Source organism: Geotrypetes seraphini, chromosome 9, assembly GCF_902459505.1.
Source record: "Geotrypetes seraphini chromosome 9, aGeoSer1.1, whole genome shotgun sequence".
NCBI classification, from domain to species: domain Eukaryota; kingdom Metazoa; phylum Chordata; class Amphibia; order Gymnophiona; family Dermophiidae; genus Geotrypetes; species Geotrypetes seraphini.
In genome coordinates, this window is record NC_047092.1 from 4143940 (window position 1) to 4288118 (window position 144179).

A 144179-nucleotide genomic window follows, 5' to 3' on the forward strand; every position below is an offset into this window, starting at 1 on the left:
TCCCCTAATATGGATTCTTAAGCATTAAATTGCACATCATTTACTTAAATCAATTTTCCAAATGCCTCAAGGCTGGTTGATCAATGAGCTAAGTCGGCAGATGATCCATAGCCCATCAGTTCTGGTACCATTAGCATGAGAGTCTTCATCTTAAATATACAACATGGGTGATAAGAAGTCAATATACTTATATGTTGTGTGTGGCCTGACCGGGAGGCTGCAGGGGAGAGTACTGCCGAAAAGATTCACGATTGCTCTTCAAGCAGGAGAGAGCATTAAGTGTTGTAGCAGCCGCCATATGACATTGAACGAAGAAAAGAGCTTCTGGTTTGCTTCATAAGCTGTCACCTGTGTAATTTAGAAGCTGAAGAGGTCAAGGGAGTAGTCATGGAAAGGTGGACACAGATGGTGACTGCGTTTTACTTTAAAGTACTTTGTTAATAAATCTTTATGGACAGTAAATGGAGAACATAATGAGGTGGTTCAACATAAAGTGCCCGTGAGGGGAAGGATCAACGCTCTGTTGGAATAAAAATGACTCCTCTATCCCTGCAAACTGCGTGGGGCCAATTCTGGTGAATCACCGACAGGCACCGCATCCAGAATTGCAGCTACCACGGACCCTAGGCGTTGGAAATGTCGAACAACGAACAAAGGAAAAACCTGCAGGAGTGGTGTGCGAGATGCCAAGTCTTTAATCAACAAACACAGATATGAACATAAAACAATTTGTATCCAATATATGGTCCAAAAGAGTTGGTGAACCGGGACACGACACGGTCCGTGTTCCAAAGAAACACTCCTTCCTCAGGGGTCCTAAAAAAGTATCCCACATAAACATGGGGTAGCTTTCGATTCTGCACTGCGAAGGAGCCTCCCCAGCTTGCTTAGTTGTCCACAAAATTGCTTTTTTATCCAGTTGTTATCCATATGGTACCCCAGTAGGCGATACTTTTTTAGGACTTGGCATCTTGTACACCACTCCTGCAGTTTTTTTCCTTTGTTCGTGGTTCGACATATCACTGCAGTCCCCTTGGATTTTGGGCTTGTGTTTGCCCGTTGGAAATGTAGGCCAGGGTTTTCAAGGCCTACATTTTCGGCGCCTAGGTGCATCAGAGAATCACACGTAGCGATGCCTAGTGATGCTTAATTCTGGCACCGCCCCTAACCACGCCTACTTCCGCATTAGGCATCGCTATGCGCCAGGGACGTAGGCGTCAGTCACAGAAGACGCCTAGCGTCGCCTATTTTTATGTTGTTTTGTAATGTTCAATTATCGCGCCACTTAAAGCTGGTTAAAAACAATTACCGGTAAGTTAGGCGCTGGTAGGCGTGCTTCAGATGGCTACTACTAGAGAATGACATAGGGAAAAAAATCTGTCCACGTCACTGCCTCATCACCGCAGCATCCACCCTTCCCTCTTGCCACCTCACCGCCCTTCAGCGGCCCGAGAATTTCCCTCCCTCCCCCTTACCTTCGCGGCGCGTTAGTAAAGAAACTTACTGAAGCTGGCGGAGACTACCTGCCCACAGTCGCGTGTGTGTGGGCAGAAGCTTCTCCTCTGACGCAACCGGATAACTGCCGCCGTATCATTCTCTACCTACTACTGCCTAACTATAGAACATAAGAACATAAGCAGTGCCTCTGCTGGGTTAGACCAGAGGTCCATCATGCCCAGCAGTCCGCTCACGCGGCGGCCCATCAGGTCCAGACCTGTTACGTAACCCTCTATCTATACCCTTCTATCCTCTTTTCCTTCAGAAAGTTGTCCCATCCCTTCTTGAACTCCAATAGGTGGCCTTTACAGAATTCCCTCCCTTATGTCCGAGAGTGATTAAAGCAGAAATAGAAATTGTAATGCTGCAATCGGTTTTCAGCATTTCTGTATTTATAGTATTTTTATAGTATATTCAGTATTTCCCTGAAAATAAGACAGTGTCTTATATTAATTTTGGGTCCAAAAAATGCACTCGGGCTCATTTTTGTGGGTGTCTTATTTTTTTCATGTTTATATACTATAAAAATTATACTATAAACTATATTCTGAAATATTTTAGCTTTTAAAGGGTAAATATTCAGGCAAAGTGCGGAGTTTTGAAAAGCCGTCCGGACCCCTGGATATGTCCTTGAAAAGGAAATCCAGAATGTTGTCTGGTAACCCTATATCATACTATTTGGTTAAAAGCGGATTATAAATATTTTAAATAAATAAACTGTTTGCCAAACTACATCATGCTACAATTTCTCAGACCATGTTTGCCATTCAATGTTTACCGTGCCATGTCTTCCACCCTGTGCCTGCTTCTCTTACCATGTTTCTCAGCCTGCTATGTTCTGCCTTTCTACGCCCGCCATGCTTTGTTCATTATGTTTGCCATCTCTATCAGACAATGCTATTTTCTGCCATATGATGTCTGAGAGTGTGGTGCAGTGATTACAGTACAGCCTCAGCCTCAGCACCCTGTGGTTGTGGGTTCAGGCCCACATTGTCCCCTGGGACCCTGAGCAGGCCACTTGGTCCCCCCTTGCCCCAAGTACATCAGATGGATTGTGAGCCCACTGGGACAGAGAAATTCATGTAAACCATTCTGCTTGAATAAATAAATATGATAATAACCAGGTTTTCTATTCCGCCTTTACCTATTCAGTTCAAGGTCGGATTACATTGCAAGAGGCTGGGCCAGTTACCCGGGAAGTTAAAATGGACAGTCCTAAACTGCCTTGCACACATCGGCATCTCCGGACAGGTTCTTAGCTGGTTCAACGGGTTTCTAAAAAATAGATCTTACAGAGTCATCAAGAACGACTCCTACTCCCACAGCTGGGACAACTCTTGTGGTGTCCCCCAGGGCTCGCCACTATCCCCCACCCTATTCAATATCTATCTCATCTCCCTGGGAAACCTCCTGCACAGCTTCAAGCTCAAATTCTTCATTTACGCAGACAACATCACAATAATCATCCCACTAACCAGTTTCACCCTAGAACTGCTTGATTCTATATCACACTTACTCAGGCAAATAGAACTCTGGATGCTATCCCATAGACTAAAATTAAACGCTGACAAAACTAAATTCTTCCTGGCCTCCCCCAACGACAAACGCAAAACTACCTCAATCCAAGTGAATGGATCGGACTTTCCCCTAGAACAAACCCTAAAAATACTAGGAGTCACCCTAGACAAACACCTTTCCCTTGAGAAGCACACTGATCTTACCGTCAAGAAATGCTTTTCGGTGCTCTGGAAACTTCGCACCATAAAAAAATACTTTGATGACAACTCATTCTGACTGTTAGTACAATCTTCCATTCTCAGCATCCTCGATTATTGCAACATCATTTACATAGGCTCCATGAAGAAAACCATCCGGAGACTAAAACTGATTCAGAACACGGCCGTCCGCCTTATATTTGGCCTAAACAAATGGGAACACATCACCCCTTTCTACCATAAACTGCACTGGCTGCCATTTGAATCCAGAGTACTGTTCAAGTTCGCAATGCCTCAGCTTCAAAACGGTGTTTGGTCTATCCCCAAGCTACCTCATCCCCCACTTTAAATTAAATCACAACAATAAGAACTCTCGCAGAATTCTTCTATTCGCCTTCCCCTCCCTAAAACTATGCCCTCTCAAACGATTCGTTGACAAAACCTTCTCCTTCCAGGCGGCCAAAATAAACTCATGGCTTGCCCAAATTATACTTGACGCCCCCACTTACCTGGACTTCAGAAAAAAACTCAAAACTCACTTATTCCACAGACAGAATCCCTAACACTTCCACTCGCGACTTCTACTCCCTTCAATACATTTGAACCTCCACCTCCCCCCCAAGGTTCCCTCCAAACCAATTAACTTCCCGGACACTCATGTATATTCCATGTACTATATTCCTTGCATATTCCTTGTATTTTCCTTGTATCATACTCCTTGTATTATCCTTGTATATTCCTTGTATATTCCTACTGATGGTATTTTATGTCGACTTCATTTTGTTAAACTCCTGTTAACTTCAACGAGATGTACATTCCAAAAAATTGTAAATTCCAACGTTATTTTCGCATGTAATCTTATTAACTGCTGTGAACCGCCTAGAACTCTCTGGGTATGGCAGTATACAAAATAAAGTTATTATTATTATTATTCAATAGGGTAGATGTCACTCCTATTTGGATTTCTGCCAGGTACTTGTGACCTGGATTGGCCAGTGTGAAAACCAGATACTGGGCTAGATGGACTATTGAGCTGACTCTTATTGTGTCCAGGAAGGAATAATTTGGGTTTAGTTTTCCCAGTCATTTTGAAATGTTGGTACCTACGTACTTAGGCTCAAAGTTTCGTGGCAAACACCCGTTCTCCACTTCCTCTCTCTCATCACTATGTGACGTGAGTCACTCTCAAGTCAGCCTTGAGAAACACATCCTTTATATAATTGTCAGACTTTCTGGGTATAAAATAAGCACAGTATGTCCTGAGTATTTATCACCCCAGGGGTTCAGGAAACCATCTCTCTTTCATCCTCTGACATGGGTTTTCCTTCTATGCAGGACTCTTTGAAAATGACCCCTAGAGTGAAAGAACATGTATTTATTTATTTATTTATTCAATTTCTAAATCGTTCTCCCAGGGGAGCTGAGAATGGTTTACATGAATTCATTCAGGTACTCAAGCATTTTTCCCTGTCTGTCCTGGTGGGCTCACAATCTATCTAATGTACCTGGGGCAATGGGGGGATTAAGTGACTTGCTCAAGGTCACAAGGAGCAGAGTGGGTTTGAACCCACAACCCCAGGGTGCTGAGGCTGTAGCTCTAACCACTGTGCCACATATTATTTTTTATGGGTGTATTGAAAGAAACAGAACCAAAAAAATGCATAGCGTGTCCATATGGGATGAATTGGAGTGGAGTACACATCGTGACTCATGTTCCCATTTGTTACTTCTTGACAACTAAGCATTTCTGGAAATGTGACATTGGTCTCCTCCTTCTATAACCCAGACATACTGGTGATGGACCATGGCTCCCTTCAGAACCCAGTATACCTAAATATCCTGAACTCCACCTTTAGGTGTCACTGTTGTGCAATGTCTGGGATTCCTTTTCTCACCTTCTGAGCCTCTGTAGCATCTCCAGGCCTTGAATGTCCAATGAGAAAATCGCAGAATTAAACTCAGGTCTCCTCCAGAGCTACTGGGCTGCGCACAGAGCTGGAAGTGTTTTGAAACCTCTTCCCATTTGCAGAGCTGCCAGAGAGATCCAATTTTTGAGAGAGAGAGAGATTTTAAGGCATACTCTTGGTCTCGCCCGCTCTGTCTCCTGGCTTTACCCCCTGACAAAATTCTGCAGTTGTGGTGCTATCAAGCCACCTCCCCCTTTGGCCTTAATATCACATCATCTACTGCCACTGCGGGACCAGTTTAGCAATATGAGCTGGGGCAGCTGGTCCCATGGGCCATGATAGCAGGAGATGACGTTTATTAATGTGTCTCCTGGCGCCAATGGGAGGGAGGGACTTGACCAGCAAAAGCGGGAGTGTCCCGCTGAATGTAGGAGACTTCCCAGGTCTGTACTTACCTCTTTCCTTGTGGGCTCTACAAAAGACCGAACAAGACAGTTGACCCCGATACCTTCACAAAAGGTAAACCAACAGAAACAAAAAACTGATAAAGGTTTTATTTAAACACATAAATAATCCACATAAAAATGTCTTAGGGCCTGAAACACTGGAAACATATGGACCCAACACGGTCTGTGTTTCGACACTTCTTCAGGGGTCCCTGTAGGTCCTATGAGCAGGCTTGTGGATTAAATACTAAAGGCAAACGAAAAACCTCTGCACTGATAAGATATACTCGAAAAGTGGGAATAAATGAAAAAAAAAAAACTGCAAGCAGAGCTGTCCATATCAACTTACTGATTGTTAGTGAGAGGTGGGGTTTGGGGTTTTTTTTTAAGATTATATTTTGTATTCATTTGTATTTTTTTGTTTCACTGTAAATGGTTTTACCTTTTTTTGTAAGCTGCTTTAAAACTTTATGTGTAAAGCTGTATATCCTCAGTGAAATCCTGAACTCCGAAAGGGAAGGCAGAGCCCTGTCCAAGACTCCCTGGCTGCAAAGTTCCCAGTGTTGGGGTGTCCTTGCCGTCTTACTGGATTTGGAGTGAGATATGATTGGGAAGGACTGAAAAGATACCGAGAAGAAAAGGAAACAGGAAAAGAGAAAAAGCCTGAATGATTGTTTTATCAAGCGGACGCATATGGCATGTTTCCCAGTGGCAGCAAAGAGCTTTTCTCAAGGAAACCAGGGTTTATTTTGACAGATACATGTGACTAGCTGAGTTTAGTTTTAATTCTAATCTTTTATGTTCTTCTTTTGGGGTCTGCAACAAAGGAGCAGTCAGAAGAAGAAGAAACTTTGGAGGACCCAGTCCAGACAGGTCCAGACCATTGGCCACCGTCAGGTAGGACCCAGGGCTTATCTTTAGGGGGTAATTTCAAAACAGTGTCTAAAAAAAGAAAGCACCTATTTTAAGCCTGTTTTATGAAGACATTAGCATTTAAGCACCTTTGTAAGTAATACACCGGAACTGTTCCTAGTAGCTCAGAAATGCTCACATGTGGACTTCCACCTGAGCAGTGTTAGGAAGTATTTAAAATAGTAATTAAAATATATCAGAAATCACTTTTGTTTGCATTTGAAATGCTGCTCATATCCTGCTTTGGTACTTGTATTTGAGCCTTAAATATGAGTACTTAGTATTCAATATTTTCAGAAAGTGCAACAAAATACTTTGCCACTAGGCTGAGCATCTGAATCGCTGGGTTGAAAGACACTTCTCTCATTTTTTTAGTGTTCCAATAACTAAGCTTTATGGGGATGGGAAGTGGATTGGGAAAGCAATTTTACATACAGGTACTTCAAGCTGGCTGTCCTGGTGGCCTCACAATCTACTATATCTAATGTACCTGGAGCAGTGGAGGTTTAAGTGACTTGCCCAGGCTCAGCATGGGCTTTGAACCCACAGCATCAGGGTGCTGAGGCTTGAGCTCTAACCACTACACCACACTCTCCTCCAACACAATATCAGAAGTGAGATAAGTATAGAGTAATGAAGCCATTGTGACATCACTGATGAGGTTGGCTCTTATTGGTGGAATGAGGCATTATGACATCAGGGAAAGCGATTGGGGCTTGTGTAACGCCTTTTTGTAGTTTTACAACCATACTCAAAACGGTTCACATAGAGGTACTTCAAGCATTTTCCCTGTCTGACCTGGTGGGCTCACCATCTATCTAATGTACCTGGGGGATTAAGTGACTTAAAAATTTATATATACAGGAAATAAGAGAGATCAAATTCTTTCCAAAAATACCTCTCCTTTGTATTCTTTAAATATAAAATGGCGGCAAACTATTTTCTTCCCCACCCTGTCTTTAGTATGTTTTAGTGTATATAGTATTTCAAAAGGGGATGGAGCCTTAGATCCACATGCACAGGAAGTACTTCTTCACGGAGAGAGTGATCGAGCATTGGAACAAGCTTCCAGTGCAGGTGGTCGAGGCACGCAGCATCCCAGACTTCAAGAACAAATGGGATACCCATGTGGGATCCCTACGAGGTCATGCCAAGGATAGGGTCACTAGGACTTGAATGAGCGGGTCAGTAGAGTGACAGTATAATTACAATTATACTTAAGAGGTCAGAAGACCTAAGAGGGTGGGTAAATTGTGTGGGCAGACTTGATGGGCTATGTGGCCCTTATCTGCCGTCATTTTTCTATGTTTCTATGCATCGTGAAATGTGTTAACTGAACAACCGCACTTGAAAAGGAAAGCTCCTCACTGGCTCCACCCCCCACTCCTGCCTAACTCACACTTTAGTATGTTAATTAGAGAATGACACGGTGACAAAATTCATCACCGTTCCCGTCCCCGCGGATAACCGCGGGAAATAATCCCATGTCATTTTCTAGTGTCTATTTCAGCCTCAGTCCTTCTACCCCAGCATTCTTCAAAGCAAAGCTTGCGGGTCAGTGGTTGTGGCCATTCATACTCTGATTCTTATGGGAGCCAAGGATAATGAAGCCATTGTGACATCACTGATGTGATTGGGGTGGAATGAGGCATTATGACATCACAATATCTGCTCTGGATACCAGAGACTGTCATTCTGTAGTGTCTGTTTCAACCTCAGTCCTTCTACACCAGCATTCTTCAAAGCAAAGCTTGAGGGTCGGTGGTTGTGGCCATTCATACTCTGATTCTTATGTGAGCCAAGGATAATGAAGCCATTGTGACATCACTGATGTGATTGGCTCTTAGGCACTGGTGGAATGAGGCATTATGACATCACAATATCTGCTCTGGATACCAGAGACTGTCATTCTGTAGTGTCTGTCTCAACCTCAGTCCTTCTACACCAGCATTCTTCAAAGCAAAGCTTGCGGGTCAGTGGTTGTGGCCATTCATACTCTGATTCTTCCCTCTCTCCTTAAAGAATGACATGAAGATGGTTTCCCGCGGTTATCCGCGGGGACGGGGACGGTGATGAATTTTGTCACCGTGTCATTCTCTAATGTTAATGTATTAGTATGTCTTTCTTTTTCAAAACTTCTGCAGTCAATGACAAAAGGGTAATGCAAAGAACTTAGCTTAGGCAGGGTTTGAGGTGAACTGCAGGCAGTGTGTTAATTTTCCCGCTGTCTTGGCCTGTCCACTTATTGCCCACAGAAGCTAGCTGGCATTTCGCTATAAGGCTGCGTCAGGGCATTGGACTGCTCGGCGTTATTTCTCACGCTCATAGGCAAAGATGGCCGCCGCTACGAACTGCCTGCTTAAATAGCATCTGACGTTACAGCTGATCTTACGCTGCAGGCTCACCATGGTGAGTGTTAAATATTGAATGTTAGAAGCCCCGAACGGCCAGAATCATTGCTAGAACTATTTATCTTCTAATAAAACATAAAGGGCTGATCCTAAAAAAGCAACGGTTTATTGTCTTCAATAAAAATCCTGAATCTTGTACATCATCTCTGCCGTCCTTCTTTTGGTTTTGCTGTTTTGTCTTAAAGATCTCAAAGAGCAAAATCAGATTTTTTGCTGCTTATCCTAGGAAAACAGTGGATTTTTCCCACGTCCATCTTAATTATAGAAACATGATGGCAGATAAAGGCCAAATGGCCCGTCCAGTCTTCCCATCCACAGTAACCATTATCTCTTCCTCTCTCTAAGAGATCCCACGCGACTATCCCAGGCTTATGGACTTTTCTTTTAGGAAGTTATCCAAACCTTTTTAAAACCCTGCTAAGCTAACTGCTTTCACCACATTCTCTGGCAACAAATTCCAGAGTTTAATTCATTATGGTTTTGCAGGATGATCTATAAAGCATGTGACTTTTTCTCTCGCAGCTGAGGGACAGCCCTGCCTTGATTTCTGCCCATATTCTTGATCCTCAGGGTACCGAGAGGGTTTTGCTGAAGTACTGTGTTGTGCTTGGTAAACATAGAAACATAGAAACATAGAAAGATGACGGCAGAAAAGGGCTACAGCCCACCAAGTCTGCCCACTATTTTGTCCCACCCCATCAAGTCTGAGTGCTAATGACCCAATTCCTTAGCTCGACCTCCTTAGGGAACCCACGTGGATGTCCCATTTATTTTTAAAGTCGAGTACACTGGTGGCCTTGACCACTTGCACCGGTACTGCTGGGTTGTGCTACACTTTCTGTGTGAGGCTAAAGGATGGGGAAGAATGACGTTATATTGCCTGGGAAAAACCTGCACAAAAGAATAGACAGGATAAAAAAGGAAAACAAATCTTTTTCCCTGCGACACTTTTCACATTTTGAAGGTCTGGGATTGCTAAGCTTCCTGTTCCTAGAATTATTCCCTCCCTGGGGTTTTAAATCACTACTGGCTAGTAACAGCTCTGATGCCCTCAGCACAGGCTTTTCCTTTCTTTAAACAAATAAATGTAAACCTTGAGACTTAAAAAAACTGCCTTGAACTTGTTCTGTTAAAACCTGGCAAAGCCCTATAACAGGTAACTGTGAGGAATGTTTGACTTTCACAGCACAATGTAAATTTGAGAGACTGGGATCAACCTCCACACACCCTGGCTTAGGAGAGATGTTCATTTGTCACTGTCAGAGTAGGTGCAAGTTTCAAGTTTATTATCTTTTTAATATACCGACCATCAACGGGTCTCTGGCCGGTTCACAGTAAAATTATTAGAAAGAGAAAAGAGTCATAAATATGCAAGGACGGTGAACATCAAAAACATAACTAGACAGACATGAAAGTGAGGGAAAGGAGGGGAAAAGTTACATGTTTTGGAGAAGAAAGGGAGAAAGTGGGAGTGGGGAATAACATATTGGGTGGGGTCGCTTTTTTAAAGCGGTTGGTTAAATAAATAAAAACCAGAAGAGGGAAGGGAAAAAAAAAAAAATAGAAGGGAAGAAGGCAGCTCTAAGCACAGGCAAAAGTGTCACGGAATAAGAAAGTCTTCAGGTTAATCTTGAACTTATCTAAATGTGCAAAATTAATCCACTTGGAAAAACTTCTCCAGAAACGCAAAACTGTGAACTGTGGATCTGATCTGAACTTTGAGAAATAATCACTTCGCAAGACTCGTTTGTCTGCTTTTTCACAGACATTCAGGAACCAATATTTATCAGGATGATCTATTCCAGATTATCATTTTCTTCCATTGATAATCTAAATTTATCTTCTCATGGTCTACTTTTCACTTATCATCTTTGACCTCACTTTCTCTTATTCTCAACCGCATGAAGCCAACTTTTTGTCCACTTGATCTGCTTCACATTTCCCAATTCAGAAGGTCTCCTACCTTTTACTCTGTCCATGATCACAGAAAGCCTATCTTTCTTGATGTTATTTTGCCGGTCAACTACTGCCCTGTGTCAAATCTCAACGTTGTTTCCAAGATAGTTGAGAAATTCATCTTGCAACAACATACTTCTAACACGAAGCAGTCATTAATTTTGCACCCCTACCAATCTGGATATCGCTTATCTCATAGCACCGAGACTGTTGTCACCGCTCTTATAAGCGATCTCCACGCTACTCTCGATGCAAGCAGAATCATATTGCTTACATCATTGGATTTATCAGCAGCCTTTGATTTGGTTGACCACCAATTACTTTCATCTTGCTTGGCCGAAATCGGGATTTCTGGAACAGTCTAGTCATGGTTTTCATCCTTCCTATTAAGACGTACATATTCTGTCTCTTACTGCCAATCTGTCTCCAAAAGCCACAACCTTGTCTGTGGAGTTTCCCAGGGGTCATTATTGTCCCCCCCCCCTCTTATTTAACATTTTCATTAGTCTGCCAGCCACATTAATCCAAAGTCTCAATATACATTTTTTTTAATCTATGCAGAGGACATTTTACTGGTGTATCCTTGTTCCCCTTTGCAGTCCGTTTTAAATCCCCTCCAATTCTGCCTGGCTGCTGTCTCATCGTGACTTTCCAAGAACCGACTAGTTCTTAACCCAGACAAGACAAAGGCCTGCTGAGTCACTGGCTTATTGCGTCCGCCTTCCATTACCCCCCATTCCATTCGATCAACCAGTACAGACAGTAAACAGATCTCGCTTTTTTCCTCCTTTTTGTTTTCTCCTTCATTGTCTGCTTTACTTTTAAATATTGTTCAATTGTACGTCAATAATATGTCCAGTTTTTTAGTCTGTTGTTTGAGTCCCCCTTTTTATTACTGTAAAATGCTTAGAATTAATGATAGGCGTTTTATCAAAATTTTAATAAACTTGGAAACATCCTCTTCCTTCTGTTACTTAGGGATCATTTGAGACTCACAATTATCATTCCAGGAACACATTACAGCTACCATCCATTCAGGCTTCCATTCTCTGCGTTTACTAGGCTCAGTACGCCCTTTTCTTGTCTTCAAATCCCTCCATGCTCTTATCATATGAAAAATAGACTACTGCAATACCACCTTCGCAGGTATTACTACTATTCAAGTAAAACATCTGCAGACATTACAAAACACAGCTTTATGTTTCCTTTACTATGCTCATTGCTTTGACAAGTTAAGTACACTTTTTTTACCACGTACACTGGTTACCTGTCTATTATTGTCATCTCTTGAAAGTCCTGTGCCTAACTCACAAATCTCTTCATTTCTTGTCAACCACAGTATCTTTCTTGTTTAGTTGTTCCTTACACTCCTTCTTGGCACTTGAGGTCCTTTGATGCAACCGGTTGGTTCACACAGCCCCTCATTTTGCGCACTACAAGTCTACTAGAAAATCTGGGGATTTTTTTTTTTTTTTTTAGCATCAAAAATATTGAATGATCGTCCACCATTCATTAGACTCGAACCCGCCTTCCCAAATTCAAATCTTTATTAAAAACATTTCTCTTTGAGCAAGACTTAGGGCTCCTTTTATCAAGCCGTGCTAGCCCCTACCTCTTGAGCAGGTGGTAGTTTTTGGCCAGGGCAGGGGTTAACGCGTGATGAAAAGTCGCACGCGTTAATCCCGCTAGCGCAGCTTGATAAAAGGAGCCCTTAATCTTAATCCATAAGAATCCATAAGACTGAGTAGGGGGTTCCAGACCCTACTCTATTCCCACCACTCGACATAAGAAATCAGGAGACTGTCTGGTTGAGTTCTTTAGTCAAGATGTCTACATTTTTATAACTGGTTCATTTAAATTACTTTTACCTTATTGTATATTTTGTTTAAGAGTATGATTTCCTGTCATGTGAATGTTGCTTTCCTGGTTTTAACTGAAGTTCGTTTCCTTAATTTCCTTTTAGATTTTGTAAACTGCTTTGACCCATGCGTTGGATTAGGCGGTATATCAAGAAATAGTAAACATAATTCAACGTAAAGCTTATAACTTTGTTAACAGTAGTAAAAAGATCAAACATATACATTGATACAATGAATGAGATAAAGTTAAAATCAGGGTCACAAATATGCTTATTAATAACAGTGAAATTCAAACGAGAGAGAGATAATACATACTAAAAGGGAGACATAATCCTTATGAAGCATCTAATAAGCACAAACCAGAACAGTCAAATAACATGGATATGATGCTAATGCTTTTCTACAATACAGCTCATCCTACAGCCTAGGGGTCAAATGCAGATTTTAAGGAAGCATCTCTCCAGCCGGCCAACTAAAAAGGGTATTGGTGGGATCTGGGTAGGCTTGGGGAGAGGATCGGAGGCATGCCTTTCGGGGAGGGGGGGTGTACCAGCAGGAGGGACTAGGCATCCCTTCTGCCAATGATCTTTGGGGGGGGGGGGTTTTCCAGCAGGAGGGAGTGGGCATCCCTCCTGCCGATCATCTTTTTTTTTGGGGGGTGGAGTGGGTTCTGGCAAGAGGGAATGAGCATCCCTCCTGCCGGGTGGATGTCTCAACGAGGTGGCGGTAGGAGGAATTCAACATTCGCCCTGCTGCAGACATTCGGGGTAAGGGGCGGCTTCAGAGGTTCTGGTAGGAGGGACTAGGCAACCCAGGTCTAAAAGGTCTTGTTCTGGGTGTTTGGGACTTGGACAAATATTTGGTTGAGAACATGGTACAAAGGTGTGCTAGCGTTTTTAGTGCACGCACCGGATTAGCGTGCGCTACCTGAAAAACTACCACCTGCTCAAGAGGAGGCGGTAGCAGCTAAAGCGCGTTAAGGCCGTAACGCACCTTTGTAAAAGGAGCCTATAGTGGCGGTCTCGCTGATTAAATGCCTGGACCTACAGGTAGATGATTTAAAAAATATATATATATATATATTGGACGTACTTTTTGGAAATGGACATTTTGCTTCTGCTGACTTTGAGCGACTAGCGCCCTACTTCCAAATCGAACTTAGATGTTACTTTGGATTATGCCCCTCTAAGCCTTACCACAACCTCTGGCAATGCGTAACTCCTATTGCTTTTGAAAGTAACTTCATTGAGTGTCCCCTAGTCTTTGGAATTTCTGACAGAGTGAAAAATTGATCCATAGAAACATATAGAAACATAGAAATAGACGGCAGATAAGGGCCCACGGCCCATCTAGTCTGCCCACCTTAATGTCCCTCCCCTACCTTTGCCCTGTGAAGAGATCCCATGTGCCGATCCCATTTGGCCTTAAAATCAGGCACGCTGCTGGCCTCAATCACCTGTAGTGGAAGACTATTCCAGCGATCAACCACTCTTTCAGTGAAAAAGAATTTCCTGGTGTCACCTCGTAGTTTCCCGCCCCTGATTTTCAACGGATGCCCTCTTGTTGTCGTGGGACCCTTGAAAAAGAAGATGTCTTCCTCTGCCTCGATGCGGCCCGTAAGATACTTGAACGTCTCGATCATGTCCCCCCTCTCTCTGCGCTCCTCGAGCGAGTATAGCTGTAATTTGTCAAGCCGTTTTTCGTATGGTAGATCCTTGAGTCCCGAGACCATCCGGGTGGCCATTCTTTGCACCGACTCCAGTCTCAGCACATCCTTGCGATAATGCGGCCTCCAGAATTGCACACAGTATTCCAGGTGGGGCCTCACCATGGATCTATACAATGGCATAATGACTTCCGCCTTACGACTGACGAAACCCCTTCGTATGCAGCCCATGATTTGTCTTGCCTTGGACGAAGCCTGCTCCATTTGATTGGCAGACTTCATGTCTTCACTGACGATTACCTCCAAGTCTCGTTCTGCTACCGTTTTTCCTAGGATCTCGCCATTAAGGGTATAAGACTTGCATGGATTCTGGCTGCCCAGGTGCATAACTTTGCATTTTTTGGCATTGAAGTTGAGTTGCCATGTCTGAAGTTGAGTTGCCATGTCACCCTTTCTACTCCACTCAGGATTTTGTAGAGCATGAAGTTAAGCTGCATTCTCTGGAGGCCCAGCGTATCAAATTTGACTGATGCAGAAACACTGAAATCCAGGATTAGTTTGGGAAATTGGATGTAATGATGGGTTTTTTTTGTATGTGTAGAGATGCCAAGGGTGAACCCGTCCCAAAGAGTGAGATTTACCAAACCAAGGAAAGGGAACAAAGACAAAAAAATGAGATTTTCAGACGGTACATCCACAGCATAAATCTTAGAATGATTTAAATGTTGTATTGCTTTCCAAATTAATCAAGGCAGCATTAAGTGATTTGGTTTCTCTTTGGAGCCTCTGAAAGAACACAAAGTGGAGAGCAATTTGGATACATATTTGAGCTGAAAATTGTCTTCCACCCAGTAGTTAAAAGTACGTACATTAGTTTCCGAACACACACTTGCAGTATAGGGAAAGGAGAGAGAGCAAGGAGAAGCAATAGGATGGAAGGAAGGTGAGCTCAGATTTCTTCCTACAGGTTGGACCACTTGGTTTACTTCTCGAAGGTTTGCCTCTAATGAAAGCAACGATCAAGATGAGTGAGAAGGCTTTAAAATGAGTGTGATACACGCCTAAATGAGTGAAAGTTGGCATGTGAAAATGTGGAAATTGAATGATGAAGGTGGCTGCATCGAGCCATCAGTTTTCTTTTTACAGACACCAGGAGATGACCACTGGCAAGTGAGACTGATATTTAAAAATGTAAGTCTTTTCCTGGACTATTTTATTTGGAATCTGAAAGATGAAATATATCGAGCTTTTAAATAAAACATAAGAACATAAGAAATGCCTTCACCGGATCAGACCTTAGGTCCATCTAGTCTGGCGATCCGCACACATAAGAACATAAGCATCGCCTCTGCCGAGTCAGACCATAGGTCCATCGTGCTCAGCAGTCCGCACTCGCGGCGGCCCCCCAGGTCCATGACCTGTAGTGTTCTTTCACTTAAGACATTTTATCCTTTATAGTACCCCTCTAGCTATACCCCTCAATCCCCTTTTCCTTTAGGAACATGTCCAACCCCTTTTTGAAACCCAAAATCGTACTCTGCTCTACCACCTCCCCCGGAAGCGCATTCCAGTTATCCACCACCCGCTGGCTGAAGAAGAACTTCCTAGCATTTGTTCTGAATCTGTCTCCCTTCAGTTTTCTTGTGTGCCCTCTTGTTTTTGTTTCCCCCGCCAGTCTGAAGAATCTGCCCCTCTCCACCCTCTCTATACCCTTCATGATCTTGTAAGTTTCTATCATGTCCCCTCTAAGTCTCCGTTTTTCCAGAGAAAAGAGCCCCAGTTTCTCCAGCCTCTCAGCATATGAGAGGCCTTCCATGCCCCTTATCATCTTTGTTGCTCTTCTCTGGACCCTCTCGAGTGTCCTTCTTAAGGTACGGCGACCAGTATTGACACAGTACTCCAGATGCGGGCATACCATCGCCCGATATAGCGGCACATGCAGAGGCCAAGCCAGGTGCTCCCTGATGGAGACCTTGATTACCCGTTTCCCTCAATGTGTTTTGCAAGAAGGTGCGCATCCAACTTGCGCTTGAATCCCAGAATGGTGGTCTCCGTCACAACCTCCTCCGGGAGAGCATTCCAAGCGTCCACCACTCGCTGTGCGGAAACAGAACTTCCTGACATTTGTCCTGGGCCTTATTGGATCAGGGTGGTTTACAGTTTCTACAAAAACAAGTCTAAAAGAAGTAAAGGAACTCCATTAAAATAAGAAGAAAGATATTCAACCAAAACTAGGGTTAGCAGATTTTCCTTTGGCCACGCCCCCAGGACCACCTAGTTTCGCTTTTGTCATGCCCAGCCCCGCCCCCAGATGGCTTCCGCGCATGTGCACGTGACACCACCGCGTTGCGTCCTCGCGTGCCCCTTCCCGACGCAATTTTGTCAGGAAACTTTTCAAAACCCAGACAGAGTGCTCAGAAAGAAATCCGGACATCTGGTAACCCTGACCAAAAATCCATTCATACTCCTATTAGTTGTCAATCAGCATGCAATTTGCAAGGCTCACGGCGACTGCGCGTGATAGGCCAATAAACCCTAACGGCAAGTTGGCTGATATCGTATGTATAGGTTACTTAATTTGATTGATTTAAGCTGTGTATAGGAATGTTTGTTTTCGTTATTTTAATTTTCTTAGATTTATGTATGTTCGATTTGTTACCCGTATTTGATTATTTAAGAAATTGTACATCGCCTAGAATTTGGAAGAGGCGATTAATCAAATGATATAATAAACTTGGAAACTTGGAAGTAAAACTGCCTAAACCCTGGCGGCGAAGAAAGCTTTTCTCTTTGGAGATTTCCTAACGTGATGTTACTTGGGAAACGCATTTCCTCCGTCTGCTGGTGTTTATAGCTACTTACTGGACTTCCCAGCTAGGGCAGGTCACAGTCAGGCTGAAGGAAACCCAGTGAATGGCTTCATACATAGGGGAAAGTGTAAAAAACACACCATGACATTATTCCACAAAATGAGGATGATTTTCATTGGAAAATGAGGCACAAAGATTCTTTTCAGTTGGAAACAACAGTGAGTTCTTTCCCACATTAGATAAGGGGGGGGGGGGGGTGAACGAAATGCTTTGGGGATCAAAGGCAAATCCTGGCAGCAATACAGAGAGGTTGAATTCCAGAAAGCAGCAGTCGCATGGCTGACACCATCGTCTCTCGCTTTCCCTGTGTAATAACAACTCTTGTTTACCCGGTGAGCTGAGTATCAGGATGAGTTATTGACGTAAATTAGGTCGGGGCTGGGACCAGCACTGGCACTGAGCAGGGACCTGACTGGCACAGACTTTTCTCTCAATAAGACAGTCCAGGCCAGAATGTGAGTTCTTTTGACTATCCGGGGGCTTCTCTGTAAGTCCCCTAGGGCTTAGTACGAGTGCTCTCTGAGCCTTCAAGCACAAATCCTCTTAGGATGAGACTCTGCAAATCTCTTTAACCTTGGAGATGTTAGAGCTCCTGCCTCAGCACCCTCCTCCTGGGCTGGAGCGTAGGAAGATCACTCCTGCCCCGAAAGACCGCTGGACCACCAGGTAAGGTCCGGGAGGTGGGGGTGATTCCGGTTTTAGGAAATCGCAAATAATCGAAATTGCAAGTCCGAAAACCGCGAATCAGGAGGGAGAAGCGTATACTGTATGTACTTGTATTGCAAAACATTACTTGTATATCAGGTTAAAATTTAATAAAATGTTTTGCTTGTCTTACAAAACACTTGCCTACCAAGTTGCTTGCAATCCAAGATTTTACTGTATTCAGTCATAACTTCAGATTGGGTTTTAGAAGGTTTTGCAGGATGTGATGTGTGTCTCTTGAGACAGCTTTCAACATAGTTGAATGTGGCTTGTTCTTGGTAAGGGCTTCAAATAACTGAATTTAAAATGCAGAAATCAATTTGTTGGTGCACAAATGTCAAAATGAAAACAATTAGAATGATTTAGACCACCCCCTTCATCCATGTTAATCTTGAGCCCCTCCAAAATATCAGATCTGGCTACACCACTGATTTAGATGTCAAGGAAATTACAGGGATGAAGGGACTGGCTTCAGTAGTTCCCCTAGAGCCTGATAATTCTTGCTTAATAAGCAGTTTTAGAATAAAGATCTGATTAATTATACAGGGGGATCTTTTGAAGTGAAGCTCTTGAAGTGGAGAAGAAGGGAAAGCCGACAGGCTGCTTACGAGCTTTAATAATTCAGAGGATGATTGGCTCCGTACGGTGGGTGGTAGGTCCCAGGGTATCTCCTCCACCGCTGACAGAACGCAAGAGGGCTGGGCTTCACCATCTCTTCTGCAGGCTCTCATGGCACGGCAGACGCAAGAGAACGGAAACTTAGAAACTAACAAGAAAGCAAGCATCTGAAATCTTTTCTGTCGGCATACCGATTGTGCAAGATATGGCCATATCACACGCAGCCTGTGTGTGCTTCACTGACCAGGTCCATCAGACCCAACATTCTGTCTCACAGTTGCGGGTCCGGGTTACAGGTTATGCAGCCGATCTCATTGCTCATTTCTGGGAATGATTGATTTATTTATGGGTTGTTTTTTTTATATATTTATGACCTGCAAATCCACAATTCTAAGCGGGTAACAAAATCATTACATACATAATAAAACATATTGAACACACAAAAATGGACCCTGTCCCCATAATGTAAGACACAGACAAATTGCCTTAACGCTAACATCTCAACAAAAAAACCTGAACTCAAGCAGCCAGCAACTTCCCTGATTGACAAAATAAAGCAGTTTTGAATTAGAGAATGACACGGGGAAAAATCTGTCCCCGTCACTGCACCATCCCCGGCCCACCATCCTCTGCACTGCCCCGTCACCGCCGTTCCATTCACCGCCCCGTCACCGTCACCGCCATCCCTTTCACCGCCCCGTCACTGCCACTGCCATCCATATAAGCCTTAGTACTGCGTAACACCATGAAGACAGAAGAGAGTCCTGCCACTACTACTACTGCACTGAGAATCTGTTTCAGTGCCTCTGCCCTGTAGTAAAAACAGAACATAAAATAAATCAATTGACTTGTCCTCCCTTGCAATGACGTGTCCCCCATGTTCACCTATAGCTCGAATCAGGTCAATTGTGCACACTAAAAATGCAGGCAGCGATTGGCTGGCTCAGAACGTCCTCTCCGACGTCAGAATTGACGTCGGAAAGACTTCCTGTCGGCTTTAGTAGCTGCAGCATGAGCATGGCGGTAAGAGCAGGGGAAAAGGAAGGAGGCTTTTTTTTTCGCGCGGACTGGCAGAAATTCAACCAGTGGTAAGGAGGAGGGAGGGAGATGGCGGGGACCGCGCGATCCTTGATTGCCTCACTGCGGGGACAAGTCCATTCACCGCTCCACGGGGCGGTGAATGGCCTTGTCCCCGTCCCACAGAGGCCATTGTTTTTTCTTCCCTGTTTCGGCGGGCTACCCGCGACTAAACGCAGCTAGCCAAGGGTAACCCGCCACCGTGTCATTCTCTATTTTGAATCCCTTCCTGAACTGCATTAAAGTGGGCACCGGTCTTAACCCCAAGGAAAGGGTTTTCCAGCGCACTGGGCCCTACATTAAAACATTGTGATAACTTCACAATATTCAAGGTCAGTCCTCAACCACTTCCTGTCCACAGACCGCAAGGCACGTTCAGGCAGATGAAATCGCAGCATGGTGGGCAAAACAATTGGACACTTATCCTGCAGCAGCTCGAAAATGATACATAGAATCTTGTATCGACCAGCAGCCAATGCGATTTGCGCAGGATCGGTGAAATATGACCATTAATGGTTCTCTTAAGTCTACCTGGCTAAAAATATTCGGATCAAATATTCAGAAGTACATATCTGAATATTAACACCATGTGCTGAGCAATTTTCAGTGGCACTATCCAAAAAATGCTAGTGGAAGGCACGATCAACTGCCTGGCCTTATCCAGACACTGCCACTGTGCCCCATTCCTGTAAGCTCTGCCTTAACCGCACAAGCCTCGAACACTTATGATTTTAAAGCGTTTGAGGCTCGTGCAGATGAGGACGGAGCTTAGGCATTGGTGGAATGAAGCATTATGACGTCACAATATGAGCTCTAGAATGTTGCTACTTAGGATGTTAAAGGGTTTGAGGCTTGCGGATGAGGACGGAGCTTGCAGGGATGGGACAGAGACAGGAAAAGAAGTCATGGGGATGGGATGGAAAAATGAGTTCCCATGGGGAAGGGGAAAATTTTGTCCCCATGTCATTCTCTAGTCACCCCAGCTTAATCTGGAGAGTGCTACTTGATATCACTACCGACTGCCATTGGAAGTGACTGTCCCTGCATTACCTGACTGAAAATCATTACTGACTGCCCTGGAAGTCAGTCCAAGTTAGATTGTAAGCTCTTCCCAGCAGGGTCCGTCTATAAATGTCAAAATGAGCACCTTGTAAGTGATAAGCAGTAGCAGAATCAGTGCCAGCTATTATCCCAAATCCCCTCCACTGGTCCTGGGACGTCCACCTGTCCCCCTCTTTGTCCACTTGAACGCGTAGCAAAATCAACCCCCTTTTCTTTGGACTAACGTTGCTGCAACGAACAATCGCGCTATGTATCAACCTTTAGCGCGTTTGTAGCCGATGCCCGAAATGCGGCCGAATTCAGGGTCCCACTTTCGGCTCCTCCCAGCCGAAGTGACCGAACCCCCACGTGAGAGCAAGGGGGCGGGGCGCGGCAGAACAAGGAGAAGGGGCGGGGGGCGGGGCCGAGACGTGGCAGGGCCGGCGAGGGGAGGGATCCCGAGCGCAGTATGGGCGTGGCCCTGGGGACTGGGCGTGGTCCGTGCGGGGTGGCTGAGCCGGTCGCCGTCGGTGCTGGCGTTAGGCGGCGAGTGCCGGTGCTCCCCTCCCTCACCCGCCGGGAGACGAGACGAGAGGAGACGAGCGCCGGAGGAGAGCCAGACGAGGTAAGGGAGGCCCAGGCTGCCTTTTGTCTGCACAAAGCCCGCGCGCGCCACTGCGGGAACCGGAGCCTGGGGGGGGGGGAGAACGGCCACTTTGCTCCCGGGGCCAGTCGGTGCCTGGAGGTGGCAGGGTCGGCTCTGTCCTCTGCACCACCTCCTACCACGTTTGTAAGCTCATTCGAGCAGGGACCGGGTCCTTTGTGACTCTGTACAGCGCTGCGTACGCCTGTAGCACTCTGGAAGTAGTAGGAGGAGTAGGTCCGACTCTGGGTCCCCACGTGGACCGGCAGGGGATGCTTTGGTGTCCAGATGTGCCCAATGCTGATGGTGAACAGCACAGCAGCAGCCCTGGACCCCATCTAGCCATTTCTTTATTTGGACACCTTTATGAAGCTAAGAATAATTCAACGGAGAGCTTCAAACCCATCTGTAACTCACCTGGAGGTTTCTTCCATTCTTGCAATGGACTTGGGGGAATCCTCTGCGAACTCTTTGGGGTCTTGACCACTGTTGGAAACAGGACACTTCAGTCTCTCCCACTGTGGCAACTCTTATGTTCCAGCACCATAGGCCTCCCCCCCCCCCCCCCATTTCTCTGGTCAACATGGGGTGCAAACCTTCCAGTTTTTGCCCCAGTTTCACAGGTCTGGACTGCCAGAACAATGGGCTCCAGAGGCCAAGCTTTTCTTTTTCAGTTACAATGATGCTTCTGAACCCAGTCCATGGGGCACATCCAGCCAGAGCCCCAAACTGGAATGTTCTCTGGTGGCCTTTACTGGAAGAGATGAGGTAATAGGCTTCCTCCAAAATGACATCACCCAGCCTCACCTGGTGCATTTTGGGATGCTTGAGGCACTTTATATCGGTGAACATGTTGCCAGAGGTTGTGGTAAGAGTGGACCGCGTAGCTGGTTTTAAGAAAGGTTTGGACAAGTTCCTAGAGGAAAAGTCCATCGTCTGTTATTGAGAAAGACATGGGGGAAACGAAGCCACTGCTTGCCCAGGATTGGTACCATGGAATGTTGCCACTCTTTGGGATTCTAGAATCTTGTTACTCTCTGGGGTTCCGGAATCTTGATGTTCTTTGGGATTCTGTATGGAATGTTGCTACTCCTTGGGTTTTGGCCAGGTACTAGGGACCTGGATTGGCCACTGTGAGGATGGGCTACTGGGCCGGATGGACCTTAGGTCTGACCCAGTAAGGCTATTCTTATAAGATTTTTGAATTTTTAAAGTCTTCTATCATATCTCTTCTTAGCTGTCTCCTCTGCAGAACCTTTTGTCTGTTTAACCCTTTCTTCACAAGGGAGGTGGTTCTCTTGTGCCTTTTTATCCTAATTAGATAAAACATAGTAACATAGTAGATGATGGCAGATAAAGACCCGAATGGTCCATCCAGTCTGCCCAACCTGATTCAGTTTAAATTTTTAAATTTTTTCTTCTTAGCTATTTCTGGGCAAGAATAAGTTCTTTCGAGCGGGACTGTCTCTTGCGTGTTTAATGGTGCGTCTGTTACTATTTTTCTACTTCTGACCTATCCTTTTTGAAATGGGATGACTAGAACAGATCTCAGAATTCAAATGTGGTCACATCATAAAGGTATTTATTTAATATTTAGCCAGTCCATTTCCTTCTGGATAATTCCAGGCAGAGACATAGTGCGGGGTGGTCTTCCCTGGGTGCAGTCTTGGTAGGGGTGCCAACACCAGTCCTCTTGCCCCCCCCCCCTTGCCGCATGCACCCCTTCCCTTCCCTTGTACCTCATTCATTTTCCCTGCATGGTGAACTTGCTGCCCGCAACGGTGTCACCACTCTCATGTCGCTTCCGGACCCTGCGCCTAGGACTTGACATCAGAGGGATAGCCAACATGGCTGGAAAATGAAAAAGGTACGGCGGAGGGAGTGGGGGCGGGGCGCCCTTCGCTCTCACTACGCCACTGATTCTAGTGCTCCCCTCTTTTTAACACACCAGTGGTAATCCAGACAGTTAACAGGAGTCGCATCCTTCCATTCCCCCCCCCCCCCCCAATAGTTGCGTCTTTGGGTGGCGCAGTCAGGAAGTGATAAGCCAGCTACACAGGATGTGCAGGAACCGTGGTTTGGCTCACATGAGCTTTGAAATTCATGTGTCTTCTTCCGCTTCAGTTTTGCTGTACATTCCTGTGTGTTTATATGTTTTTTTGTTGAGACATAAGATCTTTTGATTTGCCTGTGATACAAAGTCTATCTTGATAAACAGCCAGCAGGCGGCAGTGGTGAGCTGGGGTTTACAGACTCGCTGTAGAACACCTTGGCGTGAACTGGGAGGTTGAATTGTGCTGCTTGTTGGAAGATCAGAGGGTGGCCCTGTGGGAGCTGATTTTTTTTTTTTTTTTTATAATTGTAATCCTTCACATGTTCATTCAGTGCAAAAAGGCGTCTTACATGGGTGAAACAAGCCAAATGGTAAAGACCAGAATCAACCTACATAGATATCGTATTAAGAATTGCAACACTTTGGAGAAACTGACCACTGAACCAATGACTTCATGGTGAGAATCCTAAAAGTGAACTTTAAGACAATCCAAGAACGTAAAAGCTTTGAAATCAAAATAAGGTATTTTGACACCTGCCAGACAGGACTTGACGGAGATCTGGGCTTTCTTTCCCACCACAAATATGTTTAAAACTGCTCTGCCACCTTTCTGTCTCTTGCCCACCCACTCACCCCTCCACCCACCCCTCTCTCTTCCTATCCCCAAAATGCTTTCATGTTTTCCTTATATTTCCTGATATTTGTCTACATTTGCTTATTTCTAACCTAAAGTAGGAGGGCTACCTTCAAAAGCTCATCAAAGGTATCGCCTTATTTCCGTAGTTCACTTTCCAAGGTGATATAAAGAAGTAAAATAGACACGGCCACCTCACCATTTCACTCATAATCGTAAGAGCAAACTTGTGTTCTCATGAAAATTTGTGACCAGCCCCCTGTGATTGCTGTTGGATGAGAGGGTGTGAGGTGAGCACGTGACCACCAGTATTGGCATGCCGAAAAACCACTCGGGGAGCATGAATGCAGCAAACAGGAGAGCTGGTTTTGCATGAGTAGTTGTCTTAGGAGAGAACAGAGTCTCTGTATCTGTCAAATCGGGTGTCATGGGTTTGTGGCAATAGAGGGGCGAAGCTAAACCGTGCAGACTTCCTGTTGTTGCCTTTCCTATACGTCTGTCCCACTTCTTGTGTGGGCTGCTGTGCCAGACTCCTCGTACCACCCACCCACCCAATCGAGTGCAGTTCTCTAGCTTGAGTCTGGGCTCTCAGCACCCCGAGAAATGCTGTAGATCAGGGGTGTCCACATTTTTTGGGCTTGATCTACCAACAATAAAATTTTTAAAAAACAAAGCACACTGTACGCAGAGCAAATGTTAATTATCATTTATATTCCGCGGGTTTTCAAAGAGGTCAAGGCAGATGACTTTATGCAAGAAGAAAAAAGAAAAAAAACGCTTACAAATCATACAAAATACCGCCATTAAGCTCATCTATAAAGGAAAAAAATATGACCATGTGACTCCTTTCTTGATTAAATCACATTGGCTTCCTGTCAATCATCGGATTACCTATAAAATTCTATTGTTAACTTTCAAAACCTTAGATACCAATGAACCCCAATTCATAAACAAATTACTTATCCCCTATAATTCCTCACGTTCTTTGCGTTCAAACAACCACAAGCTTCTAACTATTCCTTCTTTAAAAATCATTGGAACCCGTCGTCAGGATATGTTTTCTGTAGTAGCACCTCAACTCTGGAACTCTTTACCTCTACACTTAAGAGAAATAAATAACTTAAACGATTTCAAAAAGAATTTAAAATGTTTTTTATTTTAAAGACGCTTTTAACATTTAAAATTAATCATGTGCTCTTTTTAAATGTCAAGATCCGTGATATTATTTTAGTATATAATTGTTAAGTTAAAATTTCTGTAATTTTATGATCTTTGTACCTCATAATATATAATTCGTAATTTTATATTTTACTAACATGTTTTATCCTCTTTTTTTTTTTTAAACTTAATGTATAAATTGTTAAATTTTTAATATTTTATGTTATTTACTGTTTTAATATTATGTTTATTTACAAACTGTAACTCGCTTAGAAATAATTTAATTAAGCGATTAATCAAATATAAATAAAACTTGGAAACTTGGAATGTCACCTCAGTAACAACCATACAAAAATAGACAAATATACCCCCTCCCTTTTTACTAAGCCATGATAGCAATTTTTAGCGCAGGGAGCTGCGCTGTATGCCCCGCGCTGCTCTCGACACTCAAAGGCTCCCTGTGCTAAAAACCGCTATTGCTGTTTAATAAAAGGGGGCTATAGTTTAAAATATAGACAGCAGATATAAATTCTCAAAACGGACACATTTTGATCACTAAATTGAAAATAAAATCACTTTTCCTACCTTTGTTGTCTGGTGATTTCATGAGTCTCTAGTTGCACTTTCTTCTGACTGTGCATCCAATCTTTCTTCCCTTCTTTCAGCCTGTATGCTTCCTCTCCTCCAGACCTCATTCCGTCCCCCAACTTTTTCTTCCTCTCTCCCTTTCTTTCTGTTTCCCTTCTTTCCTTCTTTCTCCCTGCCCTCCCCCAAGCTACTGCCGCCGCCATCAGGGAACATGCCCCCAAACACTGGTGCCCCAAGCTCTCCCTGCAGAAGCGTCGGGCCAACCAGCATTCCTCTCCCCGACGTCAATTCTGCTGTAGGAGAGGAAGTTCTGGGCCAGTCAGGCAGCGGTTGGCTGGCCTGGAACTTCCTTTCCAACGGCAGAATTGACGTCGGGAAGAGGAAATCTGATCGGCCCGTTAGATTGCGAAGGCAACGCGGGATGGGCTCCGCGATCAACTCACTTTGCCTTCGCGATCGACGTATTGGGCACCCCTGCTGTATAGATTGACTTGCTTTATTGTCTTCCTCTTGAGTCTTTGCTCCACAGCTGCATTTCCACGGCCTTCCTGCCCAGGTTATGTGTCTCTTTCTTCTTTCCATAGGTTCTAACCTTTTCCAACTTCATTTCTGACTGTGTCTTTGGGTTACCGAGTCCTCCATTCCTTAGATTATTACTGGTCTCTTAGGCTGGTCCTTTTAAGCAGGCTTCTTGTGCTCTGGTACAGTGACGCGCTTTCTGCTTCAGCGGTACAATTTTTGCCAATGTTGCCACAATATTTTCAGAGTGGCTGCATGGCTACTTGGCGTTAAACTGTGCGCTTGCAATGCGGCTGAGGAACGCCGGTATTTTGGATTGAACATAGAAACATAGAAAGATGACGGCAGATAAGGGCTACAGCCCATCAAGTCTGCCCACACCCTCTTAAGTCTACTGACCCCCTAAAGTATAATTGTAATTGTACTGTCACTCTACTGACCTGCTCATTCAAGTCCATACCCTACTGACCCTATCCCTTGGCATGACCCTCGTAGGGTCCCATTTGTTCTTGAAGTCTGGGATGCTACGTGCCTCGACCACCTGCACTGGAAGCTTGTTCCAACGCTCAATCACTCTCTCCGTGAAGAAGTACTTCCTGGCGTCTCCACGAAACTTCCCTCCCCTGAGTTTGAGCGGACTTTTTTGCATAATTATAAACCTGACCATCCGGACGTGGCAGATTGCATAGGGAAGCCAAGCAGGCGGGGCTGTGGAAAGTGATGGAGCATGAGAGAGCTCCACAGTAGAGAATGACACGGTGACAAAATTCATCACCGTTCCCGTGGGAAATCATCTTCATGTCATTCTTTAAGGAGAGAGGGAAGAATCAGAGTATGAATGGCCACAACCACTGACCCGCAAGCTTTGCTTTGAAGAATGCTGGTGTAGAAGGACTGAGGTTGAAACAGACACTACAGAATGACAGTCTCTGGTATCCAGAGCAGATATTGTGATGTCATAATGCCTCATTCCACCCCAATCACATCAGTAAGAACATCAGTGATGTCACAATGGCTTCATTATCCTTGGCTCCCATAAGAATCAGAGTATGAATGGCCACAACCACTGACCCGCAAGCTTTGCTTTGAAGAATGCTGGTGTAGAAGGACTGAGGTTGAAACAGACACTACAGAATGACAGTCTCTGGTATCCAGAGCAGATATTGTGATGTCATAATGCCTCATTCCACCAGTGCCTAAGAGCCAATCACATCAGTGATGTCACAATGGCTTCATTATCCTTGGCTCCCATAAGAATCAGAGTATGAATGGCCACAACCACTGACCCGCAAGCTTTGCTTTGAAGAATGCTGGTGTAGAAGGACTGAGGTTGAAACAGACACTACAGAATGACAGTCTCTGGTATCCAGAGCAGATATTGTGATGTCATAATGCCTCATTCCACCAGTGCCTAAGAGCCAATCACATCAGTGATGTCACAATGGCTTCATTATCCTTGGCTCACATAAGAATCAGAGTATGAATGGCCACAACCACTGACCCACAAGCTTTGCTTTGAAGAATGCTGGTGTAGAAGGACCGAGGTTGAGAATGACAGTCTCTGGTATCCAGAGCAGATATTGTGATGTCATAATGCCTCATTCCACCAGTGCCTAAGAGCCAATCACATCAGTGATGTCACAATGGCTACATTATCCTTGGCTTACATAAGAATCAGAGTATGAATGGCCACAACCACTGACCCACAAGCTTTGCTTTGAATAATGCTGGTGTAGAAGGATTGAGGTTGAAATAGACACTAGAAAATGACATGGGATTATTTCCTGCGGTTATCCGCGGGGACGGGAACGGTGATGAATTTTGTCACTGTGTCATTCTCTACTTCGCAGCTCTGTATCCTACAGTGGGGTGGGGGGTCACTTGCAGGCTGGTCAGTTCCTGCTGTCAAGACTAGACACCCTTTCATGCTACCAGGTGGGCATTTGAGAATGGGGAAGTGGGCCAGTGACTGAGTGGCAGGAGATTAGTTTTATGGTTTTCTTTCAGAATTTCCATTTCTTGCTGCCAAGTTTAGTCTTTCGGTCTTTACTGTTAAATTTACAGCAGCCACAAGTCTGAAGTGCTTTTTTCCCTTTGCTCCACGCTCCAGTAGGTTCTGCCCAGGCCTTATTCAGTTTTCTCTACTCTTCTCCCAGGGGAGCTCAGAATGGTTTACATGAATTCATTCAGGTACTCAAGCATTTTTCCCTGTCTGTCCAGGTGGGCTCACAATCTATCTAATGTACCTGGGGCAATGGGGGGATTAAGTGACTTGCTCAAGGTCACAAGGAGCAGCATGGGATTAGAACCCACAACCTCAGAGTGCTTAGGCTGTAGCTTTAACCACTGCACCACTCTGGAAATCTAAATGTAGCAAACGTGAGCCAAGTCTAGGACAATGAAGCCATTGTGACATCACTGATGAGGTTGGCTCTTATTGGTGGAATGAGGCATTATGATGTCACAATACCAGCTCATCACACTTGTTATTCAGTGTTCTATGCCGTTTTCCCAGGGAGCTCAAAACAGTTTGCATGAATTTATTCAGGTACTCTGAGATACTGGTCCAGGTACAACTGTCCTGAATAGACTGAGTTGTGAACAAGCAGATATTGCATATTATACTTAAGTCCATGCAGAGCTACGGTTGTACCCTGTGCAACACCCCCCCCATCCTGCCTGCTTTGCCACTGTGATTGAGAACAGGCGGTGAACTAGGGGCATTTTTCTGTCCCTCCGTATTTGTCAGTGCTGGCCATAAACAGACAAAGCAAGTGAAGGGGGTCAAAAGAAGGAAGAACAGCCCAGAGACGGGTTGGTTTCATAATAAAATAAGTGATTGGGGACAACACAGTTGGGTTTTGGCACAAACCTCTTGTATCAGGAGTTCTCTGGTTCTCAAGGGAATAAGTAGGTCCACTCAGTTTGCTGATCTCCATAGTGGGAAGCCTTCAAGTCTAGAAAATAGTTGATCTAAGGACATGATTGGTGACATCTCTGGATGGCTCTTCTGACCGTCTTCACTTCCTTGGTGTGCTGCTTATATCGTGGAAATTTCTTCCTGCTTCTGCTTGATACCGCTGGCCGTACCAGATGCATTCACCATTGCAAGGTTGCCAGGGTTGCAGCTCCTTAGGAGACTTTTTGGATTTAGCTTGCACCGTTTTCAGTTATAGCTCAAGGCTGGATGGGCCGTTTGGCCTTTATCTGCCTCTTCTTCTCTCCGGCCCTCTTCCCTGCTGGCACTCCCTACTGGTGTGTCAGGGCCCATATGCAGGGCCTCTGCACATGCGCGGACATTGACATGATGATGTCACGCATATGTGTGATGTAATCACGGTGACGTCCGTGCACTTCTGGGTGCTTCAAGCCGTGGCCTCTACCTTTAGTGTGCCCCGGCTCGAGAAAGCTTGAGACACACTGCTTTGGAGGAAAGGCAGGAGAGGAGAGATATGATAGAGACGTTTAAATACCTACGTGACGTAAATGCGCATGAGTCGAACCTCTTTCATTTGAAAGGAAGCTCTGGAATGAGAGGGCACAGGATGAAGTTAAGAGATGATAGGCTCCGGAGTAATCTGAGAAAATACTTTTATATAGAAAGGGTGGTAGATGCATGAAAAGTCTCCTGGAAGAGTTGGTGGAGACAGAGACTATGTCTGAATTCAAAAAGGCATGGGATAGGTACGTAAAATCTTAGAGTGATGAAGAGATAATGTGTACTGCGGATGGGCCATTTGGCCTTTATCTGCCATCATGTTTCTATAATCATAAAGCTCTATGACCTCACAATGCAGGTGTAAAGATCCTTAGCCTATAGGAAGAGGAGATGCAAATGTTAAGAGCCTTAGCCAATAGGGAGAGGAGGAGATAGTGGATGTTGCGGATGGGCAGACTGGATGGGCCATTTGGCCTTTATCTGCCATCATATTTCTATGATAAGATCACATTTGGGTGCAGGTGGTATTTTTCTGTCCCCAGAGGGTTTACATCTGAGGTAACGGAGGGTAAGAGCACAAGGAGCCTCCCTAGAATGTCAACCCTGGTTCTCAGTCTACTACTCCAGCCATGAGGTGCTAGTCCTACTGTTAAAGCCAAAATACAAGTTTAACGTTCTTGTTTTAACATTTAAATGACTGGATTTAGAGAGTCTTGTCTGCCTTACTGCAGAGATATTGTGACCCTGTACACTTAGTAGCAGGTAAAGAAAGTAAAGTTGTTTTTTCTTTTATGGAATCCCATTTATGGTTCCTACCAGGGTTGTAGGGGGTGAGGAGAGCTTTCTCATTGCTTTGACAAGAGCATCCCCCTCACTCAGGATACCAACCCTGTTCCCTTAGCCAAGGGAAGTAGGCCCCTTGAACTGTTTCCTGAAGCGCTGAAGACCAAGGGTTTTGTGACAAGAACCATGGAGATGTATTTTCAAAATACTTGGATACGCAAAGTTCCATAGGTTTCTGTGGTAGTTTGTGTGTCTAAGTGGTTTGAAAATGAGCTCCATAGTGTGGATGTTCCTCTTAAAGACTTGAAAGTTCTCCACTTGGACAGTTCCTTTTTTTTTTTTTAAACAAGTTCCCCCCCTCCCCCCCAAAAAAACTAAAAGGCATATCCTCATCAGTTGCTAATTCTCTCTCTTCCCCAGGTATGCCTGTTCAATGCTTGTTATCTTCGCTCTCGGAATTCAGCTTCTAGCCCTGGTCATTTCAATATTAGACTACTGTAATTCTTTATATCATGGTTTTTACCACTTACTCAAATTGAGACAACTTGTCCAGAAAACACTGCTATTAAGTTGCTGTAGGATAAAAAGAGACGTGATCAAGTAACACTGGCGCCCAGTCTCCTTTTGGATCCCCTTTAAATTAAACTAAACCAAAACTTAGATTTGTAGATGGGGTCAACATCTATGGGAGCTCGACTCTGTTAACAATAAGAATAAAATAATAGAGAGAGAGAAAAAGAATACCAAAATTTAGGGAAAAGTTAATATGGGTGGTTTCCGAAGTAATTAGCAAACAAAATTGTCTTCAAAGCTTTCCGAAATGATAGAAAGGGGCTTAGACTCCTTAATATAAGTGGCAAGCTGTTCCAAAGTTCTGGGCTGCCGCTGTTTTATCAAATTGTTCCTTAGGCACCACAGGACATACTTTATCTCCCCAAAGACATTTATTCACGGTTCCCTCCTTTTGTCACACGTGACTTAACTATCTTCAAAACAGTTGCTACAGCCTCTCTTTGGAATGCTCTCTTCGTCTCAGTCAAGACTGAAATCTCCCAACAGACTTTCCAAGAAGCTTGATTTTTTGTTTTGTTTTGTTTTGTCTTGTTTCTTGGATCTACTTGATGCTCATCTGTGCAGTGCATTTCATTTTGTTTTTTCTCACCTTTTATGCTCCCAAGCTCCTAATGACATTGTAACTGTTCTTCGCTCTTGCTGTTCCCTTGTGTTACCTCTCGCCTTCTTGACGTTTGGTTTCTGTTTTATTGTCTTACAGTCTAGGCCCTCCGTTTTATGACTTAGATGTCTTTGTATGACTTTGCAGTAGAGGCTGACTGAAAACGGTGTTTTTGGTTTCGACCAAAACTCAAATCCGCGTCTCAAACTGATAATGTGCCCCTGGCCCCACTGCAATTGCAATGCAAGACAGTTCCCGCCTACCTCCTGGTGAGAGAACCTGTCCTGGCCCGTGCTCCCCCTCCTTTCCTCCATCTTTTGAAGGTTCTGGTGGTCTAGCGGCTTCTTCGGACCAGGAGCATCCTGTGTTGCTCCTGCCCCAATGGCTTCCTATTCAAAATGGCGGCCTTGATCTCTCGGCTGCAGTTTTGAATACGGAGCCACTGGGGGCAGGAGAACATGGCATTCTACTGCCTGGAAGAAACCACTGGATCACCAGTTAAGCTGGGAAGAGTAAGAGCAAGCTGAGCCTTCTCGGGAGGGGGGTAGGAGGCTGGTTCAGGATGGGGTGGTTTTGAGGCAGAGATTGTGGGTAGGGCCACACTTTCAGTTTCAACTTGGGCATTTTTAGTCAGAACCTGAATTTCAGGTCGGTTTTGGTACCAGATCCAAAAATGAAATTCGGTCAGCATCTACTTTTCAACAACCCCTCATATCACTGCTGAATACATACAGAACTTGAACTGTCTGCATTGGCCATTGTGCTGGATATTGGACTCTGTTTTATGAATTTAAGAAGTACATGAGGCCCAGCATATGCCTGTTTTAAAATTTTTGTTAACACTTATGAAACACAGGGGCTGCTCCAGTAAATGCATGGCGGTTTGCTTGAGATTTTTCTGTGCTAATCTTACTTCCTGATGCACAAACATTTCTAGTGCCCACAGCCTCGAGAAACACCCCTCTGCTGAAGGATAAGCAGTAGACATGCAAAGGACCAAATAACAGATTGCTCCGAATTTGGTATTAAAAAGCAAACCCGTTGCAGCTTTTTACTATGGTAAAGATGGGAGCAAAGGGGGTCGTTTGAGGTAACTGTATTGACCAGTCAGTGTATAGACCCCCCCATTGAGAATACTGTAGTATGCGTTGTTTAATGCACTTTCTCTGAGACCGCGTTCAGTGGTACGGTCTCTCCAAACCAGTTAAAAATATCAGGAGATAACTTGTCACTTGGTTTCATCCTGCTTGTTTTGTGGTATAGATTGTTGTTGGGGCTTTTTTGAAGTCTGTAATTTTTTCCTGGCCATTGGGGCTTCCAGCTCAGTAGGAATCTCTCTGCTATGCCTCTGTTGCGGTGATCCTTTTCCTGTCGGCTGCTCTAATTCTCTTCCCCCTCATGCTTCCTACCACCCCAGCGATCATCATGATCCGAGTGAAGGATATGGGTTGCAGAATCCTCTGGAGGCCAGTGGAGGTAGGATCTTGTGTCAGTCAGTAGGTGTCGCTGTTTGCATGATGGCTCGCATCCTTCTATCTCTGCAGCTGCTGTGCCCCTTGCTTACCCGAGGAGCAGCTCTCTTGTGCGATATACATCTCCGCAATTAAAATTTTAGACTCTTTATAGATTTATTTATAACCAACTTATTTTCCTGCATTGGATTGGTCAGCCTTCAGCCTTTTTGTATACAGAGCTTGCTGCCCTGTGAAAACGTGCTGAAACAATTTTGATGCAGTCTGGCAGCTGGAGATGCTGGTGTTTGAGCTCTCGTGGTTTGCTTAAGCCTTAGAGTTTCTGGGAAGTTCTGACGGTGTAATAACAGCTCAGGTCCCTCCTGCATCCTGGTGGAGGTTTAAAGCTCTGTCTAGGGTAACCTTCTAGTTCATCTCGGCTGCTCTGTTTCCTGTGGATTAGGAAGGAGCAAACATCATTGTTTATTTGGCGTGGAATCGGAGACCAGTAGTTTCCAGCTTTCTTAAAATCTGATGACATCTCAGAAAAGCCCGTGGCCCTTCTGTCCTTCCCCATCATCTCTCCCTTTCTACCTTTCTCTGGAAAGTAGCCAGGGGAAGCTTAGTTGCCTCCATGCCAAACTTGGCCCGGTCTCAGCAAATTCTTTATTTCACGGCCACGTCACAGCAGCATGTAACTAGAAGCCTCGGTCTCCTAAGGAAAACACAGGACAGGCAGGTAGATAGTTGATTTGTTGAAAGGACAAGAAAGTTGTAGGTGGCTCCTTAGTGGAATTCAGCTAGACAAAGAACTGCGGCCTGTCTGGTCTACGCTCTGGCATTTCACATGAAATTGCTCAACAGAGAAGTTTCCTCCCTCTACTCACAGGTAGACTTCTGGCTTGCTGTTCTGTACGGACTCTGTGTTGTATAATTTAATTAAATAATAGGTTCATGGAGCTGCTTTTGGACCAAACTGCTCAGTAACTTGAGACTTTCACTGTGCCATGTTCAGATGTTGTCGCAGTCTAGAGTCTGGGATGATAATTTCCAAACTAATGTCTCGCTTATTTCAAACGCTGCTTGTCATCTATGTGTACGTCTTGGTAAATCTATTCTTAACTGTTGAAATTATAGAAAGAAGCACTCTTAGAGGTATTAAAATAATCCATTTTTTCGTTAGAATATTATTTTCCCTGCATGTATTCTGTCCTTAAATTTATTTCTGAGAAAATATGTGTGCAAAGGTTTGGTCATGCTGATTGTTGAATGGAAACACTATAGTACCCCAGCTCTTGTGCAACGGCGACACCTTGTGGCTGGATTGAAGGTTCACGGTTCTGGGAGGGTCTGATGCCCGACTCCTAGCTGGGGACTATTGCTGCAATGGCTGGACTAGGGTAAGTTGGGAAAGAGTTTAAATCAGGGAAGAGTGTCTGGTAGTTAATGAAGGCCTGGAGTGCTGAATCTCCTGTCCTGGTTCTCTGATAAAGCTGAAAGTGCAAAGACCCAGGAGAAAACTGCCTGGCCAATACATAAGGGGATGATACTGGGCACAGGAAAAGGAAGCATGTTAAGAGACTGGAATAAAATGAAATTGCTGATTTTCTAAACATATATTTACGTGATCCTTAGGTAATGCAAACAATCAGTCACTTGAACCCAGACAAAGGAAGAATGTTTAGAAAGATAAGACAGAAGGAAATGAAACACCCAATGCCAAAATAATTGAAAAGCAAATCTTCACTCCTCCCCTTGTATCTGGACAGGAGTCCTAAGAACATAAGAAGCTGCCTCCGCTGAGTCAGACCAGAGGTCCATCGCGCCCAGCGGCCCGCTCCCGCGGCGGCCCATCAGGCCCATTGCCTGAGCAGTGGTCCTTGACCATTTTTATAACCTATCTCTACTCCTATCCCTATCCTTAATCCTTATCTGTACCCCTCAATTCCCTTGTTCTCTAGGAACCTATCCAAACCTTCCTTGAAGCCATGTAACTTGTTCTGGCCTATCACAGCTTCTGGAAGCGCGTTCCACATATCCACCACCCTCTGGGTGAAAAAGTACTTCCTAGCGTTTGTTCTAAACCTGTCCCCTTTCAATTTCTCCGAGTGCCCTCTTGTACTTGTGCTTCCCCATAATCTGAAAAATCCGTCCCTGTCCACTTTTTCAGTGCCCACCAGCAACCCCTCAGTGGCAGAGCTCTGAGCTTGACACACCGGGCATTAAGATTTGGAGAAGGGGATGAGGCAGAAAACTCGCGTTAGAGCCTCTGCCATAGAGCCTGGCTGTGGTAAAAGGATTCCCTGTACATGAACCGTGGGACTTAGCCGGGTTTGGCTCAGAGGTAAATATCTGGATATGAAACATCCTTGCGTTTAAAAAGACAAGTGACTGCTGTAAGTGACAGGAGGAAAAAGGAGGTATTGATGTCCCTATATGAGACTCTGGTGAGACCTCATTTACAATATTGTGTACAATTCTGGAGGCCGCACCTTCAAAAAGATATAAAAAGGACAGAGTCAGTCCAGAGGAAGGCTACTCAAATGGTCAGTGGTCTTCGTCATAAGGCATATGGGGACAGACTTAAAGATCTCAATACTTTGGAGGAAAGGCAGGAGAGGGGAGAAATGGTAGTGCAGAGCTAAAGGTATCTGTACTGGGACCGCAGCTATTTAACTTATTTATAAATGATCTGGAAATTTGGAATGAGGTGATTAAATTTGCAGATAAACTAAACTGTTCAAAGTTGTTAAAACGCTTGCGGACTGTGAAAAACTGCAGGAAGACCTTAGGAAAGTGGAAGACTGGGCGTCCAAGTGGCAGATGAAATTTAATTTGTCTGAAATTAAGAAAGCGTGGAACATGAACGTGGGAGTAGATAGTGGATGCTGTGGACGGGCCATTTGGCCTATATCTGCCATCGTATTTTTATGTGGACAAATGCGAAGCGATGCACATTGGGAAGAATAACCCAAATCATAGTTACCGGTTTTTAGGGTCCACCTTGGGGGTCAGCGCCCAAGAAAAAGATCTGGGTTTCATTGTAGATAATATGCTGAAACCTTCTGCCCAATGTGTGGTGGCGGCCAAAAAAGCAAACAAGATTCTGGGAATTATTACAAAAAGGGGGAATTATTAAAAAAAAAAAAAGGGGATGGTTAAGACGAAGTGCCCTAATTAGAAACATAGAAACATAGAAATAGACGGCAGATAAGGGCCACGGCCCACCAAGTCTGCCCACCCCAATAACCCACCCCTACCTTTCTCTGTGAAGAGATCCCACGTGGCGATCCCATTTTGACTTAAAATCAGGCACGCTCCTGGCCTCGACCACCTGCAGTGGAAGATTATTCCAGTGATCAGCCACCCTCTCGGTGAAGAAGTATTTCCTGGTGTCACCGTGTAGTTTTCCGCCCCTGATTTTCCACGGATGCCCTCTTGTTGCCGTGGGGCCTTTGAAAAAGAAGATATCCTCCTCCACCTCTATACGGCCCGTGAGATATTTAAACGCCTCGATCATGTCCCCCCTCTCTCTGCGTTCCTCGAGTGAGTATAGCTGCACTTTTTTCAGCCTTTCCTCATACGGGAGATCCTTGAGTTAGAGAATCACGCCTAGTACTGTCCCAAAAATACCTACTTCACATTGGGTGTCGCTGGGCGCCACTAGGTACCAGAGACTTAGGAAGGCGTCCAGTTCCATCTGATTTTATTTAAAAATTTTTTTAATTAGCTTTTAATGGCGTATTCAATTATCGCACCACTTAAAGCCGATTAAAACAATTTAGGCACCGGTACATATGATCTAGGCGCCCGTTGCAGAATTTTCCTCTAAAATAGGATGTACGGTATTTAGCATGATTAAACTTTCAAACAAGGGCGCCAGAGTGACTTCTACGTTTCCCTGTCTGTCTTCAGGCATTCAGAAGAGAATGAACATAAGAATAGCTGTATTGGGCCAGACCAATGGTCCATCAAGCCCAGTAGCCTGTTCTCATGGTGGCCAATCCAAGTCCCAAGTACCTGGCCAAAACCCAAAGAGTAGCAACATTCCATTATAGAATCTCAAAGAACAGCAAGATTCCGGAATCCCAGAGAGTAACAAGATTCTAGAATCCCAAAGAGTAGCAACATTCCATACAGAATCCCAAAGAACAGCAAGATTCCAGAATCCCAGAGAGTAACAAGATTCTGGAACCCCAAAGAGTAGCAATATTCCATGCTACCAATCCAGGGCAAGCAGTGGCTTCCCCATGTCTTAATAAAAGACTTTTCCTCCAAGAATTTGTCCAAACCCTTCTTAAAACCAGCTACGCTATCCTCTCTTACCACAACGTTCCAGAGCTTAACTATTCTGCAAGTGAAAAAATATTTCTTCCTATTGGTTTAAAAAAAGTATTTCCCTGTAACTTCGAGTGTCCCCCTAGTCTTTGTAATTTTTGACGATGTAGTTTTAACAAAGGCGTTCAACACAAAAGTCCTATTTTACAGAGGAAGTTTGAGTTGCCCTAGGTTGATTTTCCCGTGAGAGCAGAGGCTGTGCCATGGGGCGTTAATATGAGACTGGGTCTGGGAGAGCTGAAACTTGCACAGCTCATATCATAGTGCTGCATTTGAATTAAGTCATTTTTTGGACTTCTGTTGGAATTTTCTCCTTTTTTTTTGTTAGTAAAAAGTGCCAGCCCCAGGTCTCGATAGTTTTGCATAGCTTTGTATTCGTTGTGGTGGGGTGTTTTGGGGTTTTTTTCCTTCATGTTAAATTGAATTTGGATTTTTATAGCTTCATATAGTATTAACACTGGCTCTACTCTCTAGCTTTGGATATTGGGCAAAATCCTCTTGTATGCTACCTTCTACCATCCATGAGTTATTGGACTGGTCCACTTCATCTCCATTTCTCTTAGGACTTCCATTTTGGCTGTTCCTGCTTGTGACCATTTTGAATAATTACATGAACTTTCAAAAATAATCATGTTCTAACACCTTCCCCTCCACCCTGTATGGCTTGGTGATTTTTTTTTCCCCATATGCGTCCTTGGTCACTTTACAGAGATTAAAGAGAGCAAATTATCCCTGTCGTCTGCTAAGCAAGTTATAGATACAAAGAATTATATAGAAACAAAGGAAATAAGGTAATACCTTTTTTTATTGGACTAACTCGATGCATTTTATGATGAACTGTCGAAGGTAACCCTTCTTCAGATCAGAAATAAGCAAATGTTGGCAAATACTACTACTGCTATCCATTCAGTTGTGTCCGACCCTTGGATACTCTGTGATGGGAATTATATTGGCGACCAGCAGGAAATCAAGTAGAGATGGAAAAAATACACAGAGGAAATATACATCAACAGCAGCACTGACTACCCTGAAGAGCTTGGGGGGCAAGAGGAAACAGAACCAGACCTATTGGAAAGTGAAGTGGATTGGCCGCTGAGGCAGCTGCCAAAAAACACACAGCTCCCTGCAGAGCTGCTCAAATCAGTCCCAAGAGCCACACTGACATCACTATGCCAGAAGATCCGGAGGACCAGCACATGGCCTAAGGACTGAAGAACCAACTATAAAAATGTTGACAAATACCAGTAGATATAAGGAAAACATGAAAGCATTTCAATAATAGTTTCACAGGAAGAGTGAGGGGTGGGTGGGCGGGAGACAGAGAGGTGTGAAAACACAGAAAATGCACTTTGAACTTTCTACAAATGCCTAAAATATAAAATGGGAGAATTAGAATATATACAGTAGATGTAAATGAAGGGGTGGATGGATAGAACAGGCATCTGAGACAAGGTGGAAGGAAGATTCCAGGGTACAAATAATATCACAAATTAGAGTGTGGCGGAGGGTGTTCTAAGAAGAAACTGAATCAAAAATTCTGCAAAATAGAATCTTCGGATAAAAGGAAACTAATGTTGGGGTATCCTACGATCTGCCTAGACCAGGGATCTCAAAGTCCCTCCAGTCGGGTTTTCAGGATTTCCCCAATGAATCTGCATGAGATCTATGTGCATGCACTGCTTTCAATGCATATTCATTGGGGAAATCCTGAAAACCCGACTGGATTGCGGCCCTCGAGGAGGGACTTTGAGATCCCTGGTCTATCACAAGGGTAGGCAACTCCAGTCCTCAAGAGCCGGAATCCAGTCGGGTTTTCAGGATTTCCCCAATGAATATGCATGAGATCTATGTGCATGCACTGCTTTCAATGCATATTCATTGGGGAAATCCTGAAAACCCGACTGGATTGCAGCCCTCGAGGAGGGACTTTGAGATCCCTGCTGTAGACCGACTCTATTCAATTCATATGGTCTAGATCAGGGGTGTCAAAGTCTCCCCTCGAGGGCTGCAATCCCGTCGGGTTTTCCGGATTTCCCCAATGAATATGCATGAGATCTATGTGCATGCACTGCTTTCAATGCATATTCATTGGGGAAATCCTGAAAACCCGACTGGATTGCAGCCCTCGAGGAGGGATTTTGAGATCCCTGGTCTAGCACAAGGGTAGGCAACTCCGGTCCTCAAGAGCCGGAATCCAGTCGGGTTTTCAGGATTTCCCCAATGAATATGCATGAGATCTATGTGCATGCACTGCTTTCAATGCATATTCATTGGGGAAATCCTGAAAACCCGACTGGATTGCAGCCCTCGAGGAGGGACTTTGAGATCCCTGCTGTAGACCGACTCTATTCAATTCATATGGTCTAGATCAGGGGTGTCAAAGTCTCCCCTCGAGGGCTGCAATCCCGTCGGGTTTTCCGGATTTCCCCAATGAATATGCATGAGATCTATGTGCATGCACTGCTTTCAATGCATATTCATTGGGGAAATCCTGAAAACCCGACTGGATTGCAGCCCTCGAGGAGGGACTTTGAGATCCCTGCTGTAGACCGACTCTATTCAATTCATATGGTCTAGATCAGGGGTGTCAAAGTCTCCCCTCGAGGGCTGCAATCCCGTCGGGTTTTCCGGATTTCCCCAATGAATATGCATGAGATCTATTTGCATGCACTGCTTTCATTGTATGCTAATAGATCTCATGCATCTTCAATGGGGAAATCCTGAAAACCCAACTGGATTGAGGCCCTCAAGGAGGGACTTTGAGATCCCTGGCCTAGACAGAATGAACGGACGGATTAAATTGGTGATGTTAAGAAATGTGGCAGCCCTGTAGTAACGAGTGATTTCCGTTACCCTTCTATTGCCTAGATGTGGCACATTCATTTTGCAGCCACGGAAATGTTTGGATGTTGATGCGATGTCACGCGTGTGACATCATCGCATCAACGTCCACAGATATCCTCCAGCCACGGCCCTGAGCCTCCTATTACTGACTGGGTTGGGGGGAGGGGTGCTGCAGAAGGAGAGGTGAGGAGAAAGAGCCGAGGCGCAGGCTGTTGCCGCGATAGGCGCGACCTGGAAGCAGTCCTCCTTGCCGGCATCTCGCAGCACACCTAGAATCTGCCGGGGCACACGGTTTGGCCTAGAAAATGTTGGGGAGATAAAGTTTTTAGATGAAATAAATTGGCTGGATAAGACCTGAAGCTGGGGGGGGGGGGGGGGGGCACAATTCCTTGGTGAAATGCAGGTTTTGGTGCAAAGTGTTTGGGCAATAGTAGATGGTAAGACTCGAATCTGTTATAATAATCTCTTACTACCTTGGACAGGACGACTTGTGATCTTAAACCTAACCCTCAGTGCCTCAGATCATTAATTCATTGCATTTGATTTGTGGTTGTGTACCTTGTCAGCTCTGGTGACGTATAGATTTCAAGGCTCAGAATGAGGTCCTTCTAAGTCACTCCGATCGCAGGCATTCTAGGGACCTCTTTGCACTGGGAGCATCTGCTGAGATTTTGTCAGTCAGGGTTGGGATTTGCTCGGAGCTTTTTCAGTGCTAGGCTTGAAACTGAAGCGTGCCCTAACGTCCAGAGGGGTTTAATTAAGACGTTTGCTAATTAGAATTGTAGCAATGTTTTGTTTACTGTATATACAAATTAGATATTAGGTTTATGAAATCAAACACACAGTTTTATTTTTTTAAAAAGGACAGAGCACAATCCGGATTGATTTGGCTGGTTCCCTTTGCCTGGCCACTGTTCCTGTGTGAACGAGGCGGTTCAGGTTATGGGTTTGAGGGGACCCTGCATTCACGTTAGGATGGCAGTAAGTCATCAACTCCTTTTAGCGTCTTTTTCGGTGGCTTGGGCTGCAGAAATGCACTCCCAGATCTGCCGTGGATCCGCGGATGAGAAGCGCTTTATAATCTAGTCTCTTAGTATTCGGGATTAATGTTTGTAATGCTGCTTCCAGTGGCCAGTGGCTTAGTAAGGAGGGAGGGGCAATCCACCCTGGGTGCCAACATGGTGGGGGGGCCGGCACCCCCTTCTCTCCTCCCCCCGCCACACGCACGCTCATCCCTATTCCCTTCTCCCATACGCTCTCTCCCCCCTCATCTCCACCCCGACTCCCTTCCCCCATACCTCTTAGTTGTTCACCGCCGCGACCAGCAACTTCAACGTGCTCCTCGCGACCGTGTCGGCTTTCGTTGATGTCGTTTCCGGATGCCATGCGCAGGAAGCAACATCGGAGGGAGAAGATGCAGTCGCGAGGAGCACGTTGAAGTTGTGGGTCGCGGCAGTGAACAACTAAGAGGTATGGGGGAAGGGAGTTGGGGGGGGGGAAGCACCCTCGCTACGCCACGGCTGCTTTCCATTATTGTATAGGCTGCGTTGTCGTCATGTGTTTTAACCTTAGCTGCTTTTCTGATGCTATGTAATAATTCTAAAAATGCTGTAGATTTGACCCTTTACAAATTTACCCTCAAATTCTCTATATGGCGCCGTATGTTGTGCGTGCAAATCTGGTGTGCGCAGCTGATTTGCATGCACAACTTAATTGTTTAATAGGCCTAATTGCCATGGCTAATGGGCAATTAATACCTTGTAATTGACACGAATTAGCCCAAATTAAGTTGCGTGCACAACTTGGAAAGCGTGATTCTATAAAGCGTTGGTTCTATTGCGTGAATTTGAAAAGGAGGCGTGGCTGGGAGAGGGGCTTGGGCAGCTCGTGGGCGTTTCTAAAATTTAGGTGCAGGGATGTAGGCCTGGTTTTCCTTGGCCTAAATGGGTGTGTCATGATTATATAAAAGGTATACACACCTTGTAGAATCCTGCTAAGCGCTGTTCTGGTCGGTGCCGGGTTTTTTACGTTTAGTGCCTAAAGCAGTGATTCCCAACCCTGTCCTGGAGGAACACCAGGCCAATCGGGTTTTCAGGCTAGCCCTAATGAATATGCATGAGAGAGATTTGCATATGATGGAAGTAATAGGCATGCAAATTTGCTTCATGCATATTCATTAGGGCTAGCCTGAAAACCCAATTGGCCTGGTGTTCCTCCAGGACAGGGTTGGGAAGCACTGGCCTAAAGTACCACGTGCAATTTATACAGTAAGTACAGTTGTGTGCATAACTTAATCATTGGCCATTAATCGGAGTTAACAGAAAATGATTGGTTTAAATTAGCGTGGCGTGTGCTGCCCTCGGTCGCTATTCTAGATTACATTACATTCGTGACTTTTATTCCGCCATTACCTTCAAGGCGGATTGCATAAGAGGTTATCTGGACATGTGTACAGCTCCTCAGGGGAGGGGCATGAGAGAGTCATGGGTGTGTCTAAGGGGGTGGAGTTGGGTGCAAGCCTTTGACCCGGCCTAGGTACTCGTGTCTAAAGTTAGGTGTGGAGCTGTGGACTTAACGCATTTACACTATATCCACTAACACTGGGGTAGAGTGCAATTAAACAATCATAAAATTAACACAGACACATATAACAAATATAAAACTACATGAAAAAGCAAGCTGCTTAATCAGGGGAAAAGAAAGAAGTTTGGGGCTTGCTCTTGACTCAGCACCTAAGCTCTTAAGCGACATTACGAAGTTAATAATTCAAATTCCTTTTCTCTTAAATGTTTTGTATAAATCTTTTGCTGGAGCTTTGAATGGCCACGAGCCAGTGTTTGTCTAATGGAAAATGTGAACTGGTGGCGGCCGAATGTTGCCACTGCTGAAATTTTTACCATCGACACACGGAAAAAGAAGTTGGAAAAGAGGAGAGAGGTTCAGTTTTTGTACTTTAAAAGAAAACTTGAGAATTGGGCCTTACTCCCTTCCCCCCCCCCACCGCCACACATACACTCTCTGTCTCTCTCACTCTCTCTCTTACACACTCTCACTCTCACACTTTCTCTCACACTCACTCTCACTCAATCACACTCACTCTCACACTTTCTCTCTCTCTCACACTCACTCTCACACTTTCTCTCTCTCTCTCTCTCACACTCACTCTCACACTTTCTCTCTCTCTCACTCTCACTCTCTCACACTCACACTTTCTCTCTCTTACACACTCACTCTCACTCTCTCTCACTCCCACTCTCACACTTTCTCTCTCTCTCACTCTCACTCTCTCACACTCACACTTTCTCTCTCTTACACACTCACTCTCTCTCACACTTTCTCTCTCTCACACTTTCTCTCTCTCTCACACTTTCTCTCTCTCTCACACTCACTCTCTCACACTTTCTCTCTCTCTCACACTTTCTCTCTCACACTTTCACCCTCTCTCTCTCTCTCTCTCACACACTCTCTCTCACTGACTATGGATGTGTTGGATTATTTCTATGGAAATATCCAGTGCTTTCTAAAGGAGAAGATAGAGAGGGAGTGACAGTAAACTGGCAGAAGTCAGTTCCTTATAAACGCTGGCTACTGCTGGTTTTTCTGGGCCATCCTCAGATACCAGGACTGATCCAGGTATTTGGCAGTTGCTGGAAGGTATATCCGAGTACCAATGCTGGATGTTCTCTGTCCCCAGACAGGCCTGGCAGTTCCTGGGTAACGCCAAGGTGATCAAACCTCATAGCCCTATAATCCAGATGATGTCCAGGCCCAGTGAACACGAGTTTTCTACGTAACAGGTGCTGCTTCCTGTTTACCCATCTGTAAATTCCAAGCCCTGAATCTGTCTTTGGGAATCGTCTTAAATCTGTGGTGTTGAAACAGTTCAAGTGGTTTGCTGAGTGAGTGACACACCGGTGTGCCATCTGGATTGTTCAGTTGCACTATAGAGATTGTACAGGGAGCTTTAATTCATGTTGGGAGCAGAGGTATAACCTGGCTTTTCCCTCTTTGTAAGTTAATGGGAGGGAGATAGTTTTTATAAATTCTTCTTCATGCATAATCCGCATTTTATGCATTTAAAAAGCTTCTTATGAAATCACCTCATCTGTAAAAGTGCAAGTGGTGACGATGCGTGTGCTTTATTGTGACTCCTGTGTCATATCTGTGTAAAAGTGACAGGGGGCAGCCACGTGGTTGGGCCTGACCTCCGTGTAGTTGTGTTTGGCTGAGCGTGGGCGAAGTCTTGCAGATTTTATGAGGCTGTTTCTCAGACTGATTCCCAAACATGTCCTAGAGCAGGGCTGCCCAAGTCCGGTCCTCGAGATCTAATGGCAGGCTAGGTTTTCAGGATATCCACAATGAATATGCATGAGAGAGATTTGCCTGCACTGTCTTCTTGGTATGTAAATCTCTCTCATGCATATTCATTGTGGATTTCCTGAAAACCTGGCCTGCCAGTAGATCTCAAGGAACGGACTTGGGCAGCCCTGTCCTAGAGGAATCCAGCCAGTCAGATTTTTCAGGATATCCCAGTAAATATGACAAAGTGTCAGGTTTTGAAAAGCCACCCGGATATGTCCAGGTAAATCCGTGAATCCTTGTAAATCCATGAATATTCATTGTGGATACCCTGAAAACAGGACAGGTTTGAGAATCGCTGTACCTTTTTATATATATATATATAAAAAAATATCCTGCTGATACTGAGCTGTGGTTGCCCTGGACGGGTTTCCAAACCTCTGGATAATGTTACATGGTCACTGTGGTTATGTAAATTATTGGCCAACTTTACTGACACCAGGATATATAGGGACACTGGTAAAAAAAAAAGTTATATAAATAAATAACCCCTGTAAAAAAAACCAAACTCCAGTATCGCCACCACAATTTTCAGCAGTGAAAAACCAGGGGTAGGAAAAACCTCGGACACGACCAGGGAGCTCTTACTCGATGCCAAACCGCACTCAAAACGCTTCAGTCATTGGCATAAAAACCTCCCTACTTTATTTTTAATTTTTGCAATGTTTCAATGTATATAGTAATATAAAAAAGTGAGAGCGAGCACAAAACAACCATCAGCAATTACGCTGTCCAAAAGTCTTTTTTCCAACTTTCTGCAGGCAAGACTCCATCCGACGACACTCTTTAGAACCGCTGCCCTGTCGGGTCATTAAAACATTGCAAAAAAAAATAGCGGGGAGGTTTTATGCCAATGACTGAAAAGGAAGGAGCGTTTGATATTGAGTAAGAGGTCTCTGAGGCTTTTCCTACCTCTGTTTTTTTGACTTCTTAAAATTGGAGTTCTGGTGGTGCTACAGCCACGACAGATCTAAGAGACCTGGAGACCTTGTGTTTCTTGTACTGAAGAAGAGTGTCTTAGCACTGCCAGATCCTTTGGGCTCTTGTAAGTCTTGAGACCTTTGCTGGAAAGCTAATGGATACGTTACGGTTAATATTTGGAAACCCCGGGTCAGGCTCCTTTTAAACATCTGTTTATTTATGAGAATGAATTTACTGCTTTTGGGAATAAATTCACCCAAGGGCAGTGTACAGCGAGAAGAATCGGGGAGGAGGCAAGAAGCAATTGCAGCAGTAAAAATATTCAAACGTGGTCTAATATATTGCTTTTAACATCGACACAGTACACGTGAAAAATAACAGCATAGGGTGTAAGCGGAAATGGAACAAACAGACAGATAAGAGAGTGTAACAGGAATTTAGATAAATGATAAGGGTGACTGACTCAAAGATAAATTGTGCACGAAGAAGATGTGGACCAGCCTGGCTACTTGCAAAATAGCTTCAAGAACTTAACCTTTTCCTACATTACGCTGGTTCCAATCGTAATTATTTTAGCAAAGTTTTGTATTATTCACCGTTATCATTTACGGCTATTGTAAACATAATGTAAATAAGTCATAAGTCTGTAAATTCAAATATTTTGTGTTCCTGTCGTGTACTGTATGTCCCATGGCATGGGACATACGATGGCAACGACATTTTTGGAATGTCCCGTCAGCCAGGACACACGATAGGAAAAGGTTAAACTTGCTGGTCGGCAGCAATTGGAGAGAGAGCGAGCGTCTGCTGGCATCCCAGCTGAGAAAGCGTCGACACATCTGGCACGGATCAGCCAGCCCTGAGTATCCAGCGGGTTCTGATTTGTTAGTGAAAAGGATTTTTTTTTTAAATTGCTTGAGGTTTTTCTTTTGAAGCACCAAAGGCTGAATGCTGAGCTGTGGATTAGGGGAGTCTGAGGTGCGGCCTGGTCCCTCTCTGTTACAGGCTTCCAGCTGTTCTGGGCTACCGCTGGTTTCCCTTTACACGTTCAGGGCTTGTCCTGAGGAGTTTTTGGAGCTAAAAATAAGCCGAGGGCACCAGTTTCCCTCTGTGTCTAGAGGTTGGATCCTTTGCTGGTTGAGCTGTCATGTGCCATCTTTCTGCTCTTTGTACTTTTGCAATCACTTCCTACAATTAAAATCCGACTTATGGACAGGCAGAAATATGTTGCTGATGGCGCACTTGCGTTGAAGTCATTTTTATTTCTATATTTTAAAGAGGGGGGCAGGGAAGGGGTTTACAATTGGGTTTGGGTTTGGCACAAGATTTTTGTGTCAGGGTGGGTTTGGCCTGGTTGTTTTCCCAGCTCTTTTTTTCCTCACAGTTCAATTCGAAGCAGGGCTGGAATCTGGCACCTTCATATGGAACTGTCCAGTGCTTCCACCCCCCCCCCCCCCCCAGGGGCCGTTTACCACATTTCCCTCTAGATTCTGACTGGTGTGGACCTAAGTCTGGACATTAGCTCTTGTCATTCAGTGGCTGTAACGTAGTAGATGACGGCAGATGAAAGACCTGTGTGGTCCATCCAGTCTGTCCATTAATTTTTGAGGCAATGTTCAACCAATATTCTAATAATTATTCATTTTCTCCCCCTTTTTACAAAACCGCAAAAGTGTTTTTTTGAGCGCAGGCTGGTGCGCTGTGCCTGACACTCATAGAGTTCTTATGAGTGTCCAGAACAATGCAAAGCATTCAGCACGCCGGCCTGCACTAAAAAAACCAAAACGCTTTTGTGGTTTTGTAAAAGGGGCCTTTTACTTGCTGAGTTCTACTAAACCGCCTAGAACTCGCTGGGTATGGCGGTATATAAAAAATAAAATTATTATTATTATTATACAATGTTTTCCCCCTCCCCTTATGATGTTTTTCCCCTCCCCATCCTCCAACTATATCAACTAGAACAAATGCCAGAAAGTTCTTTTTCACCCAGAGGGTGGTGGACACATGGAACGCGCTTCCGGAGGCTGTGATAGGCCGGAGCACGTTACAAGGCTTCAAAGAAGGTTTGGATAGGTTCCTAGAGGATAAAGGAATTGAGGGGTACAGATAGGAGTAGCGGTAGGTTATAGGGATAGTCTGGGACCATTGCTCAGGCAATGGGCCTGATGGGCCACCGCGGGAGCGGACGGCTGGGCGAGATGGACCTCTGGTCTGCCTCAGCGGAGGCGACTTCTTATGTTCTTATGGTAAAAATGTGCTTTCTTGCCCCTGTACACGGGACACAGGACACCTCTTCCCTCCATAGAGGGGTTTCATTGCCTTGCAGCGTCCCCAGCTTTGGCCGACACTGGGAACAGAATCCAGCTGGTAAATCCAGTCCAGGTCCTTTGTTACTGCAACGCACAGCCCTTGCGTCTCGAACCATTGTTCCGGCTCCATCCAAACAGTTTGAGAGATGAGAAGTGAGACGGGCAGCCGCAGGTTAGAGCTGGTGTCAGATTGTGTGCATTTCACACAGCTGCTGAGAACCGACTCTTTTTCAGCTTCCCTTTTGTTATGAGCTTAAATGTGGAATAAATTAGCAAAAAAAAGAAGGATTTTGTCATTTTTAGCTCTAGTGTTGACCAGAAAAAATGGAAAACGTTTACACAGATTTCTCATATGGTTGTGACTCATGTGTGTTTGGGAAATGAGCCCTGATATATTCCTGGAAAATGGAACTTATTGTCCAAGAATGAAGACTCGTTCCTATAAAGTGTTAAGCTGTGTCTCCTGCGGGAAGGGAGAGAGGGTGGTTTACAGTCCAGGGATCTCAAAGTCCCTCCTTGAGGGCCGCAATCCAGTCGGGCTTTCAGGATTTCCCCAATGAATATGCATGAGATCCATGTGCATGCACTGCTTTCAATGCATATTCATTGGGGAAATCCGGAAAACCCGACTGGATTGCGGCCCTCGAGGAGGGATTTTGAGATCCCTGGTCTAGCACAAGGGTAGGCAACTCCGGTCCTCAAGAGCCGGAATCCAGTCGGGTTTTCAGGATTTCCCCAATGAATCTGCATGCGATCTATGTGCATGCACTGCTTTCAATGCATATTCATTGGGGAAATCCGGAAAACCCGACTGGATTGCGGCCCTCGAGGAGGGATTTTGAGATCCCTGGTCTAGCACAAGGGTAGGCAACTCCGGTCCTCAAGAGCCGGAATCCAGTCGGGTTTTCAGGATTTCCCCAATGAATATGCATGAGATCTATGTGCATGCACTGCTTTCAATGCATATTCATTGGGGAAATCCTGAAAACCCGACTGGATTGCGGCCCTCGAGGAGGGATTTTGAGATCCCTGGTCTAGCACAAGGGTAGGCAACTCCGGTCCTCAAGAGCCGGAATCCAGTCGGGTTTTCAGGATTTCCCCAATGAATCTGCATGAGATCTATGTGCATGCACTGCTTTCAATGCATATTCATTGGGGAAATCCTGAAAACCCGACTGGATTGCGGCCCTCGAGGAGGGATTTTGAGATCCCTGGTCTAGCACAAGGGTAGGCAACTCCGGTCCTCAAGAGCCGGAATCCAGTCGGGTTTTCAGGATTTCCCCAATGAATCTGCATGAGATCTATGTGCATGCACTGCTTTCAATGCATATTCATTGGGGAAATCCTGAAAACCCGACTGGATTGCGGCCCTCGAGGAGGGATTTTGAGATCCCTGGTCTAGCACAAGGGTAGGCAACTCCGGTCCTCAAGAGCCGGAATCCAGTCGGGTTTTCAGGATTTCCCCAATGAATCTGCATGAGATCTATGTGCATGCACTGCTTTCAATGCATATTCATTGGGGAAATCCTGAAAACCCGACTGGATTGCGGCCCTCGAGGAGGGATTTTGAGATCCCTGGTCTAGCACAAGGGTAGGCAACTCTGGTCCTCAAGAGCCGGAATCCAGTTGGGTTTTCAGGATTTCCCCAATGAATCTGCATGAGATCTATGTGCATGCACTGCTTTCAATGCATATTCATTGGGGAAATCCTGAAAACCCGACTGGATTGCGGCCCTCGAGGAGGGACTTTGAGATCCCTGGTTTACACAGTCAAAACAGTTGACATTTCTTTAGACAGCTACTTATTTAGTACCTGGGGCAATGAAGTTCCAGCGTCACGAGGAATCAAGCTCACAACCTCAGGGGGCTGAGGCAGCTCCTCTAACCACTAGGCCACCAGAGAGATGGGGTGAACGGATAGAAAGGCTGCTCAGAACAGCCCAAATTTTTGCCTGACCACAGTAATTGTGCTAACATCTTCTATTAAACTTAAAGGTGGCTTAAGGCAGGAGCCTAAGATTCGTGTGCCTGTCTCTTCTTTCCTTTCTTCCGATTTGTTGTGCTGTGGGTCTCTAGAGGCGTAAATGCATCCCATTGCTCTGTACATGAAAAACCTTTATATTTTATTAGCTTTTAAGAGTTGCACTAATGTTAAATTCCTGGTCTGCCTTTTTGGCGTCTGAAGACGTCTCTAACTTGCCCATCTTGGTGATAATTTATCCCGGTTCAGCTGTCTGCATGTTGGACTTTCATGCAGAGCCACAATGTGAACCCTCCGCCTTCATATTCCGGGATGACCCTCTCCTAAAGTCGCTTCATTGGCTTCCCATCCGTTTCCAAATACAAGTCAAACTCCTCTTACTGACTTACAACTGCACTCACTCAGCTGCCCCTCACTCTCTCTCTTCAGTTATCTCCCCCTATGTCCCTCCTATCTGTGCCCTTCTGTTCAACTGCCAACTCCAGACTCCGTTCCTGTGCTTGGAACAAACTGCTTAAATCCCTATGGCGAGCTCCGTCTCTGGCAGTGTTCAAGGTCCAGTTAAAAGCCCACCTCTTAGAGTGCTTTTGACTCCTAACTCTCTCACCTCGAGTTCTGCATCCCCAACCCTCTATGTCATGTCTGTCTGTCCAAGTTAGATTGTAAGCTCTTCCGAGCAGGGACCGTTTATAAATGTCAAAATGTACAGCGCTGCTTATGCTTTTCAGCGCTATATAATAAGTGATTAGTAGTACTTTATGGATTTGGGGTTTGTGGAGTTCTAGGTGTTTTCCAGAGGAACAGATTCTCTTTAACACTAGGACAGTCGCTATGCAAATGACATTCAAGTCTTATATATATATATATATATCTATTTGGATCTTTTATTCCCAGTGAAATAATTGAGCTTAATCAAAACTTTGTTCCAATGACTCATCATAAATTAAAATGAAATCCTGAAAATTCTAAGGCCATTTTCTTCGCAAGGTGACGCGGTCCTACCGTCGCCAGTTTTATTACAAAATGTGCCTGTTCTATAGTTACGTTGGTTTGCATTCTTGGGGTTATTTTAGAGTCCAAACTCACTTTGAATAAACAAATAAGTCAGGTCGTGATACGCTCTTTCTACAAATTGCACATGATTTGGTCCATACATTCCCTTCTGCACTAAATATCCTTGTGCATGCTTTGATAATCCAGCAAATAGACTATTGTAACTCACCATATGCCGGACTACTTTAATCCTTGAATTGGCAAATGGTGAAACGGCTGCTTTTCGTAACTTGATGTTAAACGAGAGAATTTGCTGCAGATCTCCCATAAGAGCCATAGAAATGCTTCTTGCTTCTGAGCAAGGGCTAGGGTTCTTTCATCCGGAGAACCATCCTGTCTAGCTCAATACCTAATTCCATATGTTCTTGCCAGAGTTCTGAGATCAATAAATCAAAATCAACTTGTCATTCTTTCCTACTATTCATGAACACATCCATCAAGTAATTTTCGCAGTACACAGTCCTCCGCTTTGAAATGCTCTTCCAACGTCTAAGACTGGAAATATCAATTTAAATCGAAATTAAAAGCATTCCTTTTCTCTGATGCTTATTCTTAATGTCTTTTAAGATATCAATAAAGATGTGTTCTCTCTCTTATTCTGAATAAGATTCTATGAGTCCACACAGATAGGGAATGACAAGGAGCCAAAATTTTCCCTGTCCCCGCAAGTACTTTTGCTGTCCGTGCCCCATTCATGTAAGCTCTATCCTCAATCTGCACGAGCCTCAAACGCTTTAAAATCCTAAGTAGCAACATTCTAGAGCTGAGATTGTGATGTCATAATGCCTCATTCCACCAATGCCTAAGCTCCGTCCTCATCTGCACAAGCCTCAAACACTTTAAAATCTTAAGTAGCAACATTCTAGAGCTCAGATTGTGATGTCATAATGCCTCATTCCACCAATGCCTAAGCTCCGTCCTCATCTGCACAAGCCTCAAACACTTTAAAATCCTAAGTAGCAACATTCTAGAGCTGAGATTGTGATGTCATAATGCCTCATTCCACCAATGCCTAAGCTCCGTCCTCATCTGCACAAGCCTCAGACCCTTTTGAATCCTAAGTAGCAACATTCTAGAGCTGAGATTGTGATGTCATAATGCCTCATTCCACCAATGCCTAAGCTCCGTCCTCATCTGCACAAGCCTCAGACCCTTTTGAATCCTAAGTAGCAACATTCTAGAGCTGAGATTGTGATGTCATAATGCCTCATTCCACCAATGCCTAAGCTCCGTCCTCATCTGCACAAGCCTCAAACGCTTTAAAATCCTAAGTAGCAACATTCTAGAGCTGAGATTGTGATGTCATAATGCCTCATTCCACCAGTGCCTAAGCTCCGTCCTCATCTGCACAAGCCTCAGACCCTTTTGAATCCTAAGTAGCAACATTCTAGAGCTGAGATTGTGATGTCATAATGCCTCATTCCACCAATGCCTAAGCTCCGTCCTCATCTGCACAAGCCTCAGACCCTTTTGAATCCTAAGTAGCAACATTCTAGAGCTGAGATTGTGATGTCATAATGCCTCATTCCACCAATGCCTAAGCTCCGTCCTCATCTGCACAAGCCTCAAACGCTTTAAAATCCTAAGTAGCAACATTCTAGAGCTGAGATTGTGATATCATAATGCCTCATTCCACCAATGCCTAAGCTCCGTCCTCATCTGCACAAGCCTCAAACACTTTAAAATCCTAAGTAGCAACATTCTAGAGCTCAGATTGTGATGTCATAATGCCTCATTCCACCAATGCCTAAGCTCCGTCCTCATCTGCACAAGCCTCAAACACTTTAAAATCCTAAGTAGCAACATTCTAGAGCTGAGATTGTGATGTCATAATGCCTCATTCCACCAATGCCTAAGCTCCGTCCTCATCTGCACAAGCCTCAGACCCTTTTGAATCCTAAGTAGCAACATTCTAGAGCTCAGATTGTGATGTCATAATGCCTCATTCCACCAATGCCTAAGCTCCGTCCTCATCTGCACAAGCTTCAAACGCTTAAAAATCCTAAGTAGCAACATTCTAGAGCTCAGATTGTGATGTCATAATACCTCATTCCACCAATGCCTAAGCTCCGTCCTCATCTGCACAAGCCTCAAACACTTTAAAATCCTAAGTAGCAACATTCTAGAGCTGAGATTGTGATGTCATAATGCCTCATTCCACCAATGCCTAAGCTCCGTCCTCATCTGCACAAGCCTCAGACCCTTTTGAATCCTAAGTAGCAACATTCTAGAGCTCAGATTGTGATGTCATAATGCCTCATTCCACCAATGCCTAAGCTCCGTCCTCATCTGCACAAGCTTCAAACGCTTAAAAATCCTAAGTAGCAACATTCTAGAGCTGAGATTGTGATGTCATAATGCCTCATTCCACCAATGCCTAAGCTCCGTCCTCATCTGCACAAGCCTCAAACGCTTTAAAATCCTAAGTAGCAACATTCTAGAGCTGAGATTGTGATATCATAATGCCTCATTCCACCAATGCCTAAGCTCCGTCCTCATCTGCACAAGCCTCAAACACTTTAAAATCCTAAGTAGCAACATTCTAGAGCTCAGATTGTGATGTCATAATGCCTCATTCCACCAATGCCTAAGCTCCGTCCTCATCTGCACAAGCCTCAAACACTTTAAAATCCTAAGTAGCAACATTCTAGAGCTGAGATTGTGATGTCATAATGCCTCATTCCACCAATGCCTAAGCTCCGTCCTCATCTGCACAAGCCTCAGACCCTTTTGAATCCTAAGTAGCAACATTCTAGAGCTCAGATTGTGATGTCATAATGCCTCATTCCACCAATGCCTAAGCTCCGTCCTCATCTGCACAAGCTTCAAACGCTTAAAAATCCTAAGTAGCAACATTCTAGAGCTCAGATTGTGATGTCATAATACCTCATTCCACCAATGCCTAAGCTCCGTCCTCATCTGCACAAGCCTCAGACCCTTTTGAATCCTAAGTAGCAACATTCTAGAGCTCAGATTGTGATGTCATAATGCCTCATTCCACCAATGCCTAAGCTCCGTCCTCATCTGCACAAGCCTTAAACACTTTAAAATCATAAGTGTTCACGGCTTGTGAGGTTAAGGCAGAGCTTACAGGAATGGGGCAGGGACAGGGACAGCGACAAAACTCACGGGGACGGGGAAAAATTTGTCTCCCGTGTCATTCTCTACACACTGTCAGTGGTTTCCCCTTCCCCCCATCTTTTCTATTCACGATTCTTCTTACCTTCATTGGTCAAGTCATTGTTTTTGGGTTTTAATTTTTAGAATTGTAAGCCACTTTGGAGATTTTACCGTAATGTGGGATATTAAGTTGTAGCTAGAGGTGGAAACTTGTGGGATCTGTAGGAGGAAGCCTCCATCCTCCCTCCTTTGTACAGCCTGTGCAACTGTGTCACCTTTTCTTCCTTGAATGGTCTGTTCCCCCTTGGATTTGTTTTCTCTGTTTTTCGTGGAACCTGTGGAACAGGTTTGTCTTGTGAATGGAATTTCAGTCCTGAACCTTATAAGTAAATGCCAAAAGCCCATAAAAGGATTGGTAGTAAAAACTTGTCTCGGCTCGATTTGGTCTGTGTTTCTTTGATGTATAAGTGTTGGGACTAGTTTCAGCTCAGTTTCCTCAGCTAGGCTGAAATGTTACCCAGAATGGATAGGCCGAGAATCCTGCGCCAGAGACCCACAGAGGTCACAACAGCACAACCTTGGGGGGTGGAGGGGATCCCACATCCCTTTAGGGATGTTGGAAGGTCTTTTGGGCCTACTCGTTCTTCAGGGTGAAGATCCTGCCTGAATGGGCCGGGTTAGGGCTTCCAGTTTCTGGCCTTTTGAAGGTGAGTCTTAGGAATATTTCCGCTTATTGCTCCAGGATTTCCATGAATTCTTTGGCTGTAAAGTGCTTTGGACTCTTGCTGCATTGGTTAAAACACATTAGCCATTGCAAACAGATTTAGGGGTCCTTTTATTAAGGCACGCTAAAAATTAGGACACACTAAATGCTAATGCGTCCATTATATCCTAGTAAAAGGACCCCTTAGTTCTTTCATTCCTCTATTTAAGTCTTTGGTGGTCAGAAGAAGTGTTGGCTAGGTGACTCCCAATGGAAGTGCAGTGTTTTAATCATATTCCTTACCATCATAGACCTTTATCCTTGTTCAAAATTACATTAAGAGATTTCAGCTATCAATTAGAAGTCATTTGTTTTCTTGAGTTTGTTTTTATGGATCTATTGTGCATTAGTGTTGTCCTTGGCACCGTCATGTAACAGATATCATATATGTTCCACATGAGTAGAGCAGATTTGCATGAGAACCGTATGTAGGCATCCATCACACTCCCAGGCAGATGCACGGTAGAGTCAGGGCCTTACTGTGAAATTACCGACCATGAAATAACATGGCAGCTGTACGCAGTGCGTAAAGTTTGCTGCCGTGTTAAAATTGCTGTATTAATCTACAGCTCATTCCCAAATGTTGTCCTTCCTGACGTTGCAAGAGCGGTGATTGGCTCACACGCCAAGAGGAAGAGTTGAGAGATGTATTGGCATCATCATCAGCCCCCCCTTTCTTTCTCACCCCCACCCACACTTCTAAATATTCCCCATCCCCCTCCCCACTGACCTAACCCCCTTTCACAAAATAATAAAGACCTTAAGGCAGGAGCAGCCACTCACTCCTGCCTCCGGCACTGCCACGTTGAAAATGACTTGACGGTCTTGAATCGTACATCATAAGCTTTGTGCGTATATAGATTCTTTACTTAGGGTCAAATTGATCTGGCAGCCCCCCTCTTTTGCAACTATTAACTTGGTTTATCACAGTTGGGACCATTTTTAGGTTTCAGATCATGTGTGCGGTTCTGTAGCTACAGAATGAAACTGGTTGTACAAGACTGTCCAGTTTCTTCTCTGAACTCGGAGCCTTCAGGAGATCCTCTCATTCCTGGCTTCTCAATTGCAGTCTTCCGTTCCACATGTGGCGCTTCCTTCCATCTCCTTGATGAGGGGCCCTGATATTTTGGGTTAACCTTTTGCATCTGTTTCAGTTTGGAATTTGCCTTCGGAGCATCCCTCTGATGTGGGTTTGATTTATAACACCATCTGTTTGTCCCTGTGCATTGTATGTTGTCGGGTTTTTAAACGTGGCCATATGTGACCAGAACCACAAGCAAACCTGGAGTCTTTTAACCTGTGCAAGTCTTTCTGGAACATTCTTTCTCTTTGGTTGACATATTTGAAGGGAATTTTTATTGTGCTTGTAGCTTTAGGACGGGCTAAAGGTATTATTACACTGGACAACAAAGGTTTTGCTCCTTCAACATTTTTGGGTGTATCTTACAGATTTTTGACTGCTGATCATGAAAATCAAGTTTAAAATTACATATCTTGTACCGTTTTAACAAAAAAGTACATTTTTACAATTTCTTGTTATACTTTCAGGCTAATGTAACTAATTCTTAGCCTAATTCTAAATATAGGCTATTGCTCACGTTATACCTTGCTGGATATAGTATGAACATGGCCAGGCTGCGTAATGTCCCTGGAAATTATGCAGTCTGGGCATGCTTGTACATGGGCTTGATGGATGCTGCCTGAAAAGGCTATATAAAAGCAGTTTGCATACAGAGATAATCTTCATTACATGTCTGTCAGTTCAGCTGTATTTTGATGCTTCAAGGCATAGAATTATCTAAGTAAGTAACTTAATTAGTAAGCCAGTTAATTATTAATCGCTATGGGACGATTTGTGACAGGTTTCAGCAGGACATTGTCACTATGGAAAAAAGATATCAGGGCAACTGGAATCCATCAATGTTGGCTGACTGCAACGAGATTCACTGGACACTGAGTACTAACGAAAATCAGCAGGAAAACACTTTTAGCCACGACAAACTATCACGGTGTATCAGAAACTTTGTGCATTAAAACATGTTATAGTCAATTAAAGATACCGTCGTGTTTCTCAAAATTGCTGCGTGATAGTCAGTGGGAAATGATATTTGTGTTTATTTTGAAAGGGTCTATCATAATTACCAGTTTGTTTTAAGGAAGCAAAACATTTGGAAAAATTTGTTGTCCGGTTTTGAGAAGCTCTAAACAAACCATCCTATTTGTAACTATTAATTTGCACCAGCGTCGTGTGTAACGGAGTTGCTCTGACACCCAGCCTCCCATGTGTTACTAATCTCCCAGAGGGGAAATTTTGCTGTTTGTTGACTGATTGACATCCTTCATAAAACTTTCCCGTGATGTATGATGATGATTTTTTTCGGCCACATGATTCTGTAAGTCACTTGTCTCTCTCCTGGCTTTAGCTAGTGCTGCTAATTATCCCTTTTTTTTCCAATTATAGAGCCTGTCATGTTATAAAAAAAAAAAAAAAGACATTGCCAAGTTCAGCTTAAAAGTTTGCTTATGGCTTCAAATTTTATCTAATTTGATGTTACTACATTTCTGTAACCTTGAAAAATGAACTTCTGAAACTACCGTACACAGGAGTAAAGATATTTGAAATTAGGATGATCGTGCCTTTGTGACAAGCTCTGTAGAATTCTGCCTCCTTCATTCAAGATGGCAGCTAGGCTTCAATGCTAAAAAATGCAAGATAATGCACCTGGGTAAGAGAAACCCGCGTAGAACTTATGTACTAAATGGTGAGACCTTGGTTAGGACCACAGCGGAACGCGACCTAGGGGGTGATCATTAGTGAGGACATGAAGGTTGCCAATCAAGTGGAGAAGGCTTCCTCCAGGGCAAGACAAATGATGGGGTGTATCCGCAGAGGTTTCGTCAGCAGGAGACCTGAAGTTATGATGCCGTTGTACAGAGCCATGGTGAGGCCTCACTTGGAGTACTGTGTTCAGTTTTGGAGACCACACTACCGAAAGGACGTGCTGAGGATCGAGTCGGTTCAGCGAACGGCCACCAGGATGGTCTTGGGGCTCAAGGATCTCACGTATGAAGAAAGATTAAAAAAATTGCGGCTGTACTCACTTGAGGAAAGAAGAGAACGGGGAGATATGATTGAAACATTTAAGTACATCACGGGACGCATCGAGTCAGAAGATGATATCTTCTGGTTCATGGGACCCTCGACTACCAGAGGGCATCCCCTGAAAATCAGGGGAGGGAAGTTTCATGGCGACTCCAGGAAGTACTTCTTCACCGAAAGAGTAGTGGATCATTGGAACAGACTCCCACTCCAGGTGATAACGGCCAGCAGCGTGACGGATTTTAAGAGAAAATGGGATACTCACGTGGGATCTTTAAGGGAGTAAATTCAGGGGAGGGGATACTTGGAATGGGCAGACTTGGTGGGCTATAGCCCTTTTCTGCTGCTTTTTTCTATGTTTCTATGTTTCTATCCCTGAACCAGCCAGTCGATTTCCTGGCTGTTATAATGGTAGCATTGAATGAGAGAGAGTGTCACGAGTGTCCCCAGTGATTTCCTTTTGTGCGATACTGGCCAGTGTTTTAAAATATCTCACCTACGTTGACCATTATAACAGAGGTGTAAACCGCTCTGAGCTCTCTTGGGAGAACGTCAGAGAAAAATGAATGAATAAAATAAACAAACTCTCCGGTGGGAGGGTGTTCCGGGTATCCACCACCCTTTCTGTGCAAAAGTATTTTCCGACATTGTTCCTAAATCTCCCACCCTGAAACCTCAACTCATAATCTCCAGTTCTTCCACTTTCCCGATTCTGAAAAAAAGATTAGTTGCGTTTAAACTTCTCTATGGAATATTCGACTCGCTGATTCCGTTAAACTGGAACGTTCAAAGGTCTTGTTATTCGAGGACTCCAGAAGTACAAACTCTCGTTCTCCTCTTTTAAGGCTGGGAAACCTTGTCAATCTTATACTTTTAGGTTAACGTAGATCTGGAATGGAATTCCTTGTTCAATTCCTTGTGCAATTCTGGAGGCCGCATTACCGTAAGGATGTGCTGAGACTGGAGTCGGTCCAGAGACTGGCCACCCGGATGGTCTCGGGACTCAAGGATCTCCCGTATGAGGAACGGCTGGATAAGTTGCAGCTGTACTCACTCGAGGAACGCAGAGAGAGGGGTGACATGATCGAGACATTCAAGTATCTCATGGGCCGCATCGAGGTGGAAGAAGATATCTTCTTTTTCAAAGGTCCCGCGGCAACAAGGGGGCATTCGTGGAAAATCAGGGGTGGGAAACTGGACGGGGACACCAGGAAATTCTTTTCCACTGAAAGGGTGGTTGATCGCTGGAATAGTCTTCCACTTCAGGTTATTGAGGCCAGCAGCGTGCCTGATTTTAAGGCCAAATGGGATAGACACGTGGGATCTATTCACAGAGAAAGGTAGGGGAGGGTCATTGGGGTGGGCATTCTAGATGGGCCATGGCCCTTATCCGCCGTCTATTTCTATGTTTCTATTAAAACGATAGATTATTTTCAATTGTTTCAGAAAACTTTGTTGTTCTCACCAAAGGACATAGTAACCGTTAAGCATTGCAGGGCCCATTTTGGGCTAGGGAAGGTTAAATGTTATTACTCGCCCTTTTTTTCTTATCTCTTTGTAACATCCGGTCTTCTGATTTTTTGATAACCAAGTCGAGCTTCGTTTGGAGCCGACCCAGTATATAAACCGAAGATTAGATTAGATCTTTAAGTATTTAAATGTTGTCTCATATCCCCCATCCCTCCTTTATATGTATTCAGGTCATCAAGTCTCTTCTCGTACATGTTTTGTCACAAATCCCATATCGTTTTTGTCGCCTCTTTCTGAACCACCTCAATTTTTTTGATGTTCTTGGCAAGATGCGGCCTTTAAAACTGAACACAACACTCCAAACAGGGCCTTACAAATGATCTGTTCAGGGGCGTTCGCACTCCTTTCTCCTACTGGATATGTCTCTCTATCTGATCTATTCAAACTTACAGCAGTTGCAGTCGATTTCTGAGGGTTAGAATTCCACCAATATAAGCAGCAAACACACTCAAAAAATAGCTTATCTGATTTTTTTCGGATCTCAGCAATGTTAGTCGGTTGCAAGTCAGTATTTCATTATGCTAGAGAGTTGTACATCAAATCTTCACTGATCCACATGTCTTTTGTATCTCATTTACACCCCTCCTTTTTTTTATTTTATTTTTTTTTTACAAAACCGTAGCACAGTTTTTAGCGCCGACTTTGACGGTAACAGTTCCAACGCTTATAGGAATTCTATGACTGTCAGAGCTGTTCCCGCCACGGCTGGCACTAAAAATTGTGCTACACTTTTGTAAAAGGAGGGGATAGTATCAAATTATTTTCCACTTTTAAAGCATATTTTTATAAATTAAGTTAAATAACTTGACTTTTCTATTCTGGGGGAGAACGAGAGGGCACTCTCTAAAGTTGAAAGGGGATAGATTCCGTACGAACGTAAGGAAGTTCTTCTTCACCCAGAGAGTGGTGGAAAACTGGAACGCTCTTCCGGAGTCTGTTATAGGGGAAAACACCCTCCAGGGATTCAAGACAAAGTAGATAAAGACAGGTTGTTCACCCTCTCCAAGGTAGGGAGAACGAGAGGGCACTCTCTAAAGTTGAAAGGGGATAGATTCCGTACGAACGTAAGGAAGTTCTTCTTCACCCAGAGAGTGGTGGAAAACTGGAACGCTCTTCCGGATTGTGTTATAGGGAAAAACAAGACAAAGTTAGACAAGTTCCTGCTGAACCAGAACGTACGCAGGTAGGGCGATGGTCTTTGACCTAAGGGCTGCTGCGAGAGCGGCCTGCTGGGCTGTCCCTGTGCCCACACCTTCCTGTGCCATCTGGGTGATGCACCTCCCCCACCCCATTCCAGGAGCTGCTATGCGCTGCGCTGTGCGTGGCTTGAGGTCAACTGAGGGCTTTTCAGGTATAGACGTCAGAAGATTTCATCTAGATGTGCAGGATTTGCTGAGTGAGAACATTTTTGTAGGGGCAAGACAAAGTCAAACAGGACTTGGAGGAAAGTGCTAACTTCAGCCCCAGTTGGGGTCTAGAGCAGGGATCACCAAACATTTTGCCACGAGGGCCACATTGGGTATTTCAGCACTTTTCAGTGGGCTGTAGTAAAAAAAAAAAAAGTTGTAATTAGTTTCTAAAATTTTCTTTCAATAAAAGAGAATGTGAGATTAAATTATCGTATATTAATGACGACGGACACGACCAGCAAATTCTCATATTTTCATCACAAATTATAATAAAACAATTAATGTGAATGACAGAACTGTCTTTTTTTTTCCATCCATGTTAAAATTGTAAATGAGAATAAATGTATACATAATTATGAAATTATTAAAATCACGAGAACTCTGTACAACTGAATAAGTGAATACGTACTTTTAAATATAAATTTATGCAATTACAAATTGAGTTTTGCACTGCACCACTGCAACTATTCTTATGGACAATTAACCATAACGACTAGTAACGAACTTCCAGATTCAATTTAAAGATTAGTCACAGCGTCAGAGCTACCTACAACGCCACAAATTGATACTGTCGATTTAGGCCGAACAAGTAAGACGAAATACCGCAAAGTATACAATTACAATTCAGTATTAAATAAAGTTGTGAATAATATTAACATAATATGGAATATCAATATATTTTGAACACAATTTTAATTAATGCATTTGAAATCTATCAACACCCCGTGTTTTTTTTTTTTGTTTTTTTTTGTGGATTCTCATTGGAAAATTAGTCTAATTGGCACATTTCAGCCCAATTCTTCTGCGGTCTGGATGAGGCCCGCGGCCTGGTCTAGAGCTAGAAAAGGATCTTGCAAGAGAGATGGAGGAGAGGGGAAAGACTCTTTCCGTTTCCTGTCAAATCCAATAAACTGCTAAAGCCTGTCGCTTCTTCCTCTATACTATTACCAAAACCCGACCTCTCCTTTCCGAGCACACTACTAAAACCCTTATCCACACTCATTGCCTGTCGCTTAGACTACTGCAATCTGCGTCTCTCGGGTCTTCCGTTCCACCATCTCTCTCCCTTTCAATCCATGCAAAATTCTGCTGCACGACTAACCCGCGAGAGTCGCCACGCTCATTACCCCTCTCCTCAAGTCACTTCAGTGGCTCCCCCGTCCATTTCCGAATACAGTTCAAACTCCTCTTACTGGCGCATTCACTCTGCAGCCCCTCAATATCTCCACATTTATCCCCCCTCCCCCCCGTGAACTCCATTCATCGGGCAAGTCCTTCCTAATCATTCCTTTCTCCACTGCCAACTCCAGGCTCATCTTGCTGCGCCGTATGCATGGGACAGACTGCCTAAGGCATTAGGTCAGGCTCCAACTCTTGCAGTATTCAAATCCAAAGTAAAAGCTCACTTGTTCAAGGCCAATTTCTAACTCCCATTTAAAAATTACTCGTGTCTTTCCTGTCATTCCCTCAGCAAGGAACTCCCCTACTCCTGAATGTCCTGTCTGTCCAAATTAGATTGTAAGCTCTTTCTTCTTTAAAGATGCGTATGATTCTTAAAGTTGTTTTTTTTTTTTTTTTTGTTCTTTTTTTTTACCAAATTTAACTTCCCCTCCTATTTGTTTTTTACCATAGTTGTAACCCTCTTTTTCTTGCTAAAATATTGTAATTTCTCCCCCATTTTTCCTCACAATTCTTGTATGTATTGTGTCTAAAACTAATATTTGTTTTAATATATAAGTATTTTTATTTGTCATTTTTTTTTGTTTTGTTTTGTTTTAATCTATAACAAAAATCAGTTTTTATATTATCACCATTGTTTATTTTACATGTTTTATGGTTTTGTACATCGCCTAGTAATTTATAATAGGCGATTCATTAAGAATCAATAAACTTGAAACTTGAAACTCTTCTGAACTGGGATCGTGCTATAGAAACGATACATAGTAGGAGTAGAAGCAGTGGGATGGGGGAAAGAGAAACACAGTGCCTTCCCCCTATCTACACAGGGCTGAGCAACCTGTGGCCCACGGGATGTCTACACAGTCATTAGCCAGGTTTGGGGCAATTTTAAATACTGTATTTTGCAAATATTTTCAGAAAAGCCACTCTAGCAGTTTGTTTCCATCAATTTTAGGGCTCCTTTTACGAAGCCGGGTTAGCGGCTTTATCGCACGCTCATTTTTAGCGCAAGCTAACCCCCGCGCTAGCCGAAAAACGGTAGCGGCTATTGCGGCCGGCAAATTAGCACGCGCTATTACGCCCTTAGTAAAATCTGTTCTCATTCTCGAAAGGGCTCTGTGCATTTCCGGTTCCTATATTGTAAAATGTGGTCCATTAGGAATACCGTACTAGTTTCAAGTTTCAAGTTTATTTAAATTTGATGGTTCGCTTAACATTTCTAAGCGAATTACATAAGAAAATACAATTGGGGTAAAAACATTAAAAAAGAAAATTAATATAATTGTTATTTTAAGTTAAAAACAGTGCTTTCTTATCTGACAATACGGACAAAACTGGATAGGATTGGGAAAGAACATTAGGGAAAAAAAGTTACAATATTTTGTTTCCTAGATAGAGGAGAAGAGAGTTGGAGGGGGAAGGGTAAAACAATAGGGTTGGGATATAAGTAAAATCAGAAATTTTTAAATTATCAGAGAGAAAAGAAATTTTTTTTTTTTTTTTTTTAACTACTGGTTTAAAGGTTGCTGCTCCCCACCCCCTCCCCCGCCAACAGTGACTGGTCCTGAATGAATTTTCTAATCTTTCTCAATAAGAATTTTTTTTAAAAAATTTGCATTTTATATTAGTCTTTCTTTAACAGTTTCACAAAAATTCCTCTAGTGTTTTGAAACGGATATACACGCTGTACGTTCTATATATTAAATATTCACGTCTTTCTTGTCACCTTTGTACCAGACTCTTGTACGTTTGTGTGTTGGTTTGAGGGTGGCATAATCTTGCACCACGCCATCTGGGGATAGAGAAATGCTGGGCTGTTTTTTGTCAGTTGAGCCACAAGAGACTCTGGTTTCATTACACCGTCCAACCACAGGATACAAGAGTTTGTCATGTGAACAAAGGACTGTTTGGCAAGTGCAGTAACAGGAAGGCGAGATCAGCAAGGATTTGAAGGTGAAGGGGCCTAGGACGTACAACACAAAGACCCTTTCCTCTCTTTGATCAGATGTTTGGTCGAAACGTTCAAGATAATGAAGGGAACAGACTTAGTAGATAAAGGCAGGTTGTTCACCCTCTCCAAGGTAGAGAGAACGAGAGGGCACTCTCTAAAGTTAAAACGGGATAGATTCCATACAAACATAAGGAAGTTCTTCACCACAGAGAGTGGTGGACAACTGGAACGCTCTTCCGGAGGTTGTCGTAGGGGAAAATACCCTCCAGGGATTTAAGACAAAGTTAGACAAGTTCCTGCTGAACCAGAACGCAGGTAAGACTAGTCTAGGCTCAGTTAGGGCACTGGTCTCTGACCTAAGGGCCGCCGCAGGAGTGGACCGCTGGTCTGACCCAGCAGCAATTCTTATGTTCTTACATTACATTACATCAGTGACTTTTATTCCGCCATTGTCTTGCGGTTCAAGGCGGATTACATAAGAAGTTATCTGGACATTTCCAGAAGAGTTACAGAATTGAACGGGTTACTTCGGGGGACTGAAGTGCTTCCTGTGGTGTTAGTTTGTTTTGATGGATTCCTTGAATAGTAGGGTTTTTATGACTTTTCTGAAAGTTTTGTGGTCAGTAGATTGGATAGTTGGTGGTCTAGTTTCGCTGCTTGTGTGGCCAGTAGGCCATCGTACATTTTTTTGCGTTTGACGCCTCTGATTGGGGGGTGCATGAATGGTGTCTGGGTTCTCCTTTGCCTATTTGTGGTAGTGTGGATAAGGCGGTTGTTTCTATAAGATGGGCTGTCTCCGTTCATGACTTTAAAAAGTAGACAGTAAAATTTGAATCGTATTCTTGCTTGTATTGGGAGCCAGTGTGAGTCAAGGTATGCGGCGGTGATATGGTCGTATTTCTTCAGCGAATAGATCGGTCTCAAGGCTGTGTTTTGTACTGTTTGTAGTTGTTTTATCATGACTGCGGGGCAGGGGAGATAGAGGATCTTGCAGTAGTCTAAAAGTCCTAGGACTAGGGATTGGACCATGAGCTGAAATTGTTTTCTGTCAAAGAATTTTTGGATTTGCCTTAAGTTTCGCATGACCGTGAAAGGTTTCTGTATTGTTTTGTTGATTTGTGGTTACATGGTACAGCCTCTGTCTATCATCACTCCCAGAAGTCTTAGGGTGGGTTGAATGGGGTATGTGATTGAGTTTATTACTAAGTTTGTTATGGCTGGGGTTTTATTTTTTCTCGAGAAGTATAAATTTTGTTTTGTCTGGGTTCAGTTTTAGTGTGTATTCTTTCATCCCTGTAGCCACTGTTTCTAGTGTTCTTTGTAATGCGTCTGTCATGGTGGGTGTTGGTTGATCAAAAAGAAGGAGGATAGTGATGTCGTCTGCATAGCTATAAGAAGTTAAGCCTAATTTGTCTAGGCAGGTGCCGAGGGGTACAATGTAGAGATTGAAAAGTGTTGGGGACAAAGGCGACCCTTGGGGTACGCCACAGGGGTTGGACCATGGTTCTGATTTTTCTCTGTCTTTACCCTGTAAGTCATGGATTGTAGCCCCATGTTGCTGCCTGATATGAGAAAAGATCTTGTTGATGGTTTTTTTAAGTTAACATCCTCTAACAGGCAAATGTGATCTTCTCTCATGTTTATTGGTTGCAAAACAGAAAAGCTCAGTGTTATATTTAGGAGCTAAACCAATCTAAACCTTAGCAAAGTTTTGTATTATTCACCGTTATCATTTACGCTATTGTAAACATAATGTAAATAAGTCATAAGTCTGTAAATTCAAATATTTTGTGTTCCTGTCGTGTACTCTATGTCCCATGCCATGGGACATACGATGGCAACGACATTTTTGGAATGTCCTGTCAGCCGGGACACATGATAGGAAAAGGTTAAACTTCACCCGCGCCTCCATTGGCAGCCAGTGCAGCACTCGATAAGAAGATGTTACATGATCGTATTTCTTCAGCCTGAAAATCAACCTGACCGCTGCATTTTGCACCATTTCCAATCGTTGCATATTTTTCCTGAGAAATTGCTGAATAGGCAATATTGCAGTAGTCAAGTTGGCTCAATATGAGAGATTGCACCAGAACTCGCCCTAATGTGACCAGAGCTTCCAAAGAGTGAAGAAACCCTTTCTGACCAAAGAGTCCACTTGTAGCTCCCTCGCTGGCTTCCTGGAGCGATCTTTTCAGCATCCAGCCAGCCCTGCGCTGTTTCCTCAAAGCCTGTGTCACTTCTCCTGGGACTCGCAAGACGCGATCATTTCAGCGTCCAGCCAGCCCTGCGCTGTTTCCTCAATGCCTGCGTCACTTCTCCTGGGACTCGCAAGACGCGATCATTTCAGCATCCAGCCAGCCCTATGCTGCTTCCTCAATGCCTGCGTCACTTCTCCTGGGACTCGCAAGACGCGATCATTTCAGCGTCCAGCCAGCCCTATGCTGCTTCCTCAATGCCTGCGTCAGTTCTCACGGGATGAGAACTGACGCAGGCATTGAAGAAGCAGCGCTGGGCAACTGGACGCTGAAAAGATTGCTCCTGCCCTGCACCGCGGCTGCGACATCGCAGGAGGCAGCCGGCGGAGGTAAGGTATGTACCGGGGAGGGATGTACATGGTGGGGAGAGGCGTATAGGCCATCCCCATGTGGTTTAAAACTCTTAGATAAGCCGCAGCTTGTAACATGGGGCGGCTTATCTAAGAGTTTTAAAACCTAAATTGGCATTTCCTGCGGCCTATACATAGCAAAATACGGTATATGGCAACAAACAGAGAAGTGTGCATTAATCACCTGTTGGCTGTGCATATAGGCATCATTCAACCCAATCAATCCATATACAGAACTGTGGCATAGTATTGCTGTTTTCGCACAGCTCAATGACCCAACATTCAGTCTCGTTGGTTTGGCTCCTACAAACCGCAGGAAAAAGAAAAGGAACTTCTACAAATACAATTTTCATTTGTTTAGCATTTATTTATATAATTGATTTTCATTTCGGTTATTGAATTTCCTGCGCGGGATCATTTTCCCATTTTCTGGGCTATTGGGCACAGCTCTTGCCCAGGGTGGGATGGGCAGCGAAACGGTGAGTTGCGAGTGGATGGCCGCTGACTGCGGTTTTCCAGAATTTTACTTCTCTCTCTCTCTCTCCAGGGTTACGAGCAACCTTGTCTCTTTGGCTGTTCAGTAGTTAGAGCAGGATATCATTGTTAGTCCTGCCTCGATAGTTAACTTTCTTGTGTCATAGAAGAACCTGATAAAAACCAGCATGGTCAATTCCGTGTGGTCAGAAAGGTGGCCCGAGGGTTGCGCTCAGTGGTGCAGTGCGGTGGACCGCCCCAGGCGCTGTCTTAGTGAGGGCATAGGCATCCATTCTTCTCTGCACCCCTTCCTCTGCCACATGAGTCGCTTCCCTTCCTCCATATCTCTGAAAGGTTGCTGGTGCGGGCAGCATCCCCAATCTGCCATTGCTATCAGCTCTTCCTCTGATGTCACTTCCTGGACCCGTGCCTAGGAGGTGATGTGAGAGGAAGAGCAGACGCAACAGCTTGGGGTTGCTGTTCGGGGGAGGGGCACCTCTCACCCTCACTACGTCACGGGCGGTGCTTGGGCTCTGTGCCATTTACCCTCCCCTTTTCGCTTCATTTTTGTAACTCATCCGTTGAAGTCTGCTCTGAACTTAACTTTTGCATTTTATTTTTATTCTTTAAAAGCAATTTAGGTTTTGCTGCGAGTGGAAACGATTCCATTTTCACACTACACAGGTAGCCTATGTTTATCCCATGTCCTTTGAATTCATCACCGTTTGCGTTCTTGCCAATTCTCACGGAAGGGCTTTCCAAGTATCCACTTCCCTCTCTGGAAAATTATTTCCTGATGTTGCTTTTAAAGTTCCTTCCTTGTAAAAGGCTGTTTTCCTTACTGTCTTTCAAGATTTGAAATGTCTGTATCATAGTATATAGTTATATATCTATCATTTATATCTCTTTTTAAATTAGGTTTGGTTTCCATGCACATCCGGGGGGGGGAGGGAGGTATTTCATAGCAATATATTGGAATATGTTTACATTTCTGATCTGTAAAGGGTTGGGGGAAATGATGACTTTTAATTTTTATAGTTCAAAGGTGCTTCTCCTTGGTTTGATATGTTTCAAATGTATATATTTGTATTGCACTGTTCATATTGGAAAATAACAAAGTTTTTTTAAAAAAAGAAATGTCTGTTTCATATCTACTAATATTTATAATTTCTATAGCGATGAAAAGCATACGCAGCGCTGTACATTCAAGATGCAACAGACGATCCGTGCTCACAAGTGCATACAATCTAATTTGGACGGACAGACCCCTACCCTACCCTTGCCCCCTAGATCTCCTTTCTCCTCCCTCCCAACCTTTTATATTGTACCAGCTCCCCTACTTACATCTATTAATTGTATCTATTTTGCGGATTGTTTCCCATTCACCGATTGTATTTGCTGATTGTCCAGCCCTTCTTTATTGTAAACCGCCTCGAACTTCTAAGGCTTTGGCGGTATATAAGAAATAAATTATTATTATTATTATTATATTGGAGGGGTTGAGGAGGTTATGTTTTTTTTTGTTGTTGTTTTTTTTGCAGAGAATGATAGCATGGACATAGGTAGTTTTACATTGAATGGGACTTGAATGTAGCCTGGAAGAAATGGGCTTTTAGCTTGGATTTGAATACTTGTAGAGACAGAGCTTGATATATTGCCTCAGACAGTCTGTTCCAGGCATACAGTGCAGCAAGATAGAAGGGATGGAGTCTGGAGTTGGCAGTGGAGGAGAAGGGTACAGATAAGAGGGACTTACTTGATGAATGGAGTTCACGAGGTGAAGTGTAGGTGGAGATACGTACATAAGGAGAGATATTTGGGGGGGCTGCCGAGTGAATTCTCTTGTAAGTCATAAGAGGTGTTTGAACTGTATTTGGAAATTGATGGAGAGTTTATGAATTGAATTGAGGAGAAGGGTGATGGTGGCACTCATGGAATATAAGTCGTGCAGCATAATTTTCCACGGATTGAAGGGGAGGGAGATGGTTGCGTGGAAGACCTGAGAGAAGCAAGTTGGAGTAATCTAAGCGAGAGGTGATGAGAGTATGGAAAAGGGTTTTGGTAGAGTGTTCAGAAAGGAGAGGTCGGATATATTCCCTGTGCCTCTTTTCCTCTAAGGTATGCACATTCTTCAAGTCTCATCTTGTACATCTTCCAATGCCAAGCCCAAACCATTAAGGGTTGCTGTCTTTTGAATGACTCTGAGTATTTCTCATGTGCTTAACGAGAGATCTTAACGAAACTTCTCTGGCTCGGTCCAAAATTAGAACAGTTGCCCACCCTCTTCGCACTGCTCTCTGGCGCCATGCTGCAGCTTGAGTTCTCAAGCAAAGTTCTAGGCGTCATCATCGACTCTTCTCTTTCCTTCAACGACCACCTCAACTCCCTGGTAAAATCTTGCTTTTTCAGCCTCCACATGCTGAGGAAAGTGAGATCCTGCTTCCGCCAACAACATTTTGCCGTCCTTGTTCAATCCATCATCCTTTCCAAACTAGATTACTGCAATTCCATCTACCTTAGTCTAACCAAAAAGAGTCTTCATAGACTTCAACTAATTCAGAACACTGCGGCCAAGTTGATCTTCGCAAAACGTAAATTTGACCTTGTCTCCCCACTTTTGTCCAAACTCCACTGGCTCCCAATAATCGCCAGAGTTAATTTTAAATGTTCCTGCCTAGCTTTTAAAATCCTACACGGCATCCTCCCTCCTCTGATCCCTCTATCTTGGAACTCCCCGAGTCCCGACAATACCAGGCCCACCCAAAAACTTAAACTTTCCTTCCCCTCACTAAAAGGTATCCTCTATGCGGGAAAATTGGGAAAATCTCTCTTCTTCAGAATTACAGGGCTTTGGAATAACCTTACTACCCAACTGCGGACTCAGGTCTCCTTCCAACTATTCCGTAAGCACCTGAAAACCAGTCTTTTCACAAAAACGTAACGCTCTCCTCCCCCCTATACTCAATCCACCAAACTCAATGTGCTATTCTTTTTCTTTATTAAGCTCTTGTAAACCGTGCCGAGCTCTATATTCATGGAGAGGATGCGGTATATAAACTTAAGGTTTAGTTTAGTTTAGATCTAACTGCTGAGCACTTTTCAGCACTTGTGAGATGCCTTCAGCAAGGTCTTGCGCTATGCAGGGTTCTTCTGGCAATAGGCAAATGTAGGGTGTGGGACAGTTCCTTTCAGAACAATTGCAGGGCTAGTAGAATATCTCAATTTAGTTGTGCTTTTTGACTCCCTAATTTTGCTGTGGGAAAGTTTTTAGGGTCTTCTAGATGGTCCATTCCTTCCCTGTCCTGCAGAAAGCTGCATAGTCTTTCTGATAATCCTGGTAATCCCAGAGCCAGGATCCCTTCTGCATCTCCTTGTGGACGGTTAAAAATGTGATAATTCTTTTGTTGCAAGAAGGGTTCTAGTAGCGTACCAAGGTGGGGGGGGGGGGGTGCTCCAAGGGCTGGCATCATGGAAACTTCTTCCAGTAGCGTTCACAATTTGCTGCTCTGCTGGGGTTGGGCCTTCCTCTCTGCTGGGTCCTGTCTTCGCAGAAGCAGGAAGTAGACAGGACCCGGCAGAGAGGAAGGCCCGATGCCAGAAGAGCAGTCAATTGTGAATGCTGCTGCTGTCCATGATAAAAGGCAAGTTTTGAGGGGGTGTCAGAGAAAGAGAGGAAGGTACCCATGAGGAAGGGAGGAGGAGAGAAATGCTTCACCAAATTAAGGGGGTGGGAAGAGGGGGAAGGAAGACCAGGGAGAGAGAGGAGAGAATTGCCAGACCATGGAGAATGATGGAAAGGAGATGCCAGGGCATGGGAGGAGAAAAGGGAAGGAGACAAGGAGACAGATGCCGGGAAAGGGAGGAAAGGAGATGCCAGATGGAGGGGATAGGGGAGGGAGAAATGGAAGGGAAGGAAGGAGAAGATGCCAGAGGGTGAGGTGGGGTGAGATGGAAGGAAAGGAGAAGAGAGATGCTAGAGCATGGGGGAAGGGTGGAGACAAAGAAAATTGGAGAGTAGTTGAAGCTGAAAAGAATCACATATGAAGGAGAGAAGGGGCACAGGATAGACAGTTTATGGAAGGGGGAGAGGGCAGACAAGGGAGCGGGCAGAGAGTGAAGAGGAAATGATTAAAGCAGAAATAAAAAAGGTTGAAAAAAATATTTTTTAGTTGCCTTAGAATAAAGTAGTATTATAGCTGTATTGATAAAACGTTTATAAAAAGAAAATGGAAATAAGGTAATCTTTTTATTGGACTAATATTAATACTTTTTTTTTTAACTAACTTTCATAGACCAAAATCCCCTTGCTCAGATCTGGAAAGGATACCGTAACAGGTTGTGGCCTCTGAAAGCTAATTGAAAAATGTACTAGTCTAATAAAATGGTATTTTCTTATTTCCCATTATATGTTTTATTTCTGGGTGTGTTTTTTTTTTTTTTTAATTTGTAAAGTGGTGATTGCTATTACTCGTTTTTTTCAAACTTACATCTTCTATCTTTATATTTTGCACAAAATTAGGGGACATGCATCACTGTTTCTGTGGTGTTGCATTGTATTCAGAGTTTGGCTTCTTGGTGGTTCAGTTTAACTTTTGTCTACATATTTCTATTTTTAGTTTGTGATTACATATTCTATAGTGGGTGAGGGTGTTTCTGTGTGTATGACAGACATGATTTTCTGTTAGCACAATGCTATCTGGCTTGTTTAGTTTTACAATGGGTGTATTGATATCCCAGTGCTCCCTTCATTGTTTAAGATGCTGCCCTTTCTTAGGTGCACCCTTGCTGTGTGACTCATGGATTATTACTGAAAATATTTTTTTTTATACGGAAGGGGGGGTGTTAAAAAATGATTGGCCCTGGGTGTCAGATATTCTAGGTATGCCACTGTGTGTGACTCGAGGCATTTTTAAGTCACAACGTATGACTGTACACAGGTTGCCTAGTGTCTTGATTGTATTCATAGCAAAATATAAAATATTGTACAAATAAAAATACCGCAAAAGGCATCCTAAAATCAATGAAATACATCAAACTATCATGAAACAAAAATATTCCCTTAAACCTAAACTCCCCTGACCAAAGGTCATAGAAACATGATGGCAGACAAAGGCCAAATGGTCCATCCAGTCTACCCATTTGCAGCATCCACTATCTTGTCCTCTCCCTATTGGCTAAGGCTCTTTACACCTGTATTATGAGGTCATACAGCTTTATGGTTATAGGCTAAGGCTCGTAACACTTGCATTGTTATAGAAACATGATGGCAGATAAAGGCCAAATGGCCCATCTAGTCTGCCCATCCACAGTAACCATTATCTCTTTCTCTCTCAAAGAGATCCTACGTGACTATCTCATGCCTTCTTGAATTCAGACACAGTCTCTGTCTCCACCACCTCTTCCAGGAGACTGTTCCACATTATCATTGTTGTTGTTGATTTAGTTAGTGTCCGGTGGGGTAGGGCATTGGCTTATAAAGATGTAACAGCTGGGAAGACTTAGGAATTTTGGAGTGAAAACATACTAGCTCTTAAAATAGTCTTTGTTAGGCGATGAGGTAGTTTTGCTAAGTAGTTTTTTAGTTTCTCTTGGACGTTCCCAAAGGACCAACCCACCAGTGGCAACCAGCTCTCTCATGGGTGGACTTGGCGTCTCCTCATCCCAATATTTTTTGGGGAGTTAATTTGGTCCCAGGCGACAGCCCCTCTGTTTGCCACTTAACTTTCAAATCCACGGATTTAAGAAGTCAGCCGAAGTTTTAAGAACTACCTCAGAGATCTTGAAACTAAAACGCAGTGTTGTGATCGTTAGGTGGGTAACTTTTCTGGGCCCGTCTGACCATTGACTCTACAGATCTTGACGAGTCCTCAACAGTGGAGCACCTTGGCTCCCTTTTAAGCTGTGGTGGGTGAGTGGAGTTCTGCTTTATGGGGTTTTCTTGGGGTATGTAAAACCCCTCCTCCCATTGAAGGAAACAGTTGGTTTAATGATGTGTTGGAAGTGCTGCAGTCACTTACTGGGTTGTGTTTTTATGATTGATAATATGATAAGAGCTGATAACGATTACAAGTTCAGCCTTCTGCTTCCGTTCATTTGGTGTTTGCAGAGAGTTGAATTGTAGGGTAGTTCCAGTGATGTGAAAAAGTCCCCCCCCACACTTCTGATTTCCCCTTTGTTTTATTATATGTAACTCTGAATGGTTTCTGAACTTTTAAACAAAATGTCATATTAGACAAAAGGAACCTGAATATAAATACAACACTGTTTTTTAAATTATTATGCCATTGATTTAAGGCACAAGGTCATCCAACATATCACCCACGTGAAAAAGTAACTGCCCCCTTAGTTAATCAGTTAGTTGACCAAATCAATAATTAGCGTCAACTGATTTGAACACAGCTAGACTCAACTGCAGCCAGCCTTGTTGAATGTAAACCTCTCTTATATATTGAACCTTACCATGAGAGTAAAGTGGTCACCCTAAAGTTTCTACAAGAATACTATGACACAATCGGAGGAAATTCCAGAAGAGATGAAAAATAATGTAGAAATATATCAGTTTGAAACAGGTTACAAAGCCGTTTCTAAAGCTCTGGGACCTCACCAAATCGCTGCGACAGCCATTATCTCTAAACAAAGGAGACTTGGAAAAGTTGTCAACCTTCCCAGGATGGATTGGGCTGCCAAAATTACTCCAAGGCCATAGTGACAACTCAGAACATTCCTGAAGAACATTCAGTGACCTGCAGGCCTTTCTACCTCAGCTTTCTTCAGTATTCATGACTTACAAAACATTCCAGAAGAATATTCAGGGATGCACTTAAAGCCTTCAATCGTCTAACGATCGTTGCTAAACTAGTTTGACTGGTTTAGTGACTGATCGAATTGGCCAAAGGCTTTGCTGAAATCGAAATATCCCACATCTAGCGCTCTCTCTCTCTATCCAGTTCTCTGATCACCCGGTCAAAGAAATTGATCTGATTTGTCTGACAAGGCCTGCCTCTAGTGAATCCATGTTGCCTCAGGTCCTGTGATCTGCTGGATTCCAGAAACGTCAGTATTCTCTGTTTTTAAGAGTGTTTCCATGAATTTACTTACCACAGAAGCCGGACTTACTGGCCTGTAGTTCCCCACTTCTACTTTTGTGGAGAGGGACCATATTTGCCCTTCTCCAGTCCTTCAGTACCACCTCTGACTCTAGAGAAGCATTGGAAAGGTCAGTCAGCAGAGCCACCAGAACTTTCCTAAGTTCCTTCAGTGCTCTCGAATGGACACCATCTGGTCTTATCGCTTTGTCCACCTTTAGTTTAGCTAAATCCTAACGATGCTTAAACTCGCACAGTAATATTTAAATTATTTCTTTGCTCATGGTGGTGAAGTCACATTGTGAGAAGTGATTCAGTTTCAGTCGAAATAGCTTTGGGTTGTAAATGTTTCTCAGTGATGGTCTCCTATCTGTCAGCCTCCCCAGTTTTGTGGATACTGTGTACTGTTCAAACCTTCGTCTTCTGGGTAATGACATCATTAGATCATTATTAGCTTTGCTGATCTGAATGCTGTCCATTTTCAATATTTTGTATTTAATTTCTTGGGCTAATGAATGTCTCATGGCAACTGATACTCTGGCTGCATTGCAAGCCCTCTCCAGGGAGAAATAGCAAAGCCGACTGTCTTTCAGGATAAAGAACTACTGTTTGCTTGCTTGTTCACGCTATTGATTTTTCTCCATTTAATTGTTCTGATCTGATTAAGCTGGAGTAAGGATTATGGTGATGTTCCATGATTCAGACCCTGTATTTTTCTTTATACACTATAATTTATGGATTATCCGATTTTTCAGAGGGAGTGCCAGGCCGCCTACACTTTGAACATGGCACCAAATGCATAATGCAATGATATGTACCATTTTGCAGAGGTACCAGAATAAAATAAATGATATGCGAGACCCTCATGTAGCATAGTATCATTTTACTGGTGCAGTAAAAGCCATTGCAGCCTAACAGGTTATTTTTTTCCAGACGCAATGTGGCAGTTTGTCCATGGTGCATGTCATGACTAGGTGTATCATTGCTGCATTATGGAAAATGTATCTACGAGGGCCTTGCATTAGTACCGTATTTTCGCGGATATAACGCGCACCCGTGTAAAACGCGCACACGGATATAGCGCGCAGAAATCACGATGATATGTACAAAAACTTTTGTATACCGCGCTCACGGGTATACCGCGCATGATGCCCGACGCTCCTTTCGCCCGCCCTGACTTTCCGTGCGCTGTCCCGACTCTCCGTTCACCCCCCCTGACTTCCGTGCACTGCCCTGACTTTCCGTGCGCTGTCCCGACTCTCCGTTCACCCCCCCTGACTTCCGTGCACTGCCCTGACTTTCCGTGTGCTGTCCCGACTCTCCGTTCACCCCCCCTGACTTTCCATGCACTGTCCCCCCTTGAAGTCCTGTCCCCCCTTGAAGGTCTGTCCCCATCCTGAAAGCCTGATGCCCCCCCCCCGACGTCCGATACATCCCCCCCCCCGGCAGGACCACTCGCACCCCCACCCCGAAGGACCGCCGACTCCCCAACAATATCGGGCCAGGAGGGAGCCCAAACCCTCCTGGCCACGGCGACCCCCTAACCCCACCCCCCCCTACCTTACCGGCAGGAGGGATCCCAGGCCCTCCTGCCCTCGACGCAAACCCCCTCCCCCCAACGACCGCCCCCCCCCAAGAACCTCCGCCCGTCCCCCAGCCGACCCGCGACCCCCCTGGCCGACCCCCACGACACCCCCACCCGCCTTCCCCGTACCTTTGTGTAGTTGGGCCAGAAGGGAGCCCAAACCCTCCTGGCCACGGCGACCCCCTAACCCCACCCCGCACTACATTACGGGCAGGAGGGATCCCAGGCCCTCCTGCCCTCGACGCAAACCCCCCTCTCCCCCCAACGACCGCCCCCCCAAGAACCTCCGACCGCCCCCCCAGCCGACCCGCGACCCCCACGACCCCCCCACCCCCCTTCCCCGTACCTTTGGTAGTTGGCCGGACAGACGGGAGCCAAACCCGCCTGTCCGGCAGGCAGCCAACAAAGGAATGAGGCCGGATTGGCCCATCCGTCCTAAAGCTCCGCCTACTGGTGGGGCCTAAGGCACGTGGGCCAATCAGAATAGGCCCTGGAGCCTTAGGTCCCACCTGGGGGCGCGGCCTGAGGCACATGGTCGGGTTGGGCCCATGTGCCTCAGGCCGCGCCCCCAGGTGGGACCTAAGGCTCCAGGGCCTATTCTGATTGGCCCACGCGCCTTAGGCCCCACCAGTAGGCGGAGCTTTAGGACGGATGGGCCAATTCGGCCTCATTCCTTCGTTGGCTGCCTGCCGGACAGGCGGGTTTGGCTCCCGTCTGTCCGGCCAACTACCAAAGGTACGGGGAAGGGGGGTGGGGGGGTCGTGGGGGTCGGCCAGGGGGGTCGCGGGTCGGCTGGGGGGGCGGTCGGAGGTTCTTGGGGGGGGCGGTCGTTGGGGGGGGAGGGGGGTTTGCGTCGAGGGCAGGAGGGCCTGGGATCCCTCCTGCCCGTAATGTAGTGCGGGGTGGGGTTAGGGGGTCGCCGTGGCCAGGAGGGTTTGGGCTCCCTTCTGGCCCGATATTGTCGGGAAGTCGGTGGTCCTTCGGGGTGGGGGTGCGAGTGGTCCTGCCGGGGGGGGGATGTATCGGACGTCGGGGAGTCGGCCGGGCAAGAGGGCTTGGGCTCCCTCTTGCTCCGATCGTGGATGCGGGTGCGGGTGGGAGCGCGTGCGAGCGGTCGTTCGGGGTGGGGGTGCGAGCGGTCCTGCTGGGGGGGTGAATCGGGCGTCGGGCGGGGTGGAAACTATGTTTAAAAACTTTTGTATACCGCGCTCAGGCATATAACGCGCGAGGGGTATGCGCGGTAGGTAAAAACGCGTATAACGCGCGCGTTATATCCGCGAAAATACGGTAATAGTCTACCAATAAGCCGAGCTCTTTAACGTGTGTAGTGATGAAGTAGAAGTATTGTATGAATTCAACAGAAGGTACTTAGTGAATCTTGAGAATTTATCTTTTCTATCAAGAAAAGTTGCTGTTAATAAGTTGAATCATCTTCTCAATGTGTGGTAGTGGCCAAAAAAGCTAACAGAATGGTAGGAATGACAGTAAAACCTTGGATTGCGAGTAACTTGAAACATAGAAACATAGAAATAGACGGCAGATAAGGGCCACGGCCCATCTAGTCTGCCCACCCTAATGACCCTCCCCTTCCTTTGCCTAGCGAATAGATCCCACGTGTCGATCCCATTTGGCCTTAAAATCAGGTACACTGCTGGCCTCAATCACCTGCAGTGGAAGACTATTCCAACGATCAACCACCCTTTCAGTGAAAAAGAATTTCCTGGTGTCACCTCGTAGTTTCCCGCCTGATTTTCCACGGATGCCCTCTTGTTGCCGTGGGTCCCTTGAAAAAGAAGATATCTTGGTGTGCGAGTGTTTTGCAAGACGAGCAAAATGTTTTATAAAATTTTAACTTGATAAACGAACGAGGTCTTGCAATACGAGTACGTACACGCGTGTCACGTCATCACAACTCGGCCGAAGACACTGCGAGGTCTTGCAATACAAGCAGGGCTGTGGAGTCAGTAGATAAATCCTTTGACTCCGACTCCGCTATTTAATATGCTAATGTATTTTCCACGTTGATCAAAGGAAGGCAACATGCACGCCATTTAACCACAGAACTACTGGTTCGGAAGCTGACGCTCTACTGCATTGGCCAGTTTAAACAAAAGACGAAAAAAATTAAGAGTAAGGGGCTCATTTTCATGGGTTACTATGGAACTTTGTAAGTCTAAGTGCTTTGAAAATACACCTCTAAGGTTTTTTTTATTGATTTCCTCGGGCTCTCTCCTGCCTCCCGACTCCCTTCTCCTGCCTGCCCTGCTCTCTGGGCTCAGCTGTTCAACTTGTCAAGGAAAACACCACAGGAAATGCAATTCTGGACTTAATTTTAAATGGACTACGATGACTGGCGCAATATGTCTAAGTAGAAGGGACGCTGGGAACCAGTGATCACAATATGATCTGCTTCAGCCTGGTCACGGGGGCGAAACGACGGCCATGGCGCTGAACTTCCGAAAAGGGAATTACGAAGGGATGAGACTCACGGTGGGAAAAAAGATTAAGACGAGGGTAGGTGCTGTAAAAACGCTAAAGCAAGCGTGGTCCCTTTTTAAGGACACAGTCACCGAGGTGCAAAATCTATATTCTGTATTTTCTGCTCCATAAAACGCACTTTTTCCACCCCAAAAAAGGGGGTAGAAATTAGGGTGTGTCGTATGGCGTGAATACCCAAAGCGCACCCCCGTTACCTTATTCCAATGCGGCCGCCATCCCTTGTTGGATACGGCGCACAAGGCAGGCCCTGGCCCTCTTCCTCCTCCCTGACGCCTCCCGCACGAACCTTTTTTTTTTTTTTTTTTTCAACTTCTGGATGTGGCGCTACAGCAGGCTGGCTGCTGGTTCCACACCGCTTCCCATGAGAACCAACATTGGGCGGAGGGTGAAGGAGAAATGGAGTAAGGGAAAATTTGTCAAGACCTGACATAAAATGTGTGTGTTTGCTTTTTTTTTTTTTTTTTTGGGGGGGGGGGAAGGTTACCTCAGTTTATATTCAGATTGGTTTATATTTGAGTATATACGGTATGTTATTTAGTTGCCTTTTAAAACCCTGTCTCTTTTCCCCTGTTTTACTAAACCGCGATAGCGGTTATTAGCGCAGGGAGTCACGATGAATGCTCTGCGCTGCTCTCAACGCTATTAGGAACTCTATGAGTGTTGGAAGCAGCACGGAGCATTCGTCATGGCTCCCAGCGCTAATAACCGCCATCACGGTTTGCTTAAAGAGGGGGGGTTGTTAGCAATTACATAATTATTGCAAAAATCTGTTTTGTTGATGTTCCATCTTATTTGTAATCTGCATTGAATTTATAGACATTTTAAATTTAGAACACAGCATGTTTTGTATATTGGACGTATTGGCAACTGTTGTGTCCATAGGGTTATATTCTTTTTGTGCTGATATTTAAGGTACGGGCACAAACAACCCACCTGACGAGCTAAGCTACCAATACTCTTTTCAGACTGAGCTAAGTAAGCACTATATTTCTGGAACACATTACAATTCTGAATCTAGGGGGAGTATGCACTGTAATTCTGGGACCAGCGAGAGTGCACACGTTGCAAATTGCACTAAAGGAGCTCAAGTAGCCAAAACGGGAATACCCCCACAGGGTACACACATTACCGTCTGGGATAGGAGCACACTGTAGTCGTGGGGAGTCCGGGACAGGTACACGCTGTAGCTCTGGGTCTAGGGAGTGTAAGAGACACGCGAATAATGCTAATGGTGTCCTAGTTGATAAAGAGGGATTGTCCCCACTGAGATACAACAAACACACAACATGGAGGGCTATGTACGTTAACGCCCACAGTCTGGGAAACAAGATCCTAGACTTGGAAACAGAAATGAGGAATGCCGACCTGGATGTGGTGGCGATATCTGAGACCTGGCTCACAGACTCCCACGGGTGGGACATGGTCATACCAGGTTACAACTTGCTTCGCCGGGACAGGGAAGGCAAAATGGGAGGTGGTGTAGCATTATATACTAAAGATGACATTAAGGTCACCAGAATCACAGATGTACAGTACACTGGGGAATCCCTTTGGGTAAATTTGGCCAGAGGGAAGGACAAATACCTGTATCTTGGCGTAGTATACAGACCCCCAAGACATCAAGATGACGTAGATATGGAATTAATCGGAGATATAGAGAATATCACCTTGCGGGTGACACAGTATTGGTAGGTGACTTCAACATGCCTGATGTGGATTGGGTCACACTTTCCTCTGCTTCCGGCAGCAGCAGGAAGCTATTAAACTCTTTGAATGGAGCAAGACTCAGGCAACTGGTATTTGAACCAACAAGGGATCAGGCAATACTGGACCTGGTACTTACCAATGGAGAAAGTATCACAGAGGTCTCGGTGGGTGAAACTTTGTCCTCCAGTGACCACAATATGATATGGTTCAATCTCAGGAAAGGTTTCACGAAATCTACCATACTGACCAAGGTTCTCAAATTCAAGGACACAAACTTCCAAGACATGGGAGACTTCGTTCACCAGGCGCTACAAAGCCAAGCAGACACCGACAGCGTGGAAGAAATGTGGTCTACTTTGAAAGCCACCATACAGGAAGCAACAAACCGCTATGTTAAATCAGTAAGCAAACGGAGTAGGAACAACAAGCCACAGTGGTTCTCTACGGAGATCTCGGACCTCATCAAAGAGAGGAAAAAAGCATTCATCTCTTACAAACAATCAGGGATACAGGACTCTAGAGTAGAATATCTGGGAAAGTCAAGAGCCGTCAAAGCAGCAGTTAGGGAGGCCAAATTCCGCATGAAGGAGTCTCTAGCAAAGAACATCCAGAAAGGAGATAAATCTTTCTTCAGGTATATCAGTGACAGAAATAAGAACTCGGGCGGGATAGTACGTCTCAGAAAACCAGACGGAGACTATATAGAGACGGATTCGGAAAAAGCCCAATTGTTAAATGAATACTTCTACTCAGTCTTCACCCGCGAGGCGCCGGGAATCGGCTCTCAGCCACAGACAAGGATTAAATCAGTTGACCCGTTTAGTAATTTCAAGTTTACACCCAGCAGCGTCTACTGCGAGCTGTCAAAAATCAAGGCAATGGGGCCTGACAACCTACACCCTAGGGTGCTCAGGGAGTTGGGTGATGTCTTGGCGGAACCGCTATCCGCGCTCTTCAATCTCTCCCTTAGTACAGGTAACGTCCCGATGGACTGGAAGACGGCTAACGTCATTCCACTCCACAAGAAAGGCTCCAGGATAGAGATGGCAAATTACAGACCAGTGAGTCTCACATCAATAGTGAGCAAACTAATGGAAACCCTAATCAAACGCCAATTGGATAGGATCATGGACGAGGAGAATCTACAGGATCCCCGCCAACATGGATTTACTAAGGGGAGATCCTGCTAATCCAACCTGATCAGCTTCTTTGACTGGGTGACGAGGAAGCTGGATGTTGGTGAGTCCCTGGACATCGTCTACCTGGATTTCAGCAAAGCATTTGATAGCGTACCACACCGCAGGTTGCTGAGCAAGATGAGTTCTTTAGGTTTGGGCGACACATTGACCAAATGGGTTGGGAACTGGCTTGGAGGAAGGCTTCAGAGGGTGGTGGTAAATGGCACCCCCTCCGAAATGTCAGAGGTGATAAGTGGAGTGCCACAGGGCTCCGTCCTGGGCCCGATCTTGTTCAACATCTATATAAGAGACTTGACAGAAGGGCTCCGAGGTAGAATAACATTATTCGCCGATGATGCCAAACTAAGCAATGTAGTGAGCAAAAGCATAACAGACAAAAATTCAATGGCAGACGATATGATGCATGACCTACTTCTACTGGAGCGCTGGTTTAGGTCCTGGCAACTCAGTTTCAATGCCAAAAAATGCAAAGTCATGCACCTGGGAAGCCAAAATCCATGCAAGATTTACACCCTAAATGGCGAGATCCTGACAAGAACTGAAGCAGAAAGAGACTTAGGGGTGATTATCAGGGAAGACATGAAGTCTGCAAATCATAGGTTGCATACGCAGGAGTTTCGTCAGCCGTAAACCTGAAATCCATGGTGAGACCGCACCTGGAGTACTGTGTGCAATTCTGGAGGCCACATTACCGCAAGGATGTGCTGAGACTGGAATCGGTCCAGAGAATGGCCACCAGGATGGTCTCGGTACTCAAGGAGCTCCCATACGAGGAGCGGTTAGGGAAGTTGCAGCTCTAATCACTCGAGGAATGTAGAGAAAGAGGAGATATGATTGAGACATTCAAGTATCTCACGGGCCGCATCGAGGTGGAAGAAGATATCTTCTTTTTCAAGAGTCCAGCGGCAACAAGGGGGCATCAGTGGAAAATCAGGGGCGGGAAACTGCACGGTGACACTAGGAAGTTCTTCTTCACTGAAAGGGTGGTTGATCGCTGGAATAGTCTTCCACTTCAGGTTATTGAGGCCAGCAGCGTGCCAGATTTTAAGGCCAGATAGGACAGACATGTGGGATCTATCCGCAAAGATAGATAGGGAGGGTCATTGGAGTGGGCACACTTGATGGGCCGTGGCCCTTATCTGCCGTCTATTTCTATGTTTCTATGTGTGACATGACTGGACAGGAGTTGTGCCGTGTTCCTCAGTTTCCATATTTCACCTCATGGTGCAGTTCCTACCGCCACAGTATGTCCCCCTTAATTTTGCCCGTTCTCACGGTGGCCAATCCAGGTCCCTAGTACCTGGCCAAAACCCAAAGAGTAGCAACGTTCCATACAGAATCCCAGAATCCTATATTAAATTGTAGTTCTTACTTGATTTCCCTATATTGTATGTTTCCCTTATTTGACAATTATTTATTGTTCATCGCTTTGCAATCTTTGAAAAAAGCGATTTTATCAAATACAAAATAAACTTGAAACTTGATTCTGGAATACCAAAGACTAACAAGATTCTAGAATCCCAAAGTGTAGGAACATCCCATGCTACCGATCCAGGGCAAGCAGTGGCTTCCCCCATGTCTTTCTCAGTAACAAACTATGGACTTTTCCTCCAGGAACTTGTCCAAACCTTTCTTAAAACCAGCTACGCTATCGGCTCTTACCACAACCTCTGGCAACGCGTTCCAGAGCTTAACTATTCTCTGAGTGAAAAAAAAAATTCCTCCTATTGATTTTAAAAGTATTTCCCTGTAACTTCGAGTGTCCCCCTAGTCTTTCTAATTTTTGACGAGCCCTCTTCCGAGCTGGAAGAGAAAACTTCATTTTCAGTCCCAGGAACCAATTTATACATAAGAGGTTGTTTGTGTTCGTCTCTGAGAGGAAAGTGGAAAATGGTATCACTGGGTATGAAACACACATGTTCCCCCCCCCCCCACCTCCCCTTAGCTTTGCATATTGCTGACTGAATATGTCAGTTATAAATGTGGAGGCTGGAGGAAAGCGCGGTGCAGAAGTTTCCTGAGGAAAGTTTACTTCCTTTCTGTCTCCTTCCCTCCCCCCCCCCAAAAAAAAAGGGGACCTGACAGCTGTCATATTCCACTTCCTGTTTGTATCCCAGCACTTTATTTGCAAACTGCAAGGATTAATGTCTTTTTGTGGTATGTACATTCAATAAACATGACCTTTTATTAACTTTGTAAAGGTGAAAGCTTTGTGGTCAGGCCCCTTCTGTAACAAGCACCTCTTCTTGCCTTTTCATTTCTTGTTCAAGTAGTTTGGCCTTTGTTTTGCACACAGATATGATTGAAGTCTACAGAATCCTGAGTGGAGTAGAAGGGGTACAAGTGGATCGATTCTGGTTTTAAGAAAGGTTTGGACAATTTCCTGGAGGAAAAGTCCATAGTCTGTTATTGAGAAAGACATGGGGGAAGCCACTGCTTGCTCTGGAATGGTAGCATGGAATGTTGTTACTCTGGGATTCCAGAATTTTGTTACTCTCTGGGATTCCGGAATCTTGTTACTCTCTGGGATTCCGGAATCTTGATATTCTTTGGGATTCTGTATGGAATGTTGCTACTCTTTAGGTTTTGGCCATTGGCGACCTAGATGGGCTACTGGGCTTGATGGACCAGTAAAGCTATTCTTATGTTCTTATGCTACCTGATGAGAATTACGGGAGAATTGTGCAAGTGTGTGGCCTAGTGTTTGGAGCTATAGCCTCGGCAGCCTATGGTTTGGGGTTCAAACCCCACGCTGCTCCTTGTGACCCTGGGCAAGTCACTTAATCCTCCAATGGCCCTGGTACAAAATAAACACGCATACAAGTCCCATCTCCTCTTTCCCCATAAAAAAGGTCTGTACAATTTCTCGTAAATCAAATAATCCATATGAAAGCACCTGTGAATTTTTGGTAGCACAAGCCATAGCAAAGAGCCAGGCCTTCCACCTCTTCCTGGAAGAAAGATGATATTGTTCTGATCGGATTTCTAGGAGGAACCATTCCATCCGATGATGTCCTGGTTTGAATACACGTTCCCTGACCCTTCATATGAACTGGCTTGATCTTAGTTGGTCTTTACCCAGATGCACTTCGGCCTGTTCTCCAATGCTTGAGCCTGTCACCCCTCAGTGATAGACTTTTTATACTTCTCTGGGAAACCAATGAAGTGAGTGCAATTTTCAGCTGTATAAGGAATGAAATGGCACTTGAGCTGTTGAGTCTGGAGTGTAATGAAGCCTGACTTGTTATCCTGATCTGTATATTATTTGCAGTTGGAACGTGTTTTGTATATATGGAGTCTCCTTCCTCTTAATACCACATCACATGACCATCCTAAATGGGCCGTAGCCCGCAGTGAAGCTATTGGTCATCCGTCTCCTGAGGGCACTCGCTGGGCTGGTCCTGAGTTTGTCTCCAGTGCATTCTGGGATTTATTTGGAATCAACTCTATTAAGTATTGACGAGGAAGGATCGGGATTAGCCTTGAATGTGTCGGCTGCAACTAGGTCACCTTATGTTCAGCTGTGGCGACGTTTTATCCCCTGAGTCACTCGAGAGACGGTTCATTTTCAGATGTTAATGCTTTTGTGTTTAATATGTACATTTCAAGCGTGAAAGAATAGCAGAAAAGTCATTAATGAAGTAATACAAAAATCACAAATTCCAACTAGCCCATGTCATGGGCAAATAGTAGCACAAAAAGAGGAAAACTCATAAAAGCAATTACAATCAGCATTAAAAAAATGCCTAATTTAATGATAGCAGATAGTGTAGCTGGTTTTAAGAAAGATTTGGACAATTTTCCATAGTCTATTATTCAGACAGACATGGGGGAAGCCACTGCTTGAGCTGGATCGGTAGCATGGAATGTTGGTACTCTTTGGGATTCCGGAATCTTGTTACTCTTTGGGATTCCGGAATCTTGCTTTTCTTTGGGATTCCGGAATCTTGCTTTTCTTTGGGATTCTGTATGGAACCTTGTTACTCTTTGGGATTCTGGAATCTTGCTTTTCTTTGGGATTCCGGAATCTTGCTTTTCTTTGGGATTCTGTATGGAATGTTGGTATTCTTTGAGATTCTAGAATCTTGTTACTCTCTGGGATTCCAGAATCTTGCTTTTCTTTGGGATTCTGTATGGAACCTTGTTACTCTTTGGGATTCCGGAATCTTGCTTTTCTTTGAGATTCTGTATGGAATGTTGCTACTCCTTGGGTTTTGGCCAGGTACTAGGGACCTGGATTGGCCACCGTGAGAACGGGCTACTGGGTTTGATGCACCTTAGGTCTGACCCAGTAAGACTATGCTTATGTTCTTTTCTCTTTTTTAAGGCTCTTCACATATAACATAAATTTCCAAAACATTCTTAGGATTTATAAACCATCTTTTCATGAAGAGTTTCATCCAAAGCGGTTTACAACATACTGAATTAATTTTCTATCCCGTCCTCCCCAAAGAGCTCAGTACGGGTTACAGGTTGGCATACAAAATATGCGGTTAACAGGTTACAATTTACCATAGTTGCAGTAAAAGTTGTTTGTGGGGGGTGTTTCTGGTACAAGTTTTTATCCTAACTGGGGAGAGTGTGGCGCAGTGGTGAAAAGCTACAGCCTCAGTACCCTGAGTTTGTGGGCTCAAACCTACGCTGCTCCTTGTGACCCTGGGCGAGTCACTTAATCCCCCCACCAGGTACATTAGATAGACTGTGAGACCACCGGGACAGGCAGGGAAAAATGCTGGAGTAGCTGAATAAATTCATATCAACCATTCGGAGCTCCCCAGGGAGAACGGTAGAAGAAATTGAAGAAATAAACTTGACCCATACTAAGGATCTAATACCAATACAGTATAATCTCGTTATAACGCACTTCAAGGGACCTGGCAAAACAGTCCTTTATATCCAGAGTTGCATTTTTTTTAAAAACTTTATTTAGGTCAACTTGAAACAATGTTCAATCGATGGACAACGGTCACTGCACAACATCAAGAACAAAACTCAGCAAAACATTGGTATGGCACAAAACGATTGCAAAACTAGAACCCTAAAAGATGTTCTAAAGCAGGAAAAAGACTCTTGTCATTTTCTTCTGGGCTGCATTTTGATACTGTATCACCGGCACGCCACGCGCCTTGTAGGCGGAGCCTGCGTGTCCATTATAGTCGACGAAAACTACAGCTAAAAGCGGCTCTGGGTACCAAATTGGTTGTCTACTATATGCGATGATTTTCTTCACGTTTATAAAGGCGCATGGCCGGGACCAGCAGACCTCGTCCGCTATATAGAAACATAGAAACATAGAAAGATGACGGCAGAAAAGGGCCAAGGCCCATCAAGTCTGCTCACTCTATAGACCCTCCCCTTAAGATTAGCCAATGTTTTGCCCTGACCCACGTAGGGATCCCACATGGGCGTCCCATTTATTCTTAAAATCTGGCACGCTGCTGGCCTCGATTACCTGTACTGGAAGCTTGTTCCATTGATCAATCACTCGCTCCGTGAAGAAATACTTCCTGGTGTCGCCGTGAAATTTCCCGCCCTTGAGTTTGAGCGGGTGCCCCCTTGTGGTTGAGGGGCCTCTGAGAAGGAAAATGTTATCTTCCACTTCTATACGTCCGGTGACGTATTTAAACGTCTCAATCATGTATCCCCTCTCCCTGCGTTCCTCGAGAGTGTAGAGCTGCAAATTGTTTAGTCTTGCTTCGTACGAGAGACCTTTAAGCCCTGAGACCATTCTGGTGGCCATCCTTTGGACCGACTCGACTCGACCCTCTGCATGTCTTTGCGATAATGTGGCCTCCAGAATTGCACGCAGTATTCCAGATGAGGTCTCACCATGGTCCTGTATAATGGCATTATGACTGCAGGCTTTCTGCTGACGAAACTTCTACGGATGCAACCCAGCATCTGTCTTGCCCTTGAGGAAGCCTTCTCCACCTGATTGGCAGATTTCATGTCTGCACTAATGATTACTCCTAAATCTCGTTCTGCTGAAGTCCTGGTCAAGGTCTCCCCGTTCAAGGATATATGCGAGGATCCGTTCTAACGAGGTTATACTGTATACATAATATACAGTTTACAGGTTGCAGTTCGCCATAGTTTTTCCTTTAATGCGTGTTAACACGTTTTATAAACGAGCCCTAAATATAAAGCAATGGATGGACAAAATTCTTTCATAAGTAGGGAAATAACGCATAGAATAATTTTTGTGACTTTTACGGAGAGAAGCTTTCTTTAAAGCATAAGACATAATTAATACCTTTGTTTTGTGCCTCACTTGGGAAGAGGACAGTATTGAGAGAGCCAAGCTGTTTCCAGGAGGAGAGTCGGGTTATAGTTGAGTAACTTTTTGTTTAAATAAAAACAGGGGGGGGGACTGTTTAAGCAGTTAAACCAGGTCGCAATGAGGCAATTAGCTTCCACAATTCGTGTGAGGTTTTGCTTCCTCATCCCTCTTCAGAACGGCAATGCTGTGTGCTCCGCAGCAGCTGAAGGTGGCCGGTAAATTATGTCCAGCTGGCAACGATACTGAGCAGTGGACGAACAGCTGGAAAGGTCAGAAGATTCCTAGTATAGGGTAAGTGGCTTTCTATACAATGGGGCGATTGTTTCAATCCTTTTGAAATGTCAAGTTGTCTGCATTTTGAAGCTGTAATATATGAAGATCTTTTCTCAAAGTCAAAGGAGCTTTTCTGCCTGGTGCACTGTCGTTCCAGTAATGTTTTGCTCCGGTTCCTGACGTTCAAACCGTGCTGGGTAGTAGATATGGGAAGTGCTTCTCTTCCTTGTGAAGAGGAGATCAAAGGTCTGAAGGACATTCCGTTAATTCCAGAAGAACATAAGAATTTGCCTCCGCCGGGTCAGACCAGAGGTCCATCCCGCCCAGCGGTCTGCTCCTGCAGCGGCCCTCCTGGTCTATCACCTGTGCAGTGGTCCCTGACTATTCCTATAACCTACCTCTACTCCTATCTGTACCCCTCAATCCCCTTATCGTCTAGGAACCTATCCAAACCTTCTTTGAAGCCCTGTAACGTGCTCTGTCCTATCATGGCCTCCGGAAGTGCGTTCCACGTGTCCACCACCCTCTGGGTAAAAAAGAACTTCCTAGCGTTTGTTCTAAACCTGTCCCCTTTTAATTTCTCCGAGTGACCCCTTGTACTTGTGGTTCCCCACAGTCTGAAGAATCTGTCCCTGTCTATCTTTTCTATGCCCTTCAGGATTTTGAAGGTTTCTATCATGTCTCCTCTAAGTCTCCGCTTTTTCCAGGGAGAATAGCCTCAGCTTTTTCAACCTGTCCGCATATGAGAGGTTTTCCATACCCTTTATCAGTTTAGTCACTCTTCTCTGGACTCCCTCAAGTACCGCCATGTCCTTCTTGAGGTACGGTGACCAGTACTGGACACAGTACTCCAGATGTGGGCGCACCATTGCGCGATACAGTGGCAGGATGACTTCCTTCGTCCTGGCCGTGATACCTTTCTTAATGATACCCAACATTTGGTTTGCTTTCTTTGAGGCCGTCGCAAAGCTTTCAAAGTAAACCGATGATAAATTGTAAAAGAAAAGCAGGTGGAAGGTCGCATTCCGCATGATAATTGTCGTTTTTTCAGGGTTCCCTTTACAAGCTGCAAATATAATTTGTCTTTTTTGGTTCTTGTGAGAGAGCAGTGAATTTGCTAAGCAGAAGCGCATCTGCTACGTTAGAAGCAGATAAGGCGATAACGATACAGCGCACGTATGCAGTGTCTTTAGAGAGAAGTGTCGCTACAGATGGTATTGTAGGTGGCTACACTTGTGCGTATTTTTTTTCCTATTGCTGAACAACGGCGACAAGAGTCCTTCAATACATTGGGGGGACGTCTATGAATGGCGCAAAAACAGTCGCCCTTTATAAAGGAGTACATAGCGCCGATTTCCCACGCCCGGCTTTTAGCGTCAGACTTAATGCCTGTTGCTGAAACCTGGTGCAAATGCTGGCATTGAAGTTAGGCGCGCTGAGGCCATATTCTGTAACTACGCACACAGCTATTCAGAACACGCCCTTGGCCACGACCTTGTATGACTTCTATGCTAGTAGTTAAGCGCCTCGCTTTATAGAACGGTGAACATTAAAACAACTGCCCACTAGCATTAATAACTAGTATCCAATCATTGGTTGTTAAAGGCTTGTTAGTCCATTTGCGCGTGCATCTTGGACGCGTGCGTTAGTTTGGGCACGCTGACCTAGGTACCATGTATAAGATCCTGGGGATTTGGCGGCTTAGTGCTTAAAGCTGCAGCAGCCTCAGCACCCTGAGATTGTGGGCTCAAACCTTGCCCTGCTCCTTGTGACATGGGCAAGTCACTTAATCTCCCCATTGCCCCAGGTACATCAGGTAGATTGTGAGTCCACTGGGAAAATGCTTGAAGTACCTGTACCATATGTAAACCACTTTGAGTGTGGTTGAAAAACTACAAAAAGGCGGTATCCAAGTCCCAATCCCTTTCCCTGAGGTCATAATACCTCATTCCACCAATAAGAGCCAACCTCATCAGTGATGTCACAATGGCTTCATTGGTCTATACTTGGCTCACTTCTGATATTCTATTGGAGGAGAGTGTGGTGTATTGGTTGTGGGTTCAAACCCTGTGCTGCTCCCTGGGCAAGTCACTTAATCCCCCCCCCCCCAGGTACATTAGATAGATTGTGAGCCCACCAGGACAGACAGGGGAAAATGCTTGAGTACCTGAATGAATTCATGTAAATCGTTCTGAGCTCCCTTGGGAAAACAGCACAGAAAATTGAATAAGTAAATAGTGTGAAAAGTTTCTGTCTTTGATAACTAGAGCTGTTCTTGTGATGTCATAATGCCTCAGGCCACCAATAAGAGACAACCTCATCAGTGATGTCACAATGGCTGGATTGTCCTAGACTTGGTTCCCTTTTGCTACATTTTGATTTCTAGAGTGGTGCAGTGGTTAAAGCTACAGCCTCAGGTCCCTGAGGTTGTGGGTTCAAACCCTGTGCTGCTTCCTGTGACCCTGGGCAAGTCACTTAATCCCCCCCCTCCCCCCAGGTACATTAGATAAATTGTGAGCCCACCAGGACAGACAGGGAAAAATGCTTGAGTATCTGAATGAATTCATGTAAATCGTTCTGAGCTCCCCAGGGAGAATTCATAATTGCAGAGGAAGACCTTGTGACCCATCCACAGCCCCTGCTCAGCCCGTGGGATGCCACCGACTCGCTTTTCCTCCCCACTTGAAACAGTCTTAGGAAGTACTTCATAACACAGCTGTGTGTGTGTTTGGACTCCATGTAGTATTTACACAGCTTGCACCTTGCCACACCTTTCGTGCTGTTTGCTCTGGAAGTTCAAAATGTTGAGGACCCCGTCTCGGGTGGGATTTGTGGGAAATGGCAGGAATGTTAGAAGATAAGAGGTTTTTCTTCTTTATGAACAAGATTTTAATGGATTAGTTCCATTAGACGTTTTCTTAGCCCTCCGCGGCTGGCGTCCTGCTTTTTGCAGGTTTCTGCGTTTGGCCAAGCACTGCTTCCCCTTCGTGAGAAACGCCTCCAACTTCCACCCCAAGCAGAGTCAAAATTTCTTCAAGGGGAAAAATTAGGGGTAGCCCTTTTACGCCCCCTCCCTACACCCATGAAATGGAGTCCCTCTCCTTAAATTCAGTCTGCCCCTAAGACATTTTTATTTCACAATTCATTTGGAGATGAGGAAAACGTTGATCTGGTTCCCTCCAAGCACAGATGGCAGACAAGTCTGCTCTGTCCTTTCCCTAGTTCTTCTTTCCTTTGCATTGTTCCTTCCCATTTCCTGTTTATCTTTATTATAAACAGCTTTGTTAGGATTACCTAAAGGCTCTGTATTAAACATACTGCCTTGGAGTAGGCGAATGACACGGGAACAAATTTTTACCCGTCCCCGTGGGAACTCATTTTCCTGTCCCGTCCCCGTGATTTCTTTTCCTGTCCTTGTCCCATCCCTGCAAGATCCGTCCTCATCTGCACAAGCCTCACACACATTAACATCCTAAGTGGCAACATTCTAGAGCTGAGATTGTGATGTCATAATGTCTCATTCCACCAATGCCTAAGCTCCGTCCTCATCTGCACAAGCCTCAGACACTTTAAAATCCTAAGTAGCAACATTCTAGAGCTCAGATTGTGATGTCATAATGCCTCATTCCACCAATGCCTGAGCTCCGTCCTCATCCGCACAAGCCTCAGACACTTTAACATCCTAAGTAGCAACATTCTAGAGCTGAGATTGTGATGTCATAATGCCTCATTCCACCAATGCCTAAGCTCCGTCCTCATCTGCACAAGCCTCAAACGCTTTAAAATCCTAAGTGGTAACATTCTAGAGCTGAGATTGTGATGTCATAATGCCTCATTCCACCAATGCCTAAGCTCCGTCCTCATCTGCACAAGCCTCAAACGCTTTAAAATCCTAAGTGGTAACATTCTAGAGCTGAGATTGTGATGTCATAATGCCTCATTCCACCAATGCCTAAGCTCCGTCCTCATCTGCACAAGCCTCAGACACTTTAAAATCATAAGTGTTTGAAGCTTGTGTAGTTATGGTAGAGATTACAGGAATGGGACAGGGACAGCAACAAAATTGGCCCTGTGTCATTCTCTACCTTGGAGTGTGGAGGCTGAGGTTGTTCCATTTTCCTTGTCTTCTGCTCTTCGGTATTCCCTCTGAAAAAAATGGCCCCTTTCTTGCCTTTAATTTTTGTAGGTTCACTGACTGATTTTGGAAGCATTTCTCTTTAAATATCCTCATTTAAAAAACTGCTGATGTGAAAGGCTGTGTGCAGAGCTAGCCAGAGAAATGTCTTAGTTAGCTGCTTCTGTAACTCCAAATGTGACAGTAAGTCATAATACTTAGTGCTGTGGGTTTCAGATTTATTTTAAGCACTTCTGGAGAGCACTTGAAATAAAACATCGTAGCTCTGCTCTGTTATTTGCAGGCTAATTCTGTGCTGCTTGTCCTGTTAAGGAAAGCGGGAGTACCTCGCCTGCCCCACCTCAAATTCGGTGAAAACCCAGCAAACCTTGCAGACCTGGTGCTCATAACCTTATTCTGTGAGGCGAAATCAGTGCAGGACAGAGGATCTCACCCAGGTGAATAATTCTGTCCAAAATCTCTGCTCCTCTCTGTAGCTAAAAGAAGCTGAGGCACTTGAGTTTTGTTGAAAAGGAGGAATTCTCGGAGGAGAAACAAGAAGTTCAAAAGTACCTACTTTGTTTCCTTTACAAGGTAGAGAGAACGAGAGGGCACTCTCTAAAGTTAAAAGGGATCGATTCTGTACAAACGTAAGGAAGTTCTTCTTCACCCAGAGAGTGGTGGAAAACTAGACGCTCTTCCGGAGGTTATTATAGGGGAAAACACCCTCCAGGGATTCAAGACAAAGTTAGACAAGTTCCTGCTGAACCAGAACGTACGCAGGTAAGGCTAGTCTCAGGGCGCTGGTCTTTGACCAGAGGGCCGACGCGTGAGCGGACTGATGGGTACGATGGACCACGGGTCTGACCCAGCAGCGGCAATTCTTATGTTCTTATAACGAGTGGGACTCTCGCTGGATACACTTTGCAGCTGCCGACTCTTCAAGGGAGACCACGTGGGTGGTTTCTTTTCGGACGCAGCCTAAAAATGAGAAGCAACATGAGCTATTTAAAATAGTAGTTGTTGTTAGTATATAAGTATGGTTTCTTTGAGTCTCTGTAAAAGGTGGTAGTTAAATTTGACTGTATGATCAACGTGTGCCGCCTGTGCGAGAGCTTTGTAAACATCTGTGATGCACTGGGAGGTTAGGTGAGTCGCTTGAAGTTGCATATTAGGAGGTAACTCAGCAAAGGAACCTGCGTCTCCGGGTCTCGGATCTCGCAGTGAAGCCCTAAGGGACAAGCAGCTGCGTGGGACAGACTTAAACTCGGCAATTAAATACTACCGGGTCCAAAAAAGGCACTAGGGATGTCTTATTTTTTTCATGTACAATGATCATCTCTGCCTTCCTCTCCTCCACCCTAATCCTCTTTCCTTTCTCTCCCCCCACATGCGCAGCATCTTTCTATCCCTCTCTCCGTCTCTCCGAAGAGCAGTGTCGGCAGCAGTCTAAACAGGCTGCTTCGCGGCCTTCTCCCGCCGGGGCCTTCCCTGTGCCGTGTCGCTGATAACATTATCAGTGATGCAGGCAGAGGGTAGAACCTGGCGGGAGAAGGCCGCGAAGCAGCCTGTTTAAAGTGCTGCTGACGCTGCTGTTTGGAGGGAGGTATGTCGGTCTTGCGGTGGGAGGGTCGGCGGGGTTCGACTGGGGGGGGGGGAGCGCAGCTGCCGCTGGCGAATCCAGGGATGGAGTCAGGGTGTGTCGGGGACATTTGGGAGGAGTTTTGGGGGCTTAATTTTAGGGTCTTATTTTGGGGGAAACACGGTACCTCCGTGTGTTGCCTTCCATGTTCAGGATTTTGGCCTTAATACAGTTGTAGTGGCCGACCTCCTTTCTTGTTTCATTCGGTTATATTATGTCTTCTGGACCCACAAGAATACACAATACAATTCCTGTAGCTGAGAGAATGGCACTGGTGGCTTTATTGATTTAAAAATGTATAAACCGCCTATAAAATTGAACATTCATAATGACTTTTCGATAACTTAGAGCTAACAGACTTCCACTCGTTCCCAAGAGAAAATTAACCAACTTCATTCACAAATAATCATAACGCTGCCAACCTGTAGACTTCAGCAACCAGTTATTTCATAAAAATCAGACGTATCATAAGCTGTATTGACTCTACAAATAAGCATGAACAAACAGCTCGGTCTTGAAACAATTTCTTGAATTTGAGGCAGTCGGTACATCATCTTAATTGACCCGACATCATGTTCCAGAGAGACATCCCAGCAATCGGGAACATTCTCGATTTTGTGGCCACGTATCTCGCTCCTCCTTCCTTTCTCACTATTAATTTCATTGCACCTTAGAAACATAGAAATAGACGGCAGATAAGGGCCACGGCCCATCTAGTCTGCCCACCCTAATGTCCCTCCCCTACCTTCGCCCTGTGAATAGATCCCATGTGACGATCCCATTTGGCCTTAAAATCAGGCATGCTGCTGGCCTCGATCACATGCAGTGGAAGACTATTCCAGCGATCAACCACTCTTTCAGTGAAAAAGAATTTCCTGGTGTCACCTCGTAGTTTCCCTCCCCTAATTTTCCACGGGTGCCCTCTTGTTGTCGTGGGACCCTTGAAAAGGAAGATATCTTCCTCCGCTTCTATGCGGCCCGTGAGATACTTGAACGTCTTGATCATGTCCCCCCTCTCTCTGCGCACCTCGAGTGAGTATGGCTGCAATTTGTCTAGCCGTTCCTCCATTAAGGAAGCAAATTTGCATGATGAAACTAAACCAAGGACAGCTTGGGTTTAATGATTGACCAGGGCCGTTGAATAAGAGAAGGTTTGGCCTAGGGCGATAGTTGCTCTGAGAGCCTTTGGTTAAGCAATCGCACAGAAATGTCTGCCACGTTTTGCTACACGATCACTGGAGACTCCACCGGTACGGGCATTTAAGTATCGCCGTGAAATCTGTCCTTTCTGTTAGACTTTTGTGTTAATGAGTAGTTAGTTTGACTCTTCCATGTTTATTTTTTCTGTAAATGTTTCTGCAGTTCTTGAACTTTGATACTTGTAAAAGATACAGAAGAGAGGCAGGTTTGCAAAAATCTTGAAAGATTGAGTTAGAAAAATCTCTCTGTTTTAGGCTTCTTTCCCCAAAAAGGGGGGGTCTCAAATCATTTTTTAAAATGTTGATATCAATTTTATAAAAAGAAATTTTAAAAATATAACTATACAAAACAGAAGAATGAGCTAGAAATTACAAACATTCATGTTGATATCAACAATCATGGTACAGGAACTTATATATATAATATATATGTATGTTTATCTTTCTTTTATTGTAACTCGTTTAGTAAATTTGAATAAGCGATTTATCAAATCAAAATAAAACTTGAAACTTGATATATATATAAATAATTTTTTACAGGAACTTATATATATACTAGTCTTTAAGCCCGTTACATTAACGGGTGCTAGAATAGATGTGTCTGTCTGTCTGTGTTTCTTTATCTCTCTCTCCTTGGCCGCTGCCTGTATCCTTCTGTCTCCCCCTCCTTCCCCCCGAGCAAAGCTGTCTGCCCCCAGCACCCACCTCCCCCCCAAATGTCTCTCCATGGCCCTCTTCTGTCTTCCCCCCCAGAGCAAAGCTGTCTGTCCCCAGAACACCTCCCCCAAAGCAGCCCCCTTTCCCTATCTCTCCATGGCCCCTTCTGTCTCCCCCCAGCACACCCCTCCCCCCAAAGCAGCCCCCTATCCCTCTCCCTGTCTCTCCATGGTCCCTTCTGTCTTCCCCCCCAGAGCAAAGCTGTTTGCCCCAAGCACACCCCTCCCCCCAAAGCAGCCCCCTTTCCCTCTCCCGCTGACTCTCTCTCTGGCCCCCTTTCTCTGTCTGTCTTTCTGTCCCTCTCCCTGCCCCTGTGTCTTTCTTTCTTTCTGTCTCCTTCCCTCCCGCTGTCTGTCTGTCATTTTTCCCCATTTCCCTGTGCAGCAGCAACAGCATTTCCCTCCTATCCCCCCCCCCTTTCCTGTGTAGAAGCAGTAGCAGCATTATCCCCCACTCCCCCTTTCCCTTCTCTTCCCTGCTCCATTCGGTCCCTCCCCCTTCTTTTACTGCCATTGTCGATCCTGCCTACTCCTGACCCTCCCACCGCCGACAAACCTCGGGGCTCCAGCCGGTAGGCAGCACTTTAAACACGCTGCTTCGTGGCCTTCTACTGGCGATTTCCTCTGCTGCGTCTGTCTCCGATGATGTCATCAGAGACGCGGCAGAGGAAATCGGCAGAGAAGGGCGCGAAGCAGCGTGTTTATAGTGCTGCCTAAGCTGCTGGAGCCGGGAGGCGATGGAGAGGGCAGGGGGTGCTAGAGGCCGGCAGCCGCCGCTCTGCAGGTGGAGAGCAGGGAAGGGCGCGCATGCGCACTTGTCTTGCCTCGCATGAGGCCAGACCGTAAGCCGCGCATGCGCACTTCCTATGGGTCGCTACAGCTCATGGAAAACGGACGCACGCATAGGAAGTGCGCATGCGCAGCTTACCGTTTTATTATATTAGATATAATCTGCAGAAATTATGAAGAATTGGTATCATCAAATTTTCAAAATCTAAAAGGTTTCCAAACTTTTGTGTGATCAATTTCTCAGCAAGTTTTCCCTACTTTTATGAAGACATGTTAGGCTTTTTAATCGCTGGCCACAGCACTATATTATCACTTATATAGCGCTGAAAGGCATGTGCAACGCTGTACTTTTTGACATTTAATAGACGGACCCTGCTCGGAAGAGCTTAATAATCTAACTTAGACAGACATGACATAAGGGTTGGGGATGCAGAACCCAAGGTGAGAGGAGTTAGGAGTCGAAAGCACTCTCAAAGAGGTGGGCTGACATTTATAGATGGTCCCTGCTCAGAAGAGCTTACAATCTAACTTGGACAGACAGACAGGGTTGGGAATGCAGAACCCAAGGTGAGAGGAGTTAGGAGTCGAAAGCACTCTCAAAGAGGTGGGCTGACATTTATAGATGGTCCCTGCTCAGAAGAGCTTACAATCTAAATTGGACAGACAGACATGAGATAGAGGGTTGGGGATGCAGAACCCAAGGTGAGAGGAGTTAGGAGTCGAAAGCACTCTCAAAGAGGTGGGCTGACATTTATAGATGGTCCCTGCTCAGAAGAGCTTACAATCTAACTTGGACAGACAGACATAATATATAGGGTTGGGGATGCAGAACCCAAGGTGAGAGGAGTTAGGAGTCGAAAGCACTCTCAAAGAGGTGGGCTGACATTTATAGATGGTCCCTTCTCAGAAGAGCTTACAATCTAACTTGGACAGACAGACAGGGTTGGGGATGCAGAATCCAAGGTGAGAAGAGTTAGGAGTCGAAAGCACTCTCAAAGAGGTGGGCTGACATTTATAGTTGGTCCCTGCTCAGAAGAGCTTACAATCTAGCTTGGATAGACACACATGACATAGAGGGTTGGGGATGCAGATCCCAAGGTGACAGGAGTTAGGAGTCAAAAGTACTTTCAAAGAGGTGGGCTTTCATTTATAGACGGAAGCTTTCATTTACAGTTCTTAACATAAGTTAACATGGTGGTATTTGCGCTGTTTATTTTGCAGATAGCACCGAGGTGGATTCTGATCTCAATAGTCCCTATCTCATGACAAGGTGCATTATGGCGGAGCCAGATTACATAGAAGCAGACAACTCGGAGCTAATTAGGCCGAAAAAAATAATTAATCCAGTAAAAACATCCCGGAATCACCAGGACCTTCATCGAGAGCTGCTAATGAACCAGAAAAGGTAATATTTACTGGGGAAGGGTGGGGGTGGCAAGAGGGGATCTGCAGATTGTGCAACTTGACCTACAGAGCACTAGGATCTGATATTGCAAGTATGCATTCCTTCATACGAGGGCAGTTAGTCTGTGCAGGTGGCTAAGGTACTGGCAGAACTCAAACCAGCTGGTAAATGATCGCTCTGCATATGGTGGTTTCTGAAAGCAGTGAGGCGAAATTCAATCATTCAACAGTGCCTTCCTGTGCGTACCAGGATATGGGAGGGGGTTTGGAAAGAAGTGGAAACTAGTGGGTTGATACTCGGTGATTTAACCAGCCAGAAATTGCATCTGGCCAGTTAAATCGCTTGTCCGAGGCTAACCTGTACATTTCAGCGGCACTTAACCAGAGTGTGGAACTGAAAATGTCCAGTTAGCGCCCGAGACAAAGGCAGCTATTTGGAGGCATTCCAAGAGCACCAATATCCACCACTTAACCAGCCAAGGTAACCACATGTATAGGACCACATAAGTCAGTCCTATATTTATGGTTCACTCATGAAACAAAAGATATCCACAAAAATGTGTATTCTAACTGAGGAATAAATTAGGACACAGGTGTATCACATCAAGTACACATGATTAGAACATCGTTCCTCAGCATTTTGAAGGAGGTTTGCCCTACTTAAACCTCAGACATTTGGTTTGGTGTGCTCATGACTGCTGCGGTGAGAGTGAACACCATAGTGAGATCAAAAGAGCTGTCTGAGGCCTTCAGAAAGAAGATTGTAGCAGCTTATAAGTCTGGTAAGGGATTTAAAAAGATCTTGAAAGAATTTGACATTAACTATTCCATGGTCCGGAAAATAGTGTACAAGTGGAGGACTTTCTGCCAACATGCCCAGGTTTGGCCGTCCAAACAAGTTGACCCCAGATGCTAAAAGAAGTCTCCAAATGTCACCACGGGACCTACAGCAGGCTTTTGCTACTGTTGATGTGAAAGTGCATGCCTCTACAATCAGAAAGAGACTGCACAAATTTAATTTGCATGGTTAGTGTGCAAGGAGGAAACCTTTGCTCTTTAACATCAAGGCCAGACTGAAGTTTGCCAGAGAGAATGTAGACAAACACCAGGACTTCTGGAATAGTGTTCTATATCTAAGATGAGTCTAAAATTGAATTATTTGGACACCAGAAAAGAGGACAAATATAGCATTCCAGGGAAGGAACCTCTTACCAACTGTGAAGCATGGAAGTGGAAGTGTCATGGTTTGGGGATGCTTTGCTGCAGCAGGACCTGGCCAGCTCACCATCATAGAATCCACCATGAATTCCACCATGTATCAGAGGGTGCTTGAGGAACATGCGAGACCATCTGTAAGAAAATTAAAGCTGAAGCAGAACTGGACCCTGCAACACGACAATGACCCAAAACATACCAGTAAATCCACCAAGCACTGTCTGAAAACTCAGAAATGGAGAGTCCTGGAGTGGCCGAGTCAAAGCCCTGATCTTAATCTCATTGAGATGCTATGGGATGATTTCAAAAGGGCTGTACATGCAAGAAACCCCTCAAACATCTCACTGCCGACAGAATTCTGCATTGAAGAGTGGGCCAAACTTTCCTCAGACTGATGTTGAAGACTGGTTGATGGCTACAAGAGCGTCTCACTGCAGTTATTTCAGCCAAAGGGGGTAACACTAGATATTAGGGTGTAGGGTGTCCTAATTTATTCCTCAGTTAGAATATGCATTCTCTGCATATCCTAAATCAGATTGAACAATGGACCATTGAATTGAAATTGAAATTAAACACTGAAAAAAAGAGATTTTTGGCTAGTCCCAACGATAAAATTACAGATAAAACTCTGTTTAAGAGGACTAGAATATTCAATAGACCCATCTCTTAAAATTTTAGGAGTCATACTTGACCACCTTTTAACCCTGGGGAGCATTCTGATAATGCTTGTAAAGAAATGTTTCTTTGCATTATGGAAGTTGCGTTCCATCAAAAAAAAAATACTTTGACCCTACTTCTTTCAGATTACTAGTTCAAGCATTAATTTTATCTAATCTTGACTATTGCAATATAATCTGTTTGGGAGCTTATAAAACCGTCGTAGGAGGATTAAGGCTAATCCAAAATAATCGGAACATGTCGGCTACACTGGTTGTCAATGGAAGCAAGAGTACTTTTCAAATTTGCTGGTGTTTGCTATAAGATGTTATTTGGATTAGCTCCGCTATATCTCCTCTCTCATTTCAAGTGGTACCGTTCAACTAGGCCTACTCTGCATACTGGTTTATTTACTTTTCCTAATCCCAAAAATTGTTGTGTTAAAAAATATTTTGATCGATCTTTGGCTTATCAAGCAGATAAAGTTCAAGTATGGTTAGACGACCTGATTCAACAATCTGCATCTTTAGCCAATTGGTTAAGACCTATTTGTTAAAAAAATTTGTTACTTGATTGATGACTGTCATAGTTTCGTATTGTAGTTTTCACTATTGAAATATTCTACTGCTTTTTGCTTTGTACCATCACTGGAATGTCCAATCCTCTTTATTCTGTGAACCGCCTAGAACTTTTTGGGTGTTGGCGGTATAGAAGAATAAAGTTGTTGTTATTATCATCATCATCATCATCAGTATCTTTCTCTTTCATGACCTCCCCTCCCCCAGCCCTCCCTAATATTCTTTCTCTCTCCCTCCTGCATCACAGGTCCTCGTTCCCTCTTCAACCACCCACTTTCCAGTGTTTTCTCCTTCTGTCTGTTTCCCCATTTCCTCTCTCCCCTCCCACTTTTCCATATCACTTCTCCATTTTTCTCGTTCTTCTGGGTCTTCTTTCCTTCATCTCTTTATCCAGATTTCTTTCTTCTTCCTTTCTTTGTTTGCCTCTACCTCATGTAATCTTTCTCAGTCCTCAGTTTTCTCCTCCCCCCCTATCTCTTGACTCTTAAATTGGTCTGCTTCCCCCCATCATCCTGATCTCTCAATGTCTTCTCATCTTGGCCAGCAGGAGTGCCTAATACGGCTTCAACCATTCTCTGTTTCTCTTCCCTCCCCACAAGTCATTCTCCAAGTGGATTCATTTTGCATATACCATGATAGTAATGAACCTCACTCCTCCCATCCAAGTATGAACCAGGCCCTCTGCTGCTGAGCTTCTGAGACCCGATGAGATTGGAGGTACTCAAGGTGATGGGACCATAGGCTGAACCTCATTCCTGAAGACCCAGGGATCTTGGGGTGAATCCCAATCCAGTGGAGGATTAAGTGACTTGCCCAGGGTCATAGGGAGTAACACGGGATTTGAACCCACGACCTCAGGATGCCGAGGCTGTAGCTCTAACCACTATGCCACACTCTCCTAGAGCAGAGAAAGAGTCCTGTTTTCCAGACGGCAGATTAGGTGGGGGGAGGAAGGAGCAACTTGTTTTAACCCTTCCTCTACACAACCACCGCAGGGAGTGTCTGGAACAGTAAGCTAGAGGTTGGGGGCACTGCATCATCTGGAGAAGGGAAAGGGAGAGAACATGTTAGGACTACCAGGTTACATAGGGCAACAACTACAGCCCCTTATCCTTGCTGGGACCAGTTCACATAACAAACACTTCTTTTACCCTGCAAGAGCTTGTCCTTCTAGACCAGGGGCTTCTTAATCCAGTCCGCCACATACATTGGAGGGCGGTTCATGCAAATTTATTTAATTCATATTCATTGTGGATAACCAGAAAACGTGACTGGTTACTTGTATCCCAAAGATTGGGTTGAGAACCCCAGCTCTAGACCAAAGCTGAGGCAGATCTTGAGGCTAGTGTGGCAAAGCTTTTTCCACTCCTGCCCTGGGACTTGGTTTCCAGTGTCATGAACGCACACAAGTATTAAATCCCCCATTTTACTGAGACTATTCGGAAGCCTTTTGCCCAGTTCTCTCTTGTCCTGTGTTCTTTCAGAGGCCTTGCCCCTCAGAACAAGCCCGAGCTGCAGAAGGTGATGGAGAAGCGGAAACGGGATCAAGTTATCAAACAGCAGAAAGAAGAGGAGGCCCAGAAGAAGAAATCTGACCTGGAAATAGAGCTACAAAAACGTCAACAGAAGCTCGAGCAGGTGAGGAGATGGAAGTTGAGATGGGGGTGGGGAGGAGAAGCCTTGCAGGCCTCAAGGCCAGGGCCATGTTTGTTTGGTCTCCTTGACCATGAAAGTTTCTCTCGAGCTTTCTAAAGCTGGAAATTATATTGTCCCAGGTCATCGCAACATGTTCATTCTCTAAGTTATGACCCCCAGCCTTATTCTGGCACAGCAGTTATAAAAGACGGTTCTGTAGATTCACGCCTTTGGTTCAGTGCCAAATACCTGTGTAAGTTTCAGAATATTTACATGTATGTTGGTCAAAGGTGGCACTAGTTGACACTTAACCGTGTATGTGGTTGTTGCAATTCTCTAACATACATGGGGTATTGCCGTTCTGTGTCTCTGCAAATCAAATTCACGACACAGCCAGTTGGTAGCAGAGTAGACTGGGACAACTGAGCAGACTGTGTGGGCCAAATGGTCTTTCTGCTGATACCTACTCTGAAAATAAGCCTTAGCATGATTTTCGGGGTAGGTCTTACTATAAGCCCTAGTCCCTGGATTCGCTGGCAGTAGTACTTCCCTTGCCTCCACCCCCGCCATGCAGCCGAACCCCTGTTGACCCTCCCATTTTTCATCTCTCCCTCCCATCCGAACCCCACTGATCCTCCGACCGTGAGACCTACAAAGAGCATCATCTACAGCACTCTAAACAAGCTGCTTCACGGCCTTCTCTCGCTGGGGCCTTCCCTCTGCTGCATCGCTGATGATGTCATCAGCAACGCGGCACACGAAGGCCCCGGTGGGAGAAGGCCGCGAAGCAGCCTGTTTAGAGTGCTGCTGACGCTGCTCTTTGCAGGAAGGTATGTAGGTCTTGCGGTCGGCGGGGTTCGGATGGGAGAGATGGAAGGATGGAAGGGTCAGTGGGGGGTTCGGCTGCGTGGCAGCGGCAGGGGGGCCCGGGCAAGGGTTCTGCACGAGGGATGGGAGGGAGGGATAGAAAGATGCTGCAGAGGGAAGGCACAAGGGGATGGGTGAGAGGGAAGGAAACATGCACATGTGGGGGAAAGAAAGGAAAGAGAAAGAATTGGGATGGAGGAGAAGAAGGGAGGGATGATCATTGTATGTGGGAAAAAATAAGACCTAATGCATTTTTTTTGGGCCCAAAATTAATACAAGACACTGTCTTATTTTCGGGGAAACACAGTATCTGCTTTGTTACATTAATATGCTCATTTCGTTGGATAATTGCTGTTTTTTAATTGTTCTTCTAGCTCGAGCTCGACAAGCAGAAGACTGAAGATGAGCGGGAAAATGCCCCTGAATTTGTTAAGGTCAAAGGCAACCTGCGACGAACAAACCAAGAGGCAGCAGATGCCGAGGATTCGTAGATGTCGAGCCTCACAAAGACTTCAGGATTTCGTGATTTACTGGTGGAGGGAGGGAGGGGGAAAGGGGAGATTTGATGAAGGAAACTTGGCAGCTGGATTCTGAATAAAGAGAGCGTTCTGTTCTTGGAAACTGTGCGGGACAAAACGGCTGTGTGAGGAGAGGCGCTTGAGAGCGGACTGGCACGCCAAGCAACCCCCGTTTCCACCCAGCGCACAGGCCTTTCGAAAAACTCTTATTCAGGGACTGAAAACCTGGGCCACTGGAGAGAGAGGTCTTGGGCATTGACGGCTTGGCTTCTTCAATCCAAGTTTAATATGGTGTCCAAGCCAATCTTTAAAAAAAAAAAAAAAATTTTTATGTTGATAATGTTTTAAGGAGATTCACTGTGTATTAATATTCCTCACCTGTGTTCCTTTATGCCCGGAAATAGGAAGCAAAGCATTACAATTTTTAGTGGAGTATGCCGAGTGCTTAAGTCCCGTTAGAGTAATTTCTCGCTAGCAGGATGAGAGGTGAAATAGACAGTGGACCTTAGGTAGCCTTGACCCCTGACGGCTCTTCTGCTTGAGAATTGTGGGTTTGGCGATAAACTGGTGTGAATTTGTGGGCAGGGCCTGTATCGCCCCAGTGAAAGTCCCTCAGCTCTTCCTAAATTAAAATTGCAGCATCTGGTTCTTTTGTATTATGGGGCCTAATCGCTGGGAACTTGAGGCAGGAAGGGACTAGGAAGCAGTTGTGGGGACCGGGGAGAGAAGGGGGGGGGGGGTGAAAGCTTATTTTACCTATGCAGGGAATAGGATAATACTTTTTTTGTTTTGCCTTCACGGTGTGCAACGTTTCTGGGCTCCGCTCCAGCTTAAAAGCCCTCAGTAGGGGAGCAGTGTTCGTGGATTACAGCACATTTCCATGTCTCGGTTCAGCGAGACAAAGGGGGGCCAAAATTGTTGTATGCATGTGGGAGGGGGTGGCTCAGGTGCCCTCGGAGAGCTCCCCCCCTTCGCTCCTGTCACCTGCGCGCTCCACATCCCAATGGTTGGGTCTGTGCTAAGTTGTTTAGGAGTCTGTAGGAGAAGTAAAGAGCAGAGCAGGTCCACCTTAATGTAGGATAACGGAACTGAGCTATAAAAGAGGTGGAAGGGGTGGATAAAGTGAAACCACGGAAAGGGGGCTTCTGGTTATAATTTATGAAAGCTAAATGTGATAACGACCAATAGATTTGTTTCTTAAATGTTTCTTGTCCCACAGTTCACCAGACCTGCCCGGAGTTACTTTGAAGGCCTGGGCCATTGTGCGCCGATGGTGGTTGTGAAGGAACCCATCGTCGACAGATTGCGAGAAGGCAGTCGGAAGACCTAAGGGGGGACGGGCTGGACTTGGCGTGGTGTCGATGCCGCTGTGAGGGAAGCGGTCGAGGGCTGGAGACGCCTGGTCTGGTTCCCAGTGGTGATGACGTAATTCTCTGGCTGGGAGAGCTGAGGATCTTCTGGATCTGGGTTTTATCTGTGTGTAGAAAATCCTGCCGACTTGAATATTCAGTTTCTTAGGTGATTAGGTGGACATCATCGTCTATAAAATGTAAATATTACATGTAATTAGCAAATACTTCTCAGATTCCCCCCCCCCAGTGCCATAAAGCCATTTAAAACAAATCCCCCCTCCCAATTGGAAAGCAGCTAACTTTGCTCACAAGACCCTGAAAAACCTATTGGATACAATGATAGCAGAACGCGGCTGTTTTATGCGTGTGTAAACCGTACTGGACTGCGCGTGAGTAGCCTGTCGGACCCTTCGTGTGGGAATGTTTGTTTTCCGTGCTTTTATAGAACTATAAATTAAACCCATTGATTTAGGAGTTCTGCTTTTGCGGGTTACAATAGGGTTCTGGGAATTGTAGGGGATGCAGACCCCCCCCTTCTCTTTACTATCTCAATTCACTCACTTAAGGTCTTGCTATAGCTTTTATTCTTATCCCTGCATAAACTGGACCAGGGAGGGTGAAAGTGTGCGAGGGCGTCAGCCCGCCATCTGTTGTGGGGCACTGCATTTTTGCTGGAGATGAATCCTTCTGTAGGGATTGCATTTTTTTTACACACAGATTCTGTAAGCTGCTGAGGAAGCCCATCGTTTGCGGTGAATGATAAGGGAGGAGCTTGTTCGAAAAGCTAGGCCTAGAGTCCATTGATTCATGCACACGAGGACTCTCCTCCCACCTCTGCCGGGGATTTTTAAACCCATGTTCTTACTCTGCCACGCTGCCATATTGCAATTTCTTCACCTGCGGATTCTAACTTAGTCTGGCAGTCCTAGTGCTAAACCAGAGCAGCGATGGCTCTATAAAGGGCAAATGGTTTGTCCTGTCAGGTGAGGCTAGTGTCGTGTTCCTTAGGGTCAGCTGCCCTGTTACATGTGTACCCACAGACGTGTGTCATTTTCAGCGAGGTGAGATTTCTGCTAGATTTTGTCTGGAACCTGAAAGTGATTATAATTTTCAAAATGGCGGGCAAAGTCTGGTTGTATCTTTGATCATTTGGATGTTGGAGTGTTCTCAGTCTGTTTTTAGTCCACTTAATGTTTCAGTCTGATCTGTAAATCCTCACATTGATAGAATGATAGTAGATTGGGTTTTTGTTTATAGCTGTTAGAAGATTTTGACTTCAGAGGTCCTCAAGTCTGAATGGGAGACTCAATGGAGCTGTTTTTGTAATTTAATAATTTTTGTATTTGGTCTTATATAATTGTTTTTAACTAAAGGTATTAATAAGGAAGGGATACTTGGAACCAAAGTTACACTTAATAAACTTCTTGTTAGAAAGAAATGCAGAGTTTTCTTTTTGTGTAAGAAAAATCTTTGAACTATTCAGCCCAGTCCTGGAGTCCCCTCTTGCCAGTCAGGGTTTCAGGATATCCACAATGAATATGCGTGAAATAAATTTGCATATAACAGAGGCAGTGTATGCAAATCAAGTTTATGCTTATTTGTTGTGCATCTCCTGAAAAGCTGACTGGCAAGGGGGACTCCATCCGGGACTGAGTTGTTTATGCTCTGGGGTATTTTCTTTCTCATGCATTCCCACTCGCTCCGTTTCAGACTCAAGTCACTTAAGGATGTTTTCATGGCTTCCCAATCCTGTCAGGTCTTCAGAATAGCCCTAATGAATGTGCATAGGGCAGATTTGCATGCCTGTCACCTCCCATTATATGCAAATCTCCGTCATGCATATTCATTAGGGCCATCCCAAGAACCCGATTGGCTGGTGGTTCTCCAGGATAGGGTTGGGAACCATTGAACATAAGCGCTAAAGTCAGCGATTGTCGCTAAACCTGTTTTCACAGCTTTAGTGACAATCGTGTTTACCGACCCGATGCACAAAACGGCCCACTGCGTGTTTTTCCCCTCGATCGCCCGTTTTCTGATCTGGCCATGCAAATTAGCTAAATCCCCATGCAAAATAGCCAAGCGATTCATGCACTAACATCGCTTGGCTATTAAAAAAAAAAGGAGGGGTTTTAGCAATCGGAAAAACCGACTCATCTAACTGTGTTACCGACAGGTCTGCCTGTTTTTGTTCTTTTTTTCCAATGGCGCAGATATTTCGCAAAATATATGTCCCATTAAAAGAAGAAAAAAAGTCCCCCCACCCCAGATGACGGCCCTCCACGATGAGCCACGCCATTGCCCTCCCTGCGCCAGGCACCCCCTCAGCCACTATCTTGGCCCCCCTGCACACCCCAAAATGGCAGGAGGGATGCCCACTCCCTCCTGCCATGGGATGCCCTGATTGGCATGACCGCCATGCAATCGATGGCTGCTCAAGAATCGGCCAACAGTGATTCAGTTGGTATCTTTAGTGCATGTAGCCCTTTATCTGGGCTCTGAGCCCTTTTGAAGCCAGCACTTATGCGTCTAATTTCTGTTCTAGGATACCAGCATAAGTTGGCATCAATGTGTCTGCGTTTAGGCCTGCCCATTTACACCAGCCCCGTGTTTAACCCTTTCAGGACCAAGGGACATATTTGTCCCATAACTTTAAAATCCTATCAATTTTGATTGGGATAGTCTACAGTTCTAAATTTGATATGTACGGATTCCATATGATACTGCCTTTATGTAAACAAACTGGTTCCGACATTCATTCATTAGTGTCGTTGCCAGATTGACGAGAAGATTCACTTGCCACACTGTCCATAAACCAGAAGTGTGATTTTTTAAATAAAAATAATGATATTTCACAAAAAAAAATCAATTTTTTGGCATCTGCAAGCCCTTTTTACCATAAAAATGTCGTCAAAACCACAAAAATTGGCCTACGATCCTTATGGTCCTGAAAGGGTTAAGTGTAACACACATGTGCATTACTTACAGTATTCTGTAGGTAGTGTGTGTAAAGGTTACACCCCCTTGTGTTTACACAATTCACGCACAAGTGTTCTGCTTGCACTCACTTGTGTAAGCATACATTCATTTGTGTAAACGCTAATATTCTTTCAACTTACATGGACAAATGAGCGTGTTACAGAACGAAGGAGTAAATGTCTGTTTATGCTTAGGTAATGTCTCTTTTAAAAATAAAAAAAATCAGATCTAGTGCTAATGTGGGCAATAGTTCTTCAGAGTGAATGAAAATGATCTTCAAAGCTATTTAAACCGTCGGGGGAGACTCCTGGCCAGTTAAATCGCTTGTGCAGGGTTATTTACTGGAGCTGAAGCAGTTCAGGCCATTACACCGAAAACTGGATAGTTTGTGTCTCGTCTAGGAGTGGCGTCTCTTCAGCACTTACCACCTGTCAGGGACATTTAATTTTGTGCTTAACCATTATGTGTTGTTAATATAAGATTATAGTGTGTGTTTGTATATGAAAAATGAATGGAAAAAATAGTGTTACAATTAGTACTATTATGGGGGCAGAGATTGGACGGAGATAGAAACATAGAAGATGACGGCAGATAAGGGCCACAGCCCATCAGGTCTGCCCACTATTCTGAACCACCCCCAAGTCTACTATCCTAGGGATCCCACTCCTGGTGACAGGTTCCCTTGGCTTAACCCTCTAAGGGATCCCACATGGGCATCCCATTTGCTTTTAAATTCTTGCACGCTGTTTGCCTCGATCACCTGCACCGGGAGCTCGTTCCAAGGATCAACCACTCTCTCGGTGTTTTGGATTTCGGCCCTTTGATGAATGTGATGGAGTTTGACACCCCTGGTTACAATACGAGGATGTACTAGAGATAAATTAAGACCTTTGGGATTTCTCGATGTAGGGATTATAGAAACAAGATGGCAAATAAAGGCCAAATGACCCATCCAGGCTGCCCATCTGCAGGATCCACTATTTCCTCCTGGCTAAACAGGTTAAAAAGGTGATGGTGAAAGGTAAAAGAATGCTTGGGAGCATAGGGAGAGGAATGGCCGAAGGAAAAAGACTCTGGCGAGACCTCATTTAATGTATACCACACCTTCAACAAGATCTAAACAGGATGGCATCGGTCCAGAGGTGTCATGGAGCATCCTCTTCTTTTTGGGTGGGTTATTGGTTAAATATCCATTCCCTCCTCACTTTTGATTTTATAAACTTCTCATATGATGGAAAAGATCTGCCCAGGATCTTTGATTTCTAACCTCAGCCCTCTTCCCTCCCTAGCGCTGGATTTCCTTTCAACTGAAGTAAACAGTACTTCATTAACTGAAGCTGCTAAACCAGCTCTGTGGAAAACAGTCTAGGTATACGTGAATTTCTCAGAGGTGCAGAGCAGACGATACATAATGTGAATTTCTCAGGGGTACAGAGTAGACAATACATAACATCTCTCCTTTTCAACCCCTGGGGCTCTCAAAAGTCTGCATGGGCTAAAAATAGAGAAGAGAAATTATAATGATGCCATGTATTCTACCCGTGTGCCAGGGCTAAAGATGAAACACACCCAGGTGGAAAACAAGCTCTTCTTACAGCTGCACCTTATCCAATAATTAGGAGTCCTGTGAAAATAACTATTTTAAACCAAAGTACAGGCTGGAAATGAGACATGTGGGGAGGTGGCTTTGAAGAGTTCATCCTCTGGCAGGAATTTGCAAGCCCCACCAGCCACCACAAATAAAAGCTGATCCTTTGTCTCCCTGGTCCCTGATACCTTTGTAGGGCCCTGGCTCCTGTGGCCCACCCAGATCTGCTGTTTTGACACCGGGTGGATGACTCGGGTTGCTGTCTTGATACTGTGCAATGGCACATGTGGTACCGCAGATGTGATTTATAGATGCTCTGGTGACACTACTGCTGGCGAAATCCCACGCATGACCCAAAAGATGCAACTCGGAGATGGTCTGGTGCTCCAGCAACAGGGAACTAGGGACAAGTACTCAGGAAGAAGCAAGGTTCAGAGCTTAGAAATGCTTCTCAGTCCTCCTCTGATAGGGCTAGTCTCAGGGCACTGGTCTTTGACCAGAGGGCCGCCGCATGAGCGGACTGTTGGGCATGATGGACCACTGGTCTGACCCAGCAGCGGCCATTCTTATGGAGAACGCCTCTCTAAATGAGTTTGAAAATGGACCCTTTTCTACAGTGGAGTTCATTAATTTGAATGACGTGAAGGCTAGAACCAGAACTGCACAAAACTCAAATTATTTTAAAATGAAAATTCAGGACTAGCTAATTCAATAGTTGAGGGGGTTTTAATGTGGGTAATTTCCATACACCCAAGAATTTCCCTGTTTTGTGGTGAATATTTTTGGGTTTTTTCTGCAAAGTCTTGTATTTCCTAGGCCAGGGGTGTCACAGTCCCTCCTCGAGGGCCGCAATCCAGTTGGGTTTTCAGGATTTCCCCATTGAAGATGCATGAGATCTATTAGCATACAATGAAAGCAGTGCATGCAAATAGATCTCATGCATATTCATTGGGGAAATCCTGAAAACCCGTCTGGATTGCGGCCCTCGAGGAGGGACTTTGGCACCCCTGGCCTAGGCCCTCTGGATGTGTTCAGCAATTAAAAACTCAGCTCATGCCCCCTCTAATGATTGGCTTGGGTGTGTGCAATTTTTTTTCTTCTTCTTGTGAGCAACCATGTAAAATTTGAGCAAGGCTCCCAGAATATCATTGTTGAGGGTATGTCGAAACCCTACGCTCAGTGTGCGGCAGCTGCTAAGAAAGCAAATAGAATGTTACTAATTTTAGGGAAAGGAATTGGAAAACAAGGATGAAAATGTTAGAATGCCCTTGTATCGCTCTATGGTACCATCGCACCTCAAATACTGTGTGCAGTTGTGGTCGCCATATCTCAAAAAAGATATAGCGGAATTAGGAAAGGTACAGAGAAGGGCGACAAAAATGATCAAAGGGATGAGTCGATTTCCTATGAGGAGAAGCTAAAGCAGCTCGGGCTCTTCAGCTTGGAGAAGAGACGGCTCGGGGTGATATGATAGAGGTGTATAAAATAATGAGTGGAGTGAAAAGGGTAGATGTGAATTGCTTGTTCATTCTTTCCAAAAATACTAGGATTAGGGGGACATGCGATGAAGTTTACTAAGTATCAGATTGAAAATAAACTAGAGAAAATATTTCTTCACACAACGTGAAATTAAACTCTACAAGTCATTGCCAGAGAATGTGGTTAAATCAGTGAGCTTAGCGGGGTTTAAAAAAGGTTTGGATAATTTCCTAAAAGAGAAGTCCATAGGCCATTATTGAGATGGCTTGGGGAAAATCCACTGCTTATTCCTAGGATAAGCAGCATAAAATCTGTTTTACTACTTGGGATCTAGCTAGGGACTTGGGACCTGGGTTGGCCACTATTGGGAACAGGATACTGGGCTTGATGGACCTTCGGTCTGTCCCAGTATGGCAGCTCTTATGTTCTTATGTCAGCCAAGTATAGGACAATCAAGCCAATGTGACATCATTGATGAGGTTGGCTCTTGGGCATTGGTGGAATGAGGCATTATGACATCACAATCTCAGCTCTGGAATATAGCTACTCTATGAGTTTCTATTTGGTACTTGGGACCTGGGTTGGCCACTGTTGAAAACGGGATATTGTGCCGTCAGTCTGTTCCCATATGGCAATAGGTATTGACTATTGAACAAGACTGCCCTCTAGTGGGTCAAGTCACTTCAGCTAATAAATGATCTGAATATACCATTTACAATACAAGGAACAGTATAGTTATTTTTCTTAGATTCTGTTTGGGTTTTAATTGTAAGACTTGTAATTGAATTCCACCAATGGCAATTTTCTTCCTTTGAAAGTGGGTTATCCAAATCTTTGCTCAGAAGACTGGCATGAGACCTTAATATGTCATGAACCTTAGATTGACAAACTCAAAAAAGGTTTTTAGGATGTATCATCTAGACCGGTGGTCCCCAACCCTGTCCTGGAGGAGCACTAGCCAGTCAGGTTTTCAGGATAGCCCTAATGAATATGCATGGAGCAGATTTGCATGCCTGTCACCTCCATTATGTACAGATCTCTCATGCATATTCATTAAGGCTATCCCAAAACCCGACTGGCTGGTGCTCTTCCAGGACGGGGTTGGGAACCACTGATCTAGACCAAATTGCAGTTTGTTCATCTATTTTGCCTGTACAAAAGTGTGATTGTTTTGTTATTTTGGGCCATGGTCAGGAGGAAACATTTCCTTCAGCCCTAAACTTGGAGTATGATGTATCTCCCCAGTAGGAGGACGAAAGCAGTTTGAGACTCAGTTATGATTATACAGGCCAACCAAAAGAAAAATTATTTCTTTGTGCCTTGGGTTTTTTGAGCTGTTCCTGGGGTTATTTAGGGCACTGATTCAGAAAATTGCATTGAATAGACCACATCAGCTCTAATTTCTTAGATATGTATCCTTGCTTTTTATGCCTTTGGAGTAGTAATAATAATAATAATTTTATTCTTATATACCGCCAAAGCCGTAGTAGTTCGAGGTGGTTTACAATAAAGAAGAGCTAGACAATCAGCGAATGTAGGTACAATGCAAAGTCATCAACATACAGGTGGGCAGGATGCAGGAGGTAAAGAGAAATTGGGGAACAATTCAGTTTGTGTTGGAGAGATAAGGCCGGAGGAGGTGATAAGCCAGAACTCTGTACAGGGGTTCAAGGAAGGTTTGGATAGGTTCCTGGAGGATAAGGGGATAGAGGGGTACAGATAGAACTTGAGGTAGGTTATAGAAGTGGTCAGAAACCACTTCACAGGTCGCGGACCTGATGGGCCACCGCGGGAGCAGACCGCTGGGCGGGATGGACCTCTGGTCTGACCCAGTGGAGGCAACTTCTTATGTTCTTAAGCGGTCTTAGGTTACAAATCGGTTAAACAAGTTTGTTTTTACTAATTTTCAGAAATTTAGGTAGGATGAGGAGTGCATGATAATATTACTCAGCCAATCGTTCAGTTGACCAGCTTGGAAAGCAAGTGTTTTGTTCAGGAATCTTTTGTAACGGCAGGTCTTCAGTGTTGGATGGTTAAACAGATGGACTCCGCGTGCGGGTCTGGATGAACAATCTAAGTTAAAATGGGGAACCAAGTACATGGAGGCTGAATCAAGAATGGATGTGAAACAGAGAGAGGCAAATTTGAACAGCACTCTTGCTTCAAGGGGCAGCTAGTGAAGTTTTTGGTAGTAGGGAGTTATGTGTTCCCAAAATCCATCAGATTGCCGAATTTTGGATGATTCGGAGTCTCTGAATGGTTTTTTTTTGTTTTGTTTTTTTTTAAAGACCCCAAATAAATGATGTTACAGTAGTTGAGTAAGTTCAGAATGGAGGATTGTTCAAGTAAGCGGAATGAGATTACATCGAAGTACTTTCTGATGGTTCTTAGTTTCCATAATGTTGAGAAGCCTTTTCTGACCAGTGAGTCGGTGTGAGCTTCAAGGGTATGGTAGCGGTCCAGAGTCACTCCCAGAATTTTTATGGAATCTGTAATAGGAAAGACTTGACTATTCAAGGAAATTGACGAATCTTTGATTTTGTCGTTCGGGCTTGCCAGGAAGAATTTGTTTTTTTCTGAATTGAGTTTCAATTTGAATTTGACCATCTATAGTTCGATTTGCTTTAAGATGGATGCCAGGTGTTTCTTCGTCTCGGGGGTTAGGTTTGTTAAGGGAAAGACTATGGTGATGTCATCAACATAGATGTAGAATTTGATTTTTAAACTTTGCAATAGGTTCCCCAGTGCGGCCATGTAAATGTTGAACAGTGTGGGGGATAGGGGGAGCCCTGCGGGACTCCATACGCGTTTACCCAGCTGAAGGAATGAGTATTGTCACTGTGAACTTGGTATGGTCGTTTACTCAAGAACCCCTGGAACCATTTTAACACATTACCAGAGACCAATTAACTCCAACAGTCCATAAGAACAGTATGGTCGACTAAGTCGAAGGCATTACTTAAATCAAATTGTAGGACTAGTGCACTTATACCCTGGCTAAACAAGGTATGGAGAGAATCTAGCAGTGAGGCAATAACAGTTTCAGTGCTGTACCCGGAATGAAAGCCTGACTGGTTAACATTTAGAATGCTGAATTTATCCAGATAGGTTACTAAATCCTGGTTGACCAGACCTTCCATCAACTTTAAAAGAAGGGAATGCTCACGATGGGTCTCTAATTTGATGTCAGCTTGATGGATTCTTTGGGATTTTTCACGATCAGTGTGATCAGGATCTGGCCTAGGACCTCAGGAAAAGTACCCGACAGTAGAAGAGAAGAAAGCCAAGTGTGTAACTTGGCTTTGAAGGTGACCGTGGCAACTTCCATAACATTTGGTGGGCAGCAGTCTAATTTGCAGTAGGAGACAGCATATTTTGAGTAAAGCATGCAGAATTGTTGCCAGGTAGGGATGGTAAAATTGTTCCAGAACACATCTGCCCTAGGTTCGTCTTTGAGTTGAGCAACTGGGTAGTTCAGGTGGTTGGTTGTAATGACCGGTAGGGAGGATCTCAGGTTGGAGATTTTGTTGTTGAAAAACTCAGCCAGGGCATTGGCCGATGGTGGGGAGTCTAAGGTAGGACGGGTTATGGTCTGAATGTCGTACAGATTGTTGACTAGTTTGAAAAGATTTTTGATGTCGGTGTTTGGAGAACCGATTTTCTGGGCGTAAAAGTTTCGTTTAGTTGTTATAAGATTTTTGTACTCTTTTAATTTTGTTCTCTAATTCACTCTCTTTACTATCTCCAGATTTCAGCCATAGTCTTTCAGGTTTTCGTAACACCCGTTTCACCGATCCTAATTCGGCGTCAAACCAGCCATCCAGATTTTTGTTCCTAATTTTCCTTGATTTTATGGGGGCCATTGTGTTTAGGATCTGCGTGCTTGTGTTGGTCCAGGAGTCTACCGTAAATGAGTCGGTATCTGGGTTGGAAGAGATGTCTTATTGTGACCAGAATTCCACTGGATTTACCAAACCTCTAGTGGCTATCGCTTTCTTATTCCTTTTTGCCACTTTGGGATTGGATGGGGAACGTCTTGCTTACCAGCTAAGTTGGAAATTGCAGTCGGTGGTCTGACCATAGGGAATCGGTCCAAATGGCTTGCTCCCAGAGAATCTTGGGATAGACTAGTTCTTTGCAGGAGAAGGTTACTAGGTCTAGTTGATGACATCTTTGATGGGTCTTTTCTGGCACAAAAAAGTCTAGAGAAGTGATGAAGGATAGTATATCTTTAGGGTCACTCTGCTCTACCTGTTCTAGGTGAATGTTCAGATCGCCGGCCAGTAGGTTGTAGGGACCTGTAATTGAGTTTGTGAGGAGGAATTTGGAGAAGTTGTCTTTCGTGGTGGACAATTTCTTAGGAGGGATCTAAAATAGCGTGATAATTAAGCCATCTTCTAATTGGTCTGATTGGAGTTTACAGGAAAAGATTTCTGGATCCGTTGAGGGTTTTGAGGCTAAGATGGTGGACTGAAATGAATCTCTCGCTGTGATGGCTAGTCCTCCCCCTCTTCCCTTGGTTCTGGGTAGAGATATGATTTTAAACCCAGGTGGAAGACATTCGTGAATGATAGAGGCAAATATGGACATTGAGCAAAAAAAGATTGGCCTCCGAGGGAATATATGGTGGTTGGAGGACAAAATTGTATTCACTGAACCTTTGGTAGGATGAGAGAGAATCCTACATAGAAAGCTAGGCCTGATGAAACAATTTGTAAAGGCTTTGAATAAAGACGGTTCGAGCATATGTTACCTGGACTTACCATGGGAAAACTGAAGGCAGGAATTTTTGATGGTCCACAAATCAGACAACTTATAAATGACCCACATTTCATAGCATCAATGAAGGAAATCAAATCATGTGCCTGGTCTTCATTTCTTCTTCTTGTCAAAAACTTTCTTGGCAACAAAAAGGCCGACAACTACACACAATTAGTAGAGGATGTGCTCTTTCATTTCAACAGACTTGGCTGTAACATGAGTGTTAAAGTCCATCATTATCTGCAGTCACTTAGGGCTGAATTCACTAACCTGCCAATCGTTCCCGATCCGTGGCTGATCTGCAGCAGGCCGACTGATCCACAACGGGTCAGTATTTAAAGGGGGCGATTGGAGGACCCCCCCCCCCTTGACCACACGGATCGCTAGTGAGTGATCCTGAAGCATTTGCAGACCATCTTCTTTGCCTGTAGATCAGGGGTGTCAAAGTCCCTCCTCAAGGGCCGCAATCCAGTCATGTTTTCAGGATTTCCCCAATGAATATGCATGAGATCTATTTGTATGCACTCCTTTCATTGTATGCTAATAGATCTCATGCATATTCATTGGGGAAATCCTGAAAACCGACTGGATTGCAGCCTTCGAGGAGGGACTTTGACACTCCTGCTGTAGATGGTCGGCGCATGCTTTTAACTTCACTTTCGAGCCCGTGGTTTTAACCCGCTTTAAACCCATGGGTTAAAACCGTGTGCTTGCACTGCGGGGAAGGGCAGCAGAAGGCAGGGCAGCAGAAGGCAGGGCAGTCATAAAGGACCTGAGCGACTGGTCCTCAATATTTTTGAAAATTCAGCTCAGTCGGTGTGTGTCTTTTTTTTTTTAGTGAATTGCTGCCTGCCTATATTTGAATGCCATTCTCCCCTCATTTGCATGCGCAGATCGGAGGATGATCAGGACAGAGGTTAGTGAATCAGGTCGCTAAGTGGTCGGGACTTGATCAGTGGGCTTAGTGAATCTAGCCCTTGGATCGCTTTCCAGAGAACCGTGGTGATTTAAGCGAAGAGCAAGGTGAAAGATTTCACCAAGACATAAAAACAATGGAAGCCAGATACCAAGGAAGATGGGATGCACACGTGATGGCAGACTAGTGTTGGAATCTTATGCGGGATTGTCCTGGCAGATCCTACTCTCAGAAGTCCTGCAAAAGGAGCTTGTGTGTAGAATGGCTGGAAAGGTTGTATCATAAACTTATGCTTTTGGTATGAAATAAGTAGATTTTCTTGTTGTACATTTTTCTTTTAATTTTTAATATGTTTCCTTCATTCTTAAAAGATATTAATCTAAACACTGCATTAAAATATCCTGATTTTTTTTTTTACGTGCAAGCAGAGTGAAGAGTGGAGAGTCTCAGAAACTAGAGTTGATAGGAGAAAGCTGGTGCCATTTATGGACTCAGCAGGTCAAATATATCCAGAAACAGGTCTAACATTTGAGGCATCAAAATGAGGGTTGGCCAGTGTTATCAGTAGATAAAAAGTTTTGCAAAACCACCCAGGTTTTGTGTGTTAGAGAATAAAGGGGCTGCAGTTATTATCGACCGCCATCTGGTGGCAGAGTGCAAGAAAAGGTAGAAGTGAAATCATTGAGGTGTTAGACGTGCTTTTGTAAGTTTAGGGGTGAAAGTGCAACCCCCAAATTTCAAATGTCTTGGGTGTGAAATTACTTGTACATTTTTGTGTGATTAGAAAGTACCTCTCTATACTGCCTTCTGCTAATAGTTGTAGTAAGAATAAAGTTAGAATCTAAAATAGAACAACCCCAAAAGCAATTAAAATGAAACATTTTAACATTATAAAATGTGAGAAGTTGGGCGAAACATCCCACGGAGACCTTCAAAGCACTTTGCCTGTACTCATATTACCACCCAGTATGACACTGTCATATAAGGTACCCTCCAATGAACTCTCCTCACCCTTCCTGCACTCCCTGAGACTTCCCCAGATTCCACTCCTCTGAGGGACACTACAACGATTTATCATTTCTGTGGTGCTGAAAGGCGTACGCAGCGCTGTACGTTTAATATTCAATAGAGGGTCCCTGCTCAGAAGAGCTTACAATCTAATTTGGACAGACAGGGCTTCTCAGGGTTGGGGGAGTTTCTGGTAGAAGGAATGATGCAATGGGTAAAGGTATCTGACAGTGAGTGAGAGTTCAGAGTATAGAAGTGGGCTTTTAGTGTAGCTTTGAGGACTGCTAGAGACAGAGCCTGATGTATTGACTCTGGCAGCTCTAGAATGTTGCTACTTATGATGTTAAAGTGTCTGAGGCTTGTGCAGATGAGGACGGAGCTTAGGCATTGGTGGAATGAGGCATTATGACATCACAATCTGAGCTCTAGAATGTTGCTACTTAGGATGTTAAAGTGTCTGAGTCTTGTGCAGATGAGGACGGAGCTTAGGCATTGGTGGAATGAGGCATTATGACATCACAATCTCAGCTCTAGAATGTTGCTACTTAGGATTTTAAAGGGTTTGTGGCTCATGCAGATGAGGACGGAGCTCAGGCATTGGTGGAATGGGGCATTATGACATCACAATCTGAGCTCTAGAATGTTGCTACTTAGGATTTGAAAGTGTTTGAGGCTTGTGCAGATGAGGACGGAGCTTAGGCATTGGTGGAATGAGGCACTATGACATCACAATCTGAGCTCTAAATGACATCACAATCTGATCTCTAGAATGTTGCTACTTAGGATTTTCAAGTGTTTGAGGCTTGTGAAAATGAGGACGGAGCTTACAGGAATGGGGCAGGGACAGGAAAAGAACTCGATGGGACGGGATGGTTAAATGAGGTCCTGTGGGGATGGGGAAAAATTTGTCCCTGGGTCATTCTCTACCTCAGGACCATGTCCATCAAAGGCAACCCAGTGCAATGATGCTTGAATCCCTAGTTGCTTTTTTATGCTCCAGGGGGGGGAAAAAAGAGATAATGTCCCCAAGTGTATTTGTTTATTAAAATTGATAAATCAAAAACTCTACCTCAATTAGGTGATCTTCTTATTGATACAAAATAACTTATAACCATATATTATTTATAAATTAAAATTTCTTTAAATATATAAATACATACTCAAGTTTATCAAGTCTATTATAACATTTGATTAATCGCTTATTCTGAATTCTAAGCGATGTACAAAGTGATAAAATTACAAAATATAGGAAGACAAACATAAAAGAGATGTACTATAACTACTAATACATTTGTATCTGAGCTTTTCACACACAAATATTTGGTATGTATTTATATATTTAAAGAAATTTTAATTTATAAATAATATATGGTGATAAGTTATTTTGTATTAAAATTGATATACTGATTTCATTGCAAGTGCCAGTGATTTATCAAATGCAGGCAAAGCCGCAGATCCTTTCTGTGCAAACCATGTGACAATGTTTGCGTTCCATATTCTGAACCTTTAATCCACAGACTGAATTTTCTACAGAAATTATTTCCCTGGAGCACTGCATGTGTCTTTGGTGTAATGGACTCTCTCGGAGAATTTATTTTTTCTAATCCCCCGTATACAGTACAACACAATGGTCATTGATTCTTTATGGCTTGAGCGTTTTCATGTCTGCAGTGCTGTGAGCTGCCCACTAGTGGCAAAGGATGAGACTGCAACAAGCAGCTGTTTCTAAGTCAGGGCTGAAATACAGTAATATATTCTCCAAGAGAAGATGGACACTAGAGGTCTCTCCTGCCCAGGCCATCTCTCCATAACTCAGTCTGAAACCTCCGTGCTTTTTCCTCACAGTGATGGCAGGACGGCTGTAGTTAAATCGCAAAGTGGGTACAATATTTTCAGAGGATAGAATTAATTGCTGCTAGGCAAATATTTTGCTGTGGATGGTGAATCCGCTAACTGCTGGTGTCTTGTCTTCTAACCTCATCAAAGCCATGGTAAGGGGGTGCCAGTAGAGCGCCCCAACAGGAAGACCCTGAAACCCGGAGAGCGTGCAGACAGATCCCACTGCTTACACAAAGCTAGCCCAGACAAAAGAATTAGGGGCTCCCATGACTCAGCACCACCCCCCAAAAAATAGCTCAGGGCTATTTGAAGGAATCAATATGAAAAAGATAGACAAGCAGGGGGAAGAAAAGTGCCTGGCAGGGCAAGCGCACATCGGCCCTGTTCTTCTGCACCTTTTAAATAGTGTTTGCAGTTAAAAGTTGAAAGGCTCATATTTAAGCACAGAAGAACAGGTGCTGATGTGTGGCTCCAATTTATTCTGCTTCCACACTTGTTTCTCACTTTTAGTGCTTAAAACCTTCATGGGCTTCTGCTTGCAAAAGAGGACGGAGCTTAGGCATTGGTGGAATGTGTCATTATGACATCACAATTTCAGCTTTAGAATGTCGCTACTTAGGATTTTAAAGCGTTTGAGGCTTGTGCAGATGAGGATGGAGCTTAGGCATTGGTGGAATGAGGCCTTATGACATCACAATCTGAGCTCTAGAATGTCGCTACTTAGGATTTTAAAGCGTCTGAGGCTTGTGCAGATGAGGACGGAGCTTAGGCATTGGTGGAATGAGGCATTATGACATCACAATCTGAGCTCTAGAATGTCGCTACTTAGGATTTTAAAGCGTCTGAGGCTTGTGCAGATGAGGACGGAGCTTAGGCATTGGTGGAATGAGGCATTATGACATCACAATCTGAGCTCTAGAATGTCGCTACTTAGGATTTTAAAGCGTTTGAGGCTCATGCAGGTGAGGACGGAGCTTAGGCATTGGTGGAATGAGGCATTATGACATCACAATCTGAGCTCTAGAATGTCGCTACTTAGGATTTTAAAGCGTTTGAGGCTTGTGCAGATGAGGACGGAGTTTGCAGGAATGGAGTAGGGACAGGAAAAGAATTTTCAGGGTTGGGATGGGAAAATGAGTTCCCGCGGGGATGGGGAAAATGTGACCCTGTGTCATTCTGTAGCTGAGGTGTTAAAACTCATATCAAACTGTTGTTTTGTTGTATTGTCTTACAATTATGGATGTATCATGTGGACCACTTAGGCATAAGCGGGGTACAAGTTTTTAAATAAATAAGATGGGTATCTGAGTTGCCCTGAGACTTTGGCCGCTATGTAGACTCTGAGTAGATGGATGGTCCCAACTCATGTCATGTTTTAAGTACTAGCACAAAAACTTTAAATCTGGCATAGTATTCAAAGAGAGCCAATTAAATTTCTTATGCTTAAATAAAATATTCCCCTAGCACAGGGCTAGGCAAGTCCAGTCCTAGAGAGCCGGAGCCAGGTCAGGTTTTCAGGATAGCCACAATAAATATGCATGAGATAGATTTGCATCTCAAGGAGGCAGGGCATGCAAATCCATCTCGTACATATTCATTGTGGATATCCTGAAAACCTGACCTGGCTCCGGCTCTCTAGGACCGGAATTGCCTACCCCTGCCCTAGCATATTCCTTTCTCTCTCTCTCCCCCCCAACCCTTTCCCTGCTTCTGGATTTTTCTTTTCATTTGCAGTCTTTTCAACAGTAGCAGGTGCAGTACACCATCTAAAGTCAGCAAGAACCACAACCTTATTTGCATTCTAGCATATCTTCAATGAATATTCATGAGATATATTTGCATACATTTGGTCTAAATCGAGTCTGGTTCATTTGCATCTTTTTGCACTGCTCAAAACCCCGCATTATCTACACCTGTGATATATAAGAATGAATTCTATTTGAAAATTGTCCCCATCGGTTCAGAAAAAATGATAGAATGGCTCAGAAATTCTTTATGTAAGATACCAGCAAGCGAGGGACATCCCTAAGAAGCCGAAAGGCAGGAGAGTTCTTAAGCCAGAGGAGATCAGTGGCTGTGCTGGAGCCGGGCTTTGGCATCTTGAGCTGGTTGGGGTCAAGGAGCCCATCAAGGAGTTGCCCAGTGGTGGGTTGAAGTTCAGGAAGCAAGTGGCTTCCGGTAGCCATGCCTGTGCCTCCCCACGCCATGCAAGTGGCTTCTGGTACCCTGTCCTCTACTGCCAACCTGCCTGACTTGATGCATCAGGTTCCCTCTCTGGCAGTTTTGAAATCCAGGTTTAAGACCCACGTTTTTCACGTCTTAACCACCAGGATCTGTGTCATTCCCTCAAGAGTCTCCTATGCTATCCTCGTCAGTCTCCTTGAACGTCCCTACCTGAGCACTATGTAGAGATTCACCTCTGTCCTGTGTGTCTGTCTTAATTAGATTTTAAGCTTTTTTGTGGTGGGACTGTTGAGGGGTTTAATGTACAGTGCTGCGTGCATCCGGTAGCACTATAGAAATAATGCTAGTAGTTCTGTTTGGATATAGATAGGAATTTCTAGAGGATGGTCTGACCGATCTCTGCCACTGAGCTATGATATCTAAGAACTTTCCTGATTGCTAGAAAAGGTTCAAAGAAGAGCGATGTACGGAATGGAGCTTCTTTTAGAATGTGTCTTTCCCAGTGGCATAGTAAAGGGGGGGTGAGATGGACTGCTTCAGGTGCCATCTTGGTGGGGGGGGGGGGGGCGCAGGGCAGGGCCTCTCTGCCTCCCCATGTCATGCTTGTGCCCTCTCTTCCCCACCCCATACCTCTTTAAAACCTTCACCAGAGCGGGCAACTATGCCTAGCCTGCTGCTCACGCCAGCCTGACTTCTGAAATCACTTCCGGGTCACAGGGCCAGGAAGTAGTATTAGGGGAAATCACTTACGGGTCGCAGGGCCAGGAAGTAGTCTTAGGGGCAATCACTTCCAGTTTGCAGGGCCAGGATGTGGTCTTAGGGGAAATCACTTACGGGTCGCAGGGCCAGGAAGTAGTATTAGGGGCAATCACTTACGGGTCGCAGGGCCAGGAAGTGGTCTTAGGGGCAATCACTTCCAGTTTGTAGGGCCAGGATGTGGTCTTAGGGGAAATCACTTACGGGTTGCAGGGCCAGGAAGTAGTCTTAGGGGCAATCACTTCTAGGTCGCAGTGCCAGGAAGTGGTCTTAGGGGAAATCACTTTGGGCCGGAGGGCCAGGATGTGGTCCTAGGGGAAATCACTTCCAGGTTGCAGGGTCAGGAAGTGATGTCTTAGGGAAAGCCAACACCATTGCAAGCAAGAAGCTTCTCACACTGGTGAAGATTTAAAGAGGATTCAGAGGTAGGAATGGAGGGCATGAGTGTGGCTTGGGGCTGTGCAAGGAGCGGGAGGGGGGAGCAGAGAGGAGGCCATGGGGGGTGCCTCCGTCTCTCGCTACACCGCTGCTCTGTCCCCCCCTGATAGAATATGATCCCATCAAACTTTCCTTCAAATTCCGATTGTGGGAAAAAGCAAATCTAGGAGGGTGTTGAAAAATGTTAGGAATGCGTAGACTAGGGCAGGGGTGGGCAATTCCGATCCTCGGGAGCCACAGGCAGGTCAGGTTTTCAGGATATCCACAATAAATATGCATGAGATAGATTTGCATCTCAAGGAAGCAGCGCATGCAAATCCATCTCGTACATATTCATTGTGGATATCCTGAAAACCTGACCTGGCTCCGGCTCTCGAGGACTGGAATTGCCTACCCCTGGACTAGGGCAACACACAGATACACAAATCTTTTTAACAAAAACTTCCTGAGAGTCGCTACTGAATGGGCTTCAGTTCATTTGCCGCAGGGAATGGCTACTGCAGCATTGTAAAAAGAGCTCTTAATTATTACAGAAATCCTATCTGTGGCTACGTTTTGACTAGCTTTTGATGTGATTAATTTTAATGTTCATTCATGCAGCAAATTTGGCAAGAAATAAGACACTTGGGAGTTAAAAATCATTTCAGAATATGAAAACCCCCCCCAAAATCCCAGATCAAGGCTTTAAACAATTAAGCTCCTTGTAGCCAGCTGTTATAGCTCCTTGTTGTGATTTAAAACTGGAAAATCCTGGTTTTGTAAAACAGTTTCATCAAATGACTTTAAATGTCTCCCAGACTCGAGGAAAGCAAGCTAGATTTTCAAATATCCGATAAAGGACTTTGTGCTCTTGTTCTGTCGTACGCATGTTCCTTTCCTGGCCTCCTGCTATTTCTAGAAAGCTCTGGAAAGCACCATCTGCTTTTAAATTATCACTTTGCATGTGACTAATTTCTTCTGCACTGAGAAAAAGCAAATTCTACAAATGGACAACAGACAGAAGCCTTAAAGGTGAATGAAAAATGGCGTCTTCCCAACTTCCTTCTCATACTGGTTCTGAAGTGGAAATTCTTCACTTCACTTTAGGCCTCTTGGCTCAGGGTGATCTTTCACTCAGATTTTCGTGGTAGTATAAGGATTAGTTTTTGGGGGAAGTTTTGTAAAATGTTCTGTAAAAAAAATGATCCAAGATTCAGTTCTATCTACTATTGATTTTGTTGGAAGTGTGGTGGGGTCATTTTTGGCCCTTCCTCCCATTGTTGGATCAAGGGTAACAATGTCACCATAGCATAAGAACATAAGAGCTACCATACCGGGACAGACCGAATGGCCAACTCAGGTCCCAAATACCAGGTAGAAACCCAAAGAGTAGCAACATTCCAGAGCTGAGATTGTGATGTCATAATGCCTCATTCCACCAATGCCTAAGAGCCAACCTCACCAGTGATGTCACAATGGCTCGACTGTCCTATACTTGGCTCACATAAGAGGTGCCATACTGAAACAGACCAAAGGTCCATCAAGCCCATTATCCTGTTATCAACAGTTGTCAACCCAGGTCCCAAGTACCAGACAGAAACCCAAAGAGAAGCAACATTCCAGAGCTGAGATTGTGATGTCATAATGCCTCATTCCACCAGTGCCTTTGTATATCATGTATTCCTGTGCATCGATCAATGTGTTGCTCATATCTTATGTCCCAAGCATGCTTGATGCCATTGTTATTTACTCCTGACTCTAAAGTGACCCTAACCAAGATACTTCTAAAGCAGCAGTCTCAAACTTGCGGCCCGCCAGGTACTGTTTTGAGGCCCTCGGACTCTAAGTGATTGTCCACTCCACAAGTGTCCGGCGGTCGCTGTAACCTCATGCAAGCTCTTTCCTGCATCTGTATGCAATTGTGAGGTACAGTCCAAGCACTTGCATGAGGTTACAGCAGTGACGTGGGCAACGTTGCAGAACATAAGGTAACCATTGGAGCACTGGTTGGAGGCAGTGCAGCTTGTGTGTGTGTCCGGTGAGAGCTGAAGGCGATAGTGGACGTCTGTTATAACTGTTATAATCTTTTGTTAATTCAAAGGAAAAGGAAAGATTTAAACTTTAACTGTGAAGGGCACAGAAAAAATAGTTAATGTCTTATTAAAGAAATGACAATTTTGCTTAAGGTCAAACTCTTTATAGTTTATATATCTTTCCTTTTAACTGTTAAAGGAAAGTTTTATAAACTATAAAGAGTTTGACCTCATGCAAAATTGTCATTTCTTTAGTAAGACATTAAATATTTTGTCTGTGGCCCTCCAAGTTCCTACAAATTCAAAATGTGGCCCCGCAAAGGGTTTGAGTGTGAGACCACCGCTCTAGTGTGCAATGTCAAAAGAATAACCTTGTAAGATGAGGTTGTAATGCTACAAATGTATTAAGGAAGGAGTGGCCTAGTGGTTAGAGCTCCAGCCTCAGCACACTGAGGTTGTGGGTTCAAATCCCACACTGCTCCTTGTGACCCCCCCCCCCCCCCCAATGCTTCAGGCACATTAGATAGATTGTAAGCCCACCGGGACAGACAGGGAAAAACGCTTGAGTACCTGATTGTCAACTGCCTAAATATTGTTGATAGGCATCCCTCGACTACAAGACTTTTAGAAAAGAAATAAAGACCAAACTCTTCAAGAAAACTCTGAAAAAAGAAATAATACTGCAAGTCTCAAACTCCACCTCTCACTAAAGCCAACTACCCCAAACAAATAACTTTTCCCATTTCTTACTCTTTTTGAAAATGACCAATTTTTTTTTTTTTTTTGTAAGTTCTTGTAATACATCTTGGATAATTCTTTTGTAATCCGCCTTGAACTGCAAAGTAATGGCGGAATAGAAATCCCTAATGTAATGTAATGTAAATAAATAAATGAATATAGAAACATAGAAACATAGAAATAGACGGCAGATAAGGGCCACGGCCCATCCAGTCTGCCCACCCTAATGACCCTCCCATACCTTTACCTTGTGAATAGATCCCACGTGTCGATCCCATTTGGCCTTAAAATCAGGCACGCAGCTGGCCTCAATCACCTGAAGTGGAAGACTATTCCAGCGATCAACTACCCTTTCAGTGAAAAAGAACTTCCTGGTGTCACCTCGCAGTTTCCCGCCTCTGATTTTCCACGGATGCCCTCTTGTTGCCGTGGGACCCCTATTGTAAAACTATGATTGTAAATTGAAACCTGTTCTGATAAATAAATAATATCATATGAATGAGGCAAAGTTGTGGTTCAAGTCGCCACCTTTTGCAAACCAGGGGACCCGACACGGTCCGTGTTTCGGTTAACACGCCTTCATCAGGGGTCCCTCGTTTGAAAGGTATTGAATGAAATTGCAACAAAATAAACTTCTGCCTTTCAAATGAGGGGCTCCTGATGAAGGCGTGTTAACCGAAACACGGACCGTGTCGGGTCCCCTGGTTTGTAAAAGGTGGTGACTTGAAGCGCAACCCTAATTGTTTGGCCCCCTGTCTGCAGTTTTTCCTCGTTTTGCTTTCATTGTTTACTGCAGACCAGTTGGATTTTGCTTTTGTTTGCTTAATGGGTTCCATGTTAAACTAAAAAAAAAAAAAAAAGAGCCAGTGGCTGGTAAACTTTATTGATTTATTACATTTTCTCTACCGTTCTCCGAGTGGAGCTCAAAATGATTTACATGAATTTATTCAGGTTCTCAAGCATTTTTCCCTGTCTTACAATCTATCTAATGTACCTGCGACGATGGAGGGATAACTGACTTGCCCAGTGTCACAAGGAGCAGCACGGGGTTTGAACCCAGAACCTCAGGTGGCTGAGGCACTAGCTTTAACCACTGCACCACACTCTCCCAATTCAGGGACCTGCATAGTGCCTGCAGTCCCAAGCACTAAGCTGCAATGAGCTGTTTGAAGACAAAAAAAGGGGAGCAAATGAATCTAGTTGCAGCAGTGAAGGTCGATGTGGCTCTGCAAGAAACCAGAAAACGGCCTTTTCATAGGGTTAGCAGATGTTCCATTTGAAACATCCAGACCCCTGGACCTGCCCCCCCCCCCATCCTCGCCCAGTTCTACCCATCCCCGCCCCCCCCTGTCTGTCATCGTGTGCGGGGATGTCCTCCTGCCCGACGGTGATTTCTTAGACAAAGTGCTGGGTTCTGAAAAGCCGTCCAGATCCCTGGACATGTCCACAAAAGGAGGATCTGTTTGGGGAAATCCGGATGTCTGGTAATCCTACCTTTTCAGGACGAGATTTACCCAAAGCGGTTTTCAATACATTGAATAGTAATCAGGTACCATCTGTCCCAGAAAGCTCTCAACCTAACTCGATACATAGCAGAGGAAACTTTACTATTAGTCCCTTCATTAAAATTCATTTGTGTAAGGAGGGACGCAACTTTTTCTGTTACAGCCCCTCAAATTTGGAACTCGCTCCCGATCAATATAAGAGAAGAAAAATTACTCAGTAAGTTCAAAAGTCTTCTAAAAAGCTGGCTTTTAACTGAATCATTTCTAAGGATACTTTACAGTGGCTTCAACGGCCGGGAGGGTGTAGATGGGCTGGAGTAGGTTTTAACAGAGATTTCGGCAGTTGGAACCCAAGCACAGTACCGGGTAGAGCTTTGGAATCTTGCCCAGAAATAGCTAAGAAAAAAATTAAAAAATTTAAATTGAATCAGGTTGGGCAGACTGGATGGACCATTCGGGTCTTTATCTGCTGTCATCTACTATGACTTAACCTCCCCCAACCTCTTATTTCATTACCTAACCTTTTTTTTATTGGTTTACGAATTGTATTTAATCCTTTAATTTTTTTTTTTTCTTCCCTCCCTTTCTCATTTGTATTGTTTGGTAAATGGTGCTAATTGGTTAGTTAATCATTATGACTATTTTATTTTTAACCCAATATTATAAACAAGTGTAAATCGCATTGGATTTGGAGTTTGCGATCAAATCAAATATTTTAAATAAACTTGAAACTTAATAAACTTGACATTGTAGTCCAAGGATACAGTATTTTGCCATTTGTTTCATATGTTCTTTTTATTAACAACACTCCCGTCTTTTCTACGCTGGATCCAACGCCTGTTTTTCACCCTTATGGGGAGAAAATTATGAGGAGCAAATAAGTGTTGTATCTAGCGTAGAAAAGACGGGAGTTTTGTTTATAGGGTGTAGCGTTGCATGTACTCCAGTTTAGGGTTACAGGCGTCCAGATTTCCCCGGACATGTAACATAATAATATAGTAACATAGTAGATGACGGCAGATAAAGACCCGAATGGTCCATCTAGTCTGCCCAACCTGATTCAATCCAAAAATTTGTTTCCTCCTTTTTTGAGGAGCAGTTGGCCCATCATCTGGTTTTGTTATTCTTTCAATCTTGTCCACTTAACCACGACCGTTAGTTAAATTTGCCATGATCAATGAAACGACACAAGTGTTATTTGTTCGGCAAGTGTGTGGATTTGTGCGTGCATTCCGTGAAGCTCCGTGCACAATTTTAAAATAGAAAGTGCTATTTTCCAGTGTAACATATCCTCTTGACCCTTCGCAAAGCTCCATCTTCTAAATGACTTCCACCGTCGTGAAAAAAACTGCTGTTCTTAACTGTTAAATTATTAAGCTGTCGCAGCCGTTCAAAATATATATTGGAAATGTCCTTTATCTGTGGTAATAACAGTCCAGTGTTTTGTTCTGAAGACCCTTTTATGAGAACAGCAGGGGGGTTTCTTTTCAGTGTCTTCCTTCGTTCCTCATAAATTATAGTCCCTCCTCCCATCCTCGGCTCCCCTGCGAGGAAACCGTCGGACTAGAATTGGACGCCTGAAAACGGTGCGACGAGGCTTCATAAAGTCTCAGAGCCTCTTGGAAAGAGTGTGGAAAATATAATGATCTTATTCTGCTGATTTACTGCCCCCACTGTGAAGGAAAAACCAAGGCAAGAACTCAAAGACATCAATTATGTAGGAGACGGGCCTCGTTCAGGGCTTTAGTCCTCTTCCTGTTGTTCTCGTCTTACGTTTAGCACAAAACGAAGGGCATTCCCTGTGAAAGAGGGTTTTGCTTGAATCTCTTCCATTTCTTTAGTTGTTCCTGCATCAGATTGGAGTTGAGATGGTTAAGTGTGCACTAACGCCAGAGTTCTTGGCTTTGTTTTGTCAACTGTTGTTGATGATCATGTGACCCTCTATGTACATAAGAACATAAGCAATGCCTCCGCTGGGTCAGACCTGAGGTCCATCGCGCCCAGCAGCCCGCTCACGCGGCGGCCCAACATGTCCAGGACATGTGCAGTAATCCTCTATCTATACCCCTCTATCCCCTTCTCCAGCAGGAAATTGTCCAATCCTTTCTTAAACCCCAGTACTGTACTCTGCCCTATTACGTCCTCTGGAAGCGCATTCCAGGTGTCCATCACACGTTGGGTAAAGAAGAACTTCCTGGCATTTGTTTTGAATCTGTCCCCTTTCAACTTTTCCAAATGCCCTCTTGTTCTTTTATTTTTTGAAAGTTTGAAGAATCTGTCCCTCTCTACTCTCTCTATGCCCTTTATGATCTTGTAAGTCTCTATCATATCCCCTCTAAGTCTCCTCTTCTCCAGGGAAAAGAGACCCAGTTTCTCCAATCTCTCAGTGTATGAAAGGTTTTCCATCCCCTTTATCAGATGCGTCGCTCTCCTCTGAACCCTCTCGAGTAACGCATATCCTTCTTAAGGTACGGTGACCAATATTGGACGCAGTACTCAAGATGTGGACGCATCATCGCCCGATACAACGGCAGGATAACTTCTTTCGTTCTGGTTGTAATACCCTTCTTGATTATGCCTAGCATTCTATTTGCCTTCTTAGCACTGTGCCATCGACTTCATTGTCATGTCCACCATTACCCCCAAGTCCCTTTCTTGGGTACTCTCCTTCAATAACATCCCTCCCATCGTATAGCTGCACCTCGGGTTTCTGTTTCCCACATGTAATACTTTACATTTCTCAACGTTGAACTTCATCTGCCATCTCGTCGTCCATTCCCCTAGTTTGTTCAAGTCTCTATGCAATTCTTTGCAGTCCTCCTTAGTCCGAGCTCCACTAAATAGTTTGGTGTCATCCACAAATTTTATCATCTCGCACTTCGTCCCTGTTTCTAGATCATTTATGGGAATGGACTCAGATGCAGGAAAAATCTTGGGATGTGAGTTTGACTCATCAGGAAGGATGGAATAGAAGATATTGAGTGGCGAGAGAGGGGAGATGCTAGACCAGAGTTGAGGGAAAGCAAGAGAACTTAAAAATATAAGAATAGCCTTACTGGGTCAGCCGGTGACAAGTCAAATGTGTGCTGACAAATGCGCGCAGACATCTCAGCGCAACGACAATTGCGCGCATGACAACTGAGCGCACCGACCAGTCAGCCCAATGATCCATCAAGCCCAGTAGCCCGTTCTCACGGTGGCCAATCTAGGTCACTAGTACCCAAAACCCAAAGAGTGGCCAAAACCCAAAGAGTAGCAACATCAAATACAGAATCCCAAGGAATAGCAAGATTCCGGAACCCCAAGGAGTAACAAGATTGTAGAATCTCAAGGAGTGGCGACATTCCATGCAAGCAGTGGCTTCCCCCAAGTGTTTCTCAATAACAGACTATGGACTTTTCCTCCAGGAAATTGTCCAAACCTTGCTTAAAACCAGCTATGCTATCCACTCTTACCAAAATCTCTGACAACGCGTTCCACAGCTTAATTATTCTCTGAGTGAAAAAATATTTCCTCCTATTTGTTTTAAAAGTATTTCCCTGAAATTTCATTGAGTGTCCCCTAGTCTTTGGGTGAGGGAAAGAGAGACGAGAGATACTAGAAGGGGACAACGATAGAGAGAGGAGATACTGGACCATGTGGGAGGAAAGAGAGGGGAGAAGATATTAGTCTGGGGGGGGATTGTAGTGGGGAAAGAGCGATATATCTGGAGTACTGTGTCCAGTATTGGTCGCCGTACCTTAAGAAGGATATGGCAATACTCGAGAGGGTTCAGAAAAGAGCGACGCGATTGATAAAAGGTATGGAAAACCTTTCATATGCTGAGAGATTAGAGAAACTGGGACTGGGGAAGCGGAGGCTTAGAGGGGACATGATAGAGACATAGAAGATCATGAAAGGCATAGAGAAAGTGGAGAGGGACATATTCTTCAATTTTCAAAAACTACAGAAACGAGAGGGCATTCGGAAAAGTTAAGAGGGGACAGATTCAGAACCAATGCTAGGAAGTTCTTCTTTACCCAAAGGGTGGTGGATACCTGGAATGCGCTTCCAGAGGGTGTGATAGGACAGTGTACGCTATTGGGTTTCAAGAAGGGATTAGATGATTTCCTGAAGAAAAAGGGGATTGAAGGGTATAGATAGAGAATTACTGTACAGGTCCTGGACCTGATGGGCCGCCGCGTGAGCAGACTGCTGGGCACGATGGATCTCTGGTCTGACCCAGCAGAGGCATTTCTTATGTTCTTATAAGATACTAGATTGCAATGGGAGAGAGAAAAAGGGAAGATGCTGGATAGGATGAGACTGTGTGTGTGAGAGAAGTAAGAGATGCTCTTTAGAGAGGGAGAAAATGAGAGACAGAAGTAGAGAAAAGGGGTAGTTTATGGATCATAGGGGAGGGAGTAAGGTGTCATGCTGAACAAGAGGGCATCAGAAAGAGATATACTAGTTGGAGACAGAGAAAGAGAGAGAAAGAGAGAGTAGTTTGCTGGATTGCAGTAGAAGAGATACTGAATGGAGGAAAAGAGGCAGTGTGAGATGCTAAATAGGACTAGAGTGAAGAGGAGGAAATGCTGGGTCATGGAGGTAAGAGAAGAGAGAGAGAAAGGTAAGATGTTGGACAGGGATAGAAAGAGAGGAGGATATGTTGGATGGTAAAGACAGAATGAGACAAAGAGGAGGGCTATGCTTCACAGGCAGAGAAAGAGAGAGTGGATGGGGGACAGAGTGTGAAAGAGGAGATGTTGGATTGGAGGGACAATGAGAGAAGAGATGCTGGACAGTAGCGTGAGAGAGGGAGGAATAAGAGGCTGAGAAAGGAGAAGAAATGGGGAATGGGAGGGCTGGGAAAGGAAAGAAACTAGGGATGAGCAAAAGAAATGAAAAACTGCAAATGGATGTAATAAAAAAAGAGGGAGATAAGGATGATGATGAGAAGGAGAGGTGAAATCCGAGTGGATAGACGAGCAGGAAAAATAAAGGGAAGAAATTACTAGAAAAAGATCAACGATGGGAAAATATGAAGACAACAGGCTGAAAAAGAGGAAATGGGAAATGAATATGAGACTATGGACAGAGGAAAACGGATCGACATAAAAAAAGAAATTCCCAGTTAATACGGGTAGAACAAAATGATTTTATTTTGAATTTATTAATTGGACTATGTCAGTTTTGTGCAATATTTTGCTCGATATAAGCTGAAATGCATTTGATTCTCTCCCTCGAACTTTGGCTTCTTAGGGTTACCTGAATGTTTCTCTTTCTAATTTTCAATTGCTTATTCCATGGCTCCCCAAAACAGCCCTGGAGAGGTTTTCAGGACATCCACATTGAATAAATTTGCATGCAAATTCTTTGTAGACATCTTGGCTGTGAGGTCGGGGAGCCCGGTCTTATCCTGCATTTGGTGAAGTTGCTGAGTGGGTGACTGAGCAGTGGTAAGGCTACTGCAGTATCGATGCTCCCTTTTCATAAGTAGGGTTGGTGCTGTGTGAGTCCTGGCAGTTAGGATTGTTATTATATGGTACGTTGGCTGAGTACAGTTTGTGCAGAGTTTTGTGTTAGTTTATAATGTGCTTTACAGGACAGGAAAGCTGTGCTATTATGTAAGATTATACTTTATTTTATTATGATGCTTTCTGTACCACCCTTCCCAGAAAGTATTGCCATACTAGGACAGACAGAAGGTCCATTAAGCCCAGAATTCTGTTTCCAAAATTGGCCAACCCAGGTCCCAAGTACCAGACACAAACCCACAGAGTAGCAACATTCCAGAGCTGAGATTGTGATGTCATAAAGCCTCATTCCACCAACGCCTAAGAGCCAACCTCAACAGTGATGTCACAATGGCTTGATTGTCCTACACTTGGTTCTCATGAGAGCTGCCATACTGGGACAGACCGAAGGTCCATCAAGCCCAGCATCCTGTTTCCAACAGTGGCCAACCCAGGTCCCAAGTACCAGACAGAAACCCAAAGAGTAGCAACATTCCAGGGCTGAGATTGTGATGTCATAATGCCTCATTCCACCAATGCCTAAGAGCCAACCTCAGAATCAGCAGTGATGTCAGAATGGCTTCACTGGCCTATACTTGGCTCACATAAGAACATAAGAGTTGCTGTATTGGGACAGACCAAAGATCTATCAAGCCCAGTATCCTGTTTCCAACAGTGACCAAACCAGGTTACAAGTCCCTAGCTAGATCCCAAGTAGTAAAACAGATTTTATGCCGCTTATCCTAGGAATAAGCAGTGGATTTCACCAAACCATCTCAATAATGGCCTATGGACTTCTCTTTTAGGAAATTATCCACATTTTTTTTTTTTTTAAACCATGCTAAGTGGACATAGAGGAGAAAGGAACTGTTGTCAATTCAGGTCCATGAATTCAGAAACTCTATACCAATTGGTCACCAGAAACAGGAGTAAAAGAATTTATTTTCAGACCCTCTTGAATTCTAGAGAGTAAGAGTTCATTCCCAGGCAGGTGAGGAGAGAATTCCAAAGAGTTGGGGTCAGAAAAAGCATTGAGCGGCATTTGTTGACAAGGAAGGTAGAGGTTGGGCACAAGAGCAAATTGTCACATTATATTCTCAGAAGAGTGGAATAAATTAAAACATCAGATAGATAGAGAGAGACCTGTGGGTGAGAATGAGAATCTCAAACTTAATTCTACATGTGGAAGGAAGGGGATGGCATGGTCAAATCTCTGAGCCTAGCAAAGCATGTTGACCGTTGTATTCTGCTGGATTTTCGTAATCTCTTCAAAAAAAGAATGTTTCAGATCATTATAAAGGGTGTCGCAATAATGCAACAATCAATTGTACTAAGCAGGAGTGAATGTGACAAAAAGTAAGGAAGCAGATTCTTACAACAAATTTGAAGAAGTGACAGATAGAAAGGAAATAATGTTGGAAGAGATGGAAAATGCTCAGAGCAGGAATCAAGGACCAGGAAAAAGGGGAAACTAAAATATGGCAGCCCTCAAGATTTATTTTAGTATTTATATTCCACTTATAGCCTAGGGCAGGGGTAGGGAATTCCTGTCCTCAAGAGCCGTATTCCAGTTGGGTTTTCAGGATTTCCCCATGAATATGCATTGAAAGCAGTGCATGCAGATAGATCTCATGCACATTCATTTGGGAAATCCTGAAAACCCGACTGGAATATGACTCTCGAGGACCGGAGTTCCCTACCCCTGGCCTAGGGGCTTATAATAAAAAAAAAAATAAAAAAGGTTAAATATAATGGCCTACATCGGTACTTGGACAATCACAAAGATAGATCATCCAAGTACCGATAATCAAAGCTGGTTTTACACGTATCTAAAACCAGCTTAGGCCTTTACCCTGCCTCTAAACGCCTAGAGTGAAAAGAGGCGTTTTTAGAGGAGGGGAAAGGGCGGGAGGTGGGCTGACCTAGACTTAGTCGTACAGCAAGTATAACCAAGTTTAACAAGGTTGCCCAGTGGGACCTTATACGTTCTGACTTAGACCAATTCCGGTTGGCCCTGGCGTCTAAGGCCCCTCCTATGGGCAGGGCCTTAGGCGACTGGCCTAATCAGGCCCTAGGCCCGCCATTCAGAGGATGGCAGGCCTGCCAACCAGCTGGGTTTGGGACCCGTCTGTCCGGCCAACTTCAAGTAAGTTGAGGGAGGGTGTTGGGGGGATGTCGGGGTTAGGGGGGCCGTTTGGGATTTTGGGGGGTGATTGGAGGTTCGGGGGGTCAATCAGGGGGGTCACAGGGGGTGCGCCGTGGACAGGAAGGCCTGGGATCCCTCCTGCCTGTATTTGAGAGGGGGTGGGGGGTCACCTTCCGGCAGGAAGGGTTGGGCTCCCTCCTGCCAGTATTGTCGGGGGAGAGTTCGGGGACTTGCGCCTCAGGAAGAGGGGTTGGGCTCTCTCCTGCCAGTATTGTCGGACAGGTTGGGTTGCCGGCAGGAGAGATTGGGTATATCTCATGCCGCGATCGTTGCGGAGGGGGGGGGGGATTCTGTAACCGGTGTTGTTTTTGCCAGACGCCAGTTACAGAATCCAGCTTTTAGGCGAAGGACTGGCCCCTCCTTCGCCTAAAAGGTCTTGTTTTGGGCGTTTGGGACTTGGACAATTTTTGGGTTAATAATATGTTCTGAGGTTAGACGTAGTGATGGTCCGGGCGATTGATGTAGGCCATTCTAAAAGAAACAAAACCTCATTTTGTATGTTTTGTGTTGTTGGTTGTTTTTTTGTTTTTTTTTGAGAATGGACATTTTCCCTGCTGCTACTTTCAGTGTTTAGGGCTTAGGCCAAAAGGGGACTTAGATGGGTTTTTTTTATTATGCCCCTCCATGTGGTTTACATTCAGGTACTGAAGCATATTTCCTTATCTGTCCTGAAGGGCTCACACTCTGTTACAGTTCGTGTATTTGATAGACTGCATTTTTTAACAAATGTCGTCAAATCAAAGCAGTTAACAAAATTAAAACAGTGGGTTAAAAAAACCCAAACAGACAGGGGGACCCCCCCCCCCAGTACAGTAGACATACTAGGACAAAAGGATTTACAGGGAAGGGATAGATTACAATATTTGCATGGGAGAGGGAAGTAAAAACATAAGGTGAAAAGGTAAAAATTCTTCCTGCAATACGGAGAATCTGTTGGGATTTGCAGTCAAATGCCTTTCTAAAATAATAGTGACTTGAAAACTTTGAGGGATTTTTCCAACCTTAGATAAAGTGGTAACAAATTCCAGAGGCTTGGGGCCATAACAGAAAACCTGTCTAATTTCTTGCCCAGGGTCACAATGAGGAGTATGGGATTTGAACCCACAACCTCAGGGTGCTGAGGCTTTAGCTCTAACCACTGCGCCACACACTCCCAAAATACGATTATAGAACTAAAACAAAAACCACTGGAGGCATTCTCGGTCCATTCCTTGGTCCATTCCAGCTAGTCAGGTTTTCAGGAAATTCACAAGAAATATGCATGAGATAAATTTGCATACACTTCCTCCGTTGTGTTCAAATTGATCTTGTGCATAGTCCTTGTGGATATCCTGAAAACCTGACGAGAAATGGGTTGAGAATTGCTGATCTACAGGAAAAATTGAAAAATGGCTGAATGTCTGCACTTGGCTCACCCTGAGCAGAAAGTGAGGGATTAGTGAGACAGCCATCAGCTCCCCTTCCCAGAAAGCAGAGACTCCTCAGGTCTCCATCTCGGAGTGCCACATTGGTTCTTAGAGACCAGATTGAATGTTTTGGGCTCTCCCATGAAACTAATTCTTTTGAGTTATTTAAAGGAAGAATTATTCCTTAGTCATCGGTGAAATGTCCTATTTTTTGCCTAAAGTACTTTTCAATATGTCTGCTGTGTTTAATGATGTTGACCTTTGATCTCTTCCAGATCCCCTGCCTCCTTTTTCTCTCTGCATGCCACATTACACTCGGTACGCTTGCTAGGTGACCAGGGCAAGTGAAAAATCACAAAACTAGCACAGATCGAAGCTTTTAATTCACACACTTAGGGGTAAATTCTCTATTACTGCGTTTAACTTAGGCGTGCTTTGGACGTCTGATGTAAGTGAATAATTACGGAGTTAAGGGTCTTAATTAATGTTAATTGGGAGATAAACGACACATAGAAGTCCCTAAGAGGTAGTTGACGGACTGACGTCTACAGAAAGTATAGTCCCATCTCCAGCTCTGGACATGGGCGTTCCGTGGGCGTTCCATGGGCGTGCCAAATGGGGATGCTAGATAGGCGCTACCTGAACGAACGCCTGCGTCTAAATATCGTGTATTATGTAGACATAAGAAACCCTGGTCTAACTTGGATTTCAATGCCGTTTCAACTTTCGTAATTGCGGCTCTTTGTTAGACGCGAGGCAGACGTTCGCTGTGTTTTTTCATCAATAATTCCAATAGTGAGTTTGAATAGGTAATTTTCATCTTTTCTCTGTCCTAATAAATATAATGACACCATAACAATGGAACACATTATATTGCATGGATAACAAACCACATTTCTGCCCAAACAATAATATAATTTACACATGGCTTTTACAACCCCCTTTTTTTTCTCAACAAACAGCACTGCAATCGGCTCTCTTTTGAAAGCAAAGAAAAAACAGCACACATTATCAGCACTTAAAAAGAGAATAAACAGATACACACCTTAACATTCAAGCTTCCCTCATTGCAAAATGGAGGTCTTCAGTTGCACAAAACTGACCTCATTGTGACCTCATCAATCTGCACCTTCAAAGTAGTATGCCACAATTAAAAGATGTGCTGGGTGTAGAACTCACAACCTCTGGATGTTAGGAGCACAGGCTGGCTCCTAACACATAGAGCTACAGCTGCTTCTACTTCGGTCCATCTCACCACCCTTTCATATCATACTTGACTGAGCTGTCTATGCTTCATTAGCTATCATATCAGGATGAACTCAAATAAGTTTAAGCAAAGGAATGCCTAAAGATTTGGAAGGTTTTCAAGTAGAAAACAAATATCAAATATGTATTAAAGAATTGCAGCACAAATGACGCTGATCGGTAAGGGCAAAAAAACACCACTTTTCCGGGTATGACGCCTAAACGGAACAGATCACTTACAGTCATATATCCATTAGTACAGTGCTTAGAATGAAGATTAGCGTGTGAGAAAAATGGAGCTCCACCTCACATGCATTCAAGCACACTTGGGAATATGGGTTTGGGGCTCAGTGAAAGCAGCGCTTTTAACCATTGAGCTACCACTCTTTTGTCTCAGCCTACTATGACATTATAGCTAAACTCCTTTTCCCTTAGCACTTCACTAAGATACGATATGACAAGGGAGCCAGAGACATTGGAGCAAAAGGTGCTGTAGGTCAGTGAGGAAAGGCACTCTACCAATCCTCCGGGCTTTGAGGGTTCAAATCCCAGCCTGTATTTTACTTGTGGCATATCTGCCTTCCAGGTGCACCTTGATGATGCTTTCCACTTCTTATAGGAGTTGAATATAACATTACTGTACAACTTTGCTGTGTAGCAGAAAAATAAACTTTTCCCCCTTCCATGCTAAGAATTTGAGTTCAACTCATCTTATATTTCTCCTTTTAAACATGGCATACTTTGTTAGTTTTTATCATGGTAAAGTATACATTTCTGAAATGGTGAAGAAACAATAATATACAACTGCAGTGTTTTGTCTCACCAAACTGCTATAAGCACAAGAAAGCATTTCTAGGTCAACACGGTAATGCTCCTGTTCCGAGCTCTGACCTCTGAAACTCCCTGGTTCGACTCCCACCTTTGCTCATTTTAATAAGGTCCTAGTTTTTTCCTATTAGCTCTTATAACAGGGTCGGTCTACATGGTGGACTTTGCCATTTGTAAGGTGCACATTTCCCTTTCCAGGCAAACCTATTTTCAACTTACCATGGCTTGGACATCCTAAGCAGTGATGAGAGCACATTAACCAGGCGATCCACAAATGTCATCTTGCTATCAGAGGAAAGGTTTCCTCTTCTCCTCTTCCTCCTCCTCCACCGAGGACCAGGGTGGGGCTCCCTCCATCACCTGTGGTGCGCTGCTGCTTGACAAGAAGGAAACAGGATCCAGTCAGATATGTCCACAACACTTTTGAACATGACATTCTTTACTACGTTATTTTCTTCAAATGCTAATAACAGGATGCAAAGCACCTACTCCACTGTAAACATCAAAATGTAGCATAAGTAAGTGAGGCAAAATGTAACATAAGTAAGTGAGGCAAGTATCGAGCAAAATATTGCACAAAACTGACATAGTCCAATTAATAAATTCAAAATAAAATCATTTTGTTCTACCCGTATTAACTGGGAATTTCTTTTTTTATGTCGATCCGTTTTCCTCTGTCCATAGTCTCATATTCATTTCCCATTTCCTCTTTTTCAGCCTGTTGTCTTCATATTTTCCCATCGTTGATCTTTTTCTAGTAATTTCTTCCCTTTATTTTTCCTGCTCGTCTATCCACTCGGATTTCACCTCTCCTTCTCATCATCATCCTTATCTCCCTCTTTTTTTATTACATCCATTTGCAGTTTTTCATTTCTTTTGCTCATCCCTAGTTTCTTTCCTTTCCCAGCCCTCCCATTCCCCATTTCTTCTCCTTTCTCAGCCTCTTATAAAGCCATTGTGACATCGCTATCTCTCTACTCTACGGAGGTCTCATATCTACGGAGAGGGAGGGATATGATGAGTGCCATCTAGCACTGTGGCATAACATGTTTACTTAAGTATTGGCCTCTATAAGCACATAAAAATGGAGTATGCTGCCCTCCAAGAGCCCCTATCCGCTTTGCTGCCTGCCTCCACCCCCTTCTGCCACATGCTTTACATGAATGTATTCACGTACTCCAGCATTTCCCCCTTTCTGTGCTGGAGGCATCGCTATCTCTCTACTGTACCTGGGACAGTGGGGGGGGGGGGGTTGAGGTGACATGGCCAGCATCACAAGGAGGAGTGTGGGATTGAACTCACAACCCCAGGGTGTTGAGGCTGTAGCCTATCAGCACTGCCCCACATTACAGCATGTCCTGGTGAGTTTACAATCATGCAGCAGGGGCAATAAAATAGTTTGGTCAGAAGGAGCAGCGTGGCTTGAAACCCCTGACGTCAGGGTACTGACGCTGTCACTTTAAACGTCATGCCACTATCTCCCTAGACCAGCAGATTGATACAGGAAAGTTGTAGGTACTTGAAATGACATAGCAGCACTTTAATATATTTGTTTTCCTTTGGCAAAGTTGATTTCAAGATGTTTCTATTACAAATGTGATGCTCGTGACACAAAAATTAGTTGTGTGCATGTTGTGAATGGAATAGATGCCTTGTAGGAGCTGAATTTGTCTTTGAAATCCTACTACTGCTCCTTTGGGATGTGCTTTAATTTTAGTATTCAATGTAAAAGATTTATTATGCACAATTGTAGTTATAAAAAGGAATCACAAAAAACATGACCAATTTGATCGAGACAGGTTTCCATCATAATTACTTTTTACATGATTAATTGTGAGGGCCTGACTTGGAATACTTACTTCCCTGGGACAGGAGGCTCTACGATTGTACCGCCGGGTCAGGCGGGTCCATGAGTCCCTGAATTGCAGGTATGACCTGCGATGGCCAGGCACTACAAAATAGTGGTGCTCCCGGGAGAGAAACAGCCTGGCCAGCAGCCTGGAGTCCTGGGTGGAAAAGTTTGGCTGTCTCCTGGCAGCCATTTTAGGAGAAATAACTGCGTATGAAGAACGGGTGATTCTATGACATCACAACGCAAAAAAACGTGATGACGTTTTTGTGCCGCTTGGGCGTGCTTGCAGCGGCCGCTTTGCGCTACATCAACACTGTTGATTACATCCTAAAGCACGCCGATATCGCTGTTATACAAAAAAGTATAGCAGAACGCTTAGAAGCTTACCATGTAAACCTAATGAAATTTCACCTCCCCCCATGTATTTAGGTTCACACTATCTACATTTGAACAAACACAATGACAAGTTATAAATTAAATAAATGAAGATTGGGAAGTGAGGTTCACATAGTTTAGCTTAGCTATGCATGTTTGGGTGGGTGGAAAATAAAAAGAATATTATGTCTTTGGTAACCTTAATCAGGACTTGAACCCCTGACCTTTGGAAGATACATGCAGTGCTTTTAAGCACTGAGCTATGTTGGGGACTTAGGAATGGGAGTCTCCAGAAATGGCTTTAGGTACAAGCTTTGACAAGGGGTAATCATTGCAAGTATCTACAGGTGTATTTGATCTGAGAACACCCAATGAACGTCCAAAACGATTTCAAAATTCTAACGGCTTCTATGACGTCAGATGCTACTTTATGGTTAGGGTTAGGGCTACAGTTAAGTAGCTCGGTAGCTCAGTGAGTAAACGCGCTGTACCAATCATCCATAGGTTGTGAGTTCAACTCCCGGCTTGTCTTTTACTTGAATATAACTTTTACTTGATTATGCTGCAGGAGTGTGTTGTTGGGGTGTTGCAGGGGTGTCTAGTATGACAGAGAATAGTCACTTGCATTTTCAACAATGCATTTGAATTTCTTAAGATGAAACCTTAGTGAGCCGGGGGAGGAAGGTCACCGCAGCCTCGCGCCTCAGATGAAAAGGTTAATTTTTGAGGGACTGTGTAAGCTGATCTGGGACAGTCTTCAGCGACTCGGAGCCCTCCTCCCGGCTGGGCAGAAGGAGGAGGCTTTGGCGGTGGTGGTTTTGGTGGTGAGTGAGGGCGGGAGGGGGGAGTCGCCTGGCTGCTGCATCTGCACTCCTGCTGGCCACAGACCTACTGATCACAGAGCAGAGATCACAGAAGCACGCAGGTATGTGCGCATGCACGGCTAGGGTTTTATTATATAGGATATACGCCTATCACATCTCATTTTCATCACAAACACATTAGCGAGACTATACACAATACATTACAAAGTTGAGCTTGGGTTTGATAAAATAAACAGCATAATTTTGACTCTGTATTACATTTATTGAACCATACTTAAGAATATGGGTGTTGCATCCGTGACAACGGTGCTTTACACCATTGAGCTACCAGTCTTTTGCCTCAACTGACTGTGATATGATAGCTAAGTAGAGTATACTTTAGCACATCACTAAGGTATGCTATGACAGAGGAACCAGAGACACAGGTGTAGGTCAGTGAGTAAAAGCACTATATCGATCATCTGTAGGTTGTGAGTTCAACTCCCGGCTTGTCTTTTACTTGTGGCATATCTACCTTCCAGGTGCACCTTGATGATGTCACAATGAGGTCAGCATTGTGCTGCTGGCTACTTCCTCTTCCTGTGAACTAGAAGCCACATTCAGGTCTAATCTGTGTTTTGATTCTGTTTCTAAGTTGGGCCAGTGTAAGTTATGGGATTTACCTTTGTTCTGAAGAATGAGCTGATTGTTGCAATGTTTTAAGACCAGGAGAGTGTTCTTTCGAGCAAGATATCACTTCTAAACTATCCTCTCTGAAATAATGTCTCTGGGAAATCGAGAGAAAGCTTATTGGATGACTTAGGGTGCCTTTCCTGCCAGTCTTTGTGGAACTTAAACGAAGTTTATAAGAAGTCTATATGGTGTTCAAAGTCCTATCCTTTCCACTTCTAATAGGAGGTGAGTATACCATTTCTGTACAGCTTTCTGTGTAGCATACATCTACCGGTTCCCACCTTCCATACTGATAATGTAAGTTCAACACCCACTCGGTACGTTTCATCTTCTAGTTCTCCTTTGAAACATAACATATTTTTTTTCCTTGTATTAATGGTAAACTGTACAATTCTGATATCCTAGAGGAAAAAGATACAACACAGCAGTGTTCTCTGTCTGCCATTCCCTACCTCACTGATATTGCTAGATCAACTAATATATAGTTTACAAAATGGTATACTGTGTTTTGGTTATCTTTTTCATCATCCTATACTTACAATGCTGAATGAGTGATAATAAAGAGTATAAAAAAAGTATAATCTTAAAAAAAAAAAAAAAAAAAAAATCGTACCCACGTCTATCACGGGTCCATTGGAGACGTCTTAATGACGTTTCAGAAACCTGCGTCTATCTTGCGCGAAGAGGTTGTAGGGACGTCTACCGCACGCCTAAGTACCGTTTGATTGACACTTGCGTTTGCCGGACGTCTAAAGCACGCCTATGTTAGACGTACTAATAGAGAATTTACCCCTTATGGTTTATTTCCTGTGCTGACCATCTCAGAAGAGAAACTCTGAAACTCACTGAAATGATGCTGGCAAGAATTTCATCCCTCCTCAAAGTCTCTCTCAAAAGACCCGATGCCTCAACTTAAACCACCAGAGTCAGCATGGGCTCAGCCAAGAGAGATCTTGCCTCACCAATTTGCTTGACTCCTGAGTGGAGTAGGATGGGTACAAGTGGATTGATTTTTCATTCCAAAAATTACAAAGACCAGGGGACGCTCAAAATTACAGGGAAATACTAGAAAAACCAATAGGAGGATAGTTAAGCTCTGGAACGCGTTGCCAAAGGTTGTGGTAAGAGCGGACAGCGTAGCTGGTTTTAAGAAAGGTTTGGTCAAGTTCCTGGAGGAAAAGTCCATAGTCTGTTATTGAGAAAGGCATGGGGAAGCCGCTGCTCTAAAGTGTACCACCATATAAAGACGCTGTGGGTTAGTCTTCTGCCTACCCTTCAGACCTGAAGAAATTTAGCAGAGTCTTGTTGGAAGGTGCATTTAGACCCCGGCTGCTGATGGACTTAGGAGAGTTTGAAGGTTTTGGAGATCTGTCGTGTGCCATGTGATGTGGTCCCGTGAGCACTGCTGGCACAGGGAGACTGTCTCTGGCCCTTTCATAATCATAAAGAACTGGTAGAACTCATCAGATCATCTGGATAACTTCCGCAGACAGCCGCTGAATGTCGCTGCTCGGCCCTCTGTACAGTTCAGTGGCTTTCCCCTTACGCCTCCTAATCTGGCCCACTTGTACCTAGCTAGCATTCAGCCGTTTAGAGAGTTAAAGAGCTTGATCCTATCTGTGCATCTTTCTAAAATGCAGAAATAAGTAAATACCTCTTCAGCAGCTGCTGGTGAATACATAATTAATTTTGAATATTGATCTGATCGTCTTTCCTTGTGCAATTTCCCTGATGTCTCTCACACTATATAAAGGAGGGTGTAGAATCTTATAGACAGGGTAATCGTGATCAAAGCATCCGAGTCGCTAGTTGCAATGGAAGCACCAACCCACTCCTTCCCTCTCATTAGACCCTGAGAATCAGCAGCTTGGGAATTCACAAGAGAAAGAGAGGCATTAATCAAGCGCTTTCGTATCGGGGAGGATGAAGCTTTGCACATCCTCAGTTGCAGCACCTGACCCAAAGTCTCCCCCTGGCCTAAATTGATTCGTGTCCGAAACAGAGGCTCACAGAGAAAAATGGCGTTCTCAAGTGCAATGACTTCTATTCCGTGATAGCCACCGTACCCACATTCCCCCATCCACTTCTGAATCCAGTTCAAATTCCTCCGCAGCCTCTCAATATCTCCACTTAGGCTCCTTTCCGCAAACTCCCTCCTATCCAAACCCTTCTCCACTGCCAACTCCAGACTCTGTCCCTTCTATCTTGCTATGCCGTTTGCCTGGAACAGACTGCCTGAGTCATTGCGCCAGACTCCGTCTCTAGCAGTATTCAGATCCAAGCGAAAAGCTCACTTTTTTGAGGCTGTTTTTAAGTCCTAACTCCCACTCCCCATAAGATACCTAGGCCCCTCTTACCATTCTCCCTGTTTGCCTGTCTAAACTAGATTGTAAGCTCTTCTGAGAAGGGACCGTTTATTACATGTGAATGCACAGCGCTTTAGAAATGATAAATAGTACTAGTAATTAGGTCCTTTCTGGTTTTTGATAAACATGATTGATCATTTATTTAATGCTAATAAAAACGTCTTGCAGCGCTAACACAGCTCAAAACCAAGAAAAACCCCCATCAGATGACAAGTGAACCTTATTAGAGATGATAAAAATAGTTCAACATGTTTATTTTTCAAGATGAAGAGCAAAGTGTCCTTATTTCCAGATATTTTATTCATGGCAGAAGGATTCGAAGGGAAAAGTCAAAATAT

At 44.4% G+C, this 144179-nt stretch overlaps 1 protein-coding gene across 2 annotated transcripts; it reads left to right on the forward strand.

The window, feature by feature from the left end:
* The first annotated feature begins 21129 nt into the window (after positions 1-21129).
* Positions 21130-105810, forward strand: FAM107B (family with sequence similarity 107 member B). 2 transcript variants are annotated; one of them, XM_033959266.1, is made up of 4 exons: positions 21130-21305; positions 97368-97551; positions 101485-101638; positions 102877-105810. In XM_033959266.1, the coding sequence occupies exons 2-4, from the start codon at positions 97409-97411 to the stop codon at positions 102991-102993; spliced, it is 414 nt and encodes a 137-aa protein (XP_033815157.1). In that variant the 5' UTR covers positions 21130-21305; positions 97368-97408; the 3' UTR covers positions 102994-105810. The 2 variants fall into 2 exon arrangements, with proteins under 2 accessions (XP_033815157.1, XP_033815158.1); XM_033959267.1 differs by lacking the exon at positions 21130-21305 and adding an exon at positions 87571-87704.
* The last annotated feature ends 38369 nt before the right edge of the window (positions 105811-144179 follow it).

Excerpts from the sequence above, each read along its gene's own strand:
- FAM107B (XM_033959266.1), top strand. The coding sequence starts at position 97,409 with ATGACAAGGTGCATTATGGCGGAGCCAGATTACATAGAAGCAGACAAC. Across the intron at positions 97,552-101,484 it reads CTGCTAATGAACCAGAAAAG|AGGCCTTGCCCCTCAGAACA; the intron begins GTAATATTTACT and ends GTGTTCTTTCAG. Across the intron at positions 101,639-102,876 it reads GTCAACAGAAGCTCGAGCAG|CTCGAGCTCGACAAGCAGAA; the intron begins GTGAGGAGATGG and ends TTGTTCTTCTAG.